The following is a 144,179-nucleotide window of genomic DNA, read 5'->3' as shown; positions in this document are numbered from 1 at the left end:
CAAATGATGCTAGCTAGAAGTTAAGAAATGATGTTGAAAGTGTAGAAAGAAGAGTAATGAGAAGGACACGTGCTTCAAATGATGCTAGCTAGAAGTTAAGAAATGATGTTGAAAGTGTAGAAAGAAGCGTAATGAGAAGGACACGTGCTTCAAATGATGCTAGCTAGAAGTGAAGAAATGATGTTGAAAGTGTAGAAAGAAGCGTAATGAGAAGGACACGTGCTTCAAATGATGCTAGCTAGAAGTTAAGAAATGATGTTGAAAGTGTAGAAAGAAGAGTAATGAGAAGGACACGTGCTTCAAATGATGCTAGCTAGAAGTGAAAAAATGATGTTGAAAGTGTAGAAAGAAGCGTAATGAGAAGGACACGTGCTTCAAATGATGCTAGCTAGAAGTTAAGAAATGATGTTGAAAGTGTAGAAAGAAGAGTAATGAGAAGGACACGTGCTTCAAATGATGCTAGCTAGAAGTGAAGAAATGATGTTGAAAGTGTAGAAAGAAGCGTAATGAGAAGGACACGTGCTTCAAATGATGCTAGCTAGAAGTTAAGAAATGATGTTGAAAGTGTAAAAAGAAGAGTAATGAGAAGGACACGTGCTTCAAATGATGCTAGCTAGAAGTGAAGAAATGATGTTGAAAGTGTAGAAAGAAGCGTAATGAGAAGGACACGTGCTTCAAATGATGCTAGCTAGAAGTTAAGAAATGATGTTGAAAGTGTAGAAAGAAGAGTAATGAGAAGGACACGTGCTTCAAATGATGCTAGCTAGAAGTTAAAAAATGATGTTGAAAGTGTAGAAAGAAGCGTAATAGAAGGACACGTGCTTCAAATGATGCTAGCTAGAAGTTAAGAAATGATGTTGAAAGTGTAGAAAGAAGAGTAATAGAGAAGGACACGTGCTTCAAATGATGCTAGCTAGAAGTTAAGAAATGATGTTGAAAGTGTAGAAAGAAGCGTAATAGAAGGACACGTGCTTCAAATGATGCTAGCTAGAAGTTAAGAAATGATGTTGAAAGTGTAGAAAGAAGCGTAATGAGAAGGACACGTGCTTCAAATGATGCTAGCTAGAAGTGAAGAAATGATGTTGAAAGTGTAAAAAGAAGAGTAATAGAAAGGACACGTGCTTCAAATGATGCTAGCTAGAAGTTAAGAAATGATGTTGAAAGTGTAGAAAGAAGAGTAATAATAGAAGGACACGTGCTTCAAATGATGCTAGCTAGAAGTGAAGAAATGATGTTGAAAGTGTAGAAAGAAGCGTAATGAGAAGGACACGTGCTTCAAATGATGCTAGCTAGAAGTAAAGAAATGATGTTGAAAGTGTAGAAAGAAGAGTAATGAGAAGGACACGTGCTTCAAATGATGCTAGCTAGAAGTAAAGAAATGATGTTGAAAGTGTAGAAAGAAGCGTAATAGAGAAGGACACGTGCTTCAAATGATGCTAGCTAGAAGTTAAGAAATGATGTTGAAAGTGTAGAAAGAAGAGTAATGAGAAGGACACGTGCTTCAAATGATGCTAGCTAGAAGTTAAAAATGATGATGTTGAAAGAAGGGTAATGAAAGGAAGCTTCAAATGATGCTAGCTAGATGTTAAGTAAAAGTGAGAAAAGAAGAGACACGTGCTTCAAATGATGCTAGGTAGAAGTTAAAAAATGATGTTGAAAGTGTAGAAAGAAGCGTAATGAGAAGGACACGTGCTTCAAATGATGCTAGCTAGAAGTTAAGAAATGATGTTGAAAGTGTAGAAAGAAGCGTAATGAGAAGGACACGTGCTTCAAATGATGCTAGCTAGAAGTTAAGAAATGATGTTGAAAGTGAAAGAAGGGTAATGAGTGATGCTAGCTAGAAGTTAAAGAAATGATGTTGAAAGTGTAGAAAGAAGCGTAATGAGAAGGACACGTGCTTCAAATGATGCTAGCTAGAAGTTAAGAAATGATGTTGAAAGTGTAGAAAGAAGAGTAATGAGAAGGACACGTGCTTCAAATGATGCTAGCTAGAAGTTAAGAAATGATGTTGAAAGTGTAGAAAGAAGAGTAATGAGAAGGACACGTGCTTCAAATGATGCTAGCTAGAAGTTAAGAAATGATGTTGAGAGTGTAGAAAGAAGCGTAATGAGAAGGATACGTGCTTGAAATGATGCTAGCTATAAGTGAAGAAATGATGTTGACAGTGTAAAAGAAGTTATGAGAAGGACACGTGCTTAAAATGATGCTAGCTAGAAGTTAAAAAATGATGTTGAAAGAGTAGAAAGATTCATAATGAGAAGGACACGTGCTTCAAATGATGCTAGCTAGAAGTGAACAAATGATGTTGAAAGTGTAGAAAGATGCGTAATGAGAAGGACACGTGCTTTAAATGATGCTAGCTAGAAGTTAAGAAATGATGTTGAAAGTGTTGAAAGAAGGGTAATGAGAAGGACACGTGCTTCAAATGACGCTACCTAGAAGCAAATAAATTATGTTGAAAGTGCAGAAAGAAGCGTAATGAGAAGAACACGTGTTTCAAATTATGCTTGCTAGTTTAAGAAATGATGTTGAAAGTGTAGAAAGAAGAGTAATGAGAAGGACACGTGCTTCAAATGATGCTAGCTAGAAGTGAAGAAATGATGTTGAAAGTGTAGAAAGAAGGGTAATGAGAAGGACACGTTCTTCAAATGATGCTAGCTAGATGTTAAGAAATGATGTTGAAAGTGATGAAAGAAGAGTAATGAGAAGGACACGTGCTTCAAATGATGCTAGCTAGAAGCAAAGAAATGATGTTGAAAGTGTTGAAAGAAGCGTATTGAGAAGGTCACGTGCTTCAAATGATGCTAGCTAGAATTTAAGAAATGATGTTGAAAGTGTAGAAAGAAGAGTAATGAGAAGGACACGTGCTTCAAATGATGCTAGCTAGAAGTTAAAAAATGATGTTGAAAGTGTTGAAAGAAGCGTAATGAGAAGGACACGTGCTTTAAATGATGCTAGCTAGAAGTAAAGAAATGATGTTGAAAGTGTAGAAAGAAGGGTAATGAGAAGGACACGTGCTTCAAATGATGCTAGCTAGAAGTAAAGAAATGATGTTGAAAGTGTAGAAAGAAGAGTAATGAGAAGGACACGTGCTTCAAATGATGCTAGCTAGAAGTTAAGAAATGATGTTGAAAGTGTAGAAAGAAGAGTAATGAGAAGGACACGTGCTTCAAATGATGCTAGCTAGAAGTTAAGAAATGATGTTGAAAGTGTAGAAAGAAGCGTAATGAGAAGGACACGTGCTTCAAATGATGCTAGCTAGAAGTGAAGAAATGATGTTGAAAGTGTAAAAGAAGTTATGAGAAGGACACGTGCTTAACATGATGCTAGCTAGAAGTTAAAAAATGATGTTGAAAGAGTAGAAAGATGCATAATGAGAAGGACACGTGCTTCAAATGATGCTAGCTTGAAGTGAAGAAATGATGTTCAAAGTGTTAAAAGAAGAGTAATGAGAAGGACACGTGCTTTAAATGATGCTAGCTAGAAGTTAAGAAATGATGTTGAAAGTGTTGAAAGAAGGGTAATGAGAAGGACACGTGCTTCAAATGATGCTAGCTAGAAGTTAAATAAATGATGTTGAAAGTGTAGAAAGAAGCGTAATGAGAAGAACACGTGCTTCAAATGATGCTAGCTAGTTTAAAATGATGTTGAAAGTGTAGAAAGAAGAGTAATGAGAAGGACACGTGCTTCAAATGATGCTAGCTAGAAGTGAAAAAATGATGTTGAAAGTGTAGAAAGAAGGGTAATGAGAAGGACACGTGCTTCAAATGATGCTAGCTAGAAGTTAAGAAATGATGTTGAAAGTGTAGAAAGAAGGGTAATAGAAGGACACGTGCTTCAAATGATGCTAGCTAGAAGTGAAGAAATGATGTTGAAAGTGTAGAAAAAAGCGTAATGAGAAGGACACGTGCTTCAAATGATGCTAGCTAGAAGTTAAGAAATGATGTTGAAAGTGTAGAAAGAAGAGTAATGAGAAGGACACGTGCTTCAAATGATGCTAGCTAGAAGTTAAGAAATGATGTTGAAAGTGTAGAAAGAAGAGTAATAGAGAAGGACACGTGCTTCAAATGATGCTAGCTAGAAGTTAAGAAATGATGTTGAAAGTGTAGAAAGAAAGTAATGAAAGGACACGTGCTTCAAATGATGCTAGCTAGAAGTGAAAGAAATGATGTTGAAAGTGTAGAAAGAAGCGTAATGAGAAGGACACGTGCTTCAAATGATGCTAGCTAGAAGTTAAGAAATGATGTTGAAAGTGTAGAAAGAAGAGTAATGAGAAGGACACGTGCTTCAAATGATGCTAGCTAGAAGTAAAGAAATGATGTTGAAAGTGTTGAAAGAAAAGTAATAGAGAAGGACACGTGCTTCAAATGATGCTAGCTAGAAGTTAAGAAATGATGTTGAAAGTGTAAAAAGAAGAGTAATGAGAAGGACACGTGCTTCAAATGATGCTAGCTAGAAGTTAAGAAATGATGTTGAAAGTGTAGAAAGAAGCGTAATGAGAAGGACACGTGCTTCAAATGATGCTAGCTAGAAGTTAAGAAATGATGTTGAAAGTGTAGAAAGAAGAGTAATGAGAAGGACACGTGCTTCAAATGATGCTAGCTAGAAGTTAAGAAATGATGTTGAAAGTGTAGAAAGAAGAGTAATAGAAGGACACGTGCTTCAAATGATGCTAGCTAGAAGTGAAGAAATGATGTTGAAAGTGTAGAAAGAAGCGTAATAGAAGGACACGTGCTTCAAATGATGCTAGCTAGAAGTTAAGAAATGATGTTGAAAGTGTAGAAAGAAGAGTAATGAGAAGGACACGTGCTTCAAATGATGCTAGCTAGAAGTGAAAAAATGATGTTGAAAGTGTAGAAAGAAGCGTAATAGAAGGACACGTGCTTCAAATGATGCTAGCTAGAAGTTAAGAAATGATGTTGAAAGTGTAGAAAGAAGAGTAATGAGAAGGACACGTGCTTCAAATGATGCTAGCTAGAAGTTAAAGAAATGATGTTGAAAGTGTAGAAAGAAGCGTAATGAGAAGGACACGTGCTTCAAATGATGCTAGCTAGAAGTAAAGAAATGATGTTGAAAGTGTAGAAAGAAGAGTAATGAGAAGGACACGTGCTTCAAATGATGCTAGCTAGAAGTTAAAAAATGATGTTGAAAGTGTAGAAAGAAGAGTAATGAGAAGGACACGTGCTTCAAATGATGCTAGCTAGAAGTGAAGAAATGATGTTGAGAGTGTAGAAAGAAGCGTAATGAGAAGGACACGTGCTTGAAATGATGCTAGCTAGAAGTGAAGAAATGATGTTGAAAGTGTAAAAAGAAGAAGTAATGAGAAGGACACGTGCTTCAAATGATGCTAGCTAGAAGTTAAAAAATGATGTTCAAAGTGTAGAAAGAAGCGAAATGAGAAGGACACGTGCTTCAAATGATGCTAGCTAGAAGTGAAGAAATGATGTTGAAAGTGTAAAAAGAAGCGTAATAGAGAAGGACACGTGCTTCAAATGATGCTAGCTAGAAGTTAAAAGAAATGATGTTGAAAGTGTAGAAAGAAGAGTAATGAGAAGGACACGTGCTTCAAATGATGCTAGCTAGAAGTGAAAGAAATGATGTTGAAAGTGTAGAAAGAAGCGTAATAGAAGGACACGTGCTTCAAATGATGCTAGCTAGAAGTTAAAGAAATGATGTTGAAAGTGTAGAAAGAAGAGTAATAGAGAAGGACACGTGCTTCAAATGATGCTAGCTAGAAGTGAAGAAATGATGTTGAAAGTGTAGAAAGAAGCGTAATGAGAAGGACACGTGCTTCAAATGATGCTAGCTAGAAGTTAAGAAATGATGTTGAAAGTGTAGAAAGAAGAGTAATGAGAAGGACACGTGCTTCAAATGATGCTAGCTAGAAGTGAAAGAAATGATGTTGAAAGTGTAGAAAGAAGCGTAATGAGAAGGACACGTGCTTCAAATGATGCTAGCTAGAAGTTAAGAAATGATGTTGAAAGTGTAGAAAGAAGAGTAATGAGAAGGACACGTGCTTCAAATGATGCTAGCTAGAAGTTAAGAAATGATGTTGAAAGTGTAGAAAGAAGCGTAATGAGAAGGACACGTGCTTCAAATGATGCTAGCTAGAAGTTAAGAAATGATGTTGAAAGTGTAGAAAGAAGAGTAATGAGAAGGACACGTGCTTCAAATGATGCTAGCTAGAAGTAAAGAAATGATGTTGAAAGTGTAGAAAGAAGCGTAATGAGAAGGACACGTGCTTCAAATGATGCTAGCTAGAAGTTAAGAAATGATGTTGAAAGTGTAGAAAGAAGAGTAATGAGAAGGACACGTGCTTCAAATGATGCTAGCTAGAAGTTAAGAAATGATGTTGAAAGTGTAGAAAGAAGCGTAATAGAAGGACACGTGCTTCAAATGATGCTAGCTAGAAGTGAAGAAATGATGTTGAAAGTGTAAAAAGAAAAGTAATGAGAAGGACACGTGCTTCAAATGATGCTAGCTAGAAGTTAAGAAATGATGTTGAAAGTGTAGAAAGAAGAGTAATGAGAAGGACACGTGCTTCAAATGATGCTAGCTAGAAGTTAAGAAATGATGTTGAAAGTGTAGAAAGAAGCGTAATGAGAAGGACACGTGCTTCAAATGATGCTAGCTAGAAGTTAAGAAATGATGTTGAAAGTGTAAAAAGAAGAGTAATAGAAGGACACGTGCTTCAAATGATGCTAGCTAAAAGTAAAGAAATGATGTTGAAAGTGTAGAAAGAAGAGTAATGAGAAGGACACGTGCTTCAAATGATGCTAGCTAGAAGTAAAGAAATGATGTTGAAAGTGTAGAAAGAAGCGTAATGAGAAGGACACGTGCTTCAAATGATGCTAGCTAGAAGTTAAGAAATGATGTTGAAAGTGTAGAAAGAAGAGTAATAGAAGGACACGTGCTTCAAATGATGCTAGCTAGAAGTAAAGAAATGATGTTGAAAGTGTAGAAAGAAGCGTAATGAGAAGGACACGTGCTTCAAATGATGCTAGCTAGAAGTTAAGAAATGATGTTGAAAGTGTAGAAAGAAGAGTAATGAGAAGGACACGTGCTTCAAATGATGCTAGCTAGAAGTTAAGAAATGATGTTGAAAGTGTAGAAAGAAGAGTAATGAGAAGGACACGTGCTTCAAATGATGCTAGCTAGAAGTGAAAGAAATGATGTTGAAAGTGTAGAAAGAAGCGTAATGAGAAGGACACGTGCTTCAAATGATGCTAGCTAGAAGTTAAAAAATGATGTTGAAAGTGTAGAAAGAAGAGTAATAGAAAGGACACGTGCTTCAAATGATGCTAGCTAGAAGTGAAGAAATGATGTTGAAAGTGTAGAAAGAAGCGTAATGAGAAGGACACGTGCTTCAAATGATGCTAGCTAGAAGTTAAGAAATGATGTTGAAAGTGTAGAAAGAAGAGTAATGAGAAGGACACGTGCTTCAAATGATGCTAGCTAGAAGTTAAGAAATGATGTTGAAAGTGTAGAAAAGAAGCGTAATAGAGAAGGACACGTGCTTCAAATGATGCTAGCTAGAAGTTAAGAAATGATGTTGAAAGTGTAGAAAGAAGAGTAATGAGAAGGACACGTGCTTCAAATGATGCTAGCTAGAAGTGAAGAAATGATGTTGAAAGTGTAGAAAGAAGCGTAATAGAGAAGGACACGTGCTTCAAATGATGCTAGCTAGAAGTTAAGAAATGATGTTGAAAGTGTAGAAAGAAGAGTAATGAGAAGGACACGTGCTTCAAATGATGCTAGCTAGAAGTGAAGAAATGATGTTGAAAGTGTAGAAAGAAGCGTAATAGAGAAGGACACGTGCTTCAAATGATGCTAGCTAGAAGTTAAGAAATGATGTTGAAAGTGTAGAAAGAAGAGTAATGAGAAGGACACGTGCTTCAAATGATGCTAGCTAGAAGTTAAGAAATGATGTTGAAAGTGTAGAAAGAAGAGTAATGAGAAGGACACGTGCTTCAAATGATGCTAGCTAGAAGTAAAGAAATGATGTTGAAAGTGTAGAAAGAAGAGTAATGAGAAGGACACGTGCTTCAAATGATGCTAGCTAGAAGTAAAGAAATGATGTTGAAAGTGTAGAAAGAAGCGTAATGAGAAGGACACGTGCTTCAAATGATGCTAGTTAGAAGTTAAGAAATGATGTTGAAAGTGTAAAAAGAAGAGTAATAGAAAGGACACGTGCTTCAAATGATGCTAGCTAGAAGTTAAGAAATGATGTTGAAAGTGTAGAAAGAAGAGTAATAGAAAGGACACGTGCTTCAAATGATGCTAGCTAGAAGTAAAGAAATGATGTTGAAAGTGTAGAAAGAAGCGTAATGAGAAGGACACGTGCTTCAAATGATGCTAGCTAGAAGTTAAGAAATGATGTTGAAAGTGTAGAAAGAAGAGTAATGAGAAGGACACGTGCTTTACATGATGCTAGCTAGAAGTGAAGAAATGATGTTGAAAGTGTAGAAAGAAGCGTAATGAGAAGGACACGTGCTTCAAATGATGCTAGCTAGAAGTTAAGAAATGATGTTGAAAGTGTAGAAAGAAGCGTAATGAGAAGGACACGTGCTTCAAATGATGCTAGCTAGAAGTGAAGAAATGATGTTGAAAGTGTTAAAAGAAGTTATAGAGAAGGACACGTGCTTAAAATGATGCTAGCTAGAAGTTAAAAAATGATGTTGAAAGAGTAGAAAGATTCATAATGAGAAGGACATGTGCTTCAAATGGTGCTAGCTAGAAGTGAACAAATGAAGTTGAAAGTGTAGAAAGATGCGTAATGAGAAGGACACGTGCTTTAAATGATGCTAGCTAGAAGTTAAGAAATGATGTTGAAAGTGTTGAAAGAAGGGTAATGAGAAGGACACGTGCTTCAAATGACGCTACCTAGAAGCAAATAAATTATGTTGAAAGTGCAGAAAGAAGCGTAATAAGAAGAACACGTGTTTCAAATTATGCTTGCTAGTTTAAGAAATGATTTTGAAAGTGTAGAAAGAAGAGTAATGAGAAGGACACGTGCTTCAAATGATGCTAGCTAGAAGTAAAGAAATGATGTTGAAAGTGTAGAAAGAAGAGTAATGAGAAGGACACGTGCTTCAAATGATGCTAGCTAGAAGTTAAGAAATGATGTTGAAAGTGTAGAAAGAAGGGTAATGAGAAGGACACGTGCTTCAAATGATGCTAGCTAGATGTTAAGAAATGATGTTGAAAGTGATGAAAGAAGAGTAATGAGAAGGACACGTGCTTCAAATGATGCTAGCTAGAAGCAAAGAAATGATGTTGAAAGTGTTGAAAGAAGCGTAATAGAGAAGGACACGTGCTTCAAATGATGCTAGCTAGAATTTAAGAAATGATGTTGAAAGTGTAGAAAGAAGAGTAATAAGAAGGACACGTGCTTCAAATGATGCTAGGTAGAAGTTAAAAATGATGTTGAAAGTGTAGAAAGAAAAGAGTAATGAGAAGGACACGTGCTTCAAATGATGCTAGCTAGAAGTGAAGAAATGATGTTGAAAGTGTAAAATGAAGAGTAATAGAGAAGGACACGTGCTTCAAATGATGCTAGCTAGAAGTAAAGAAATGATGTTGAAAGTGTAGAAAAGAAGAGTAATGAGAAGGACACGTGCTTCAAATGATGCTAGCTAGAAGTTAAGAAATGATGTTGAAAGTGTAGAAAGAAGCGTAATAGAAGGACACGTGCTTTAAATGATGCTAGCTAGAAGTAAAGAAATGATGTTGAAAGTGTAGAAAGAAGTGTAATGAGAAGGACACGTGCTTCAAATGATGCTAGCTAGAAGTAAAGAAATGATGTTGAAAGTGTAGAAATAAAATTAATGAGAAGGACACGTGCTTCAAATGATGCTAGCTAGAAGTTAAGAAATGATGTTGAAAGTGTAGAAAGAAGAGTAATGAGAAGGACACGTGCTTTAAATGATGCTAGCTAGAAGTGGAGAAATGATGTTGAAAATGTTAAAAAGAAGAGTAATGAGAAGGACACGTGCTTCAAATGATGCTAGCTAGAAGTTAAGAAATGATGTTGAAAGTGTAGAAAGAAGCGTAATGAGAAGGACACGTGCTTCAAATGATGCTAGCTAGAAGTTAAGAAATGATGTTGAAAGTGTAGAAAGAAGGGTAATGAGAAGGACACGTGCTTCAAATGATGCTAGCTAGAAGTTAAGAAATGATGTTGAAAGTGTAAAAGAAGGGTAATGAGAAGGACACGTGCTTCAAATGATGCTAGCTAGAAGTAAAGAAATGATGTTGAAAGTGTAGAAAGAAGCGTAATGAGAAGGACACGTGCTTCAAATGATGCTAGCTAGAAGTAAAGAAATGATGTTGAAAGTGTAGAAAGAAGAGTAATGAGAAGGACACGTGCTTCAAATTATGCTAGGTAGAATTTAAGAAATGATGTTGAAAGTGTAAAAAGAAGTGTAATAGAGAAGGACACGTGCTTCAAATGATGCTAGCTAGAAGTAAAGAAATGATGTTGAAAGTGTAGAAAGAAGCGTAATGAGAAGGACACGTGCTTCAAATGATGCTAGCTAGAAGTTAAGAAATGATGTTGAAAGTGTAGAAAAAAGAGTAATGAGAAGGACACGTGCTTCAAATGATGCTAGCTAGAAGTGAAGAAATGATGTTGAAAGTGTAAAAAAAAGAGTAATGAGAAGGACACGTGCTTCAAATGATGCTAGCTAGAAGTAAAGAAATGATGTTGAAAGTGTAGAAAGAAGAAGTAATGAGAAGGACACGTGCTTCAAATGATGCTAGCTAGAAGTTAAAAAATGATGTTGAAAGTGTTGAAAGAAGCGTAATGAGAAGGACACGTGCTTCAAATGATGCTAGCTAGAAGTTAAGAAATGATGTTGAAAGTGTAGAAAGAAGCGTAATGAGAAGGACACGTGCTTCAAATGATGCTAGCTAGAAGTGAAGAAATGATGTTGAAAGTGTAGAAAGAAGCGTAATGAGAAGGACACGTGCTTCAAATGATGCTAGCTAGAAGTTAAGAAATGATGTTGAAAGTGTACAAAAGAAGAATAATGAGAAGGACACGTGCTTTAAATGATGCTAGCTAGAAGTGAAGAAATGATGTTGAAAGTGTTAAAAGAAGTTATGAGAAGGACACGTGCTTCAAATGATGCTAGCTAGAAGTTAAAAAATGATGTTGAAAGAGTAGAAAGATGCATAATGAGAAGGACACGTGCTTCAAATGATGCTAGCTAGAAGTGAACAAATGAAGTTGAAAGTGTAGAAAGATGCGTAATGAGAAGGACACGTGCTTTAAATGATGCTAGCTAGAAGTTAAGAAATGATGTTGAAAGTGTTGAAAGAAGGGTAATGAGAAGGACACGTGCTTCAAATGACGCTACCTAGAAGCAAATAAATTATGTTGAAAGTGGAGAAAGAAGCGTAATGAGAAGAACACGTGTTTCAAATTATGCTTGCTAGTTTAAGAAATGATGTTGAAAGTGTAGAAAGAAGAGTAATGAGAAGGACACGTGCTTCAAATGATGCTAGCTAGAAGTGAAGAAATGATGTTGAAAGTGTAGAAAGAAGAGTAATGAGAAGGACACGTGCTTCAAATGATGCTAGCTAGAAGTTAAGAAATGATGTTGAAAGTGTAGAAAGAAGAGTAATGAGAAGGACACGTGCTTCAAATGATGCTAGCTAGAAGTTAAGAAATGATGTTGAAAGTGTTGAAAGAAGCGTAATGAGAAGGTCACGTGCTTCAAATGATGCTAGCTAGAATTTAAGAAATGATGTTGAAAGTAGAGAAAGAAGAGTAATGAGAAGGACACGTGCTTCAAATGATGCTAGCTAGAAGTAAAGAAATGATGTTGAAAGTGTTGAAAGAAGCGTAATGAGAAGGACACGTGCTTTAAATGATGCTAGCTAGAAGTAAAGAAATGATGTTGAAAGTGTAGAAAGAAGGGTAATGAGAAGGACACGTGCTTCAAATGATGCTAGCTAGAAGTTAAGAAATGATGTTGAAAGTGTAGAAATAAAATTAATGAGAAGGACACGTGCTTTAAATGATGCTAGCTAGAAGTTAAGAAATGATGTTGACAGTGTAAAAGAAGTTATGAGAAGGACACGTGCTTAAAATGATGCTAGCTAGAAGTTAAAAAATGATGTTGAAAGAGTAGAAAGATTCATAATGAGAAGGACATGTGCTTCAAATGGTGCTAGCTAGAAGTGAACAAATGAAGTTGAAAGTGTAGAAAGATGCGTAATGAGAAGGACACGTGCTTTAAATGATGCTAGCTAGAAGTTAAGAAATGATGTTGAAAGTGTTGAAAGAAGGGTAATGAGAAGGACACGTGCTTCAAATGACGCTACCTATAAGCAAATAAATTATGTTGAAAGTGCAGAAAGAAGCGTAATGAGAAGAACACGTGTTTCAAATTATGCTTGCTAGTTTAAGAAATGATTTTGAAAATGTAGAAAGAAGAGTAATGAGAAGGACACGTGCTTCAAATGATGCTTGCTAGAAGTGAAGAAATGATGTTGAAAGTGTAGAAAGAAGGGTAATGAGAAGGACACGTTCTTCAAATGATGCTAGCTAGATGTTAAGAAATGATGTTGAAAGTGATGAAAGAAGGGTAATGAGAAGGACACGTGCTTCAAATGACGCTACCTAGAAGCAAAGAAATGAAGTTGAAAGTGTTGAAAGAAGCGTATTGAGAAGGTCACGTGCTTCAAATGATGCTAGCTAGAATTTAAGAAATGATGTTGAAAGTGCAGAAAGAAGGGTAATGAGAAGGACACGTGCTTCAAATGACGCTACCTAGAAGCAAAGAAATGAAGTTGAAAGTGTTGAAAGAAGCGTATTGAGAAGGTCACGTGCTTCAAATGATGCTAGCTAGAATTTAAGAAATGATGTTGAAAGTAGAGAAAGAAGAGTAATGAGAAGGACACGTGCTTCAAATGGTGCTAGGTAGAAGTTAAAAAATGATGTTGAAAGTGTTGAAAGAAGCGTAATGAGAAGGTCACGTGCTTTAAATGATGATAGCTAGAAGTAAAGAAATGATGTTGAAAGTGTAGAAAGAAGGGTAATGGGAAGGACACGTGCTTCAAATGTTGCTAGCTAGAAGTAAAGAAATGATTTTGAAAGTGTAGAAATAAAATTAATGAGAAGGACACGTGCTTCAAATGATGCTAGCTAGAAGTTAAGAAATGATGTTGAAAGTGTAGAAAGACGAGTAATGAGAAGGACACGTGCTTTACATGATGCTAGCTAGAAGAGGAGAAATGATGTTGAAAAGTGTAAAAAGAAGAGTAATAATGAGAAGGACACGTGCTTCAAATGATGCTAGCTAGAAGTTAAGAAATGATGTTGAGAGTGTAGAAAGAAGCGTAATGAGAAGGATACGTGCTTGAAATGATGCTAGATATAAGTGAAGAAATGATGTTGACAGTGTAAAAAGAAGTTATGAGAAGGACACGTGCTTAAAATGATGCTAGCTAGAAGTTAAAAAATGATGTTGAAAGAGTAGAAAGATTCATAATGAGAAGGACATGTGCTTCAAATGGTGCTAGCTAGAAGTGAACAAATGAAGTTGAAAGTGTAGAAAGATGCGTAATGAGAAGGACACGTGCTTTAAATGATGCTAGCTAGATGTTAAGAAATGATGTTGAAAGTGATGAAAGAAGGGTAATGAGAAGGACACGTGCTTCAAATGACGCTACCTAGAAGCAAAGAAATGAAGTTGAAAGTGTTGAAAGAAGCGTAATGAGAAGGACACGTGCTTCAAATGATGCTAGCTAGAATTTAAGAAATGATGTTGAAAGTATAGAAAGAAGAGTAATGAGAAGGACACGTGCTTCAAATGATGCTAGCTAGAAGTAAAGAAATGATGTTGAAAGTGCAGAAAAAAGTGTAATGAGAAGGTCACGTGTTTCAAATTATGCTAGCTAGAATTTAAGAAATGATGTTGAAAGTGTAGAAAGAAGAGTAATGAGAAGGACACGTGCTTCAAATGATGCTAGCTAGAAGTTAAGAAATGATGTTGAAAGTGTAGAAAAAAGCGTAATGAGAAGGACACGTGCTTCAAATGATGCTAGCTAGAAGTGAAGAAATGATGTTGAAAGTGTAAAATGAAGAGTAATGAGAAGGACACGTGCTTCAAATGATGGTAGCTAGAAGTAAAGAAATGATGTTGAAAGTGGTTAAAGAAAAGTAATGAGAAGGACACGTGCTTCAAATGATGCTAGCTAGAAGTAAAGAAATGAAGTTTAAAATGTGGAAAGAAGCGTAATGAGAAGGACACGTGTTTCAAATTATGCTAGGTAAATTTAAGAAATGATGTTGAAAGTGTAGAAAGAAGCGTAATGAGAAGGACACGTGCTTCAAATGATGCTAGCTAGAAGTGAAGAAATGATGTTGAGAGTGTAGAAAGAAACGCAATGAGAACAGCACGTGCTTCAAATGATGCTAGTTTGAAGTTAAGATATGATGTTGAATGTGTACAAAGAAGAACAATGAGAAGGACACGTGCTTTACATGATGCTAGCTAGAAGTGGAGAAATGATGTTGAAAATGTTAAAAGAAGTTATGAGAAGGACACGTGCTTAAAATGATGCTAGCTAGAAGTGAACAAATGAAGTTGAAAGTGTAGAAAGATGCGTAATGAGAAGGACACGTGCTTTAAATGATGCTAGCTAGAAGTTAAGAAATGATGTTGAAAGTGTTGAAAGAAGGGTAATGAGAAGGACACGTTCTTCAAATGATGCTAGCTAGATGTTAAGAAATGATGTTGAAAGTGATGAAAGAAGGGTAATGAGAAGGACACGTGCTTCAAATGACGCTACCTAGAAGCAAAGAAATGATGTTGAAAGTGTTGAAAGAAGCGTATTGAGAAGGTCACGTGCTTCAAATGATGCTAGCTAGAATTTAAGAAATGATGTTGAAAGTAGAGAAAGAAGAGTAATGAGAAGGACACGTGCTTCAAATGGTGCTAGGTAGAAGTTAAAAAATGATGTTGAAAGTGTTGAAAGAAGCGTAATGAGAAGGTCACGTGCTTTAAATGATGATAGCTAGAAGTAAAGAAATGATGTTGAAAGTGCAGAAAGAAGGGTAATGGGAAGGACACGTGCTTCAAATGTTGCTAGCTAGAAGTAAAGAAATGATTTTGAAAGTGTAGAAATAAAATTAATGAGAAGGACACGTGCTTCAAATGATGCTAGCTAGAAGTTAAGAAATGATGTTGAAAGTGTAGAAAGACGAGTAATGAGAAGGACACGTGCTTTACATGATGCTAGCTAGAAGTGGAGAAATGATGTTGAAAATGTTAAAAGAAGAGTAATGAGAAGGTCACGTGCTTCAAATGATGCTAGCTAGAAGTTAAGAAATGATGTTGAGAGTGTAGAAAGAAGCGTAATGAGAAGGATACGTGCTTGAAATGATGCTAGATATAAGTGAAGAAATGATGTTGAAAGTGCAGAAAGAAGGGTAATGGAAAGGACACGTGCTTCAAATGTTGCTAGCTAGAAATAAAGAAATGATTTTGAAAGTGTAGAAATAAAATTAATGAGAAGAACACGTGCTTCAAATGATGCTAGCTAGAAGTTAAGAAATGATGTTGAAAGTGTAGAAAGATGCGCAATGAGAAGGACACGTGCTTTAAATAATGCTAGCTAGAAGTTAAGAAATGATGTTGAAAGTGTAGAAAGAAGGGTAATGAGAATTACACGTTCTTCAAATGATGCTAGCTAGATGTTAAGAAATGATGTTGAAAGTGATGAAAGAAGGGTAATGAGAAGGACACGTGCTTCAAATGACGCTACCTAGAAGCAAATAAATTATGTTAAAAGTGCAGAAAGAAGCGTAATGAGAAGAACACGTGTTTCAAATTATGCTTGCTAGTTTAAGAAATGATTTTGAAAGTGTAGAAAGAAGAGTAATGAGAAGGACACGTGCTTCAAATGATTCTTGCTAGAAGTGAAAAAATGATGTTGAAAGTGTAGAAAAAAGGGTAATGAGAAGGACACGTTCTTCAAATGATGCTAGCTAGATGTTAAGAAATGATGTTGAAAGTGATGAAAGAAGGGTAATGAGAAGGACACGTGCTTCAAATGATGCTACCTAGAAGCAAAGAAATGAAGTTGAAAGTGTTGAAAGAAGCGTATTGAGAAGGTCACGTGCTTCAAATGATGCTAGCTAGAATTTAAGAAATGATGTTGAAAGTATAGAAAGAAGAGTAATGAGAAGGACACGTGCTTCAAATGGTGCTAGGTAGAAGTTAAAAAATGATGTTGAAAGTGTTGAAAGAAGCGTAATGAGAAGGTCACGTGCTTTAAATGATGATAGCTAGAAGTTAAGAAATGATGTTGAATGTGTACAAAGAAGAGTAATGAGAAGAACACGTGCTTCAAATGATGCTAACTAAAAGTAAAGAAATGAAGTTGAAAGTGTAGAAAGATGCGCAATGAGAAGGACACGTGCTTTAAATAATGCTAGCTAGAAGTTAAGAAATGATGTTGAAAGTGTAGAAAGAAGGGTAATGAGAAGGACACGTTCTTCAAATGATGCTAGCTAGATGTTAAGAAATGATGTTGAAAGTGATGAAAGAAGTGTAATGAGAAGGACACGTGCTTCAAATGACGCTACCTAGAACCAAAGAAATGAAGTTGAAAGTGTTGAGAGAAGCGTAATGAGAAGGTCACGTGCTTCAAATGATGTTAGATAGAATTTAAGAAATGATGTTGAAAGTATAGAAAGAAGAGTAATGAGAAGGACACGTGCTTCAAATGGTGCTAGCTAGACGTAATGAAATGATTTTGAAAGTGTAGAATGAAAATTAATGAGAAGGACACGTGCTTCAAATGATGCTAACTAGAAGTTAAGAAATGATGTTGAAAGTGTTGAAAGAAGGGTAATGAGAAGGACACGTGCTTCAAATGACGCTACCTAGAAGCAAATAGAAATTATGTTGAAAGTGCAGAAAGAAGCGTAATGAGAAGGACACGTGTTTTAAATTATGCTTGCTAGAATTTAAGAAATGATGTATAAAGTGTAAAAAGAAGAGTAATAAGAAAGACACGTGCTTCAAATTATGCTAGGTAGAAGTAAAGATATGATGTTAAAAGTGTAAAAAAAAGAGTAATGAGAAGGACACGTGCTTCAAATGATGCTATCTAGAAGTGAAGAAATGATGTTGAAAGTGTAGAAAGAAGCGTAATGAGAAGGACACGTGCTTCAAATGATGCTAGCTAGAAGTGAAGAAATGATTTCGAGAATGAAATGAAGTAGTCTTACACTGCCAAAATTCTGAACTTCTAGCACAGATAGCCCTCGAATAGCTTTGTTCGAAATTCCAAGAACAAAAGTCTTTAATTTTATATTTCCATGTCTTATAAATTGGAAAGAACTTGAAAGTTGAATTACTAATATAACACTAAGCCACTCATTTATTTGTTGTTTAGTTATTATTGAATTTTTAGTTACAAATATTTGGTATCGTTGAACATAAGTTTAATTTTGTAAATCATGAAAGTATAATATTATTAATCATTAAACAGGTTCGGTTTGTTTGGAACCTCACGCAAAACTATAATATGGCTATCTGCGCTAGTTGTCCTTAGTTTAGCAGTGAAAAATTTGAGGAAGGCAGCTAATCATCACTACCCACCGCCAACTCTTGGGCTACCCTTTTACCAACGAATAATGGGATTGACCGCACATTATAATGCCTCCACGGCTGAAAGGGCGAGCATGTTTGGTGTGATGAGGATTCAAACTTGCGATCCTCAGATTACGGGTCGAACGCCTTATCCAACCTGCCATGCTGGGTTTTTTCTCAATGGAAAGACTTCATTGTGCATCTAAAGTCACTGCCGAATTGTTTTAAAACATAGAATAGAATTTTTATAAACAGCTACAAGCAGATACACTTTTGTTTTTTTGTTTTAAATTTCGCGCAAAACTACACGAGGGCTATCTGCGTTAGTCGTTTTTAATTTAGCAATGTAAAATTAGAGGAAAGAAGGTAGTCATCACCAACCACCCCCAAATTCTGGGATATTTTTTTTGCAAACAAATAGTGGAATTGACCGACCGTTATAACGAGCGCCCTAACCACACTGCCATTTTAAATTAGAAAAATAAAAATAAAAATATAACATGCATGCATGTTTTGCATGTGTTATAAACTTTCAACAAGCTAAATTTAAGTCTTTGTTTAGCTTTTTAAGTGAAATATCACGCAACTGGGTGGACATTAATCAGTGGATTGTACTCGTCACATAGAGATCGATTTTAACTTCCATGTAGTGGTAGAGAAGTGAGTCTAAGTTATACACTGCCAGGTAAATGAGCATGTTACCCGGATGGTGGATCGCGTGTCGTTTGCTCCGATGTTAGCGTTGCGAGAGTGACGGTCTGATCCAACCACTTGATCAGAGAATCGTTAGACTTGGTAATGGCTGTTGTTGGTTAACTCTTCAACAGAAGGAACGGATGGTCTAGATAGCTTTGTTTGAATATTTGAAACAAATAAACGAAGCAGTAAGTTTGTTTGTTCGGAATTAAGCACAAAGCTACACACTGGGCTGTCTGTGCTCTGCCCACCTCGGATATTGAAATCCGGTTAATCTAGCAGTGTCGTTGGGGAGCAACCTTTCAACAAAATATTTGTCATTCTTAAATAGTTAATTTACCCGAGAGAATTAATTGTTTTATTACAATTAATTTCTCTAATACTATTAATTAGCATAAATATTAGATTAATTGAAGCCTGATATGACGGTCTAATAAAAGAAAGAAGTAACCTAATACATTTACACTTGTTTAGATCTTGCTATGGCCCTGGCATGATCAGGTGGGTTAAGGCGTTCGACTCGTAATCTAAGGGTCGCGGGTTCGCATCCCCGTCGCGTCAAACATGCTTGCCCTTTCAGCCGTGGGGGTGTTATAATATGATGGTGAATCCCACTATTCGTTGATAAAAGAGTAGCCCAACAGTTGGCGATGGGTGGTGATGACTAGCTGCCCTCCCTCTAGTCTTACACTGCTAAATTAGGGATGACTAGTGCAGATATTCCTTGTGTAGCTTCTCGCAAAATCAAAAACAAAATCTATTAATCTAAGATTTCCCGTTTCCGGGTTAGATATCAAAGTAGATTACCTTTGTACCCGAGTAACATGAATCTTTAGTTTTGCTGACTTCAGGTAATTGTGAAAAACAACCTGATCTCAACAGTTATAGAAGTTTGTTGGCTTACAACAAAAGTCATTATAAGAACATCTAACAACGGTTTAGTTATTTGTAGGGCAAAAGAACGAATAGCATTTTAACTACACTTATAGTAAGTCTGATTGTTTTATTTAATCGATTTAAAATTTGGAAAGATTCAATGCGTTATAATGTGACGGCCAATCCAACTATTCTTTGTAAAAGAATAGCCCAAGAGTTGGCGGTGGGTGGTGATGACTACCTGCCTTTCCTCTAGTCTTACAAAGCTAAATTAGGGAGGGTTATCGCAGATAGCCCTCATGTAACTTTGCGCGAAATTCAGGAACAAAAACAAAAACAGATCTTGTTATGATTCTTCATTCATGTTAGTTGTAGTTACGCACGAAGCTAAGCAATGGGTTATCTTTACTCTGTTCACCACGGATATCGAAACTGAATTTCCTTCGTTGTAATCCCACAGACATACCACTGTGTCACTAGGAGGCAGTTCTTTGAAAACTGTTTTGTAGAGTAATAATAAATCAAAAATAATAATTATTTGAAGTAGCTTTTGATAAAACTAAATCTCAAAACCGCATGTACAGATACTATAATTATAAATCAATAGTTTTTAAACATTATTTAGCCTCTCCTCTTCCAAAATTTCAAAACAGCGATTTCAATTGTATTTTTTCCTGCCAAACACTCCCACTATAAAGATAAGATTATAATACAAAAAACAGCATAACCTCTTGTATTATTTTATCTGTATAATAATCCCTTCTGTAGAAGCTGGTATTGAAATTTTTCCCTTTGAAGAATATTCTAACAGTAGGTAGAGAATGTATGAAGCATTGACAGAGTAGATTTGGTCCATAAGTAACAAATCAGTTGAAGTATTGACAGAGTAGATTTGGTCCAGAAGTAACAACTCAGTTGAAGTATTGACAGAGTAGATTTGATCCAGATGTAACAAATCAGTTGAAGTATTGACGGAGTAGATTTGATCCAGAAGTAACAAATCAGTTGAAGTATTGACAGAGTAGATTTGATCCAGAAGTAACAAATCAGTTGAAGAATGGGCGAAAATACCAAAGACAACACGCAATTTATAGCTGACTTAATATATTACTGAAGCCTAAATTAAAAGTAAAATAATGAAATATGTGTGTATATATATATATATATACGCACATTATATATATATACAAACAATATTCAATCATCTGATTTCACCACATTTTACACCATAGTGCAATTAAGAGATTTAATTTCGTTATAAATTCATTTATTGAACTGTTCTGTTATCCTTTTATGGAACTGAAAGACAAAAAGGAAGTTCCAAAAATATAAAAGACATATTACATTTTTGCATTTTTTTTATAACTATATATTTTTCAATAAACAAGTAATAGGAGTTCCAACGTGAATTAACTGTTCTACTTGAATTTATATTTTTTACTTTTATGAGAGCAGGTTTATTAAAAACTACATATATAGATGATTTAATTAGTTTTAATAATCCTGAAATAAATTATGTTAATAACACTATTTATCCTGTAGAATTAGAAATTGAAAATAATTCAATATCTAGTGTAGAGGTATATTATTAGGATTTACAAATTAAAGCAATTAATAATGATTTCAATATAAATATTTTTGATAAATTAAAATATTGGACTTTTCCAATATATAGTTTACCGTATTTTAATAGTAATGTATCATACTCCTCTGTTATAAGTGTTCTAACTTCACAATTATTCAGATTGTGTAAAATCTATAATAAATTACAATATTTTATTATTAATGTTGAAATATTGATTCAAAATTAATAGTTAATGGACGTAATAAAAAAACTGTAAATAAAATTATTAAAATATTCTGCGATGAATATAAAAATGTATTAAATAAATATAAATAAATTTTACTAAAGGCTTCTGATAAATATTTTTAGTGTTAAATGAGGTCATTAAACCACATGACCCTACACTATGCGAAAAAAAAAACCTTATTGCGTATAAAGACTTATTTAGAGTATGAAAATATTGGTAGTTGCAGTACACTTAATGGGTGGTGGTTGGGGGTTATACTAATTAACTTAGATAACTGGTTTGGACCTTTCATACCAGTATAATTCGTCTACTGGCTACTAATTAGCGCCTTACCACCGTAATGGGGACTGGAATACTAACTTCAGGAGGTAAATTTATTTATCTTACTTACTGTCAAGTAGTAGTGACTTATAATTATTATTTTTATTTATTTTTATTATTATTCTTTACTTTGGAAAACAGTTACCTTCACACAACTGTCTGCAGGCATTTAAGGGTGTTATAGATGTGGGACGTTATGGACTTGAGCACCTACATTTCGCTCTTCTAATTTCTCTATCTATTATTTTAATTTGATTTACATTGCTACTCCTTTACTTTATTTTATGTCTTTATGTGAGACTAGCAAATGAAGGCTAAGGCTGATAGACAGTTTATCCCCACTGCAACGTAAGTCTTACTTCTTCAGTTACCTCCAAAACCTCGGATACATTTTATATCCTACATTATAGCTTGTATCCTAGAATCGTTTTTATTTTTTTAAATTTTGTTTCGGGTTGTTTTTGGTTATAACAAACTAATACATGTATATAAATTATTGGAAAGGGTTTCAGATGTTTAACCTATTCGGCAGTCATGAATTTTCAGCATGTACGCTAAAATGCATGACTCTATAAAGTAGATAGGCGCGACATGGCCAAGCGTGTTAACTCGTAATCTGAGGGTCGCGAGTTCGCATCCCCGTCGCGTCAAACATGCTCGCCCTTTCAGCCGTGGGGGCGTTATAATGTGTGAGGTCAATCCTATTATTCGTTGGTAAAAGAGTAGCCCAAGAGTTGGCGGTGGATGGTGATGACTAGCTACCTTCCCTCTAGTCTTACTCTGCTAAATTAGTGACGACTAACGCAGATAGCCCTCGAGTAGCTTTGCGCGAAATTAAAAAAAAACAAACTTCAGCAGTGAATATTTTATTACATCCAAACTTATTACTAGGGTTTCTAATTAATACGGTATCCTATTATTTGCCAGGATTTTACCTTATATCGGACACGTTTTGATACCATATTAAGAATGAAAACAAAAACATTTTTACGAAAAAAAATCACAATAACCACTGTTGATAATTGTTAATCATTTTGAACAAAAACAATAAGATATAGATTGAATGTTATATGATCCTCCGCTAGTACAGCGGTATGTCTTCGGATTTACAACGAAAAATCAGGGTTTCGATTCCCCGCGGTGGGCTCAGCAGATAGCCCGACGTGGTTTTGCTATAAGAAAACACACACATTGAATATTATAATTTAAAACAACTCTTCTTCTTAATTATAACTTCTTGCAAGTTTTAAAACTTAATAGAGATATAAAAAAAATCCTAAAACTCAAACCAAATCATTTAACGTTAATAATGTTTAAAAGCATAATATTTAACTGAGTTACACTCGCACCTACAGAAGCCAGTTAGATCTAATTTACCAAATGTTTTCACAACTGTCACCGTCCCTGAAAACGTGCTATGCGATTGCGTCTGTTTTTTGCTTTCGCGCCATTAATTTTGATCAGACTAAAAAAGCTTTGACCTCTCTTTCATGCACGATTCTTTCATTTTGGACTTAACGATTTCAAAAAGAATTTTTTGTTCCTCGGTTGACGTGACCTATTAGTGCACGCATAGCCAATGATTTGTTCTATCAGCAACATGTTCAGTTCACTGTTGTGTGGACTAAAGAATACTTTTCGGTTTGTAACACGAGTTACTTATTTATGTATTGAATTCCTTATATTATGGTTCGTTTTAAACAACACGTGAATATTTTAGTATGACTTGTTCATTTGTACTCTGAACATAACTATTTCATCAGACACCTCATTTTTCATTCTAATTGGTTATTTCAAACGACACTCGGCTTCTTGCAGTGCACGTTCATTCGTTTGAACACTTGCCTATTTACGTTTCTTGTTTCAGTTGATTGTTTGTCTATTTGTGATATGATTTATTGATTTACATACATAACACTTAACCGTTTGATTAACTGACTGTTTCAATCTTTGAAGAAATATTTGTGACATGCTTATTTATTCTTTAAAGGACTTCCCACTGTTTGTAGTATTGTGCGTGCTTTCGTACACGAGCACCAAACCATTTCATTTGTTTTGTTTTGAATTTTGCGCAAAGCTGCACGAGGGCTATCTGCACACACCATTTTAACATTGCAAATCTGAGAGGTTAGTTGGTCCATAAAATGACCAGTGTAAACATGTTGGTCAATTATGTTGTTGTTTTATCATAATTGATATATGGCACTTTTCTAAGAACTACTTAAATTGTGAAATGATTTTCATTTCGTATGTTATTTGTTTTTTTTATTTTTGCGCAAAGCTACTCGAGGGCTATCTGCGCTAGCCGTCCCTAATTTAGCAGTGTAAGACTAGAGGGAAGGCAACTAGTCATCACCACCCACCGCCAACTCTTTGGCTACTCTTTTACCAAAGAATAGTGGGATTGACTGTAACATCATAACACTCTCATGGTTGAAAGAACGAGTATGTTTGTTGCGACGGGGATTCAAACCCGAGACCCTCAGATTACGAGTCGAGCGCCTTAAACACCCGACCATGCCATGCCATCATTTAGTGTGTATGTAATGTAAAAATAATGAGGAACAAAGGGAAAGTGTGGTTTAGAAATAAAACTAAAAATGGTTTACAAGAATCTATTGCAAGAGGTTGTGTATAGAATAATTGGAATACTTATACACTTAATGATACAAGAATTGGAAAATTAAATTTTAATAACAAATTTAAGAAATGAAATCCATTGATGTTGTATATGAAAATGGGATAATAAGGATATATATTAAATGAAACTTCATTCTTGGTCATAACGCTCACATACTGTCCTATATTAAAGTTACTTGCTACATTTATAGAGTAGCTAGCAGAAAAGGTAACATATGATCAGAAAACACAAGAATTATTAGTGTGGTCTGAATGCTATTTTGATTAGTTGTTGGTCAAAACAAATTTACACGCCTGTTTTGTACAAATTGGTGTACTTTTGGTGTAATATTTTTCGAAACAGGTAAACATATTGTTCAGACAATTTCTCTGTCTTTGGTGCAGAGGCATGCTTAGTCAAACGCCAGAAGTTATAGAATGTCAAATTGTTTGACTTTCCAAAAATGGTACGAAGCAAAAGGATTTTGCAAAAACAGTATATTGTATCCCGAATCCTGGAACATCATCTAGTTGCAGTAAACATTGTTCCGGGAAAGTCTACTTCCAGATCAAGTCAAGGTCGAAAGAAATTTTTTTCAATATCTCAGAAGAGAAATGGCAAGAACAAATTAATTCTAGAGTATCCAGAAGAACATTGAATAGGACACTGGCAAAACATGATCATTTTGTAACAAAGGCTACCTACAAACTGATATTAACTAGAATTCATTGCTGTCACTCTGTTTTGGCAAGTAGCATGCCAATTTATATTTAAAACACTGGTGATATGTCGTATGTTAATACGAGTCCTGTTCATAGCTTTTTTAAAGCAGATGACAGTATTCGGGTTTGTTGTTTGCCTCAAGAACAGATGAGAGAAGACTACCTTTTACACAAGAAACACGGGAGATGGTGCAGTACATGCTTGGGCAGCTATTAATCATGGTGGAAAACTGTTCTTCAAATATTCTAGGTAAACGTCACTACCTTTTACACAAGAAACACGGGAGATGGGGCAGTACATGCTTGGGCAGCTATTCCTCATGATGGAAAACTTTTCTTCAAATATTCTAGGTAAACGTCAATGGCGTTTTCTATAAGCATCACATGGAGACGATATTTCTGCTATAGTCTAGAATTTGAAGTTATTGCTACATCTTACTCGAGCAATTCCACTTCCCACAGTGTGTATATTTTACAGTTATATCTCAATCAGGAAAACATTTAATGGTGGCAATAGTTAGCAAAGTATCCATATTGTAGTTACACTGAGAACTGCTGCGTAAAATTGAGCCTGAAAACTGCTAACCATGACTGTAAGCCACCTACTGTAGCTGAATTACAGTGGAGTGTTTCGTTGTGAGAATTTGGGATGAAATCACGGCGGATTAAATTAACTTCTCGACAGCATGTGACGTCACCCTGCGGGGGGGTTTTCTAAAGGACAACTAGAACCAATCAAGTTCTGAATATTTAATATGAACTGATATAAAGTTGCAGGTGCTATTTGTAATAAGCTGATGTTATATTTAGTCATTAAATGTGTTTCGGTAAGGTGATATGTGAAACAAAGGTATCTCTAAAGCTTTTGTTTATATTTTCGGAAACAAACAACAGAGATTTCGGAGAAGATTTTCTTTAGACGTTTCATTGTGTTTTAGAAGATGAAACTGATCTTAAGAATTCTTTAGACGTTTCATTGTGTTTTAGAAGACGAAACTGATCTTAAAAATCCATGAAGTATATTTCAGTTGTGTACCATATGAGATAACCCCACAAATTGTGGAGAATTGTTTGAAATGAAAATGGTCGAGAAGATAACTCAACGAATTGTGCAGGATTGTTTGGAATAAGAATGGTCGAGGAGGTAACCCACGAATTGTGCAGGATTGTTTGGAATTAAAATGGTCGAGGAGGTAACCCCACGAATTGTGCAGGATTGTTTGAAATGAGAATGGTCGAGGAGGTAACCCCACGAATTGTGCAGGATTGTTTGGAATGAGAATGGTCGAGGAGGTAACCCCACGAATTGTGCAGGATTGTTTGGAATGAGAATGGTCGAGGAGGTAACCCCACGAATTGTGCAGGATTGTTTGGAATGAAAATGGTCGAGGAGGTAACCCCACGAATTGTGCAGGATTGTTTGGAATGAAAATGGCCGAGGAGGTAACCCCACGAATTGTGCAGGATTGTTTAGAATGAGAATGGTCGAAGAGGTAGCCCCACGAATTGTGCAGGATTGTTTGAAATGCGAATGGTCGAAGATATATGGACATGAAACATTATCAGTTTTTACAGTTTTGTAGTGGAGATGTTTTTACCCAACTTTTATACCACTCAGTATGAAGAAAGCCTTTTTCAGTTCTTTTCTCTATTTCAGAATTATATAACTTGTTACTTTATTAGACTTTTCAGTGTTTCGGTAAGTGTTTTACAATCACTACTATTAAGTCAGATTTTTATTTGGTTTGTTTCGAATTTCGCGCAAAACTACACCAAAGCTATCTGCGTTAGCAGTCCTTAATTTAGCAGTGTAAGACTAGAGAGAAAGCAGCTAGTCATCATCACCAACCGCCAACTCTTGGGTTACTATTTTGCCAACAAATAGTGGGATTGACCATTACATTGTATCCTTCCTACTGCTGAAAGGGGCGAGAATGTTTGGTGTGACTGGGATTCAAACCCACGACTCGCAGATTACGAGTTGAGTGCCTTAACCACCTGGCCAAGACGAGCCATGAAATTTTTATTTTACAGAAGTGTTTGATTGTAAGATGTGTTTTGTTTGTAGACGGGATGGTGAATTCGTTAATGGAGCATTGTGGTCTGTCTCCAGTTTTTCGTAAGGAAGAACATGTTAAAAGCCATCTTATAACTTGTAAGGAAAGGAACTTCAAGAAAAAATGTTTGCGTCTGAGAATATTCACCTGTGATTTTGTTGATTGTAAGATAGAATTTTGCACATGACAGGTGTATTTGTAAATTAGGTGTCAGCTCTTTAACTAGACATATCATCTAAGTATCTCTCCCTAGAAGACTGGTTTAACAAAACATTTCTTTTTAAGAATCTTAGATCTATCAATAAAGTTGTTTGCAATAATAAGTCACTTTAAGACTCATAGCAATGTAGCTAATTTTAACAAAATTTCCATTGTTAAATTCAGAGCTATGCATAATTCATATTTACAAAATGTGAGGTTAAATAAATATTTTAATTAATTCGAGGTTGTTGGAAAATTCAATGCAACGTTAAGAGGTTCTAGACCTTCATCATGTGAAAAATTAGTGAACAGGGCTAAAATGTGCACATTATAAAGAAGGCTGGTACTGGAAGTGGACCACTACCATTAATGTTCAGAATAATTTTGAATAGTCCCTCTGAGGTCCGGCATGACCAAGTGTGTTGAGGCGTTCGACTCCTAATCCGAGGGTCGCGGGTTCGAATCTCGGTCGCACCAAACATTCTCGCCCTTTCAGCCGTGGGGCGTTATAATGTGACGCTCAATCCCACTATTCGTTGGTAAAAGAGTAGCCCAAGAGTTGGCGGTGGGTGGTGATGACTAGCTGCCTTTCCTCTGGTTTTACTCTGCTAAATTAGTAACGACTAGCGCAGATAGCCCTGGAGTCGCTTTGCGCGAAATTCAAATTTTTTTTTGTTTTCCGTTCAGAAAATTCGGTAACTTTCTTCAAACACGTTATCGACGAGTTTTTGGCAAAACGCCTAATTGGGAGAACCCTCAGTTTTACTGAAAGTAGTTATAATTAAGCTGAACTGAACATGGTTTAATTTCAAGTTCTACGTAATAATCATATAGCGGGTTTAGAACCAAAAGTATTTCTTAAATATTACGATAATTCGTCATCTATGCCGGATTATGTAGTCCAAGGCATATCTGCTATACTACTTACACGTATTACAATAAATTTACTTCAGTGTTGTAAGAAGCATTTAAAACAATGAAACATTCTAGAGCTTTAATTTTATCTTTTGTTCCAAATTTTTTTGTCTTGTTCGATCCAAGATGAAGATCACATTTGATCTTGTTTGAGAGAAAAGTGAAACGTATACGAACTAAAACTAACGATCTCTCTTTTGCTGCTGAGTAAGGGAAGTAGACGTCTTTTCATTTTGTACGTTCTCTTATTCATTACAGAAGGATATTATTCATTGTGTTGTTCGATGTGAACGTAAGATTTTTTTCGATAGACAAGTGAGACGTTACTTGAAACTGTTTGATCTGGCAGGGAAATCTCTTTTTACTTTGTAACATAATTTTACTGCTCGGTGAAAACACTTTACTTCACCCATTAATTAAAGTGATATAATTTTATCTTTTTGACGACAAATAGAACATATAAGACTTCCTGTGGAGCATTGCCACGTAAGTTTAAGATTTTGTAATATTATGTATTACAATGTAATCCCAATGCTAATCTTCCTTACGTTTACCACTTTCAGATAAGTAATGAATTTCAAGCTGAGCTGCACAGCTGAACAACAACCAGTCACGTTCTGTGCAGTGAATTATTGCAGCCGTGAATATACATCCTCAGTAATACTAAGGTCGATAGGCCTAAAGACCAAATAACCAACTGTAAGCACTGAAAAGCGGCCTAACGAATCAAAATTCAGTCTGCACGTGCATCGAAAAAATTAGATGGAATATTGCTCGTGTCTTTTTGTCTTTTTTCATTGTGTATTTTAAAAATAAACATAACGCAGGTAGAGTTGGGTTGTAGGCAGAAGAACGGGGAGTTAAAGAGTAACTAATTTTTGTTCTCAAATGTAAAAAAAATCCATGACGTAAAGAAACAAGAAATAATTGCAGAAAGAACGACTCTGCAGATGATAAAATTACCTATTAATAAATTTATCACTTTATTGTCATATATCCTGTAAAGATTGTTGTTTTAACTGACACTTAAAAATATCTTTAAGAAGTAACCACACATAATAGGATATTTTTTTTATTGCTCTGCATTTTATTACTTCCAAATATCATAACACGTTTCGCTTGTAATGGATTAGCATTACTGATTTTATTAATATGAAATTGGGAAGATTGTATTAAAATGTTTTTGAAAACGCAAATTGTTAGATTACGTAACAGTTTCATTCGATATAAAGTCGCGTTAGAACGGCAGGCATAATAACTAAATTTAAACATTGTATTTTGTAGGTTGAGTGATAGAACCAACAACTAATCGCTTTTGGACAGGGTATTAACGACCTTTTTCGTTGTAAAACATAAAAAAAAACTCAGCTTATGAATATATATCTATAGATAGAACATGACAGGACGTTGCCACATTCACTGTAACTATGCGTTAATACTACAAAATTGTTTTAAAAATAAACATGCTATATTCATCTCTGTATACACTTGACTTTTCTAGTAGAGCTTACTAAGGTTGAAAGTTTTATTATACGTTTTCATTACAATTTTTTTTAAAAAGGTACTTGCTTTAACATTTTTATCTTGTCTTAATTTGCGTTATTTATATATTCGTTAATTAATAGTTTATTGTACTCAATGATCTAATGTTATATTCCCTTGTGCATGGGTTAAAATGTAGTTGACTGTTGTCGCTTTATCTCATTCTTAGTATTTTGCTGTGAGGTATTTATCTCGCCTGCTTTTCTTGTTTAGCGGTTAATGTTTTCAGTGCTATTTTTTTAAAAAAGGTACTTGCTTTAACATTTTTTCTCTTGTCTTAATTTGCGTTGTTTATATATTCGTTAATTAATAGTTTATTGTACTCAATGATCTAATGTTATATTCCCTTGTGCATGGGTTAAAATGTAGTTGACTGTTGTCGCTTTATCTCATTCTTAGTATTTTGCTGTGAGGTATTTATCTCGCCTGCTTTTCTTGTTTAGCGGTTAATGTTTTCAGTGCTATTTTTTTAAAAGGTACTTGCTTTAACATTTTTTCTCTTGTCTTAATTTGCGTTGTTTATATATTCGTTAATTAATAGTTTATTGTACTCAATGATCTAATGTTATATTCCCTTGTGCATGGGTTAAAATGTAGTTGACTGTTGTCGCTTTATCTCATTCTTAGTATTTTGCTGTGAGGTATTTATCTCGCCTGCTTTTCTTGTTTAGCGGTTAATGTTTTCAGTGCTATTAAGTATCCCAGTCTTATAAAGTCTTAACAGTAGGTCCGGTATGGCCAGGTGGTTAGGGCGTTCGACTCGTTATGGATAAAAGCAGTAAACGTAACGTACGATATAATTTCAAAGCGAGTTCATAAAGAGCTTTAAACATTATTTTGTTATACCACAGTATTGGGCCCGGCATGACCAGATGGTTAAGACACTCGACTCGTAACTCGAGAATCACGGGTTCGAATCCCCGTCACACCAAACATGCTCGCTCTTTCAGTCGTGGGAGCGTTATAATGTAATGGCAAATCCCACTCTTCGTTGGTAAAATAATAGTTCAAAAGTTGGCGGTAGGTGGTGACTAATTGCTGTCTTCCCTCTACTCTTACATTGCTAAAGTTGGAACGGCTAGCGCAGATAGCCCTCGCGTAGCTTTTCGCGAAATTTAAACCGATTTCACTAGTAGCCATAGAATTATTGCAGTTCTTTACAAAAATAAAAATAGTATGGATCTAGGATATAACTTCATGTTCTTTCGACAGTTTGGTTTTCACTGTTTTTAACATTCCAAAATATTCCACGATTAACTTTAGCGAGAAATAAATTACTGCGAAGCAATGAAACCTTTTATCTTGTACTTGAGACTTAACAAACTCAAGAAGCGAAGTAAGGAACTTCGCGTCTTTCATTTACAGGTGTCTGTGAACAATGTGGAAGTAGCTTTAAGCGTTAAATTTGAAAACAAACAATTAATAAAACAAGTGGAAACCTGAGACACAAAATGGCGATACAAGTTAAGAAATAATAACAATTAAAAGGAAAAAGAAAGAGACGAATGGAAGATAAAATCTGAAAAAGTGGTTAAAATCGCGGTTAGGAAAAGGAATAATATTCGCAGTAATTGGAACTTCGAAAAATTTCATTTTTAAGATAAAGGTAAGTAGATAAGGATCTATCATTAAACATTCACTAGAGATGAACATTTTGTAATAAAATCGTGTTTTAAAATTAAAATATTGAGAAACCGCGTGTTTTTTTTAATATTCAGAGACTTATTTGTGCTCTGGTCACTGCATGTTATAAAAAAAAACCCAACAAAAAACACTACCTCGTATTTAAAACAAGCATCAATGATGTACTTTAATAAATAATATGCTTTGTATTGTTCTTAAAATTAAGTAAGGTGTGGTGCCATATTTATTGTGAAACATATTATCAACGATTGAGTTATGTTCGTGATATGTTATGCTACATCTGTAGATTGGACGGTTAGTTGTTATTCAGTTTGAAGCAAACCGTTTCATCTGTAGTTTTCCTACATGTTTCTGGTTTATTTAGTCTATTATACTGAGTGCATTTATTCATGTCGTTTAAGTTTTTATGGATAAATACAAACTTTGCGTACACATATATTATTTTCCAGGATTAAGTGAAAGATGAAAACGTAGTACAGGAGATAAACATTCAGCTTACAAAGAGGAAATCAGTTAAACCGAAAACAATAGAACCCTCCTGTTTTGTAAACAGAGGATCTCGCATCCAGCTTAGAGTGTCTAAAAGTATGAAATATCTGTAAGTGAAAGCAAACGTATTGATTAGTGTTTCTTAACTCACAGAATTACGACGTTTATCTTGTTTATCTTTCTCAGTATAAATTTGTAGTTTGGATTTAATTTCCTCCATATTGTGATGGAGTTAGAGAGGCTTCATGCTCTTCACTACATAATTCAATCTATTGATGAAGTTATCTACTTATCAGAACATGAAATATAAATACACGCTTACAGCGTATTGTGTATTAAAATTCCACTCTATCGTGAAATGCTAAGAAAGGAACATATATATATACAGAACTTGCTCCATATAAATAGCCTACTCTGTACTAGCAGGATAATATTTTGTGTGACTTGGGTATGAATTGTAAATTAAGACAAAAGTGACGGTATTCTGTAAGCGAATAATTCTGAAATCTATGCGTGCTTTATACTAGTTACACACAATTAATTTCTTATCAAACATGCTCGCCCTTTCAGCCGTGGGGGCGGTATAATGGTACGGTCAATCTCACTATTCGTTGATAAAAGAGCAGCCCAAGAATGACTAGCTGCCTTCCCTCTAGTTTTACACTGCTAAATTAGGGATGGTGAGTTCAGATAGCCCTCGAGTAGCTTTGCGCGAAATTCAAACCAAACTGAGTTTTTTATATACTGAACTCAATGGGTTACGACAAGGAGTTACTTTGATCGAAACAGTGGCGCTAAAGTTACCATTGTTAACTGATTTTACTCTTTATGTTTAAGTTATATTATACACAATTTTCATTTCATTTCTATTGCATTTTCGGCCTTCTTATTTCACCAAGTTCTTAGAGTATTATTCATTCTCTAAACACTTTAGAAATAATAAATTTGTTGTTATTTCACTTTTGTGCCTTATTCTCTTAGTTGTTTTATATGTACAGTGTTTCTTTTATATGCTCTATGTGCTCCCCGCTAGTACAGCGGTATATCTACGGATTTACAAGGCTAAAATCAGGGGATGGATTCCCCTCGGTGGGCTCAGCAGGTAGCTCCATGTGGTTTTGGTATAAAAAACACACATATACTCTACGCACCTAAAGAACCCTATGTTGTAGTCAATATTTTACTTTTTTATTCTATTACACTGCTGGCCAAAATCTTAAGGCCAATGAACATAAAGAAAAAAATATGCATTTTGTGTTGTTGGACTCAACCACTTATTAGAGTAGAGCTTCGAAAGATGAAAATAAGAAAAGGGAAAATAAAAAAAAAATTAGCATTTAATAGGGAAAATGTGAACACTAAAATTAGCATAAATAAGAACTGGTCAAAAGTTTAAGACCACACTGAAACGAAGCGTTAATCGGTAAACACGTAACGAAATTTAGTTATTTGTGTTCAAGCATAAGCGTTGTCAGCATCTCCCATTGACATTTCCTGTGTTACATTGGGTAAAAACATGACAAAGGCTAAAAAGTTGACAGAGTTTGAACGTGGCAGAATTGTCGAGCTGCAAAAGCAAGGTCTCTCTCAACGTGCCATCGCTGGTGAGATTGGGCGAAGTGATACTGCTGTTGTAAATTTCTTGAAAGACCCTAAGGGATACGGAACAAGAATTTCAAGTGGTCGTCCCAAGAAAATTTCACCGGCGTTGAGCAGGATGATTTGATGGATTGTCCGGCAAGACACCAGCCGATCGTCGAACCACATTAAGGCTCTTACGGACGCAGAATGCAGCTCAAAAACAATAAGACGAGAGAAAGGCTTTAAAAACCGTAAACGTCTTCAAAGGCCACGCCTCCTTCCACACCACGAAACAGCTCGGTTAACCTTTGCTGAGAAGCACCAAACATGGGACGTAGAAAAGTCCTGAACCTGGATGGTCCAGATGGCTTCCAATGTTACTGGCACGATAAGAATATCCCACCGGAGACATTTTATACATGACACAGTGTAGGAGGTTCCATCATGATTTGGGGTGCTTTCTCCTTCCATGGAACAACAGAGTTTCAGGTTATACAGGGGCATCAAACAGCAGCTGGCTACATTGGCATGTTGGAGAGAGCATCCTTATTGACTGAAGGCTCTCGCTTGTGTGGAAATGAGCGGATCCATCATCATAACAACGCTGCAATCCACAATTCCCGCAGGATAAAGGGCTTTTTCATGGCGAATAACGTGATTCTTTTGGACCATTCAGCGTGTTCACCCGAACTGAACCCCATTGAAAATGTTTGGGGGTAGATGGTAAGGGAAGTCTATAGAAATGGGCGTCAGTTCCAAACAGTGCATGATCTTCGTGAAGCCATCTTCACCACTTGGAATAACATTCCAACCAGCCTTCTGTAAACGCTTATCTCGACCATGCCAAAGCGAATGTTTTAAGTTATTCGCAATGACGGCCGTGCAACTCACTACTAAGACCTCGTGTTGGGCTTTTTCTACCCTGTTTAGGACTTCTTAGGCATGGTCTTAAACTTTTGACCAGCTAGTATTTAGGCTAATTTCATAATGTTCCCATGTTTCCTGTTAAATGCTAAAAAAGTTTTTATTTTTATTTTCATCTTTCGAGCTCTACTCAAATAAGTGGTTGAGTCTAACAACGCAAAATTCATGTTTTTTTCTTTATGTTCATTGGCCTTAAGATTTTCGCCAGCAGTGTATGTACAAACCTCCACAATAGTCTGTCAGGGTTATGCCAAACGCGGGTATCTAAATCCGATTTTCTACATTTAAGCCTTCAAATTTGCCGCTGAGCCACCGAGTGATAACTATAATTTAAAAGCAGATAATACTATGACTTACTGTTTGACAGGTAAGGTGTCACAGATCGTAAGTGTAATAATATTTCCCCGAAAAATGACCAAAGACCCCTTGAAAGTGTCACTTGTTTTAACCAGTCGCATCGTTGTGCAAGTGTTGTCTGTCAGTCGGTTATTGAACACTAAAATGATGCAATATAAGAGACGCTTAACTTTGCAAAATGAACTGTCGTAACATCAGTAAAAGGTGTAGATGCCATAAATCACGAAAATAATTATACACTGTGCAGGCTGTAACACAGCATGATCTATGAACGTGAAAAGCAATAACTAAAAATGTTTTTCACGTTTGGTTTTATTTATTTTTGAAACAGAACACTTTTGGGGGCCCTGCATAAGTTTGTTTGTTTGTTTTTTAAATTTCGCTGAAAGCTACTCAAGGACTATCGTTGCTAGTCGTCCCTAATTTTGCAGTGTAAGACTAGAGAGAAGGCAGCTAGTCATCACTACCCACAGACAACTCTTCGGCTACTCTTTTGTCAGCGAATAGTGGGCTTGACCGTCACATTATAACGCCCCCACGGCGGAAAGGGCGAACATGTTTGATGCGACCGGGATTCGAACCCGCGACCCTCAGATTACGAGTTGAACGCCTTAACCCACCTGTTCTGGCAGGGCCTTATGCATAACTACATGCAATATACATATAAGTTTGTTATAACCAAAACAGCCGAAACAAAAACAAAAATCGCTGCAGTAATTGAAAGGATCCCAGGGCACAGGCTATAATGAAGGATACAAAATGTACCCTTGGTGACTGCGGAAGTAGGACACACAATGCAGTGTTGATACACCGTCTATCAGACTTAACCTCCGTTTATCAGCCTTACATGAAGAATAATAAAAGTATAAAACAAACAGAAATTAAGAGAGCGACATGTGGGTGCCCAAGCAGTCAGTGATACAGATGTGGGTGCCCAAGCAGTCAGTGATACAGATGTGGGTGCCCAAGCCGTCAGTGATACAGATGTAGGTGCCCAAGCAGTCAGTGATACAGATGTGGGTGCCCAAGCAGTCAGTGATACAGATGTGGGTGCCCAAACAGTCAGTGATACAGATGTGGGTGCCCAAACAGTCAGTGAAAGGAGATATAGATGTGGGACGTTGTGGGCTTCAGCACCCACATGTCGCTCTCCAAATTTCTATTTCTTTGTTTATTATATTATTCTTCGTGAAAGACTAGCGAACAGAGATTAAGTCTTATAGACGGTATGTACCAACCGCAGTGTGTGTCCTTTTCCGAAGTCACCTCCAAAACCTAGGATTCATTTTATATCTGACAATATAGCCGATACCTTGGGGATGCTTTTAACCTTTGCACGATGTTTTATTTTTGTTTCAGCTTGTTTTTGGTTATAACAAACTAATATTATATAACATTTCGGAACCTCATAAGTAGCTCAACAGAGCGAGAGGTCGTATAACCACAAAATTGACAGTGCAATCACTGTGATAGGTAGAGCTCCTATAGCTCACTATGAAACAGAGTGTTTGACACTGTAATAATATCAGCTTTGATTTACGTGATAGAAAAACCAATAATTAGCTTTGACTGAAAAGTTTATACTAAAATCAAATTCGGTAGACTCTTCCATATCAATTAGAATTTTATCTCTAAGACAATTGGACTGCACCTACAGACCTATCTAAATACCCAGAAAACAGAAAGAGCTATTTATGTGTTATAAGACTTTACTCAAATAATGCAAGTTTAAGGTAACTTAAGTAATAACTAACTTGGAAAATACTTCACATGAAGATATTTGATATTTGCCCTTTCGCAACTACTAAACAATAGCTTTAGTTTACATTTGATTAACATGTAAAACAATTTTACCACTATTGTATTTGGGTGATACAATGAAATATTTCTTGTGTTATCCAATTCTTATAAATCTATGGAAGTTAAGAAACACTAATCAATACGTTTGCTTTTACTTACAGATATTTCATACTTTTAGACACTCTGAGCTGGATGCGAGATCCTCTGTTTACGAAACAGGAGGGTTCTATTGTTTTCGGTTTAACTAATTTCTTCTTTGTAATCTGAATGTTTATCTCCTGCACTACGTTTTCATCTTTGCATTAATCATGGAAGTTAATATTTGTGTACACAAAGTTTGTATTTATCCATAAAAACTTAAACGACATGAATAAATGCACTCAGTATAATAGACTAAATAAACCAGAAACATGTGGGAAAACTTGAAGATGGAACGGTTGGCTTCAAACTGAATAATAACTAACCGTCCAACCTTCAGAGATTGTAGTATACATTACGAACATAACTCAATAGCTTACAACACGTTTCACAATAAATATGACAGTACATTCTACTTTATTTTAGGAATAACACGAAGCGTATTATTTATTACGGTAAAACATTCCACCTGCTCTGTTAGTCTAAAAGTCCCATACATATTCATACGACATTGCCCCGTTAATCTATAATGCTGTAAATATTCATCTTAAATATTATATGCTCAAAAATTTACAAGTAGTCCTTACTATTCTTGTTCCAAGCATTAATTCTCTTCGGCTTACATGTTAGTTAAAAAGTAATTTTTCTACGGTAAAAACACTTCCCATTTTTATTTGTTTCCTAAACAATTATGATTCTCTAGTTTGTCTGATTTTTTTTCTCACACTAAAACATTTCATTAATTTTACTAAAAATGTTTCTCAAAGATTTTTGCCAGTCTGTCTTTTGACGTTTGTCTAAAACACGAGATAGTTAATGGCGTAACATTAATTTCGTGGGCTTATATACAAATAAATAAATAAATATATATATACACACACACACATAACTAACGTTTGATAACTATAGTAGCCAAAACACAAGTAGAGTTTTAAGTGGCTCCCCGCTGGCATAGTGGTAAGTCTACGGATTTACAACGATAAAATCAGCGGTTCGATTCGCCTCTTTGGGTTCAGCAGACAGCCCAATGTGGCTTTGTTATAAGAAAAAACACACACAGGTTTCTGAGTAGTTTAGTTTTCAATAACGCGTATTTTTTTAAATGAAAGTAATAAAATGCTGAATGCAACTATCCTATTATATCTATTAACTATCCTATTATATTTATTAACTCTTCCATTATAGGCGATTGCTTTTTAAAGGATATTTCACAATAAAAATAATAAACTTATTAATAAATAATTTTATCAATCAATCTTTTTGTAATTATTTTTTGTTTTTGTGCATCACAGGTTTCTTAATATCACAACAAGAAAAGCTAAGCTCTTTATGTCCACGTTTGTACATAAATGAACTGGTTCTGCATTACCACCCAGTGGTACAGCAGTATGTTTGCGCACTTACACATCTAGAAACTGGGTTTTGATACCCGTGATGGGCAGAGCACGGATAGTCCATTGTACTTAATTTTAAACAAATTTTCTGTATTTGGTTTCTTCTAATTATACAATTAAAAACAAAAGACACGTAAAATGTTGTTTATAATTTTTCAAAACATGTGCAGAATGATTTTTTACATTCGCAAAATTATTGGATCTTAAGACTGCTTTGCAATGCTGTTAATTGGTTATGTGTTAGTTAGGCCTATCGACTGCCAGGGTCCTTAAGGGCGTTGACGTGTTGAGACATCTCACCGTTACTGAGGGTGTGAAATAATTAAGAGTGCAGTACGTGACTGGTGGTTGTCTGGCTACGCAGCTTCATTAATTAAACTGGTAAACGTTGGTAGGAATACATTGTGTCATAATATTACAAAATCTAAAACTTGCGTGGCAATGCTCCACAGGAAGTCTTATACGTTCTATTTGTCGTCAAAAAGATAAAATTATATCACTTTAATCAATGAGTGAAGTAAAGTGTTTTCACCGAGCAGTAAAATTATGTTACAAAGTAAAAAGAGATTTCCCTCCCAGATCAAACAGTTTCAAGTAACGTCTCACTTGTCTATCGAAAAAAATCTCACGTTCACATCGAACAACACAATGAATAATATCCTTCTGTAATGAATAAGAGAACGTACAAAATAAAAAGACGTCTACTTCCCTCACTCAGAAGCAAAAGAGAGATCGTTAGTTTTAGTTCGTATACGTTTCACTTTTCTCTCAAACAAGATCAAATGTGATCTTCATCTTGGATCGAACAAGATAAAAAAAATTGGAACAAAGGATAAAATTAAAGCTCTAGAATGTTTCATTGTTTTAAATGGTTCTTACAACACTGAAATAAATTTATTGTAATACGTTTAAGTAGTATAGCAGATATACCTTGGACTACATAATCCGGCATAGATGACGAATTCTCGTAATATTTAAGAATTGTTTTGTCTCTCTTCTGATTTGATTAATTTCATTTTAAACTTACTTTTGCCCCTCAACCAGTGACACAGATGTAAGTCTAAATGCTTAACGCTAAAACCTGAATTTCGATACTTCTGGTGAGCACAACACAAATAGCCCATTGTGGAGTTTTGTGCTAAACAAGAAACAAACCAATTGTCAAATATTGATGGGAGTGGCTAGAAACTGAAATCCTTGTACTTTAACCTGCACGTGCAGTAGCGTAAATTACGATTTTCTTTTACTTTTGACGATAACATTTGTTTCACTGATTTACTTGAAAGATAGAAATGTATATGATACATTAGAAAAAAGATGTTTTTCCCCCATTACGTTTTGTATCAACCTTATTAAAGTACATTTTGAAATATGATTGTTGTTCTCATAGTTCAGGCACTTGAGTTACTGAGTTATTGAACTCAAACTGAATCCCAGTTTTCTTCTTGTTTGGGGGAAGCTTCATATTGACTGAAAAGGGAGCCTGGCATGGTCAGGTGCTTTAAGGCGGTCGACTCGTAATCTAAGGGTTGGGGGTTTGAATCTCGGTCGTACCAAACATGCTCACCCTTTCAGCCGTGGGGGCGTTATAATGTTACGATCAATCCCACTATTCGTTGGTAAAAGAGGAGCTCAAGAGTTGGCGGTGGGTGGTGATGACTAGCTGCCTTCCCTCTAGTTTTACACTGCTAAATTAGGGACGACTAGAGCCGATAGCCCTCGTGAAGCTTTGTGCGAAATTAAAAAGAAACAAAACACAAACAGACTGAAAAAACATGAAAATTTAAATTTTATTGTAAAATGGTTTTATTTAAATATTATAATTTTATTGTATAAACCTTTCAAATTTAAATTTTATTGTAAAATGGTTTTATTTAAATAAGAAGTATAATTTTATTGCATAAAAATACGCCAGGTTTCACAGCACATTACCTTCAAGCAGAGCTATCCTAAATATCTCTTGCCAGGTTTCACAGCACATTACCTTCAAGCAGAGCTATCCTAAATATCTCTTGCCAGGTTTCACAGCACATTACCTTCAAGCAGAGCTATCCTAAATATCTCTTGCCAGGTTTCACAGCACATTACCTTCAAGCACAACTATCCTAAATATCTCTTACAACCACACAATTATATATCAACTTGACTTTTTAAGATATGAGACTTCATTGGACCTCATATATTTAGGCCCAGTAAAACTGACCCAGAAAATGAAGAATATTCTAGTCAATGCGTTTATTTATTAGCTTTGAAATGGAATTTTATAATCTTAAATTTTTTTTAGTATTTGTTCACTTGTTTAATGATATAGGTCAGCGGAATTTTATCTATATCAATTTGTTTGTTTGATCACGTAAATATGTTTCAAACAGAACAGGATTTATCTATCTAATATGTAAAGCCTGTAAGTTTGTTTGTTTCTTTTTGACAATCGTGCAAAGTTACACGAGGGCTATCTGCGCTAGCCGTTCTTAATTTTGCAGTGTAAGGCTAGATAGAAGGCAGCTTGTCATCGCCACCCTCCGCCAACTCTTGAGCTACTCTTTTACCAACGAATAGTGGGATTGGCCATAACATTATAATGCTCTCACAGCTGAAAGGGCGAGCATGTTTGGTGCGACTGGAATTCGAACCCGCGACCCTCAGATTACGAGTCTAACGCCTTAACCCACCTGGCCATGTCGGGCCAATATAGCAGTTAACCACATTAAAGCTAGAACAACAAAATTGGCTTAAACCCCAAAACCTTCTCTTTGTATAAGAAGCTACGCAATTTTATGATTTTTGTATTGAACGACTACTGGATAAAGGCAGTCACTTCTCTTTTTCGTCTCCAGTTCATCGTTGAAAGAGTACTGATACAGTCTTCTCCGTAGTTACTTGTGATTGTGGTGAGTGAAAATCACAGTCAATGAGTTCGTGTACTCTAATACCAACCGTCTGCATTGCATAAAACTACACTTTCTCTCAGAAAGCAGAATGACAAATATTTTGTGTTACTGGGTTTCCTGAAATGGCATTTCTCGCTGTACAGGATCAACCTTGCCAGCAAGCAACTGGAAAAGGGTCATTATAAACTGTATGAAACGAAATACCTCCTTCAAGCAAGAAACTAATGAAATCTTCGCAAAAGCACTGATGGACGCGAGGGAAATCACTATAATTTTTGTTTCTGTTTGAACTTGAGACTCGTTCACGAGAAATAAAATGGAACTTTCTTAGAAAGTCTTGTGGAGCCAATCCTTGATGCACTGAAGAACCTCTTGGAAGAATGGTATCCGTAACAAACAAGGTTCATTACTAATATTCTTTGACTGGCTGACCTATAGACAATGAGCACAAGGTTCTTACTGAATAAATGCGTAGCTCCATACATAGATCCATTAGATGGCTAGATAACTGATGACGAAGTTCATACTTTCTGACGAAACTAGACTAAAATGACTTTAAAACAAAATTAAATAGAACACAACACGACGTTTAAATATTTAGCTAAAATTTCTATAAACATGAAAAGTACTTTCGAAATTTGAAAAAAAAAAACAGTCTTCGAAAAATACACTTTGCGTTTCATTCTATCAAAATACAAAGAAATAATTTAACAATAAACTTTTCTAACAATCTTAAGTAAGAAGACATTTTCATTGATCTTATGAAAAAAAAAAACGTTTAAAAAGGTAATATATCTGATTTATAGTGTTAATATCACGTAACACTGGTGTTTAGGCTATCACGTGAAAACGAACTTGTTTTATCTGGATCGTTTAAGTTGGACTTATAACGCTAGAAACCGGTTTTTGATCCAAGAATTTTCAATCATAAAAATTCACGACTGTTTAATTAACTACAATATATTTAAGCAGCTTGATTACCATCAAAAGCTAACCTTCTGGTGCTTATGTTTTTGGAAATTACAACGATAAGTTTCCATTATTTTTATATTATATTTAATATAATTTAAAAATATACTATTAAAGATAGTTTTAATCGAACCCTTATGTCTGTAAACCTGTTAGTAAATTATTATAAAGCGACGAATATCACTTTCTTAATTTACTCAGAAGTATCTATTAAACAGTCTTTCGTAAACTAACAACAACATAGTTATCCGAACAATTAATGTGTTTATTGTACGGGATTCAGGTAATTGCATTAACCTGAATTGCTACAGTAATTGCATTAGCCGTACGCCCCCCAGTGGCTCAGCGGTATGTATGCGGACTTACAACGCTAAAAACCGGATTTTGATACCTGCGGTGGGCAAAGCACAGATAGCCCGTTGTGTAGCTTTGTGCTTAATTCAAAACAAGAACAACGACATCAAACCTTACATTTAAAATATTCGAGAATTATTTGACGTATCAAATTTTGGAAAAATAGCAACAAAACGAACAGGGAATAACAGTTGTAAATTACGGCTTGTGTTCAATGAAGGGCGTATGAAAACACTTTCAAGAAAGAACGACGTATGTTATTTCTGTGGCTTCCACAAATGAATTTTCATATTATAGCGGGCCCGGCATGGCCAAGCGTGTTAAGGCGTGCGACTCGTAATCAGAGGGTCGCGGGTTCGCGTCCACGTCGCGCCAAACATGCTCGTCCTTTCAGCCGTGGGGGCGTTATAATGTGACGGTTAATCCCACTATTCGTTGGTAAAAGAGTAGCCCAAGAGTTAGCGGTGGGTGGTGATGACTACCTGCCTTTTTTCTAGTCTTACACTGCTAACATGGGGACGGCTAGCGCAGATAGCACTCGTGTAACTTTGCGCAAAATTGATAAACAAATATTTCTATTGGTTTTTAATACTAATTTTACTGAATAATTTGTCACTTCACGTATCTGTTTTGTTTGTTTGTTTTGAATTTCACACAGAGCTACACGAGTGCCATAAGCACTAGCCGTCCCTAATTTAATAGTGTGAGACTAGAGGGAAGGTAACTAGTCATCACCACCCACCGCCAACTCTTGGGCTACTCTTTTACCAGCGAATAGTGGGATTGATCGTCGCAGTATAACGTCACCACGGCTACTAGAGCGAGCATATTAGATGCAACGAGGATTCAAACCCGCGACCCTCAGATTATGAGTCGAACGCCGTAACCCATCTGGCCATGCCGGGTCGAGTCTTGCTATAAAAATTGAAATTTATGGTGCCTCGTTTTGAACTCCAGTGGAAAAGGACCTCTGACGTCATTTATTATTTACCATCATTATACGATGAAACACGCCCCTAAGTGGCTAAGCGGTAAACTAATTACAGCTACTTGTCTATCATTTATTCACGTCTCGGTGCCTGCATGTGAATTATTTCGTGATTTGAAATCAAGTTATTTATCACTCGTAAATTCGTACCCACTCGTTAGCCAGTGCATTTACTGAGCATCACGGCCATCTCTATTTGAGTAATTCACTTCAGTTTGAATAATTGTTATATCGAGTACACGCCTGAAGGAAGATTTTTGAAACTTGTAATTTTTTTTACAACAAGCAGTAATCAGGGTACTTATTGCGAATAAAAAATATTTCATGTGTTGTCGTTCGTTTGTTAAATCGTATTACAAAAATGTACATCTCTATGACACCTTCTACTCCAAAGGAAAGGGTCCTCTCATGTTTTTTATATTAACTGTCACATGAAAGCTTATAACGGCAAAAAACCGGGTTTCTATAATAGCGTTGTGCACTGAACAAACGTCATGTAGTTTCGTGTTTAATTACAAACAAAAAGTCTCAGTTTATGTAAATATGTCTTATTCACTTTTAGATGGTGAATAAATATGAATAAGGAAACACATGTAAAAGGCATGTAAACATTATCCACCTATTTTTCTACACATGTAAAAGGCATGTAAACATTATCCACCTGTTTTTCTACACATGTAAAAGGCATGTAAACATTATCCACCTGTTTTTCTACACATGTGAAAGGCATGTAAACATTATCCACCTGTTTTTCTACACATGTGAAAGGCATGTAAACATTATCCACCTGTTTTTCTACACATGTGAACATGTAAAGGCATGTAAACATTATCCACCTGTTTTTCTACACATGTGAAAGGCATGTAAACATTATCCACCTGTTTTTCTACACATGTAAAAGGCATGTAAGTATTATCTACCTGTTTTTTTTTTACATAACATTTCATTTCTTAAAGATTAATTAAATTTCATAAATTTGGTTTTATTCGTTAAGATGGTTACCCTATTTCAAGTGAGCAAAATAGCAATGAAGGTCTGGCTTAACCTTATTATTATTTTATAATAAACTTATGCATTTAGTACAATGAACTTTTATACTGAAAAACCAGCTTTGTCTGTTTTACACCCACATATACTCTTGGCAGGAATCACCTAAATATAACTTTACTATTTTACAAGATGTAAATAAAATTGCATATTTCTTATGGCTACGTTTGTTTGATACATTTTGGTTTATTTGAATGCATTATTTTAGTCTATTGTGCCGCGTATTGTCAGTTATCGGTGAGTGTCTGATTTATTACGTAAAGTACGTGACGATTTCAAATAGTCAGAATTTTGAACTTAGAAGCTAATTCAATGTTAATGTATAACAAATTAATGATATTTAATAAACAAAATTTTCTTTCTTAACACGAATTTACTTTAATATACATAAACAAACAAAATCAATACAATTTATAAAAAAAACGCTTGTTACAAATAGTTAATGTAAATAATTATTTATATGTAAAAATTTTACAAGCTCACAGAAAATATCCAGTCTTTTATCTAGTCTGGAACTGAATATTTTATCGACGATCCAGGTGCACGAGGAGCAAATTAGTTTTATGTTGATACACTGATACACTTTGCTTGACGGGATTGCAAGCTCGCTCTGGTCTTCACACGTGAGTTTTTCCTGAATACAATATTCAATGTCCTCGTAGAAGTATGAACGTTTGAGGTCAATTCACTAAAGCAATGTTCGAAATATATAATCGTTCCTTGTTATATATCTGTAGTTTTCCGATTAATAGGTGTTTATCACAATTATAGCTACCGAGAGTTATAGTATATTAACTTTAGCGACCAAGCAATAGTCTATTACAGTCTCTCAGCGTCTTGCGATGGTTGCTTTCACACTCATTAGGTGAGGTTCTCAAACGTTCAACAATATTCGAGTATATTGTTTGTTCTTACGCTTGACAACCTTCTACAAATATAGAGAACAGACGAGACGCAATACACATCCAACAATATACGTCACATCCATCAAACTGAAACAAACGTAGATGTTAAGATAAATGTATAACAGCAAATCCGTTACAGCTGTTGCTTGTCATATAACATAATCTAATTTAACTTTGCTTCGAATTGAAGTTAAATAAATTCTTTGATAGTCGTTCAAGGATGTCTTTTGCCAAAAAATGAGTTAATCCGTCCTTATACCCTTAGAAGCTTTGGTTTGTTTTGAATTTTCGCGCAAAGCTACACGAGAACTATCTGCGCTAGCCGTCCCTAATTTAGCAGTTCAAGACTAGAGGAAAGGTAGCTAGTCATCACCACCCACCGCCAACTCTTGGGCTACTTTTTTACCAACGAATAAGAGATTAAACGTAACATTATAACGCCCCACGGCTGAAAGGACGAGAAGGTTTGGTGCGACGGAGATTCAAACCCGCGACCCTCGTATTGCGAGTCGAACGCCTTAATCTACTTGTATCCCTTAGAGGGATACAAATATTATGGCTGTTGATTCCTATATATGTTTGGCAGAATAATACGAGACCTAATGTGTTTAGTAGATTTATGTTAAACATTTTTCGCTTAGTGATAATTAAATATAATATTTGACACTCTTGCGTATTACATACCTTTCGCCCAAACATTAATTATGGGTAAGCGTTAATAAAATGCCTCATAGTTATACATTTGAGACATCAACTGACAAAGACATCGTAAGTGTTAAAAGCTTTTTAAATAATATTGAAACGTAGAATTCCCATGACGGAAGGGCAACTCTTTATCAAGGGTGTTGCTGATTTACCCTATGGCAGAGCTTTGGATTTCGGATTTCGCAAGTCGGGTTTCAATCCAAGCAATACTGAGAAATCTTTTCCGTATATTAAACTATAGGGTCTTTATAAGAGTAACAGTCATTCTCTTAGTGTGGATGTTCATTGGATGGGTGCCTTTTCTCTGGCTAGGACTTTAAAATTAGAGACAGCGACATTTAGGCTTAGTAGCTCTATGTTATAAGTACAAATACGTCATGGAGAGCACTTTTCATAACAGTTTTTATATTGAGTATAAATATCTGTGAAATACAGGAAACGAACAAACATTGAAAGTGCATGGTGTAAATATTTACCCTTCTAATTTAGATATCACGAAACATAAAACATTCATTTCATAATCTTTTCCACTTGTTCAACAAATTGGTTGGACGCTTGCTGAAATCAGTGCTAACGTCTCGTTACTTATCGTTCGAACAGCTTGGAACTGAGATATTGTTCCTGAACTGAAATTACATTTTAATCTTCTGTAAGTGTAATGAATGTACGTGGTTCGTTAATTGAAGGGAAATACACGTAATTGTTAGAACATATCACCATCCTTGAGGAGACAATTACTTAAGAGTGAATAACACATTAAAAGTTCATAATGGCAATTGGTAGGTAATGATATATTCACATGAAGAAACAGTTTCAATGTATATTATTCTTCGGCCAGATGTGTATGCATAATATGATTTTGCATCACGTATTAAGTGGACGTATTACTCAGGAATTAATTGACTATTTTGTTACTGGTCCAGCGCCCTAATCTGAGGGTCGCGGGTTTGAATCCCTGTTACACCATCTCAAAGATGCTCGCCCTCTCAGTCGTGGAAGCGTTATAATGTGACGATAAATCCCACTATTTATTGGCAAAACAGTAACACAGGAGTTGGCGATGCGTGGTGCCTTCCATCTGGTCTTACACTGCTAACTTAAGAACGGCTAGCATAAGTAGCCCTTGTGTAGCTTTGCGCCAAATTCAAAACAAAACCAAAGGTGGCACCGGTTTCACATTCTTCTTCGAATTTGTTGAAGACTGGACAGCAAAGTTTTAGTTGATATTAAAAAATACACAGGTTTCATATGCGTGTATTTCACAACAAGATGTTTAAAAATAAAAATAATATAGAAGAAAGATAGTTATATAATTATGTAGTACATTTTGACTTAGTCTTACTCAGCAGTTTTATTAAAACGTATGTATTGGGTTGAGGAATAATTCGTGAGCGTTTTTCAAGTTAAAAAAATATATTCATAAATAAAACGCTTTCGAAAAATATTTTATGTCATTTGGTAGATAATTTTTTGCTCTAATAGATGGTGTGTTTGATTTTCATATCTCTTTAGTTTTTGCTTTCATTTTCAGCTCATTAAATGGAATGTCAAGTGGACAAAATCGAGCATTTTCGACACCATCTGCTTTTTGCATTTAATTTCTTGTAATTTCGTTTAAAACAATGCATACTATATACCTAGGTATTACATGAAATAAAGTATCATAATAAATGTTTTGGGTGTAATGTGTTCATGCATTGAAGTATTGTATAGTCTTGCATGTAATGCTTGAATGAAATTATTTAAAAACGCTCACGAATTATTCCTCAACCTAATACTTGAGTGTTCGCGTGTGCGTATCTAACTGAATAATCTTATGTATTCCCCATTAATCTACTTTACTGTCAGCAAAACGTTTTTAAATGACTTTAAAACTACACATCAAACTAGATGCGAACTGAAAGGTAAGAAATGGAAATTTACTTTATATAATTTCCTTATAGTATTAGTGTCTCTTTTTCATGTTCTCTAATACTCAATAAGGTATTAAAGTTAGCATTTAATAACTGCATTAGGGTAGTATTATAGTATTACCTCAAATATTTTCCTGATACATATGTGCGTGTGGGTGTTTTCTCATAGCAAAGCAGCATCAGGCTATCTGCTGAGTTTACTGAGGGGAAAATCGAACCCCTGATTTTAACGTTGTAAATCCGGGTGATTTTCCTGATATGTTTACTTCTACGTAGTATTATGCACGTGATTGTAGTGTTGAAAAGTCACATTTGTTTATTAAGTACAATGAATAACAAGAAAACAATTTTCGATACCCGTGGTGGGCAGAGCACAAATAGCCCATTGCGTAGCTTTGTGATTACTTCTTAACAAAGTAAACAAAAAATAATTTGAGAAATAAATTTAACAAGCATTCTAAAAAAACGTTAATCAGAGAGTTTCTTTCACTTTCTAAATTATTTAAAGGTTTAAAGTGGCTGCAAATCGAAAAATAAATTATCGTTCTAAGTCCCATTTGGTGAATTTCAAAATTTCATTATGTTTTTATTGTGTTCATTCTCAAAGAAAGAACTTCTGAAGCAATCCCACTGTTTCTAGCACTGCAATGTTTCTTTCTTAAATTTGTGAAATTCAACATGTCGCATCAAGTGATTTATTTTGTTAAAGGCTACAGTTTCTAACAATATAACTTCACATCAACAAACGAAACTCTTCGAGTTTTATTCGTCTTTTTGTTGGATGCTCCGCATGGCCAGATGGTTAAGGCACTCTACTCGTAATCCGACAGTCGTGGGTTCGAATCTGCGTCACCCCAAACATGCTCGCCCTTTCAGCCGTGTGGGCGTTATAATATTGTAAACAATCCCACTATTCGTTGGTAAAAGAGTAGCCCAACAGTTGGCGGTGGGTGGTGATGACTAGCTGGCCCTCTTTAGTCATATACTGCTAAATTAGGGATGGCTAACGAAAATAACCTTCGTGTAGACTTGCGCGAAAATCAAACAATTTTTAGTTTGAAAAATATGTCTCAAGGTTTTTACACATACACTCATCATGCTCACACCAATGTAATTTCTATCATTTAAAAACAGTTTGTTTTATGAACGGTAGAGACTGAGAAACGAGAAATAGAAAATAGTCCCTTATTAAAAGTGAGGATAATCAGTTTCCGAAAAAAATATCTTAAATATAGCTATTTATATAAACTTTTTTTTATCATTTCTAGTGGATAAAGAATTCCGTATTAAAATTAAATAATTTTCTCTTTCATACATATTACTATTTCTTTGTTTGTACCACGTTAGTACGATGGTAAATCTTTGGATTTACAACGCTAAGGCCCCCCAGTGGCGCAGTGGTATACCTCCGGACTTATACACTAAAAACCGGGTTTTGATACCCGTGGTGCGCAGAGCACAGATAACTTATTGTGTAGTTTTGTGCTTAATTCAAAACAAACAAACAATACAACGCTAAGATCATGGGTTTGATTCCCCTCGGTGGGCTCAGCAGATAGCCCGATGTGACCTTGCTATAAGAAAACACACGAAAATAATTTTTGTTTAATTCAGAATTGTCCATTGGTATAAAAAATACAACTGCAACGAGCACTTCAGACACTTTTGCGAGTGAATAAATTAAATGTATTCCAAAAATATTTTTAATACTGTTATAGAGAGAGGCCCGGCATAGCCAGGTGGGTTAAGGCGTTCGACTCGTAATCTGAAGGTCGCGGATTCGAGTCCCAGTCGCACCAAACATGGTCGCCCTTTCAGCCGTGTGGGCGTTATAATGTGACAGTCAATCCCACTACTCGTTTGTAAAAGAGTATCCCAAGAGTTGACGGTGTGTGGTGATGACTAGCTGCCTTCCCTTTAGTCTTACACTACTAAATTAGGGACGGATAGCGCAGATAGCCCTCGAGTTACTTTGCGCGAAATTCAAAACAAACAAACAAACAAATTTATAGAGAGGTCGAGTTTGTTCTTTTCGAACGAATTTGGGGCCAAATCGCTTCGTTAGAGTTTTATGTTCACACCCGATCTTGAAAATAGGCCTACGTTCTCAGTTATTAGGTTGTCATGTCTGAAGCACACCGTCATCTCTGTCGCTTTCCGTGACTTATGTAGTGTACGAAGACAACGGTTTCGTAGCTTCCGTTGAAATACTTCGATCACACAGAAACTCACAGGCGTATCCGCATGGAATCGTATGAATATCCATTTCGCTCTGAAAATTACGACGTATGCAACAGTTGAAAGGAAATATCTTTGAGACTAACTTGTGTACACGTAGCCAATACCGATTTTTCAGATCGAGATCCTTCTTACTATGTCGGGTTCTGTTGCCTGAAACATGTGGATGGATTTTACTTCTGATCTATGTGTTGGATTCTCATCCGCTACAAGATATAGCTTTTTGCATATCACATTTGACGCACGGCTTGTTGTAGGTCTTCTTGTGTATTCCATGTTCCATACATTTACACTTTTCATTGTTTTTTTTTTCTATTTCCTTTAAGTCATCTTAGAAATTCTAAATCCCCTGTCCGAACTTATCTTTATAATCTGAGTGTATGAATACCTTGCATTGGAAAGGGCTTTTACGTGTATTTCCCCAGAACGATATATAGTTTTTAATAACATTATAATACCTATGAAATGCCAAATAATGTTGAAATTTATTTCTCATACGTTATTTTATACTATTATTTTATTTCTATTTGCGTTAATTGATTTGTATCTCTGAACGGCTGGCATGCGTATTAACACTGTTATTGATATGGACAGCAGTGCAGAAAGGAACTGTTCAAACTCCATTGTGCCTGAACTCACCTACCTTACGCCATTGTTAACCGTACACGCTCGTGCAATCCTAACGAAACTTAAATAAAAGAAATCGTCAGTAAAAGAAATAACGTTTATTTTATCCAACAGTGCAGAAAGGAAAAAGATACATTTTATTTCGAGTAGGTTTTTCATCATCAAGAATTAGTTCATATCCATATTCAGAATTATTTTAATATAACACTCTCAATTCGTTGTAACTGCAAAGATCTGTAAAATAATATCAGTACATTGTAATAGGGGGAATGTTATTTATTATGAGAAGATACGATTAAAATTTCATATCTGGCAACCAAATTTAAATGGAGAATGTAGTTAGCATACGAAAACATTTTTCAAATTTCAAATCCATTAATGTATTAAATACATATAAAGTGTCTCTTACATACAACTAATTATAATAGATATCGAAATTTGAGTTTAGTATGGTAGGGGTGTGGTATTTATTGCTGAGGGTTAACAACGTGATTAATATTATTTTTTTTTACCATATCAAAGTGAAGATATTCTATGAGATAAATCTAAATGGAAACCAAGATATCCTCAAACGTGTTTTTCACTATGTAAAAGTAGAAACTCGGCTTACAAATATAATTCATCAAAACGTCAAAGTACTAAATGTTATGGCCCGGCATGGCCAAGCGTGTTAAGGCGTGTGACTCGCAATCTGAGGGTCGCGGGTTCGAATCCCGATCGCACCAAACATGCTCACCCTTTCAGCCGTGGGGCCGTTATAAGGTGACGATCAATCCCACTAATCGTTGGTAAAAGAGTAGCCCAAGAGTTGGCGGTGGGTGGTGATGACTAGCTGCTTTCCCTCTAGTCTTACACTGCTAAATTAGGGACGGCTAGCTCAGATAGCTCTCGAGTATCTTTGTGCGACATTAAAAAAAAACAACAACAAAATAAATGTAGGTTTTCTGCTATCACTAAAATAATTATGGGTTTAAATTAAAAGATATAAATTGCGCAATATTTGATTGCAAATTTCCTGTTCGTTATTTCAAATTAGCCTTATTATTTATAATATATTGTAATTAATAATTTTAAAATAATACCCGGGTAATTAAAGTAATTATGCCCAGTTTACGTTAAATTTACATTCGCTTTCATATAGCAAAATAAGTTATTCTTCTAATAACCGTGCACAAACAATTGCAGTTTTGGTTTTATTGTTTGTTTTGAATTTTGCGTAAAGCTTCTCGAGGACTATCTGCGCTAGTCGTCCCTAATTTAGCAGTGTAAGACTAGAGGGAAGGCATCACCACCCACCGCCAACTCTTGGGCTACTCTTTTACCAACGATTAGTGGGATTGATCGTCACCTTATAACGGCCCCACGGCTGAAAGGGTGAGCATGTTTGGTGCGATCGGGATTCGAACCCGCGACCCACGGATTACAAGTCGAACACCTTAACACACTTGGCCATACCGGGCCATGTTTCGATTTTAATATAAATTAAATTCCTTGACGTAAAGAAACATTTATGCATCGCTCTTATCCTTGATATGTGTATATTTTCTGAAACAGTGAAATTTACATTTATCAATAAAAGTGCTAAACTTTAGTAAACAACTCAAAATATATAATAAGAGTAGTTGTTGATTATTATTATTCGATAATACTTTTAGAAGTATTGTTAAACAACTGACACAAAGAAAACTTTTGAAGCAGATTAGAGAAGTTACATGATCGATTATTGCGAATTTGGAAAAGTCCAGAAATTTCAAATAGATGACACTCCATCTAGTTTCAATTTTTCTGCTTGTTTCTCCAACATGCCCCTCGCTAGTACAGCGGTAAGTCTACGGATTTACAACGCTAAGATCAGGGATTCAGATAGCCTGATGGAGCTTTGGTATAAGAAAACACACACACGAACACACTTTCTCTAATATAGAAGTCGTGGCAGTTGTTGCATTGTATTTTATAAATTGTTTGTGTTGGTGTTGTTTTGTCAGTGTTGTTTTACAGTGTGGACTTAAGTTTTGTACCTGGTTTTTGAATACATTTGGTGTTCACTGGAATGTTGTGTTTTGTTATAAGTTTTTTTTCAAATATTGGTTATTTTTTCACTGATGTCGGAAACATATGGTATGGAGCAATATAATGGTTTGTAGTTTGTTGTAACTTTGGATTTATTGTTGTTTGTTTGTTGTTGTACTAGGTGTGTGTATATATTTTTTTCCACGGTTTTTTGAGGAAATTTGTTGATGTTGATAAAGTGTTGTTTTATTTTCATTATTAGTTTTATCTGGTGACCATAGTTTTGTGACTGTGTTTATTTGTTTTGTTAATATATAATTAGTTTTTGTTTAGTTTCATGTGCTGAGTCCCAGGGAACGTATAATCCGGTATGGGTGATTTATTTGTGAATTTCTGTTTTGAATTGTTTATCAGTTCTAGTGATCTTGAGTTTACGAAATTTTTTCAGTTTCTTCCTGATCACAACTGAACCTAATGTTGGGATGTATCGAGTTAACGTGGTTGAGAAAACTAAGTGTGTATCTTGTAAATGTGAATCCAGCAATTGTATCATCAACATATCTGTGCTAAATCTTTGTCGTTCTCCGGTCAGATATGAGCTCCATGAATCATTGGAATAGAGTGATGCAAAGCGCAGGGGTGACATACTCTAATGTGCAGAGAAATTATATAATAGAAGGTCATATTTAAGACATTTTTAAAGATTTTCCAGAAAGTGCTTAAAAAACTTTTACTCTATGTGACAACTTGTTTCATCTGGAATAGAACCAAAGAATTTCTGAAAACTCATAATTTAATTCAGTGCTGAAGCAAGTTAGTTTCTGGAAAAATAATTATGTTTACTTGTCAAAAAAATGAGCTCATTAGTTTTGAAATAATGAATTTAGAGCTAAGCCTATTGTTGTGTGTGTTAACTCGAAGTAAAATGAATATCTTGGGTGGCAGAATCTCCTTACAATTCTATAATAAAAAGGTATTTTTGTGAAGTCTTCTCCCCTCAGTGGTACAATGTTGTGTATGTCTGTGGACATACACTGCTAGAAACCGGTTCGATATTCGTGGTGATCAGAGCACAGATAATCCATTTCGTGGCTTAGTTCTTAACACACAACTTTCTGTGAATTATCACAAAAATAGTGGCACTCAGTATAACTTTTCAGCTTCACCACAGTCGTTAGTTTCATGGGGTGAAGATGAACTTATAGAAGATTTGAACAGTTTGACGTGAATGAAGAGTGGGTTTCTGAACCTCCAAATTATGATGTTGAGGAAGAGGCGTAGAAGTAAAAGGTGTAAAAATTACTTGGTGTCAACAAATAAACTAAGGCATATAAACACACACATATATATCACTGCAATGTTGAACTATTAAACTCTAAATCTTTGGTAGCGCGAAATAAAAAACTTCCGAAGCTTGCATTAGAATGTGTCAAGATGTGGAGCTTTATTGAGATCAACACTAACACTTTCAGTTAGTGCCTTTTGAATGCCTCCCTGTAGGTTCCTAACGCTGAAAATCGGTTTTCCATAATAGCGATGTAGACAGAAGAGATATCCTAACGTGTAATGTTGTATTCTACAAGAAACAAAGCCTTCTGAATAAATAATTAAACTAGCGTAAATAAAGAGAAAATGAAGATAAAACGTAGAATGATACAATCAAATAAAAGACACTCGAGAAGTTCATGCTAGAAACCAGTTAAAACCAGCTGGCGAGAAACGTAACTCAGTTTCAATAATTTTGTATTCCAACTGTTTATTAAAGAATAAGGTATCACACTGGTCAGATGGACGTTGAGAATGTTCACATGAACTATTATGGTATTACATCACTGCGAACCTATGTATAAAACAGAATTTTACAGTTTCAGATCCCAAAGGGGTCAGGTTTTTACTTAATTCGTATTCCAAATCAGAGATGTTTAAAAACAGAAATTCAGACTTTTGTTGTTTTATTTCACTGGGCACTAGTTAGGATGAATTTCGCTCTATATTAGAACTGCTTTGAACAGCTAAATGTTTAGACAAAATTATTATAATAAAACCAATTTAAGAGCTGTTAAACACTAATAATAAAGTAGGAGGTAAATAAACTATACTGTCTTCAGTTTATTAAAACTACTTTCACCAATCAAAACTTTTTATTTATATCAGTATTTTTAATTTATATATATGTATATTACTGAAAATTAATACATTTTGATATACTTAAATAAACAAACTCATAAGGGACGACTGTGTTAAAAACAGCAAATCCAAACCTCTCACTAATTATATCAGTTTGTTATAACTTGAAAAAACGAGCCGGAACAAAAATAAATTAAACAATAAACGCTGCACTAATTGAAAATATATCAGGATACAAACTATAATGTGGGATTATAAAATGTAGCATAGGTTTTGGAGGTGACTGAGAAAGTAGGGCCAACATTGCGGTGGGTATACACTGTCTATCAGTCTTAATCTCCATTCGCCAGTCTCACATAAGAAATAAAAGAGTAGCAATAGATATAGAAATAGAATTGGGAGAGCAAGATGTAGGTGATCAAGCCCTCAACGTACCACATCTATATCACCCTTCACTGTCTGCAGGCAGTGTGGGAAGGTGACTGCTATCCAAAAAAAAAAGAAGAAAAAATAATTGAAATGAAAATAAGAATGCTAAATTCAAGAGGTGAGCTTTCAACTTACCCTCAAACGGTGGTACCTTATTTTATTATTCGTATTTTTAGTTCAATTAATTTTTTTTTCGTACTTTGGAGAGCGGTCACCTTCTCACAACTGTCTGCAGGCAGTGAATGGCGATATAGATGTGGGACTTTGAGGGCTTGAGCACTTTCATCTCGCTCTCCTAATTCTATTTCTATATCTATTTTTTATTTCTTATGTGAGACTAGCGATTAGAAGTTAAGACTAATAGACAGTATATCCCCACCGCAATGTGAGTCCTACTTCTGCAGTCCTCTCTAAAACCTAGAGTGCATTTTATAGTCCAACATTATAGTTTGTACCTTTGATTTGGTTTGTTTTGAGTTTCGCGTAAAACTACTCGAGGGCTATCTGCGCTAGCCGTCCCTAATTTAGCACCGTGAGACTAGAAGGAAGGCAGGTAGTTATCACTACCCACCGCTTATGTTTGGGCTACTCTTTTACCAACGAATAGTGGGATTGAGTGTCGCATCCCACGGCTGAAAGGGCGAGCATGTTTGGTGTGATGGGGATTCGGACCTGCGACCCTCCGATTACAAGTCGAGTGTTTTAACCACCTGGTCGTGCTGGGCCTTGTACTCTTGGATCTTTTCAATTAGTGCAGTGTTTTCTGTTTAATTTGTTTTTGTTTCGGTTTGTTTTTAAAGTTATAACAAACTAATAAATATATTGTTGTAATATATTAACTTAAAGTTCTTACGATGGGTAACTAACATTTCATGGCTCATGTGGTATCATTTGATAAAACCTAACTGGTACTAACATTTATTACTTCTATGCCACTACATACAAATTTATTGAATATTTTGACAGAAAAACTGATCTTTATAAATAGAATGGTTTCAATTGAATTGGTCAACACTATTAAAAATCAGTTCTTTATGATGTTTAGTTTGGAAACATACTTTCTTTTGGATTCAAGTTAACGCAATTTCAGTTAATAAGATAATGTGAATCGTATCTCCATTCATAATTCACACAAATAATTATGGTAGAAAAGTCTGTTTAATTAGTTTTACTGCTTGGTAGGTGTTCAACAAAGTATATGTATATATATAAATGGATTATATCACAGTTAATATGTTCTAATAATTTCGTATTGTTTGTCTTTATGGTTTAATTATAATACTTATTACCTGTAACACCAAACATGTCGTTCCTTTAGCTGTGGAGGCATTATAATGTGACGGCTAATTCCACCATTCGTTGGTAAAAGAGTAGCCCAAACGTTGACGGTGAGTGGTGATGACTAGCTGCCTTCCCTCTAATCTTACATTGCTAAAATAGGGATTGCTAGCGCAGATAGCCCTCGTGTAGCTTTGCGCGAAATTTAAAAACAAGAACAAAACCAATATTTACTAGACTTACCCGATCCACGATGGAGTTTTGCAAAAGAAAACAATAAATCGTTAAGAGTTGATCACCAAACTTTCCCTTCATCATAAAGGAAAAGCACTTGTGCATTGAGAAAATAAAAATTATTTTCAAGTACACCTCTAAAAAATGAAGAAAAACGGGAGAAACTTAAAGAGGTCAATACTCACGGGTAAATGCAACATGTTTCTGTCACACAATTCCAATATGGCTACCTATAGTGGACAAAATAATTGTCAAAAACCCTGAAGTTGTACTTTTAGTGGCATCTTCTTCCCCCCTGTAAGTATTAAAAATGGGAAAAATCCATTATTTTTGTTCTTCAGATTTAATACCTGTAGAATACTATTTTCTATGACAAGTACCAAAATACGACTAAGTAATTCACACAAGTTCCAAAATCATTTTTCTTATTGTGAGATGTGACTCAATAAAAGGGAAAATTCGACATTTTAAATGCCAATGTGTTGGGCTCGTGAAAATATATTTTTTGTTACAATTTTTATCTTGATTTCAAAGGAGCCCAAAATATACATTTTAGGGTTACACCGTTGACACTGTAAAATCCTCAAAACGGATTATCTGAAAAAACAAAAAGGTTTCAACTGTACTCCATAACTATATCAAGTTTCAAGTCAAACCGTGGAAAAATGGAGGAATGACTGAAGAGTATTTGGAAGTAGAAGAAACGAAAGAAAGAAGAAACAACAATATTATATTTTAATGATTAGAAAGAGTGTAGTATGAAGCCAAAGTTCTCGACTTATATATGTATGACAATCATATAAATTTATTTTTGTTTGCTTTTCAGTTTATTTTACACGTTATTACTATATCACAAATTCATCGAATTTGTTTTTCTGGGCCCCCGCTAGTAGAGCGGTATGTCTTCGAATTTACAACGCTAAAATCATGGGTTCGTTTCCTTCGGTGGGCTGAGCAGATAGCGTGATGTGGCTTTGCTATAAGAAAAACAAAGAAACAAAATTGTTTTTCTGGTTACGTCACAAAGCGTAACAATTACGGTTTAACCGCCGAAAGCATGTGCAGCATCCAAAATCATTAGGTTCATGGTAAAACTTCCACCACACAGTTTAAGTCTGAAAATTACTTTTAAGTACGATAATTAGTTAAGACTAATTGCAATACGTTTGGTAGAAATAAAAAAAATGTTTCATTTAAAAAGTAATGACAAAATTAGAAGACATCACAAAACTTTAGTAAAGATAGACGATTTGTAATCCAAAGCTTAGATGTTTTAAAACTACCTTTGAACTTCGAAATGTTTACGCCAAGCTAAATGTACGCATAAACTAAAATGATCTGAAAACGCGGAAAGCCAGTTCTCGTGAACATTAGAAAAGTTAGGTACATACGACAATGTTGTAGTTTTTTGTTGCTAAATATGGGAGATGAACGGCGTCACTAAAAGACAACTGGCTTTGACATATATTAGATGGGCATGGCTAGGTGGTTAAGGCACTCGACTCGTAATCCAAAGGTCGGAGGTTCGAATCCCCGTCACACCGAACATGCTCGCCGTGTGGGTGTTTATAATGTGGCGTTCTGTTGGTAAAAGAGTAGCCCAAGAGTTGGCGGTGGGTGGTGATGAACAGCTGTCTTCCCTTTAGTCTTACACTGCTAAATTAGGGATGGCTAACGTAAATAGTCCTTGTGTAGCTTTGCACGAAATTCAAAATTGATTGATTAATACATTTATTGTTTAATACTTATGACAACATTAATGGTTCATTTAAGTTCATAAGTACACATAATACAGCTCAGGTTTCTGTTTGCAAATAAACAAGAATAATTAACCATTTTGAACCATAACATACTAATATTTTGTTTATTTAGAGCAAAGTCACAATGAGCTGTCTGCCGTGTCTACGAAAAGAGATTAGAACGCTGGATTCTAGCGTTGTGAGTCCTCAGATGAACTAGTATTCCACAGGGACATTGTGCTGTGATCCTTAGAATGGATATATTAGAAAATAATGACAGTAGAGTAAATAAGTACAAATAATACGAATCCTTCTTAATTTGCACAATTAAGGATATAAAATATACATGACGAAAAAGAAATTCTGATAAAGTTCAGTGGGATGAATTGGTGTCTTACTTTATTAGAACTAAAGAAACAGAATACTTAAAATACCTCATTAATTTACGAAAACAACTTAATAAAATAAACTGACATTTAGATAGGAAAAAGTTTAATCCAATAATAAATAATTAATGAAGTTCTAAAAGTATACATTAGTTTTGGCAACATAAATTATGATAATTAACTCGGAGTTAGCCCATACTAGGCCAGGCATAGCCAGATGGATAAAGCGCTCGACTCTTAACCTGAAAGTCGCGCGTTCGAATCCCCGTTACACCCAACATGCTTACCCTTTTAGCAGTGGGGGCGTTATAATGCAACGGTCAGTCCCACTGTTCGTTGGTAGAAGAGTAGCCAAGAGCTGGCGGTGGGTGGTGATGACTAGCTGCTTTCCCTCTAGTCTTACACTGCTAAATTAGGGACGGCTAGCGCAGATAGCCCTCGTATAACTTGTTTGTTTTTGAATTTCGCGCAAAGCTACTCGAGGGCTATCTGCTCTAGCCGTCACTAATTTAGCAGTGTAAGACTAGAGGGAAGGCAGCTAGTCATCACCACCCACCGCCAACTCTTGGGCTACTCTTTTACCAACGAATAGTGGAATTGACCGTCCCATTATAACGCCCTCACTGCTGAAAGGGAGAGAATGTTTGGTGGGACGGGGATTCGAATCTATAACTCTCGGATTACAAGACGAGTGCTTCAACCACCTGGCCATGCCGGACCGCAAGTTCTTGGCGATATGTTGTTTCTATACATATTTTTTTACAGTAAGAACAGACCTGTGAGTGACTAATTTTGAGTGACTAATTTTGATTTGAGTACCAGTTGAAACTCGTAGATGTTGTGCCTTTAAGAGCTAAGTCGCAGGAGGTAGAACAGAATTCCTGTGTTGATTATACCAACAGTCCTATGACTGTATATTGTCGTACTAATTCGCTATATTTTGCTTATTTATCTACACAATAAGGTACTTTGTTTTCCAAGACTTTAGTTTCCTCTAAAGATCAGTATGAATTTTTTAGATTCTTTTTGTACACAGTATTGGCGTTCTTCTGGCTTACGTCTGCTCAACCCACTGCAGTTGTGTCGAATAGTTTCTACTTACTATTACTATACATGATAGGTGAGAGATAGCCTTCGCAGTTTTACCATAAATACAAAAGACAAATACGATTTTTAGTCTTTTCCCAATGATATCTACTTTAACAAAAAAGCACTGAAACGTTGTTCATATATTAATACTCACTCATAACATTTAATAACCATATACTATGGTATTTGGAGATTCACGTGGAAGATATATGTATTTTACGTGTTTACAGTACTTGTAGAAATGTAGTTAAGACTAAATATTCTTATTTGGAAATGTTACTTGTGTCATAAGGCTCAGCGTAAAAAACTATATTGATCTATATCCTAGTTTCTACAGACTCGGTTTCGTTTCAGGTCTCACAACTTAGTTTCTGCTACATTTATGAATGTATATTTAGTTTAAAGATTAGGAATATGCGATTTGGCTTTGATGTTTTCCGTTGTCTGACTAAAATCAAAATATTGCTGCTACCTGCATTTCTTTGATTAAGGGATTATTAAATTAAAGCTTTGAGGAGTTTTTTGGGGGGACGAATAAGTTGTGATAAGGTCAGTGCCAAACTATTTAACCGTATGATATTACTGGAAGGAATACCGTTTAATTAATTATGGCCTTATTTGCTCTGTGTTAAAAACATAATTATAGTAATAATAAATGTTAATAAAATAATTAAAGTGCACTACTGAATAAATAATTCAGTCAGATACATATAATTAATAAAATAGTGATTGATCACTGTAGATTAGTTGCCTCCCTGTGATCGTAGGCCAGGCATGGCCATGTGGGTTAAGGCGTTCGACTCGTAATCTGAGGGGCTCGGGTTCGAATCCCGCTCCCACCAAACATGCTCGTCCTTTCAGCCTTGGAGGCGTTATAACGTGACGGTCAATCCCACTATTCGTTGATAAAAGAGTAGCCTAAGAGTTGGCGGTGGGTGGTGATGACTAGCTGCATTCCCTCTAGTCTTACACTGCTAAATTAGGGACGGCTAGCACAGATAGCCCTCGAGTAGCTTTGTGCGAAATTAAAAACAAACAAACAAACAAGCATTAATAAATACCGCACGTGGTTTTTGATTACTAACTTTGAATTTCATTAATTTAAACTTATTTAATCTTGATTTAAATTATGCTTACTTGACTTGTTTGTTTGTTATTTCTGTTGTCATTTTATTCACGTTTTCTCGTTGTGATTTTAATATTGATGAATATATTGATTTCAGTTCAAACTGCTCACATATTTATGCATTTGTTACCCTTATGAACGGCGCACTTTTATACTTCATATATTTACGCATTGGCATTTTCTGTTTGATTTACTCACAGTCACCTATGCATCATTAATCTATATTTTGTTATTAAGGTTCCAAATCTTAGAGAATATGGAATGGACCATGGGAAAATCCTCTGCTTTGCTCTAATAATCTTACCAAACATATAGTCTTTTTTTTCTGTATAAGAAATTCAAATTGCAATTAATTTGTTCTAATTAGCTTAACATACCACTCTGTCGTTTTATACAATACCAGTGGCTTTCTCGTTGGATGTTTTGTCTCCTTGAAAACCAGATACCAGCACCAAGCAGAGTGCAAACTCTTGTAAATCTGTCTATACGTGTTTGTCAAGGAGCGTACCATCAGTGTTCATGAGTTGTTTTGCTGAGCCGTTTTTTATCTCTGAGAGTGCTTATATTTTCTGAAAGCTACTATTGACATACTGAGTGGCTTAAATTAAATGTTATATTGTTTTTTATTCTGTTGTTTCAAAATGAAAAAGGAAAGATAAGAGAAATAATCTTGTGATAACAATCCAACCCACTAAACTAAACATATTCCGGGAATTGAAAATGAACAAATGTAATTACCAAACGCAAATTCAATTATTCTTACAATCTCAAAGTGCATTAGGTTTGAATTTCGCGTAAAGCTACACGAAGGCTATCTGCGCTGGCCTATCCTAATTTAGCAGCTTTGTAGTGTCAATCTAGAAGGAAGGCAATTAGTCATTACCACCCACCACCAACTCTTGGGTTATTCTTTTGCAAACGAATAGTGGGATTGACTGTAGCTTTATAACGGCAATACAGATGAAAGGTTGAGCATGTTTGATGTACGGTGATTCGAACCCGCGACCTTCAGGTTACGAGTCAAGCGCCCTGACCAGCCGGTTCATGCTGGGACTGAATGCAAGGTTCAACAATTGCTTTTCAAGGTGAGTGGTACAAGTGATTCAGAGCCAAGGCTCTGAGTGAAGCCAAGCGTGACACAAAATTAATGTTTTTTAAGGTTCGTGAAATAATTTAAATTCTAAGATTAACGTAAACTTTTTTTGTCACTGAGAACGGGAACTTTTGTCTTTTCTATTATATTCTTTGTAAAGTTGTATTTAAATTACTAACAAGTCGTAAGCTCTCCATTACTTTAGTTATTATAATTTAGTTGGCTATAAAAATTATATAACAACCAGGACTACATACAATATTATTTAATTGATAATAAAAAATTATTAATTACCCCCCAAAAAAGTTACAAAACTATACTAAACTTAAGGTATACTTATAGTGTACTGAAAACTATGTGTGTGTGTTTTCTTATAGCAAAGCCACATCAGGCTATCTTCTGAGTTCACCGAGGGTAATAGAGCCTCTGATTTTAGCGTTATAACTCCGTAGACTTACCGCTGTACCACCGGGAGACTGAACACTATGAACCAACTTGAAGTATTACAAATCCAGCGCTTTCTCCATGTTCAATCGTTTACAAAAGGGTTTGGTTAATGAAGTGTTCATTCACTTGTGAGAGAATGTTTCTATAATTAATATATATATATATATATTTTCAGTTCATGCTTGGAATTGTATCTCGTATTTACGGTGCGTGTACCCTGACTGTGAAGAAAGTTTCGCAGTTTAGCTAAACAGTCCAGCAGAGAATGGTGAAATTGAACAGTGCTATTAAGGGAATTATCTGGAAGCAATAGCGTAATTTTCACATATAACCACCAGAGGCGCTACTCTGATCAAATGTCTGATCAATCACGCCAATAGTACAAAACGTGTTTCCAAACCCTGTAGAATGCGTTGTATCTGTGTGACAACGGACATTACAGCAACAACACGCATGTTATGTAGTAGTCAAGATAAATTACTTGATCTAACATCTACCATTCGATTGAACAAAGGACGTTTTGGAGATTACGCCAGCATTAAGAAACTTTATTGAACAATGTGGGACACGATTAAATGGTGGGTATTCAATAGTCTACACTTTACATGTTATACAGTTTACCATACGATTGGTTAATATGCTTTAAACGTGCACAATTGTTTTTAGTGCTGATAAAAGCACAACGATTATTGTAAATAACACAAATGTCGCCTGTTAGCTCAGTAAAAGCAAGCTGTATAACATGATGTATTTTTTAATAACTATAAAAACTATACTATAAAAATGCACAGTCGCTTAGCACAATAGCATCAATTGTTTTATATATATATATACATATATCATTTTTCCTTATTTGATATCGTGATATTTTGTATTGACCTGTTTTAAATAAGACTGTTATGTCGAATTTTCAAGGATTTTTAGCTAAGGCCTGTTTTCAAGTTCGCGCAAAGCTACACGAGTGCTAACTGCGCCAGCAGTTCCTAATTTAGCAGTGTAAGACTAGAGGGAAGGCAGCTAGTCATCACCACCCACCGCCAACTCTTGTACCAAGGAAAATTGGGATTGATCTAAATTGGGACTGAAAGGGCGAGCATGTTTGGTGGGACGGGGATTTAAACCCGCAACCCTCACATTACGAGTCAAGTGCCCTAACCACCTAACCTTGCTGGGTTATCCCTTAGTGTATATGGTGTGTATCTGTAATATGGATGCTATCTAAGGGCTTCATTCCCTCTGGTTTGTAGTTCAAAATTAAAGACAGAGGTAGACAAAAGCAACAGTAGCCTTGCCATAAAATATAAAGTGGAAATACTTTTCATTGTGCCTACGTCATCTTTTCCGACTTTAATCATATAAATGTAAGGGGGATACTGTTTCCAACAATGCATTCCGCCTGTTTACTCAAAGAGAAACTTTAGAAGCAAACTTTGTTTTCTGTGAGAGTGTGTGTGTATGCTATTTATGCTCAAAGATTACATAAACTGTGTTACTTATAGTGAAGCTACAAGCATGAGTATTTGTCTATGTTACCGAAAGGGACATTAAAGCTAACTTGTAATAAATTCGTAAAATAGCTGTTAAAGTGAAAATGGAAGTGAATAATGCAATCTCTCAGCTGTTCGTCATTCGTCGTCTTTTACTTAGAATTATGTATTTAAATGAATTCTGTTTTGGCGAGACTAATAAAGACTTCATAGCACGAGCTAAATGCAAACACTAATTTAAGATATATGCGCTCATACACAGAATGTTAGCATTCACAATTTTGCAATTATAACTTACATTCGACGGTAAAAATGTTTAATATATACATTTAAATTTTCCTTGACAGATGGCGCTGTTTATGACCGTTCTTCTATATACAAAAGTTCAGCTACGGTGACGCACATAGTACTTGGAGAGAACTGCTTCTGACAGTGAGTGACTTGTTTAACACCAAATCTTCACGCAAGTATTAATGTATAGTCGTTGAAATACACTTCTCAGGCTAATGGTGAAGTTGATAAATGAATTGGTCGACTCCGATATGACATCACCTTCTTACGTCTGTGTCTGTTCCATCTCATGAACTACATTATTTAAAAGTTTGAGTCGTCTAAACGATTCGAACCGTAATTTTTGTGTTGAGAAATATATACAACCAAAAAGCTAGAGGAGTGTAAAAAACAAAAACATTGCGATGGAAATATTAAACTTTCACAGTTTATTTATATGGCTTATTTTCTGGAACAGTGCTTGGAGAATTCAGGGACAGAACTCAGGTAGGTTAATGGATTCTTCACACTTTAATTTTCGTTAATAAAACGAGATAACAGACGTGAAAGATAACCTAGAATATCATACTAAACGCTAAATTTTCTATACTTATGGACCGCAAGAATATCTGTGTCTTTGTTATTAAATTTTGGGTAAAACTACCAGAGAGCTATCTCTATTTTAAGGGACATTTAAGAGGGAAGACAGCTAATCGGCCCCAGAAGCCACCAATTCTTGGACTACTTTTTTACCGGCGAAAACTTGGATTGACCGTTATATTTTAATGTCTCCACAAATGAAAGGTCGAGTGTGTTCGAAGACGGAATTCGAGCTCGTGAAAATCAGTTTGCGACACGAGCGCCTTAATCACCTGACAGTTCAGACAAAAACTGGAACAATTGCGGACATTATCCGGGAAAACATCCTTACATGGAGACTGAGGGAGATTGATTTTATAAATCGGATACTTCGTTGTGTCTCATTTCAACAATTGCGGTAACTATAGCCACCAGTCTAAGAAACGCTATAAATGCATATAACGCAGTGATCGAAAACTAATATTAATTTTTTTCTGATGCTTTATTTTGGCTTACGTACAAATGCTTCTCCGTGGTGTGTATTTAACGTGTAAATAAACAAAAGAAACCTACTAAGTATTTTACCTGTTGTTATAGAACAGTTAGCGCTTTTCTCTTATACCCCGCATATTTCAATAACTTTTGTTTATCCAATTTTGCGCAAAGCTACACGAGGGCTATCTGCGCTAGTCTTTCCTAATGTTGTAGTGTAAGACTAGAGGGAAGGCACCGAGCCATCAGCACCCACCGCCAACTTTTTGGAATACTCTTATACCAACGAATAGTGGGATTGACCATAACATTATAATGCCCCCACGGCTGACGGCTGAAAGGGCGAGCATGTTTGGTGCGACGGGTTCAATAATTTTTAAAAGTATATATATATATATATAGTATATATATATACATACATATAAATATACATTTTATTCATATAGCAGGTGACTATAATAAATTTCTAAAAATATATGAATAAGCATTGTATTCATAAAGTAAAACTTATCATTTATGGCGACCCTCCCCCAGTGGCGCAGCAGTATGTCTGCGCAATTTCAATACTAGAAACCGGGTTTCGACACCCGTGGTGGGTAGAGCACAGATATCTATTTGTATAGCTCTGTGCTAAGCTTTAAACAAACGACCAAAAATTTGCGACCGTATAACGGAAACGTACCTCAGCGGTTCTTAAGACTAAAGGCTTGAAACGTTAAAAGTCGGAGTTCGATACCCGAGTTAGGTACATTGTACTGCTTTACACTTAAAAATAAAACACATAAACGAGAGATAAAAATTATTTTGTTATCTGAAAAACAGATCTTGTTACTATATATGTAAAGATAAATGTGTGTTTATACGTATAAATATTGTCAATTGATACTTGTTTCTTTATAAGACAGTATCCCTACATGTAATGATACATTTGTGTTTATACATGTATATGTTGTCAGTTGATATTTGTTTCTTTATAAGACAGTGTCCCTACAGTATAAAGACCGTACTTACTATTCCTGGATTCCATTATTTCCTTACATAAACTATAGGAGGGTAACACATTTTGAACCTTTCTATTAAGTGTGTATAACCGTCACGATAACCTCTGAGCCTTCTGGGATTTAAAACTCATTACTTGTCCAATGATACGATAAGAATATATTCAAGGGCTGAAGCCGCTGCTTATTGAGTAGGTAGAAGCTCATTCCCTCTGTTCTATTAAGTTTTAGTTTTGATTTTAATCGAAGGCCGAAAGTAACTTAAGTAAGCTAGTGAAACATTAGAACGAATAGGCCTAAAATGTGATAAAAAATCACCTTAATGGGAGATGTTTTGCAGCAAATCCCCAATGGACAAATTACGAGAAACGCACACACATACACAAAAAAGGCTCGGAAGTTAGTTATATTTATCACAAACTTTAGAGCCTAAAACTTAGTTCAAGTTCATCGCGTATGGTAAAAAAACATTAGTGACGCGTTTGTGTGGTAAGGAAATGTTTCTAGTGGCCATCTACGTGATCAATTAATGTTTAATAAACATACGGCTAGGATCAAAGACATTATGCGCTTATATAAGCAGATTGATATGGTATCCTTTCGTGGTTAGCCCTTTTCTCCGATATTTTGGATAAATTATACAATATTTATTGTAGTGTTTTTTCATCTAACTGAGCACTTTTTTGTTTTGAAATTGACTTGCAATCTGTTACGTTTTTCAGATAAATGCTTTTTACTTGAACAAAAACCAATGCCATTCATAATATTAAAGATTATTTATACTTGCAAAGGTTCTATTATTGATTCTCAGAGTTTTACAGAAAGATAAAGCAGTTAATAATGTGCGAAGACATTAATAGAAAATTCCTATTTACTGTGTACTGGAAACAGTATGATATTATTTGTGTGTTTCTATTGTGCTTTTTTCAAGACGAATAATCGAAATGCGAGATACTTTCTCGATATTTTCGTATGAATAACAAATAAGAATGTTTTATTTTGTAGAATGGACCATTTTTTTCATACATGCATATGATGCTTGTCAACTGAAATTACATTATAAGTCCAACAAAATAAAAAATATTCAATAGTAAATTTATTTACAAGTTTTACTTAATTGTTTGTTTTTGAATTTCGCACAAAGACTACTCGAGGGCTATCTGTACTAACCGTCCCTAATTTAGCAGTGTAAGGCTAGAGGGAAGGCAGCTATTCATCACCGCCCACCGCCAACTCTTGAGCTATTCCTTTACCAAAGAATAGTGGGATTGACCGTCACATCGTAACGCTCCCACGGCTGAAAGGGCGAGCATGTTTGGCGCGACGGGGATTCGAACCCGCGACCACCAGATTACGAGTCGCACGCCTTAACATGCTTGGCCATGCCGGGACAAAGGTAATAGGATAATACAACTTTCAGAATCAGTTGACACAATAATTTACTATTGACAAGGCAGAAATGATCTTTCTCTGCTTAAATCGGATCTTAAATTTTAATGCCTAGCAAGATGATTTTATTAGTATGATCGAAGAAGCGTTTTATATATTAATATATAACGTAGAGTATGATAATTACATGTTATTTTTATATTATATTTTGAATAAATCTAAGTGACTGTTAATCCAAACGTATTTATATCCATCTATTCGACATACATGCAAATAAGATTTATGATTTCAGAATAGATAGATAGAGACAGACAGTCTCGTAGAAAAAGATTGATTGGCTGTATCGTAGTGCTTTGCTTGTAAAGCTATGGAATAGTGACATATATTCTAGACAGTTTTTATTTTGTTTGTTTTTTTAATTTCGCGTAAATTTAGACGAGGGCCATCTGCGCTGGCCATACCTAATTTAGCAGTGTGAGACCAGAGAGAAGGCAGTTAGTCTTTGCTACCCACCGCCAACTCTTGGGCCAATCTTTTACCAACGAATGGTGGGATTGACCGTACATTGTAGGTTCCTACGCTCGAGAATCCTTTACAAGTTTAGAAAACAGGCGGGACATTCACAATACATATGCATTTCTAAATATATATTAAATCAAAACAAATAGAAAAGTTAAAATAAATATACAATATTAACTCAGTTACAGTCAATATTAATCAGCTTCGACCATATAAGAATCCTGGGAATACAATGATTAAAGAAAATACTATCGTTCTGTGTATATTCGGAGGAACCGAAGAAAGGTGTTAGGGAGACTGTAACGTACACATAATACCAGCATTCAGTCAGGATCTCGAATGTTCTGGAGGATTTGGCATAAAGTTTGGAAACCGCTTCTCTATCTGATGGCTGTGCATCTTGATAATAGTCCTGCAGCGTAGTTCCATTACAAATGTTTCCAGTGTGTGAAAAGCTTAGTCGGTACTCTCTACCAGCTTTCCATAAGTCATCTATTGTACGAGGACGGCGGTTTCCGAGCAACCGTTTTTACAGCACGTTCTCTTGGGCGATTTACTGGTTGGTCTTCGTACGGAGTGTCATGAATATATGTTCTGTATACGCACGACTCGTACAGTTTTAACATATGGTAATTCACCTTGTTTATGTTGCCTACTGGTCCCTGATACACGTGGATGACTTTTACTACTAACTCACGTGTTAATGGATTCTCACTTCTTACAAGACACCGGACTTTGCTTTCAATGGGTAGGGTACGTCCTGTATTTTTTTTTCACTCCGGTGCCAGTAAGTATAAGGGATTTTCGTCTTCACAACCCTAGCTCCTCACGGGATCACATCGTTATGATCTTACTCTATGAATAGTTTGCGGAGGAAATTACTGTTACGCACTCTTTTCAAATGCGATCAATTTTCAGTGTATCACACCAACTAAATAACACCAAACAGTGTAGAAAAGTAGTTCTGATAAGTCTGTTACACCAGGTTTTGAATCGGCTGCGTTTATCATGAGATTTAGTGACATATTTACTCAAACTAAAGTTAATATAACGTACATTACTAACTCTCTGTATTTACGGTAAAACAGAATGTTCAGTTGAAGTAGCTTTTATAACATCGTGATAAAGCTAGACAATGGGCTGTTAGTACTGTGCCCACCAAGGGTTTTGAAACGCGAAATTTAGTGTTATAAGTCTTCAGACTTGCCACTCTGTCACATGTGCTGTTTTTTTGTTTTTTTTATTACACTCCAACTTGTAATACTTTAATCAACGTGCCATTTGCTGGAGTTAATAGGGCTGTGTGTGTTTGTTACATGTTTCAGTGCTGCTGGATTGATTTTGATTAAACATTTGCCCGCACACAGGAAGTTCTAAAGTGGAATATGTGTTATTAACTCATTTGCAGTTTAACGCAATGTGGGCAATTTCAGAGAACCGTTATTAAATCAGTTCAGACTCAAAGTGTTATTGTATGGTTTCAGGTATGTACAGTAGACCCATTCTGTATTACTGGCAAATGCCTATACTAATTAAATGAAAACTGCTTAAGAGTTTTATTTTCAAATCCTTGTCAATAGCTGTGTGTACACTGACAGCACGTCATGCAAAGCTCATTCATTCCCTGTTAACTATTGGTCGATTTAAATGAAAGCGATTTTGCTTTTTAATCGTTTGTTGCTAAAAAGCTGGAACATTTGTAGAAATACTTATATTATTTTTACAGCCTGCCATTTCATTCAGTCGATATATACGTAAATGTTTCCACGGATATTAAAATTTTATAATGTGACCACGTGACATCCATCAGTAGCAGTTTAAAGGTACCAAAGTAATAACAATGACCATATACTGTCGAACTTGAAGCTACACTGTTAAAGTTTAAAATGAAAACATTAATTTGTTCATATTCGATACTGAGAAATTAAACAAATAATTTTCCCAACTCACACAGAATGAGTAGGCCCGGCATGGCCAAGCGTGTCAAGGCGTGCGACTCCTAATCTGAGGATCGCGGATTCGCATCCCCATCGCGCCAAACATACTCACCCTTTCAGCCGTGGGAGCGTTATAATGTGACGGTGAATCCCACTATTCGTTGGTAAAAGAGTAGCCCAAGAGTTGGCGGTGGGTGGTGTTGACTAGCTGCCTTCCATCTAGTCTTACACTGCTAAATTAGGGACGGCTAGCACAGATAGCCCTCGTGTAGCTTTGTGCGAAATTAAAAAAACAAACAAACAGAATAAGTAAGTGTTTCTAATTCATAGAAAGAAGTTTGTTCAGGCGATTGCAAGATAAAAAACAACAACATATTAATTATAATTATGCTTGTTTCTTAATAACGGAAGTTATTTTGTCACATTTGTTTTTGAAGTAAATTTTATCTACATCTATAAAGGTCTATCGCTACAGTCAAGAACGTTCGCTATCGTTAGGTTATTGTTCAAAACGCACTCAAATAAACTGTAAAATTTTATCTTTTATTGCTTTAATTTCCACACAAAATTCATGTCTTACTTTTACACTTTTAACTCATAATAAGTTTCTTATAATAAGAAACTCATGTAACTCATAATAAGTTACATATATACATATATATGTATGTCATGCATCCTTGGAATATTCTAAAAATTATGTTTGTTTTACTTTAATATTTATTTAAATTAATGCTACAAAAACAGAACAGAATAAAGTGAAACAACGACTTATACTTTGTAAGTATATATTTTAAAATTATAGTTTACTGAAGAGTCTGTTATTGGATAACTTTTATCAGTATTTTACCAAGCACGAAAAACCAGTTTAAAATTCACGAAAATATTTTCTATTAACAGATTATTTACGAGAAAAATTATCTTTTCACATTTTTTAACCAACTTTTAAACAATTTATTTATTGCAATATATTATTTGAGACCTTGACATTTATATCGACTGTACATTGGTGTAAGGTAGGAAGAAAACAGGATCCGGCATGGCCAGGTGGTTAAGGCATTCGACTCGTAATTTGAGGGTCTTGAGTTCGAATTCACAAGAATCAATCGCGCTCTAACCACAAGTCCCGCAGCGTTGAGAACCACAATGTCTCGACGTCTAGCCCACATAAGCGTAAACTCTTCTATATCTTGAAATTCCAAAATGCGAATTACGTCAGATCTATCTTTCTACTTGACGTGATATGAGTTGCTAGCACGTTCATAGTCCTAGGATTTCCATATATTTATATATAAGTTCGTAATACGCTTTTAATCAAGATAGAATCGTATATTTATTTTAATTTTTAACGGTATTGTGACTCAGCAATGGAACAACTAATATTCAACCTAACAGTTGACTTACACGTTAAAAGTGTGTATCATCATAACCTAACTCATAATTTTATATATACATATATCAAACACCTAGCTCATTTAACACTACTTTCTAAGTCAGGCAAGCAGAGTGTTAATAATATTTTTGCAATATCGCCAAACGTTTTTAATTTTGACTTTTGATTATCGGGGATCATTTTAAGAACAACAGTCCACCTCTACCGTTTAAAATTCAAATTAATGAGCGTTAATCTGGTCCTTCTCATACTTTTTATTAATTTGATTGCAATCAAATTTAATTATAATTAAATTAAATAATTATAATTAATTAACTATAATTAATTATAGTGTTCTTACTATATATATACATAAGTGTATTCTTACTATATATATATAGGTCTATTCTTACTATATATATATATATCTATTCTTACTGTATATATATATATATATGTCTATTCTTACTCTATATATACATAAGTGTATTCTTACTATATACATATATAAGTCTATTTTTACTATATATATACATAAGTGTATTCTTACTATATATATATACATAAGTGTATTCTTACTATATATATATATATGGTCTATTCTTACTATATATATATATATAAGTCTATTCTTACTATATATATATATATATGTCTATTCTTACTCTATATATACATAAGTCTATTTTTGCTATATATAGAGAAGTGTATTCTTACTCTATATATACATAAGTGTATTCTTACTATATACATACATAAGTCTATTTTTAATATATATATACATAAGTGTATTCTTACTATATATATATACATAAGTGTATTCTTACTATATATATATATAGGTCTATTCTTACTATATATATATATATAAGTCTATTCTTACTGTATATATATATATATGTCTATTCTTACTCTATATATACATAAGTCTATTTTTACTATATATAGAGAAGTGTATTCTTACTCTATATATACATAAGTCTATTTTTGCCATATATAGAGAAGTGTATTCTTACTCTATATGTACATAAGTCTATTTTTGCTATATATAGAGAAGTGTATTCTTACTCTATATATACATAAGTCTATTTTTACTATATATAGAGAAGTGTATTCTTACTCGAAAATCTTAGATCTTTGTCAGTGAAGATTCAGGCTTGAAACTCGAAATTTCGTGTAAAAACTCTCCATACAAGCGTAAGCCACTTACATCTTTTAGACATACTCTCCACTGTCTGAACTTTTACTAGCAATAAATACGTTTCTACATTCGCAGGTAAAAATCGGAGTTCTAAATGCATTTAATCACAGTATTATAGCTTTATCATTACAATATGGTACTCGCAGTATTATAGTCTATCATTATAATATGACATTCATTGGAGTAAAACGACAGATCTGTCAGGATACCTAATAATTACATATCATTAAGCCAAGATAACTTGCTGAGTGAAAAACTAGGGTTATGTACACAGATTTAAGCAAACTCTAGGAAACAATTTGTTTTGACAAGTTATCAAAACTAAAAGATAAAATTGTAATAGGTTGTGCAAGGATATGACAGCTTAAACAGCGGCTATTAATGTAATATTTATCAACTGAAATTACAGATAATGTATTCAAGTTTTTAAGGTTTATTACAGTTATCCATTTGGTATATGCTTCTCCAGCCTCTCTTAGGCACTGATAGAAAATGTACGTATTTGCAATATTATGTGGTTACTTGGTGTTTAGAGTAATATACCTGGAAGAATATATTTCAAAGAGGCACCACGTTTCGATCACTGATACGATGATTCTCAAGTGCACTGCAAAACCGTTGATATTTAAAAGATGTTTAACACGAGGATAACAGTAGTCTAATTGTAAAAAAAAAATGTTTACGTAATTGTTAACACTCCTACGAAAAGACGTTTCTAGTCCTGATTTCTCCAAGCCCGTTCCCCTGGCTGTGGTTTCGCTAGATAGTAGATAGGGACAGTGGGAATATCGTTAATCCATTCATTAATGGATTTAAATGGCAATTTCATTTAAATACAAACTTATTAGCCTAATATTAATAACCTTTCAAGTTGCTCTGGGGCCTATTAGGCCCCACTTTTCGTAGGAGTGTTAATCAATAAGGAATCAGATTCTACAAAAAACAAATATATTAGCCATACGAAGTAGAAAGTAGTTAAAATAATATTCATTAATTAGCAGCTATCGATTATGAAAGAATCAAGTTTTTTCTAATGAATTTGTAATATTTATTTAATTATAACAAACATTAGTACATCAAAATATCTTCTGTTGCAAACATGTTTCTCTCTATCTGCAGTTGCTCTATATTTGAATGACTTGTGTGAGGTCATTCAGGATATAGCCGAAAGAAAAACATTTTTACCACGTATATACATTTGATTTTCGTTTTGTGTTTTTTTAATTCCGCTCAAAGCTACTCGAGGGCTATCTGTGCTTGCCGTCCCTAATTTAGCAGTGTAAGACTAGAGGGAAAGCAACTTGTCATCACCACCAACTGCCATCTCTTGATTAAGGAAGTGTAACGTAAGTTTACGTAAACGCCATTTAATATAACCATTTCGTATGAGTTCAGCATTACTTTTTATAACATGCTACTTACTCATTTTATGTTAAAAGGTATTGGGCTAACTGAATTAAAAAACTCAACTAAATTAGAGGTAATACATTTATTATTATTATTTATTATTATTATTTATTCATTATATTTCTGAACTATAACTAATCAAAATACATCCAATAAAATATAAAACCTAAACAGCCACTCCTTGCAGAAACTAATCGAAAATTTTACGTTGTCTATCTCTTTTATATGATTTAAATTTCAAGGAATTATTTGGGAAATACTTATCGCAATTTTTACGTTGTCTTACTCGTTTATCTGACTTCAAATCAAATAATTATTAAACAAATATTTATCGCAGTTTTTACCTTGTCTAACTCGTTTATCTGACTTCAAAAAATTATTAAAAATATTTATTGAAAATTCTAAGTTGTTTAACTCGTTTATCTGACTTCAAATCAAAGAATTATTAGCCAAGTACTTACTAAAAATTTTACGTTGTAGTTTTGCGCGAAACTAAAATAAAAAATAGTCCTAGTCTCATGTAAAGGAAACTCAATTTATTTTAAACAATAAAACACAATACATCTGCAATTTTTGTTTAATTTTAGCGACGTAATTTGATTGATGAGATAGGTGTAATGTTTTAAAAATTCGTATTAGATTTTTTCAAGAAAAGTGAATCACTTTCGCTTTGTTCCTTTGATAGCAAATCTCTTCGAGAATAGAAACACATTATACATATCTCCTGTTTTTTTCAGTGTAAATTACAAGAGAAAGACTGTATATTTTTCGTTTAAAGCAATTTTTTTTACGATGAGCAAAACACTTATTATAAATCTTTAGTTTACTGTGAAATCTTTCAAGACATTGAGAATGCTACATATTTTCCTTAATCTTTTTAATAGATTTGTCCAAGAAAAGAAACACCCTTTCTTAATAATACACTTTATAAAATCTTGTGTTTTTTCGTAGCGTAGCACAAAGCTACACAATGGATTAATTATCTGTGGTCTGCCTACCATGAGTGTTGGAACTCGGTTTCTACATCTTCGTGTGTCGTAACTTTCTATATCAGACGCCACATACAAAAAACAACAATACATGGAATATCTTTAAGTTTGTTTTGTGTTTTTGAACGTCCATTTATGGTTTTATTTTGTTTATAAGCCACATCATGTTGCATGCTGTGTCCAAAGCGGGAAATCGAACTACGGATTTTAGTGTTGTGAGTTTGTAAACTTCTGTCCCACCAGGAGACTCCATTTTTGGAAAAAAAAAAGACAGAAAATACTAATAGACATAAACCTGTTTAATGATCTTGATAGGAAGTATTGATTTAGAAATGACAGTTTGATTATTTTTTGTATTAGCTTTCCTCGTGCTAAGACATTTCTCCATTACCACACTTAGATAAAAATAACAGAATTATAAAATCAAGTTTGAGCTCTTTTGATTCTAAGATATTGCTTTTTGATTCACTTATTCTTTTGAAATTATTTCACTTATCGAAGCGTTAACTTTTTTCATTGAACACGCAAGAAGCACAGGAACCTATCCAATAGTTGGCTGTGAGATGTTCAGTTCCTGATTAACAAACACTCCATAATTGGCTGTGAGATATTCAGTTCCTGATTAACAAACACTCCATAATTGGCTGTGAGATATTCAGTTCCAGATTTACGAACACTCCATAGTTGGCTGTGAGATATTCAGTTCCTGATTTACGAACACTCCATAGTTGGCTGTGAGATATTCAGTTCCTGATTTACGAACACTCCATAGTTGGCTGTGAGATATTCAGTTCCAGATTTACGAACACTCCATAGTTGGCTGTGGATATTCAGTTCCTGATTTACGAACACTCCATAGTTGGCTGTGAGACATTCACTTCCCATAATTTGATTAACCAGATTTACGAACACTCCATAGTTGGCTGTGAGATATTCAGTTCCCTGATTTACGATTAGTACGAACACTCCATAGTTGGCTCTGAGATATTCAGTTCCTGATTTACAACACTCCATAGTTCCTGATGGTTGGCTATGAGATATTCATTTCCTGATTAACAAACACTCCATAATTGGCTGTGAGATATTCAGTTCCAGATTTACGAACACTCCATAGTTGGCTGTGAGAGAACACTATAGTTGGCTGTGAGATATTCAGTTCCTGATTAATGAACACTTCATAGTTGGCTGATTTCAGTTCCTGATTAACGAACACACTCCATAGTTGGCTGTGAGATATTCAGTTCCTGATTAACGAACACTCCATAGTTGGCTGTGAGATATTCAGTTCCAGATTTACGAACACTCCATAGTTGGCTGTGAGATATTCAGTTCCTGATTTACGAACACTCCATAGTTGGCTGTGAGATATTCAGTTCCAGATTTACGAACACTCCATAGTTGGCTGTGAGATATTCAGTTCCAGATTTACGAACACTCCATAGTTGGCTGTGAGATATTCAGTTCCAGATATACAAACACTCCATAGTTGGCTGTGAGATATTCAGTTCCAGATTTACGAACACTCCATAGTTGGCTGTGAGATGTTCAGTTCCAGATTTACGAACACTCCAGATACTTTGTCTAGTTACAAACCTCTAATGAATATTTAACACGAGTAAATATCTAGGTATAATTAGTCATGTAACCAGTCTCTTTCATCAAAGTTTTATCTAGTGGAAAAAATCATAATTAAAACTGCATTGATGCAGAGAGACGAAAGGGGATTGGTACTGGGCTGACGACTAATTAATCGTAAGAACTGCAAGTTCAAGCTATTTGTAAATCTTTCCCGTATATTATAGCCCTCTGATAAGCTGTGTAAAACTGAGTTTTTTCTTATAAATTGGATTGCATCCAGGGACTGGAAACATGCTTTTCACATGGAAAACATCCTTATCACATTTTAAGGATTATACCAAGGAAAATCTCAATATTTTTGTCTATCTCCATATGCATTTAGTTCAACTGATTTATATAACTTTTCTTTGAATCTATCCACAGATCACAGACAAACAGCCAATTATGTCGTTTTGTGCTTAACTTTAAACGAACAAGTTAGGAACTAATAATGGTTGTCAGCAGGATGATTTCGTTTACTTACCTCAACATTTAGGTCCGGCATGGCCATATGGGTTAAGGCGTTCGACTCGTAATCTGAGGGTCTTGGATTCAAATCCAGGTCGCACCAGCTGTCCGTAATTTAGCAGCGTAAGACTAGAGGGAAGGCAGCTAGTCATCACCACCCATCGCCAACTCTTGGACTACTCTTTTACCAACGAATAGTGGGATTAACCGTAACTTTATAACGCCCCCACGGCTTAAAGGGGGAGCATGTTTGGTGCGACCGGGATTCAAACCCGCGACCCTCGGATGACGTGTCGAACGCCTTAACACGCTTGGCGATGCCGGGGTTCCTAGAGAACTGGAAACTAATTATTTCTTAAGCAAAACCCGAAATTAAATTACCTGTATATACAGCGTGAGAGTTTTCAATATTAAATATTTTTTAGCGAAAACACACGCAAGTATTCATTTGACAGCTGACAAGATTCCCGTCAATTTTGCGATCAACCCTTCATATTTTTTAAAATTTCTATACGTTTTTCACGCTCATCGGCGTTTATTCGCATTCAGTTCTGAAGAGAGAGAAAAAAAGGACATTTGGATAGACGTGAGTTCGTAATAACAATCCCTTGTGCATTTCAATTTGCAGATGGCAGAGACTTATCAATATGCATCAATGATCTCGAGAATAAACGTAAAATTTACGTCCTGAAGAGCAAAGGAAAAGTAATAATGATGTTTATTTCAAGTTTAACTAATCATTAATGACCTCATTTTGTTCTGAACTGATCTACGGCACTTTACAGTGTTTTAAATTAGTTTTAGAAGGACTCAGAATTGCTAAAAAGGCAGTAGTGACAGAGTACACACAATTACTTTCATACGCACGGATAGCGCTTACGATATTGATGTAACGCAGGTTTGACACCAAGAATGAACCGACCTTTTACACGTTGAAAGTGAGTTTCCAAATGATAAATTTATTCTAAGATGAAATTAGACAACGCATGTTAATAGCCATGTGATTTTCAGTTACTGAGAATATTAACTCTTAAGTGATGCTAACAATATTGCTATCAAAGTGATATCAACGTTCCGAATTGTATTGTGTTTCTGTGTGGTATCTTATAGCGACTCCCCAGCTGGTACAGCGTTAAGTCTACAGTGTTTTCTTTTTAGCAAAGCCACAAAGGCTATCTGCTCAGCCCACCGAGGGGAATCGAACCCCTGATTTTAGAGGTAAATCTTCGAATTTACAATGCTGTAATGAGGGGTTCGATTTCCCTCGATGGATACAGCAGATGGATTGATTTGGCTTTGCTATAAGAGTGTGTGTGTGCGTGTTTTCTTATAGTAAAGCCACATCGAGCTATCTGCTGAGTCCACCGAGGGGAATTGAACCCCTGATTTCAGCATTGTAAATTCGAATATTTACCTCTGCCACAACGTGGAACAACTGTTAGTGGTGGAACTGAATAGCTTCTACAACACATACTGTAAAACATGATAGTGGTCCTGCAAAGTCGTAATAGGCCCGGAATAGCCAGGTGGTTAGGGCGCTCTACTCGTAATCTGAGGGTCGCAAGTTTGAATCCTCGTCTCACCAAATATGCTCGCCATTTCAGCAGTGGGGCATTATAATGTGACGGTCAATCCTGTTTTTCGTTGGTAAAAGAGTAGCCCAAGAGTTGGCAGTGGGTGGTGATGACTAACTGCCTTCCCTTTAGCCTTACACTGCTAGATTAGGGACGGCAAGTGCAGATAGTCCTTGTGTAGCTTTGCGCGAAATTCAAAACAAACAAACTTATCACTGTCTATTTAACGTCTCTGAAAATGTAGACAAGGGTTAATAGGGATCATTATTTCAAATAATTAATCTAGATGTAATTATTATATTTCGATTTGAAATAATCCTATTAATAAACTGTAACTATTTCACTGGTTCCATGCTGCGATGCACGTGTTGTCTGAATAGAAACAAACAGCCAAACTCATAGTAATAAGATAGGAATCTGTCTTCCTAACATAGAATAGCATATGCTGAGACATAATACTATTGACAATAAATTCACTAAAATAAAGACTTGTGGTATTTTTATTTAAACAATATATATTACACGTGAATAATATATGATTTTTATTTTATTAACATTATGTTGTTAACAAATAAAAAAATTGTGAACTTATTAATTATAGCATGTCACCATATAATATGTTAGTTGGAAGATAACAAGGACTTATCTTCCCTAGCCAAAGCACTGCTCTAAACTTCTGTGGTATAAATCAAATTATTAATCTCTCCTGATTTTAGCATTTTTGTAAACGTCTGTTGCTAGAAATCAAATAATTAATCTCTCCTGAAGAGAAGACAGTAGTTATTCGATAGCTATATATAAACTGTTTGAAACAGTTTAAATAAGAATTTTAATGGTAGAATGTTTCTCTTTCTCTCTATGATTGTTTATAAACATCATTTGTGTCTTTCTGATAGTACCTTGAGTCGTTGTGTGTGTTGGGTTTCATTGACAGCTAATTACGGCTAACTGGTTATATTATTTAAATATTTTCGTGTTATTGACAATACGAATAACTGAAGCTATTTAAGAAATCTAACAGTGTAACTAAAACAATTACTCGCTGGAATGTTTTATGGCTAAAAACTATTGAATAGAAAAACTGGATCTCTGTTGTTACTGCGTTCAATACTGTTTATAACATTCCTCAACAAAAGATGTAGTAATCTGTTTATAGTTCGATCTATGTTGGATCTGGATCTCTGTTGTTACTGCGTTCAATACAGTTCATTGACAGCTAATTACGGCTAACTGGTTATATTATTTAAATTTTTTTCGTGTTATTGACAATACGAATAACTGAAGCTATTTAAGAAAGCTAACAGTGTAACTAAAACAATTACTCGCTGGAATGTTTTATGGCTAAAAACTATTGAATAGAAAAACTGGATCTCTGTTGTTACTGCGTTCAATACTGTTTATAACATTCCTCAACAAAAGATGTAGTATTCTGTTTATAGTTCGATCTATGTTTCTTATGACTAAACTATAAGATATATTTACTATAGGATTTCTCACATCTGTTTCACTAAAAATATATCGTGACATACTGTGTTATACTGGTTGCGCTGTTGTAAGGAGTTTTGGCTTGCTAAGTTACTGTTCTTTTACCGTTTCTTGGCGTTTCGTTTCGAATGCGTAAGTAAATTTATAGACCCTGATGTTAGTTACTCGAAACAGGGTCACTTTTCTGACAACTCGCACATTAAAGTTGAAAAAAAATGTTTTCAGTTCTACAAACTGAGTTAAACGTAATTCTCACGTGCGCGTATGGATTCCACTGAAGTTACAGTTAATAAAATTAATCGAAAGTGACTGAAATCGTTCTGTTGAATATATTGACTTAATTTACAGAACTATTCATATAAATAACCACATAAACTAGTTCCATTAATATGGACAAAATTACAGATACGATTTACCACGGATATAAAAGGATAAACTTGAAAAAATAGGTATTTAAACTGTAAACTATATACATTTATGATAAAAAAATGTACGATCAGTGGATCGTACATAATTCTATTAAATACGTAAATTGAATGGATTTATAAAGTAATTCTAAAAGCATATCTAAAATGACTGTAAGAATAACATACCAACATCTTTTCACATATAATACACCGTATTATTATAAACAGCGACACCACAAAAAATGGTAATGACACCGAGGAGCATTAGCAAAATGCCCCTAGAGGCACCGCGGTGCGTCTGCGGACTTACATAGCAAAAAACCGGCTTTCTATACTTGTGTTGCACCGACAGTCCATTGTATAAATATGTGCTTATCTTGAAACAAACCAGTTAGCAAATAATAATGGTTGTCAGCAGAATGATTTAGTTTACCTACCATAACGTTTCAACCATTTCTACATTAGTTTTAGTGAAACTAAAAATCCATAAAAATCAATGGTTATATACTGTAACTAGTGTCTGTTGACAGAAATTTTCAAACACAAAGTCCTAAAAATATGTCGATCAATACCGACCCCTCCACGAAATTAATTTAAAGATACTGAGTATAATCCCAGTAATGTGTATTTGGTAGGGTCTCTCTAATATTTTTTGTGACCCTCTAGGGGTTCGCAGCACCTTGTTTTACGATATACTGTTATAAAAGTAATTCCAGTGTATAGATATAAATCACTTCATTTCGGCGTTATTGAGATTTATATCCCTTTCGAAATCTGAGAGTGTCAGATTTAACGTTTCATCTCTTGTATTAGCGTTTAATTGCATTTCTAAATGTGAACATCACACAAAAGAGACCTTTGGTACCACTTAAGTTCATTGCTATGATTTTCAATACCCCCTATTAAAGCCATGTCGATTCATGTTCAACGTTCATCATTTGTACTGGCATACGCTTTGCTTTATATGCTATGATACATTCTTGCATATTGCAAACAGTTCCATATAATCCATTGTTTTCATTTTGTAGCATATCACGTGTCAACTGAGATATATAACACGCTTTAATACAAAATGTATAGATACATAAATGATATATTAGGTAAGTCTAACACTAGATGGTTCGTTGCTATACCTGTAGACATATTTATGGGTGAGAATTACTTTCCATCATCCATGATACAGCGATCCAGTGTGTGTTGTAGTTCCTGTTTAAGTTGTTTTTTTTTTCTGGAAGTAAGTGAACGATCTGTTTAAGAAGTATATAATAAAGTAGTTGTATTTAAGTAGCGGGAACATATATTTATTTTGGTTTAACTTTCGCCCAAAGCTACACGAGCATTAACTTCGCTAGTCACCCTTAATTTAGGAGTGAGAGACAAGAAGAAAAACAACAAAAATAGTAAAGACTATCTACCACTAACTAGTAAGATTAACTGTCACATTATATCTCACTTAAGGCTTACGCATTGTAATATCTTGTCTAATTTAAAATAATTTACGATTCATTGTAAATGTTAACTATCTGAAACCCAGAGAATCAAATTGGAGGATGTATAATTTATTAAATAAAGTATTTTATCATGAAATTTTTTTTCGTGAAAATCTTATGTTCATTTTGACGTGAAACATAAACTGGATACATTACCAATATGTCTACTTAAAAAACTTAAACCAATATTTTAAATGATTATAGAGTACACGAAGTTCACTGTGTTACAATTAAAACATCTTTTGGTAAGATGTACAGTCAAGTCACTTTTAGTACTCCTCCAATCCTGCTAAGAGTGTTTTGAAGAGTTTTTGTTTCTTTATTTCCCGCAAAGCTACACGAGGGGTATCTGCGCTAGCCGTCCATAATTTTACAGTGTAAGACCTGAGGGAAGGCAGCTAGTCATCAACACCCACAACCAACTCTTGGGCTACTCTTTTACCAACGAATAGTGGGATTGACCGTAACATTATGACGCCCCCACGGCTGAAAGGGCGAGCATATTTGGTGTGACGGAGATTCTAACCCGCGACCCTCGAATTACGAGTCGACCGTCTTAACCATCTGGCCATGCCAAAGCCCTAGTTTTGAAGAGTAATAAAATATGAATGATATCAAATATTGAATATTTCAAAACCGCTTATCACTTAGATTATATATCATTGTACCACATTTCTGGTCACATATTATCGTTCGACCTTTATCATATAAATGATTTTGGTAAGAAACAAAATGTTGATATTAAAGTTATTTGTTATTAAATATAGAGTAATTATTTTATTTCTCAGTCTTTATTGCTACTGGTTCATATTTTCATGGGTTCAATAACCTCTTCTTTTATAAACACTGTCTATTTAATTACCCATTATATGAATATAACAATGCTCATTTTGTGTTGATTTTTTGTGTTGATGTTTAGAAATCAGGGAAGGTTTGAGCATAACGCACTTTATATGTGTAATATTCTAGTTATGGGTGAAAATCCAAGATATTTATCGATTTATACTTTTAACTGGAGAAGAAACTGTTAGTGGTCGCATTTTTTATTAGATTTGTGGTCGTTTTAGCGGCATTTTATTAAATTTCCATTTTACGTAAGTAGATTAAGCGACGTTATGTTAACATCGATTTGGAGATATACCCTAATCTTATAGCTTTCAAAAACGTATAAACGCTTATGTGGAGTTCTCCCTCTTTTTTTAAATCAATTCAGAAACAAACATAACACTGTCGGATACAAACATAACACTGTCAGATACAAACATAACACTATCGGATACAAACATAACACTGTCAGATACAAACATAACACTATCGGATACAAACATAACACTATCGGATACAAACATAACACTGTCGGATACAAACATAACACTGTCGTATACAAACATAACACAGTCAGAAACAAACATAACACTGTTAAAAACAAAGAACACTGTTAGAAACAAACATAACACAGTCAGAAACAAACATAACACTGTCGGATACAAACATAATTCTGTCAGAAACAAACATAACACTGTCAGAAACAAAGAACACTGTTAGAAACAAACATAACACAGTCAGAAACAAACATAACACTGTTAGAAACAAACATAACACAGTCAGATACAAACATAACACTGTCGGATACAAACATAACACTGTCAGAAACAAACATAACACTGTTAGAAACAAACATAACACTGTCAGAAACAAACATAACACTGTCAGATACAAACATAACACTGTTAAAAACAAAGAACACTGTTAGAAACAAACATAACACAGTCAGAAACAAACATAACACTGTCGGATACAAACATAATTCTGTCAGAAACAAACATAACACTGTCAGAAACAAACATAACACTGTCAGAAACAAAGAACACTGTTAGAAACAAACATAACACAGTCAGAAACAAACATAACACTGTCGGATACAAACATAACAATGTCATAAACAAACATAACACTGTTAGAAACAAACATAACACTGTCAGAAACAAACATAACACTGTTAAAAACAAACATAACACAGTCAGAAACAAAGAACACTGTCAGAAACAAACATAACACTGTCAGAAACAAACATAACACTGTCAGAAACAAACATAACACTGTTAAAAACAAACATAACACAGTCAGAAACAAAGAACACTGTCAGATACAAACATAACACTGTCAGAAACAAACATAACACTGTCAGAAACAAACATAACACTGTCAGAAACAAACATAACACTGTCAGAAACAAAGAACACTGTTAGAAACAAACATAACACAGTCAGAAACAAACATAACACTGTCAGAAACAAACATAACACTGTCGGATACAAACATAATTCTGTCAGAAACAAACATAACACTGTCAGAAACAAAGAACACATTTAGAAACAAACATAACACAGTCAGAAACAAACATAACACTGTTAGAAACAAACATAACACAGTCAGAAACAAACATAACACTGTCGGATACAAACATAACACTGTCAGAAACAAACATAACACTGTTAGAAACAAACATAACACTGTCAGAAACAAACATAACACTGTCAGATACAAACATAACACTGTTAAAAACAAAGAACACTGTTAGAAACAAACATAACACAGTCAGAAACAAACATAACACTGTCGGATACAAACATAATTCTGTCAGAAACAAACATAACACTGTCAGAAACAAACATAACACTGTCAGAAACAAAGAACACTGTTAGAAACAAACATAACACAGTCAGAAACAAACATAACACTGTCGGATACAAACATAACAATGTCATAAACAAACATAACACTGTTAGAAACAAACATAACACTGTCAGAAACAAACATAACACTGTTAAAAACAAACATAACACAGTCAGAAACAAAGAACACTGTCAGAAACAAACATAACACTGTCAGAAACAAACATAACACTGTCAGAAACAAACATAACACTGTTAAAAACAAACATAACACAGTCAGAAACAAAGAACACTGTCAGATACAAACATAACACTGTCAGAAACAAACATAACACTGTCAGAAACAAACATAACACTGTCAGAAACAAAGAACACTGTTAGAAACAAACATAACACAGTCAGAAACAAACATAACACTGTCAGAAACAAACATAACACTGTCGGATACAAACATAATTCTGTCAGAAACAAACATAACACTGTCAGAAACAAAGAACACTGTTAGAAACAAACATAACACAGTCAGAAACAAACATAACACTGTTAGAAACAAACATAACACAGTCAGAAACAAACAACACTGTCGGATACAAACATAACACTGTCAGAAACAAACATAACACTGTTAGAAACAAACATAACACTATCAGAAACAAACATAACACTGTCAGAAACAAACATAACACTGTTAGAAACAAACATAACACTGTCAGAAACAAACATAACACTGTCAGATACAAACATAACACTGTTAAAAACAAAGAACACTGTTAGAAACAAACATAACACTGTCAGAAACAAACATAACACTGTCAGATACAAACATAACACTGTTAAAAACAAAGAACACTGTTAGAAACAAACATAACACAGTCAGAAACAAACATAACACTGTCGGATACAAACATAATTCTGTCAGAAACAAACATAACACTGTCAGAAACAAAGAACACTGTTAGAAACAAACATAACACAGTCAGAAACAAACATAACACTGTTAGAAACAAACATAACACTGTTAGAAACAAACATAACACAGTCAGAAACAAACATAACACTGTCAGAAACAAAGAACACTGTTAGAAACAAACATAACACTGTTAGAAACAAACATAACACAGTCAGAAACAAACAGAACACTGTCGGATACAAACATAACACTGTCAGAAACAAACATAACACTGTCAGAAACAAACATAACACTGTCAGAAACAAACATAACACTGTCAGAAACAAACATAACACTGTTAAAACAAACATAACACAGTCAGAAACAAAGAACACTGTCAGAAACAAAGAACACTGTCAGATACAAACATAACACTGTCAGAAACAAACATAACACTGTCAGAAACAAACATAACATTGTCAGAAACAAAGAACACTGTTAGAAACAAACATAACACAGTCAGAAACAAACATAACACTGTTAGAAACAAACATAACACAGTCAGAAACAAACATAACACTGTCGGATACAAACATAACACTGTCAGAAACAAACATAACACTGTCGGATACAAACATAATTCTGTCAGAAACAAACATAACACTGTCAGAAACAAACATAACACTGTCAGAAACAAAGAACACTGTTAGAAACAAACATAACACACTCAGAAACAAACATAACACTGTCGGATACAAACATAATTTTGTCAGAAACAAACATAACACTGTCAGAAACAAACATAACACTGTCAGAAACAAAGAACACTGTTAGAAACAAACATAACACAGTCAGAAACAAACATAACACTGTCGGAGACAAACATAACACTGTCAGAAACAAACATAACACTGTTGGAAACAAACATAACACAGTCAGAAACAAACATAACACTGTTAGAAACAAACATAACACAGTCAGAAACAAACATAACACTGTTAGAAACAAACATAACACAGTCAGAAACAAACATAACACTGTCGGATACAAACATAACACTGTCAGAAACAAACATAACACTGTAAAAAACAAACATAACACAGTCAGAAACAAAGAACACTGTCAGAAACAAAGAACACTGTCAGATACAAACATAACACTGTCAGATACAAACATAACACTGTCAGAAACAAACATAACACTGTCAGAAACAAACATAACACTGTCAGAAACAAAGAACACTGTTAGAAACAAACATAACACAGTCAGAAACAAACATAACACTGTCGGATACAAACATAACACTGTCAGAAACAAACATAACACTGTCGGATACAAACATAATTCTGTCAGATACAAACATAACACTGTCAGAAACAAACATAACACTGTTAGAAACAAACATAACACTGTCAGAAACAAACATAACACTGTCAGAAACAAAGAACACAGTCAGAAACAAACATAACACAGTCAGAAACAAACATAACACTGTTAGAAACAAACATAACACAGTCAGAAACAAACATAACACTGTCGGATACAAACATAACACTGTCAGAAACAAACATAACACTGTCAGAAACAAACATAACACAGTCAGAAACAAACATAACACTGTTAAAAACAAACATAACACAGTCAGAAACAAAGAACACTGTCAGAAACAAAGAACACTGTCAGATACAAACATAACACTGTCAGAAACAAACATAACACTGTCAGAAACAAACATAACACTGTCAGAAACAAAGAACACTGTTAGAAACAAACATAACACAGTCAGAAACAAACATAACACTGTTAGAAACAAACATAACACAGTCAGAAACAAACATAATACTGTCGGATACAAACATAACACTGTCAGAAACAAACATAACACTGTCGGATACAAACATAATTCTGTCAGATACAAACATAACACTGTCAGAAATAAACATAACACTGTCAGAAACAAAGAACACTGTTAGAAACAAACATAACACACTCAGAAACAAACATAACACTGTCGGATACAAACATAATTTTGTCAGAAACAAACATAACACTGTCAGAAACAAACATAACACTGTCAGAAACAAAGAACACTGTTAGAAACAAACATAACACAGTCAGAAACAAACATAACACTGTTAGAAACAAACATAACACAGTCAGAAACAAACATAACACTGTCGGATACAAACATAACACTGTCAGAAACAAACATAACACTGTTGGAAACAAACATAACACAGTCAGAAACAAACATAACACTGTTAGAAACAAACATAACACAGTCAGAAACAAACATAACACTGTTAGAAACAAACATAACACAGTCAGAAACAAACATAACACTGTCGGATACAAACATAACACTGTCAGAAACAAACATAACACTGTAAAAAACAAACATAACACAGTCAGAAACAAAGAACACTGTCAGAAACAAAGAACACTGTCAGATACAAACATAACACTGTCAGATACAAACATAACACTGTCAGAAACAAACATAACACTGTCAGAAACAAACATAACACTGTCAGAAACAAAGAACACTGTTAGAAACAAACATAACACAGTCAGAAACAAACATAACACTGTCAGAAACAAACATAACACTGTTAGAAACAAACATAACACTGTCAGAAACAAACATAACACTGTCAGATACAAACATAACACTGTTAAAAACAAAGAACACTGTTAGAAACAAACATAACACAGTCAGAAACAAACATAACACTGTCGGATACAAACATAATTCTGTCAGAAACAAACACAACACTGTCAGAAACAAACATAACACTGTTAAAAACAAAGAACACTGTTAGAAACAAACATAACACAGTCAGAAACAAACATAACACTGTCAGAAACAAACATAACACTGTTAAAAACAAACATAACACAGTCAGAAACAAAGAACACTGTCAGAAACAAAGAACACTGTCAGATACAAACATAACACTGTCAGATACAAACATAACACTGTCAGAAACAAACATAACACTGTCAGAAACAAACATAACACTGTGAAAAACAAACATAACACAGTCAGAAACAAACATAACACTGTCAGAAACAAACATAACACTGTCAGAAACAAAGAACACTGTCAGAAACAAAGAACACTGTTAGAAACAAACATAACACAGTCAGAAACAAACATAACACTGTCAGAAACAAACATAACACTGTCAGAAACAAACATAACACTGTCAGAAACAAAGAACACTGTCAGAAACAAAGAACACTGTTAGAAACAAACATAACACAGTCAGAAACAAACATAACACTGTCGGATACAAACATAACACTGTCAGAAACAAACATAACACTGTCAGAAACAAACATAACACTGTAAAAAACAAACATAACACAGTCAGAAACAAAGAACACTGTCAGAAACAAAGAACACTGTCAGATACAAACATAACACTGTCAGATACAAACATAACACTGTCAGATACAAACATAACACTGTCAGAAACAAACATAACACTGTCAGAAACAAACATAACACTGTCAGAAACAAAGAACACTGTCAGAAACAAAGAACACTGTTAGAAACAAACATAACACAGTCAGAAACAAACATAACACTGTCAGAAACAAACATAACACTGTCGGATACAAACATAATTCTGTCAGAAACAAACATAACACTGTCAGAAACAAAGAACACTGTTAGAAACAAACATAACACAGTCAGAAACAAACATAACACTGTCGGATACAAACATAACACTGTCAGAAACAAACATAACACTGTCAGAAACAAACATAACACTGTGAAAAACAAACATAACACAGTCAGAAACAAACATAACACTGTCAGAAACAAAGAAAACTGTCAGAAACAAAGAACACTGTTAGAAACAAACATAACACAGTCAGAAACAAACATAACACTGTCAGAAACAAACATAACACTGTTAAAAACAAACATAACACAGTCAGAAACAAAGAACACTGTCAGAAACAAAGAACACTGTCAGATACAAACATAACACTGTCAGATACAAACATAACACTGTCAGATACAAACATAACACTGTCAGAAACAAACATAACACTGTCAGAAACAAACATAACACTGTCAGAAACAAAGAACACTGTCAGAAACAAAGAACACTGTTAGAAACAAACATAACACAGTCAGAAACAAACATAACACTGTCAGAAACAAACATAACACTGTCGGATACAAACATAATTCTGTCAGAAACAAACATAACACTGTCAGAAACAAAGAACACTGTTAGAAACAAACATAACACAGTCAGAAACAAACATAACACTGTCGGATACAAACATAACACTGTCAGAAACAAACATAACACTGTTAGAAACAAACATAACACTATCAGAAACAAACAAAACACTGTCAGAAACAAACGTAACACTGTTAGAAACAAACATAACACTGTCAGAAACAAACATAACACTGTCAGATACAAACATAACACTGTTAAAAACAAAGAACACTGTTAGAAACAAACATAACACAGTCAGAAACAAACATAACACTGTCGGATACAAACATAATTCTGTCAGAAACAAACATAACACTGTCAGAAACAAAGAACACTGTTAGAAACAAACATAACACAGTCAGAAACAAACATAACACTGTTAGAAACAAACATAACACTGTCAGAAACAAACATAACACTGTCAGAAACAAACATAACACTGTCAGAAACAAAGAACACTGTTAGAAACAAACATAACACAGTCAGAAACAAACATAACACTGTTAGAAACAAACATAACACAGTCAGAAACAAACATAACACTGTCGGATACAAACATAACACTGTCAGAAACAAACATAACACTGTTAGAAACAAACATAACACTGTCAGAAACAAACATAACACAGTCAGAAACAAACATAACACTGTTAAAAACAAAGAACACTGTTAGAAACAAACATAACACAGTCAGAAACAAACATAACACTGTCGGATACAAACATAACACTGTCAGAAACAAACATAACACTGTCAGAAACAAACATAACACTGTCAGAAACAAAGAACACTGTTAGAAACAAACATAACACAGTCAGAAACAAACATAACACTGTCGGATACAAACATAATTCTGTCAGAAACAAACATAACACTGTCAGAAACAAAGAACACTGTTAGAAACAAACATAACACAGTCAGAAACAAACATAACACTGTTAGAAACAAACATAACACAGTCAGAAACAAACATAACACTGTCGGATACAAACATAACACTGTCAGAAACAAACATAACACAGTTGGAAACAAACATAACACAGTCAGAAACAAACATAACACTGTTAGAAACAAACATAACACAGTCAGAAACAAACATAACACTGTTAGAAACAAACATAACACAGTCAGAAACAAACATAACACTGTCGGATACAAACATAACACTGTTAAAAACAAACATAACACAGTCAGAAACAAAGAACATTGTCAGAAACAAAGAACACTGTCAGATACAAACATAACACTGTCAGATACAAACATAACACTGTCAGAAACAAACATAACACTGTCAGAAACAAACATAACACTGTCAGAAACAAAGAACACTGTTAAAAACAAACATAACACAGTCAGAAACAAACATAACACTGTTAGAAACAAACATAACACAGTCAGAAACAAACATAACACTGTCGGATACAAACATAACACTGTCAGAAACAAACATAACACTGTCGGATACAAACATAATTCTGTCAGATACAAACATAACACTGTCAAAAACAAACATAACACTGTCAGAAACAAAGAACACTGTTAGAAACAAACATAACACAGTCAGAAACAAACATAACACTGTCGGATACAAACATAACACTGTCAGAAACAAACATAACACTGTTAGAAACAAACATAACACTGTCAGAAACAAACATAACACTGTCAGATACAAACATAACACTGTTAAAAACAAAGAACACTGTTAGAAACAAACATAACACAGTCAGAAACAAACATAACACTGTCGGATACAAACATAATTCTGTCAGAAACAAACATAACACTGTCAGAAACAAACATAACACTGTTAAAAACAAAGAACACTGTTAGAAACAAACATAACACAGTCAGAAACAAACATAACACTGTCAGAAACAAACATAACACTGTTAAAAAGAAACATAACACAGTCAGAAACAAAGAACACTGTCAGAAACAAAGAACACTGTCAGATACAAACATAACACTGTCAGATACAAACATAACACTGTCAGAAACAAACATAACACTGTCAGAAACAAACATAACACAGTCAGAAACAATGAACACTGTCAGAAACAAAGAACACTGTCAGAAACAAACATAACACTGTCAGATACAAACATAACACGGTTAGAAACAAACATAACACAGTCAGAAACAAACAAAACACTGTTAGAAACAAACATAACACAGTCAGAAACAAACATAACACTGTCGGATACAAACATAACACTGTCAGAAACAAACATAACACTGTCAGAAACAAAGAACACTGTTAGAAACAAACATAACACTGTTAAAAACAAACATAACACTGTTAGAAACAAACATAACACAGTCAGAAACAAACATAACACTGTCAGAAACAAACATAACACTGTTAGAAACAAACATAACACTGTCAGAAACAAACATAACACTGTCAGATACAAACATAACACTGTTAAAAACAAAGAACACTGTTAGAAACAAACATAACACAGTCAGAAACAAACATAACACTGTCGGATACAAACATAATTCTGTCAGAAACAAACATAACACTGTCAGAAACAAACATAACACTGTCAGAAACAAAGAACACTGTTAGAAACAAACATAACACAGTCAGAAACAAACATAACACTGTCAGAAACGAACATAACACTGTTAGAAACAAACATAACACTATCAGAAACAAACATAACACTGTCAGAAACAAACATAACACTGTCAGATACAAACATAACACTGTTAAAAACAAAGAACACTGTTAGAAACAAACATAACACAGTCAGAAACAAACATAACACTGTCGGATACAAACATAACACTGTCAGAAACAAACATAACACTGTCAGAAACAAAGAACACTGTTAGAAACAAACATAACACAGTCAGAAACAAACATAACACTGTTAGAAACAAACATAACACTGTTAGAAACAAACATAACACAGTCAGAAACAAACATAACACTGTCAGAAACAAAGAACACTGTTAGAAACAAACATAACACAGTCAGAAACAAACATAACACTGTTAGAAACAAACATAACACAGTCAGAAACAAACATAACACTGTCGGATACAAACATAACACTGTCAGAAACAAACATAACACTGTTAGAAACAAACATAACACTGTCAGAAACAAACATAACACTGTCAGATACAAACATAACACTGTTAAAAACAAAGAACACTGTTAGAAACAAACATAACACAGTCAGAAACAAACATAACACTGTCGGATACAAACATCATTCTGTCAGAAACAAACATAACACTGTCAGAAACAAACATAACACTGTCAGAAACAAAGAACACTGTTAGAAACAAACATAACACTGTCAGAAACAAACATAACACTGTTAGAAACAAACATAACACAGTCAGAAACAAACATAACACTGTCGGATACAAACATAACACTGTCAGAAACAAACATAACACTGTTAGAAACAAACATAACACAGTCAGAAACAAACATAACACTGTTAGAAACAAACATAACACAGTCAGAAACAAACATAACACTGTCGGATACAAACATAACACTGTCAGAAACAAACATAACACTGTCAGAAACAAAGAACACTGTTAGAAACAAACATAACACAGTCAGAAACAAACATAACACTGTTAGAAACAAACATAACACAGTCAGAAACAAACATAACACTGTCGGATACAAACATAACACTGTCAGAAACAAACATAACACTGTTAGAAACAAACATAACACTGTCAGAAACAAACATAACACAGTCAGAAACAAACATAACACTGTTAAAAACAAACATAACACAGTCAGAAACAAAGAACACTGTCAGATACAAACATAACACTGTCAGATACAAACATAACACTGTCAGAAACAAACATAACACTGTCAGAAACAAAGAACACTGTTAAAAACAAACATAACACAGTCAGAAACAAACATAACACTGTTAGAAACAAACATAACACAGTCAGAAACAAACATAACACTGTCGGATACAAACATAACACTGTCAGAAACAAACATAACACTGTCGGATACAAACATAATTCTGTCAGATACAAACATAACACTGTCAAAAACAAACATAACACTGTCAGAAACAAAGAACACTGTTAGAAACAAACATAACACAGTCAGAAACAAACATAACACTGTCGGATACAAACATAACACTGTCAGAAACAAACATAACACTGTTAGAAACAAACATAACACTGTCAGAAACAAACATAACACTGTCAGATACAAACATAACACTGTTAAAAACAAAGAACACTGTTAGAAACAAACATAACACAGTCAGAAACAAACAAAACACTGTCGGATACAAACATAATTCTGTCAGAAACAAACATAACACTGTCAGAAACAAACATAACACTGTTAAAAACAAAGAACACTGTTAGAAACAAACATAACACAGTCAGAAACAAACATAACACTGTCAGAAACAAACATAACACTGTTAAAAAAACAAACATAACACAGTCAGAAACAAAGAACACTGTCAGAAACAAAGAACACTGTCAGATACAAACATAACACTGTCAGATACAAACATAACACTGTCAGAAACAAACATAACACTGTCAGAAACAAACATAACACTGTCAGAAACAAACATAACACAGTCAGAAACAATGAACACTGTCAGAAACAAAGAACACTGTCAGAAACAAACATAACACTGTCAGATACAAACATAACACGGTTAGAAACAAACATAACACAGTCAGAAACAAACAAAACACTGTTAGAAACACATGTTAAAACAAACATAACACAGTCAGAAACAAACATAACACTGTCGGATACAAACATAACACTGTCAGAAACAAACATAACACTGTCGGATACAAACATAATTCTGTCAGAAACAAACATAACACTGTCAGAAACAAACATAACACTGTCAGAAACAAAGAACACTGTTAGAAACAAACATAACACTGTTAAAAACAAACATAACACTGTTAGAAACAAACATAACACAGTCAGAAACAAACATAACACTGTCAGAAACAAACATAACACTGTTAGAAACAAACATAACACTGTCAGAAACAAACATAACACTGTCAGATACAAACATAACACTGTTAAAAAAAAAAGAACACTGTTAGAAACAAACATAACACAGTCAGAAACAAACATAACACTGTCGGATACAAACATAATTCTGTCAGAAACAAACATAACACTGTCAGAAACAAACATAACACTGTCAGAAACAAAGAACACTGTTAGAAACAAACATAACACAGTCAGAAACAAACATAACACTGTCAGAAACGAACATAACACTGTTAGAAACAAACATAACACTATCAGAAACAAACATAACACTGTCAGAAACAAACATAACACTGTCAGATACAAACATAACACTGTTAAAAACAAAGAACACTGTTAGAAACAAACATAACACAGTCAGAAACAAACATAACACTGTCGGATACAAACATAATTCTGTCAGAAACAAACATAACACTGTCAGAAACAAAGAACACTGTTAGAAACAAACACAACACAGTCAGAAACAAACATAACACTGTTAGAAACAAACATTACAATGTTAGAAACAAACATAACACAGTCAGAAACAAACATAACACTGTCAGAAACAAAGAACACTGTTAGAAACAAACATAACACAGTCAGAAACAAACATAACACTGTTAGAAACAAACATAACACAGTCAGAAACAAACATAACACTGTCGGATACAAACATAACACTGTCAGAAACAAACATAACACTGTTAGAAACAAACATAACACTGTGAGAAACAAACATAACACTGTCAGATACAAACATAACACTGTTAAAAACAAAGAACACTGTTAGAAACAAACATAACACAGTCAGAAACAAACATAACACTGTCGGATACAAACATCATTCTGTCAGAAACAAACATAACACTGTCAGAAACAAACATAACACTGTCAGAAACAAAGAACACTGTTAGAAACAAACATAACACTGTCAGAAACAAACATAACACTGTTAGAAACAAACATAACACAGTCAGAAACAAACATAACACTGTCGGATACAAACATAACACTGTCAGAAACAAACATAACACTGTTAGAAACAAACATAACACAGTCAGAAACAAACATAACACTGTTAGAAACAAACATAACACAGTCAGAAACAAACATAACACTGTCGGATACAAACATAACACTGTCAGAAACAAACATAACACTGTCAGAAACAAAGAACACTGTTAGAAACAAACATAACACAGTCAGAAACAAACATAACACTGTTAGAAACAAACATAACACAGTCAGAAACAAACATAACACTGTCGGATACAAACATAACACTGTCAGAAACAAACATAACACTGTTAGAAACAAACATAACACTGTCAGAAACAAACATAACACAGTCAGAAACAAACATAACACTGTTAAAAACAAACATAACACAGTCAGAAACAAAGAACACTGTCAGATACATACATAACACTGTCAGATACAAACATAATACTGTCAGAAACAAACATAACACAGTCAGAAACAAACATAACACTGTTAGAAACAAACATAACACAGTCAGAAACAAACATAATACTGTCAGAAACAAACATAACACTGTTAGAAACAAACATAACACAGTCAGAAACAAAGAACACTGTCAGAAACAAAGAACACTGTCAGATACAAACATAGCACTGTCAGATACAAACATAACACTGTCAGAAACAAAGATAACACTGTCAGAAACAAACATAACACTGTCAGAATCAAAGAACACTGTTAGAAACAAACATAACACAGTCAGAAACAAACATAACACAGTCAGAAACAAACATAACACAGTCAGAAACAAACATAACACTGTCGGATACAAACATAACACTGTCAGAAACAAACATAACACTGTCAGAAACAAAGAACACTGTTAGAAACAAACATAACATAGTCAGAAACAAACATAACACTGTTTGAAACAAACATAACACAGTCAGAAACAAACATAACACTGTCGGATACAAACATAACACTGTCAGAAACAAACATAACACTGTTAGAAACAAACATAACACTGTCAGAAACAAACATAACACTGTCAGATACAAACATAACACTGTTAAAAACAAAGAACACTGTTAGAAACAAACATAACACAGTCAGAAACAAACATAACACAGTCAGAAACAAACATAACACTGTCGGATACAAACATAATTCTGTCAGAAACAAACATAACACTGTCAGAAACAAACATAACACTGTTAAAAACAAAGAACACTGCTAGAAACAAACATAACACAGTCAGAAACAAACATAACACTGTCGGATACAAACATAACACTGTCAGAAACAAACATAATTCTGTCAGATACAAACATAACACTGTCAGAAACAAACATAACACTGTCAGAAACAAAGAACACTGTTAGAAACAAACATAACACAGTCAGAAACAAACATAATTCTGTCAGAAACAAACATAACACTGTCAGAAACAAACATAACACTGTCAGAAACAAAGAACACTGTTAGAAACAAACATAACACAGTCAGAAACAAACATAACACTGTTAGAAACAAACATAACACAGTCAGAAACAAACATAACACTGTCGGATACAAACATAACACTGTCAGAAACAAACATAACACTGTTAAAAACAAACATAACACAGTCAGAAACAAAGAACACTGTCAGATACAAACATAACACTGTCAGATACAAACATAACACTGTCAAAAACAAACATAACACTGTCAGAAACAAACACAACACTGTCAGAAACAAAGAACACTGTTAGAAACAAACATAACACAGTCAGAAACAAACATAACACTGTTAGAAACAAACATAACACAGTCAGAAACAAACATAACACTGTCGGATACAAACATAACACTGTCAGAAACAAACATAACACTGTTAGAAACAAACATAACACTGTCAGAAACAAACATAACACTGTCATATACAAACATAACACTGTTAAAAACAAAGAACACTGTTAGAAACAAACATAACACAGTCAGAAACAAACATAACACTGTCGGATACAAACATAATTCTGTCAGAAACAAACATAACACTGTCAGAAACAAACATAACACTGTCAGAAACAAACATAACACTGTTAAAAACAAACATAACATAGTCAGAAACAAAGAACACTGTTAGAAAGAAACATAACACAGTCAGAAACAAACATAACACTGTCGGATACAAACATAACACTGTCAGAAACAAACATAACACTGTCGGATACAAACATAATTCTGTCAGAAACAAACATAACACTGTCAGAAACAAACATAACACTGTCAGAAACAAAGAACACTGTTAGAAACAAACATAACTCAGTCAGAAACAAACATAACACTGTTAGAAACAAACATAACACAGTCAGAAACAAACATAACACTGTCGGATACAAACATAACACTGTCAGAAACAATCATATCACTGTTAGAAACAAACATAACACTGTCAGAAACAAACATAACACTGTCAGATACAAACATAACACTGTTAAAAAACAAAGAACACTGTTAGAAACAAACATAACACAGTCAGATACAAACATAACACTGTCGGATACAAACATAATTCTGTCAGAAACAAACATAACACTGTCAGAAACAAACATAACACTGTCAGAAACAAAGAACACTGTTAGAAACAAACATAACACAGTCAGAAACAAACATAACACTGTTAGAAACAAACATAACACAGTCAGAAACAAACATAACACTGTCGGATAGAAACATAACACTGTCAGAAACAAACATAACACTGTCAGAAACAAAGAACACTGTTAGAAACAAACATAACACAGTCAGAAACAAACATAACACTGTTAGAAACAAACATAACACAGTCAGAAACAAACATAACACTCTCGGATACAAACATAACACTGTCAGAAACAAACATAACACTGTCAGAAACAAACATAACACTGTTAAAAACAAACATAACACAGTCAGAAACAAAGAACACTGTCAGATACAAACATAACACTGTCAGATACAAACATAACACTGTCAGAAACAAACATAACACTGTCAGAAACAAAGAACACTGTTAGAAACAAACATAACACAGTCAGAAACAAACATAACACTGTTAGAAACAAACATAACACAGTCAGAAACAAACATAACACTGTCGGATACAAACATAACACTGTCAGAAACAAACATAACACTGTTAGAAACAAACATAACACAGTCAGAAACAAACATAACACTGTCGGATACAAACATAACACTGTCAGAAACAAACATAACACTGTTAGAAACAAACATAACACTGTCAGAAACAAACATAACACTGTCAGATACAAACATAACACTGTTAAAAACAAAGAACACTGTTAGAAACAAACATAACACAGTCAGAAACAAACATAACACTGTCGGATACAAACATAATTCTGTCAGAAACAAACATAACACTGTCAGAAACAAACATAACACTGTCAGAAACAAACATAACACTGTTAAAAACAAACATAACATAGTCAGAAACAAAGAATACTGTTAGAAAGAAACATAACACAGTCAGAAACAAACATAACACTGTCGGATACAAACATAACACTGTCAGAAACAAACATAACACTGTCGGATACAAACATAATTCTGTCAGAAACAAACATAACACTGTCAGAAACAAACATAACACTGTCAGAAACAAAGAACACTGTTAGAAACAAACATAACTCAGTCAGAAACAAACATAACACTGTTAGAAACAAACATAACACAGTCAGAAACAAACATAACACTGTCGGATACAAACATAACACTGTCAGTAACAATCATATCACTGTTAGAAACAAACATAACACTGTCAGAAACAAACATAACACTGTCAGATACAAACATAACACTGTTAAAAACAAAGAACACTGTTAGAAACAAACATAACACAGTCAGAAACAAACATAACACTGTCGGATACAAACATAATTCTGTCAGAAACAAACATAACACTGTCAGAAACAAACATAACACTGTCAGAAACAAAGAACACTGTTAGAAACAAACATAACACAGTCAGAAACAAACATAACACTGTTAGAAACAAACATAACACAGTCAGAAACAAACATAACACTGTCGGATAGAAACATAACACTGTCAGAAACAAACATAACACTGTCAGAAACAAAGAACACTGTTAGAAACAAACATAACACAGTCAGAAACAAACATAACACTGTTAGAAACAAACATAACACAGTCAGAAACAAACATAACACTCTCGGATACAAACATAACACTGTCAGAAACAAACATAACACTGTCAGAAACAAACATAACACTGTTAAAAACAAACATAACACAGTCAGAAACAAAGAACACTGTCAGATACAAACATAACACTGTCAGATACAAACATAACACTGTCAGAAACAAACATAACACTGTCAGAAACAAAGAACACTGTTAGAAACAAACATAACACAGTCAGAAACAAACATAACACTGTTAGAAACAAACATAACACAGTCAGAAACAAACATAACACTGTCGGATACAAACATAACACTGTCAGAAACAAACATAACACTGTTAGAAACAAACATAACACAGTCAGAAACAAACATAACACTGTCAGAAACAAACATAACACTGTCAGAAACAAACATAACACTGTCAGAAACAAAGAACACTGCCAGAAACAAAGAACACTGTCAGAAACAAAGAACACTGTCAGTTACAAACATAACACTGTCAGATACAAACATAACACTGTCAGATACAAACATAACACTGTCAGATACAAACATAACACTGTCAGAAACAAAGAACACTGTCAGAAACAAACATAACACTGTCAGATACAAACATAACACTGTCAGAAACAAACATAACACTATCAGAAACAAACATAACACTGTCAGAAACAAACATAACACTGTCAGAAACAAAGAACACTGCCAGAAACAAAGAACACTGTCAGAAACAAACATAACACTGTCAGATATAAACATAACACTGTCAGATAGAAACATAACACTGTCAGAAACAAAGAACACTGTCAGATACAAACAGGTTAAGCATCTTATTCTTTCCTAAAGTATCTTGCTTTCAACAGTGCGAAGTTTTGCTTATAATTTACTTTGTATTTGAAGCGTGGATTAAAATCTCCAAACCTGTATAAATGAATCACTAAAATAGAAATTAAACTCTATTATAGTCTAAAATTCAACATATAAATATATATGTCTTTTTGTGTGTGTATTGTACTACCTTATTTAATTATTCGGGTCCATTTTAGTTCTTTTGAAAGAGTAATTAAAAATTAAAATTTTATTCTAACTCTTCATGAACTTTATTGATTTGTTTCATATTGATGTACTGATGAAACATGAACAATATACTTTACTCTCTATTAACAAATATGAATCCATTGTAACTCATTTGAGCCGATTAGACGTTGTCTTGCAAGTTTCGGAGCTCAAATATTCGTAAGTTTTTCATATAAATGTTGGCCCGGCATGGCCAGCTGGTTAAGGCGTTCGACTCGTAATGCGAAATTCGGGGGTTCGAATCTCCGTCACACCAAAAATACTCGCCCTTTCAGCTGTGGCGACGTTATGATGTGACGGTCAATCCTACTATTCGTTGGTGAAAGAGCAGCCCAAGATTAGACTGTAGGTGGTAATGACTAGTTGCTTTCCCTCAAGTCTTACACTGCTAAATCAGTGACGGCTAGTGCAGATAGCCCTCATGTAGCTTTGCGCGAAATTTAAAACAAACCAAATCCTTTCCTTAAATTCAAAAATTGTCAGCTAAGCTTGACAAGGACTGACAGAAGCTCATGTGAAACGCTACTCGTGAACCTCTGTATATAATGTGTAAGTGTTTTTGGAAGGTACAGTTTAAGTGCTAATATCATATGAGCAAAATTAAAGAATAATGTATAACAATAAGTGAGCCACACTTCATTCGTGGTATATAGAATCGACAAGGCCTTTCGCTCAGTATAACAGGCTCGTCACATCGGTTAGGATGCGACAGAAGGTTTGAAAACCAGTAAGTCTACCATTTTTGACAAAATCACGTAACCGACGATGTTTTCTTTTTTGGTCAAATTCTTATTAACTTTCCCATTTGGGATTTCAAGTGAATGTTGTGAAAACATAACATTTCAAGCCTATGTTTTGAATCTCGCAAATCAATACTTAGAGAACAAATTTTAGTTGACGTGAGTTTTATTACAAGTATTAAACATGTTTTTTTCATTGCCTCGACAGTGGCCCGGCATGGCCAAGCGTGTTAAGGCGTGCGACTCGTAATCTGAGGATCGCGGGTTCGCATTCCGTTCGCGCCAAACATGCTCGCCCCTTTCAGCCGTGGGGGCGTCATAAGGTTACGGTCAATCCCACTATTCGTTGGTAAAAGAGTAGCCCAAAATTTGACGGTGGGTGGTGATGACTAGCTGCCTTCCCTCTAGTCTTTCACTACTAAATTAGGGACGGCTAGCACAGATAGCCCTCGAGTAGCTTTGTGCGAAATTCCAAAACAAACAAACAAACAAGCCTCATAACTTCCACATACTAATCACTTCTTTGTTCAAGGTAAATTTACGAAGCTCTTTTCAAAGATGCTTTAATTGTCAACATTAAGATGGCTTACAGAAGAGAGGTCAAAGTTAAAGATATATTAATTCAACAACAAAAGATGAAAACATGCTGAACTTAGAATGGAGACACACTGCAAGTTTCTTTCTAACCCTAAACAACTCCTTGAGTGCAGAGTTAACGTAAACCTTTCTACAATTATCATAGCGTGCCTTTCGTTTTTATGATCAGTTTTGGTATGATCTGAAAATATTGTATTTTCCCCAACATTAAGATCTTTCGTTATTAAAAGTGAACAATCATTCACATAGGATGTTTATATCTATCATATCTATCCACGTGGGTCAATCATTCACATAACATGCTTATATCTATCATATCTATCCACGTAGCTCAATTATTCACATAGCATGTTTATATCTGTCATATCTATCCACGTGGGTCAATCATTCACATAACATGCTTAATTTCGTTATCTATCATATCTATCCACGTAAGTCAATCATTCACATAGCATGTTTATATCTGTCATATCTATCCACGTGGGTCAATCATTCACATAACATGCTTAATTTCGTTATCTATCATATCTATCCACGTAGGTCAATCATTCACATAGCATGTTTATATCTATCATATCTATCCACGTAGGTGTTTATGTACAGTATTTGTTTAGCACGTGAAGACCAGACTATGTTACTTAGCATTACTTTTGGAGAGTTAGCCGAGCTTTCTTTTCTGTTATCAATAATGCCATCTGCAAGTCGTATTCTCTTCAGTTTTTCCATACAACATCCACTTATATAACACATTTTGATTCAGTCTGTCAAATGAAGTAGCCCTTACCAGCCCACATTTTGACTTTTACACATTTGTCAGGTGACATTTCTGTTCTGGAACACTTCTGGTGTGACGCCGTTTTCTTCGCGGCTGACAGCCTATCTCGATGTAAACTATCAACACGTTTCTGCACTCTGGTTCAATTCTTTCGCACATGTATCATAATACTTTCCTTATATACTCCTTTTACTCACTGTTGTTTCCATGATTATTTTCAATACTGTGCCTCATCTTTGGATATACATATATGTCTTAAAAACGTGTCATATAAATGGGATGTGTTACATTACAAAGTATTATTACCTATAACTTATCATTTTATATTTTAACCATTATTGGACAGCTTAAGACATATAAAACGCTGTTATTAATCCATTTTATTATAACTTAGGGGACTTTACATGCCTAACGACGATATCCTAACTGTTACGGTGATTTGAGAAATTACAACGTGTGTTACAAGTAATTCAATTGTTTGTATTTTCTTACAGAGCCATTGGTGTCTCTGCAAGGAGTGCTGGGTAGAAACGTTAACCTACCTTGTAACATTACACCACCAGGAGTGGATGATGACGTCACTTTGGTGCTTTGGTACAGAGATGGTTTTTCAACACCATTTTATAGCCTGGACGCCAGGAGAGGCGGTTTGTTAGGAGAAGGGAGACATTCCTCCAGTGACAACTACGCCACCAGAACGTATTTTTCTACTGTCTCTAAACCAGCTGTTCTGCAACTTGAGTCAGTTACCTTAAAAGACAAAGGAATTTATACCTGTCGAGTAGATTTCAAAAAAGCCAGAACACGTCACTCAGAAGTTTCGCTTTCTGTTATAAGTGAGCGAAAATATTTTCTAATAAAACATTCTGGAGTGTCATCTCATTTATCTACAAACTAAATTTAATATTAATGGCTTTTTTTTTTTCGTCTAAAAGTAACTGCGAAAATCTTTGTTATTTTGTAACTTGTCTGTCATTAAATATTGTTAGCGCATTAGTACAGAACTAGTTAGGTGTTATAAAGCTTAGTTTCATATCAACTTGCTGGAATCGTTCTAACAAAATAAACACAGATAAACTTACAGAAGCTTTTTTAACGTATTCGGAATTTTTTCTCACTTAACTCTCCGTTAAAAATATAAATAAAATATAACACATCATCACTTATGAAGTCCATTAATAACACACGGACATGAATATATTCTGTTGCAATTCGGTGAGTGTTTGAATAGCTGGAGTTTGGCGATAAAAATCAAACTCCAGCTAATCAACCAATTATTGTTCAAGACTACGTTAAGTGTTTTAGAGTATGACATTTTAGCAAGAGTAATAGAAATTACTGGAACAAACAGCGTTATGCCATTAAGCTGTATTCGTTTACAAAAAGTTATCGGATCTCGAAGTTTTATCCAATCAGGCACAGAGGACGTTGTAGCACGTAATAAATTACAATGTGTAACATAAACAGTAAATCTCAATTGTAATTGTTAGGTTTATCTTCTTTATGTGACATAGGTATTCAACAATATGGTAGACCCTGCGTGTAGCACGTGCTTGGTTTGAACAATATGAAGAGGTCTTACATGGCCACATTGTTATGGCGCTCGACTCGCAAAATGAAGGTCGCAGGTTCGAATACCCGTTCCACCAAACGTGCTCCCCCTTTCAGCCGTGGCGGCATTATGATGTGACGGTTAAGCCCACAATTCAGTGGTAAAAGAGTAGCCCAAAGTTGACAGTGGTTGGTGATGACTAGCTGCCTTCTCTCTAGTCTTTCACTATTAAATTAAAGATGGCTGGTACAAATAGCCTTCATGGAACTTTGCGAGAAATTCGAACAAACCAGAAACCGAACACAGATTAGAAAGGTTACTATAAGTAAAGTGAATCTGGAATTTGAATAACCCAATGGTTATGTGTTTTGAGGGATATTATTTCTTGTAAGAGATTCGTTCGACGAAAATCGAAATTTAACGAGGAACAACAGAGAAACAGTAATGAATGTTTAACTCTTGATGGGAATTCAAGTTAACATTAGAGCTAGGAAAATGATAAGGTAATATGTCCTTTTTTCTACGTGTTAATAGACTGTATCATAAACTGTTAAAAGTTTATTCTGAGTTTGTGTGAAACGAAAGAACGACTAACGCGATGACGCACTGGAATACATTACATTGTAAGAATTATTTTTAAAAACAAAACATAAAATGAACCACTTTTAAAACTAAAGATTATTTATAATACACTTCTTCAAAGAAACTGAATAGGAAAAAAAAGTCATTGAACATTAAACAGAATATTTCTACATCTATCTCTTCTTACGCATAATCCTACACTGCTATAGGCTTGATTTAGTGTAAAGTTCAAAGAATACCAGCGCATGATTACGTTATTCTAAGTAAAGGTTCGATTTGCCGGACGTGGTCTAGAATTTGATTTTTGTAAGACACGATTAACGTGCAAGCTTTCGGATCTAATAGTGAAGGTTCGAGACATGATTAACGTGTAAAACTGCGGATCTAATAGTGAAGGTTTGAGACATGATTAACGTGTAAAGCTGCGGATCTAATAGTGAAGGTTCGAAATATGTTTAACGTGTAAAGCTGCGGATCTAATAGTGAAGGTTCGAAATATGTTTAACGTGTAAAGCTGCGGATCTAATAGTGAAGGTTCGAGACATGATTAACGTTTAAATCTGCTGATCTAAGAATCAGGGTTCGAGACGTGATTAACGTGAAATCCTGCTGATTTAAGAATCAGGTTTTAAGACATGATTATGATGTAAGCTTGCGGATTTAAGAATTAGGGTTAGAGGCGTGATTAACGTCTACGCCTGTTGACCTAAGAGTCAGGGTTCGAGACATGATTAACGCGTAAGCTTGCGGATCTATTAGTAAGGGTTAGAGACATGATTAACTTGTAAGCCCGCCGATCTAAGAGTCAAGGTTCGGGACGTGGTGATGCTAATCTACTCTGCACTTTTAGTTGAGGTAAATTTTAAAACTGACGATCAATTTGGTTATTCGGATGAAAGATGGTGACACCCCTATTGGCAGCAGGTGAAGTTAGTTGTCTTCCTTCATTCTGATCAGATGTTTAAATTAGAAAAGATTATATCCGAATCACAGGAATCTTTTATCGGAAAATGCAAGCACATATACGTAAGATGAGGCTCAAGTTAAAAAGTACGAAGTAACATTTTAAAATAGTTTTGTGTTTTCAAAGCCACATCGGACTACCTGCTGAGCCCACCGAGGGGAATCGAACCCCTGATTGTAACGTTGTAAATCCGTGGACTTACCGCTGTACTAGCGCGGGGCTTTTAGAATAGATTCAGAACAAAAAAGAAATACATATAATTTCAGGATAGATGCTCTTGCGTTACCCAACAGAGTTTGTATGAAGAGAAAGAACACACACACAATGAAACGTATAACTAAGAAAACTTGATACGAATTTTTTTTTCTATTCAGTAAAATAACATTTTTACATAATATTCTATATCATAATTTCTTATCAGCAACTTTTAAAAAATATGGCGCTTGCAAGTTACAACAAACCTAGTTAAGGAAGTATTTGAAAACAGGAAGATATACAGGGGTAAACAGATTGAAGAATAACTTACAACTGGGACGATGACGTAAACGAACTGTTCACAATAAATGTTCCTACTCCGAGTTTGATTTGATAAGATGGACACGTTTTCTTACTGGTATAAGATTTTTTATCGTCGTGATAAATACATGCCAAAGAAAAGCAGAGAATTGCCTCATGTTTTTTCACTTAAATTCCCATGACTTCAATAAACTGTTAAAAAATGATCCAAAAATATAAAAAAAAGAGGCAAAGTTGTCTTTCTTTTAATAGGAAAGTTTAGTCTATCTATTTTCAGAGGAACTATAGTTAGGAATTATCGAAAATTCACACCTTACGGTCCAAAGAGGATGAAATGTAATTCAATAGAACATAAACTTTGAAACACGACTGAAAAAAAAAAAAGGTGAAACATTTGTTTTAAATGTTGTTAGATCACTAAGCAGTTGAGAATCCCAATACATTTTGCTCAGATGTCCTTGGTATTTTGCTCAACCTTTAAAACATCAAATGAAGTTAGGTTATATAATCTCTTCCCGTACGTTTACTTTTGACCTACAACAACATTTAATTGTACTATTTATTCTCACACGGTTATGAATGGAATAAAACACCATGGAAACTCTAAACAAAATATAGCTTCGCCCTAACTTATTCTCCATGATGCAGTTGAATAATGCCTTTTACATATTCTTATTTTTTACACCAAATATTTTTTACAGATTAATTTCCTAGTTATTAACTTAATAGGTAATATTTGATTAAGTTTTTTTACAGAAAATGTATAGGGCAAAAACAAGTAAGTTACCAAAATATATTATAATATGGTTTTGTTTTATTTTAATAATGTGTTACTCAAGAGCTTAAAACATGTTTTTGACTTATATATATGTAAAAACGGCTCGTTTGGGTTGAGAAAATTGTTTACGTAGATAAGCGAACAACCTTTGTGAACCTGACGATAACCGAAGAAGGTCGAAAAAAAAATCTCAACCCAAACGAGTCGTTTATACATATATATATATTCTTCTCTACAAGTGGGTTTTATCGACATCACTGACTATGTTTTTGACTAATTTAAAAGTTTTAAAACCTCATGTTCTTGTTTTTAAAAACCTCGTGGTTCAGTGACAAGCCTCGTGAAGCTAAAAATCTGAGTTTGATACCCATGATTGGCAGAATAAAGTTAGCTCATTCTATATCTTTGAACTTAACAACAAACTAAAAATAGGCCTGCTGGTATTGTGGAGATAGAATAAAAAACAGCAAATCATAATAATTACTCGCATATAAATAATTAATATTGTCAAATTGAAATTAATTACAACGTTAAATATTGTGATTAATTTGAATGTTGAGATGGTTATTGGGTTTAAAGATGCACGTTCGTAAGTACATCCAAATCCAAAATGGCGGCGGATGTATTCAGACAACATGTGACAAAATCCTTAACGAAGAAACATGTGCATCGCTTTATGGAACTGGTATAATCATAACAGTTTATTAATAGAGATTATTTCAAGTCGAAATATAGGAATTAGATCCAAGTTAATTCTTGTCAATTTTCGATCTTCATTAACCTTGACCCCATTTTCAGAGACGTTAAATAGACAGTAATATGTTTGTCTGATTGCTTTGAATTTCGTTCAAAGTTACACGAGGGATATCTTCGCTAGCCGTCCCTAATTTAACAACATTAGGCTAGAGAGAAGGCAGCTAGTCATTACCATCCACCCCTAAAACTTGGGCTAATCTTTTAGCAACTAATAATGGGATTGATCGTGATATAATAACGCCGCCAAGGCAGAAAGGGCGAGCATATTTGTTGTGGTGAGGATTCGAACTTGTGACTCTCAGATTACGAGTTGAGCGACTCTAACCACCTAGCCATGTCGGGCCCCAGTAGTAAGTTAAATAATCACGTGTTATAGCCTAGGCACTACATAGATTCTAACATACTGTACTTCAATTGGAAGAGTCAACGAATCGAACCCGCGATCTGCTACTGAACAAATTGCGGATGTATTATAAAACTTATACTCGGTTCTGATTTGAGATTGAGAGTAACGTGTGGGTAGCAATGACTGCTCCAAATCATCACGTGTCCAATTGTCTGGATCTTCTGGGAGTCTCTCGACTAATCGTAAAAGGAGTAGAGACCGAGGACACCTTTTTTTACTCTCTCATGAAATTACTTCGCCTCGCAGGCCCGGCATGGCCAAGCGGGTTAAGGCGTTCGACTTGTAATCCGAGAGCCGCGGGTTCGAATCCCGGTCGCACCAAACATACTCTCTCTTTCAGGCGTGGGGGCGTTATAATGTGATGGTCAATCCCATTATTCGTTGGTAAAAGAGTAGCCCAAGAGTTGGCGGTGGGTGGTGATGACTAGCTGCCTTCCCTCTAGTCTTACACTGCTAAATTAGGGACGGCTAGTGCAGATAGTCCCTCGTGTAGCTTTGCGCAAAATTCAAAACAAGCATAAATCTACTTCGCTCTCTCTGCTCACGGTCAAACTAATGTGAGATCTTTTTCCAAGTATTATATCCGCAATATAATAAATTTCTGCGGAACGTTTTTAAATATTGACGTCAGAACTTTGATTTTTTTCTGAGCAGCAACGTATTTTGCTCAAACTGTAAAAGATAGGACGTGTTTGGAAGTTGAGTGATTTAGTTTAGCTTGTTTTTTTGTTTGTTTGCTTGTTTTGAATTTGAAGCTACTCGAGGGCTATCTGCGTTAGCCGTCTCTAATTTAGCAGTGTAAAACAAGAGGGAAGGCAACTAGTCATCATTCACCCACCGCCAACTTTTGGGCTACTCTTTTACCAACGAATAGTGGAATTGACCTTCACATTATAACGCCCTCACGGCTGAAAGGGCTAGCATGTTTAGTGCGACGGGGATTTGAACCCGCGACCCTCAGATTACGAGTCGAACGCCTTAACCCACTTGGCGATGCCGGGCCGGACATTGTGAGAGAGTACGCAAGAGCTTAAAATTTGTTCAAAAATATTAGATATACGTATGTTGATATTCCTAGGATTTAGTCCAGAAGTTTTGCTAATAATCCACAGAGAAAGTCGCCACTTTTAAAGGTATAACACTGATAGCATTATTTCGTCCTTAACCAACACGTCTAAATATTAAAAAAACCGTAGGTGCGACTTTGACGAACCTTTTAGTTTCCTCGTTTTCTCTCTTCTTATTTGAATTTTGCGATTGAGAGACACTTTTCTTTACTTTTGGAGACTTTAGAACAAGTCTTAAATCAAACCTGTCAGTCTTTCTATACGGTAAAAGCATTTACAGATATACGACTTAAAATATCTCGAATGTAAATAAAACTAAAAGTAAGAACGTTCCGGCCAAGTTAGATTGTATACCAGGATTTAGTGATCAGGATGGTTAACGCTATATTTCATAAATGAAATTTAATTTGACGATTAGAAACAATAATTTATATTTTTATTTAAACGATGCTTTAATTCATTGTAACGTAAATATATTGGTTGGATTGTTTATTTTTGAATTTCGAACAAAGCTACACAAGGACTATCTGTGCTAATAGTCCTTAATTTAACAGTATAATAACTAACTTTGTTCAAACGTATTAAAATAAACAATCGCTGAAAGGTTTCTTTATTCAAACTAATGGTTTAAAAACAGTTTTCTAAGATGTGTAATTTATTCACAGATTTAAACGCTACTTGGAGCACAGCATGGCCAGGCTGTTTAGGGCGCTCGACTTGCAATTTGAGGGCCGCGAGTTCGATTCTCCGTCTCACCAAACATGCTCTTCCTTTCATTTAATGTGGAGGCATTATAATGTGATGGCTAATCCCATTATTTGCTGGAAAAGAGTAGCCCAAGAATTGATGGTGGGTGGTGATGACTAACTGCCTTCCATCTGGTCTTACACTACAAAATAAGGGAACACTAGTGCAGATAGTCCTTGTTTAGCTGTGCGCGAAAATCAACACAAACGAAGACAAACTGTTTAAGTTTAGATGCAAGAAATACAAACAAAACAAACTCTACATCTACTACAGTTTCTATATTCTCGGTTATTGGATATTACTATAAGTTTTGGATTCCATCAGAAGATCAGTTATAGCCCCGTTTAGCTGATTGGTCAAAACAAATCAAGTTCATTGGCTAGAAATGTTAAAGAATTTTCATCTTTAAAAACAAAACAGATTCGTTTTGAAGTTATGTTAACGTTTATTTGAAAAGAAAACAATTTCTTTCATTACGTTCATCATATGTCAAATAAAAAAACGGTGTTTTAGTCTTTGAGCTTACAATATCAACAATAAGAAACAATATCTATATTTTATTAAACTTTATTTGAGCATAAACGAAAATATTTTACGTTTTATGTCGTAAAATATACAGAAGACGAATTTTTTTTAAAAAACAACGTTTTATTTAATGTCATTATTGTACTTAATCTTAGAACATTAGAACTTTTGTTAAAAACAGTGTAAGTGAAGGATATGTTTGTCAGTACACTTTGCAACAACTTTTACGTGTTTGATCTTTGTTATGGTGCTTTGTGATTTGATGGTTTAACAGTTCCACCGAAGGATCCATTGATAATGAATACAAATGGAGAAATACTGAAAAATATAATTGGACCCTTCGATGAAGGAGATAAACTGGAACTAATGTGTGAAAGTGAAGGTGGGATATATGTATATATATATATAATTAAATCTTATACAACATAGTTTAGAAGTATCTAGAATTAATTACCTTAAACCTAGAATTATAAATTGTTATTATTAAGATTGTTGATAATGAACGTCTATTAATTTTAGATTTGGAAGACATTCCTATTTTAAGATAAAAATGATTTGAATTTGTGATATTAGTGGAAACATGATTGAAAGCTTTAAAATTAACCTTTGACCAAATGTTTCTGGAGCATAAATATAATTTCAGTCGCTTGGGATAAGTGGTTAGATATATATAAATATATCTCGTGAAGTCAAATGTAAATAAAATAATACAGGTATGTATAAATAGGGTTTATCTATTTATGAAATTGCTATTAATTTCCTATTATATGGTCGGTACTTGTTTATTTGTATAGGGTTTCAAAATAAGTAATGTTGATTAGAATAATTTATTCGGCTGACAAACTGTTTGAGATAAAGAAATTAAACGTTAACTTAATCTACTGTTCAGTTCACCAATTGTCACCCAGTTAAACCGGTTTCGAGGAATTCCATCCCACGTCATAACCCTGGAAAAGGCTAAATCAAAAAACAGGACTAACCTTTTTATTTTGAGGAGTGTTGGTGGTGGATCGTATGTTATATATGTGGTATTTTGAGTTGTTTTTCTCATCACAACGAAACTATATTTATAATGAATTTTAAAAAGTATGCAGCACTGATATCGTTTATTTATTCTTCCAAGACAAGCTGTTTAAGGTGCTGAATATAAATATCATTCATCTAGAGCAATAAGTGTTGTAATTTCACGAAACCAGGTAAAAGAAATGATGAGTGGTGAGTTGAATTATAGATTAGGCTTTACATTTATAGTAATTATGCTTGTGTTCATTAGTATGTTATAATTTACTTGGTCTCAATATTTAAATGATGTAAGCTAATGCATGTTTTTTCTCACGTGAAAAAACACAATCAAAAGACAGAATTGAATCTTCTAGATCGTTTCGTTGATACAATCGATATTTTATACTATACCTTTTTCGTTTTTCTTATCTGCTTTAGGATTTCCTGTACCAAAACTTACTTGGTGGCAAGGACCAATGCTACTTGATAATACCTATGGAGTTACACCCCATAATATCAGCTACAACCTCCTAGAAGTTTCTGAACTTAAACGTCAAGATTTATTTACAGAATTCTCCTGTTTGGCTTCCAACAATAACATATCTGTACCGGCACTGGCTTCTGTAATGATTGACATGAAGCGTAAGGACTATGAAACATTAGCCAACTAACAGAAATCTGCAAAACATTTACAGTCAAATTAGTACAGTTATAGGATTTCTAGAATAATACAAAACCATTCTAATAGCAAGCAAATCTATTAGTCCATTTCTTCTTATTGTTTGTTTGTTTGTTTTTTAATTTCGCGCAGAGCTATTCGAGTGCTATCTGCGCTATCCGTCCCTAATTTAGCAGTGTAAGACTAGAGGGAAGGCAGTTAGTCATCACCACCCACCGTCAACTCTTAGGCTACTCTTCTACCAACGAATAGTGGGATTGACCGTCACAGTATAACGTCCCTTACTGCTGAGAGGACGAGCATGTTTGGTGTGACGGGGATTTGAACCCAGGACCCTCAGATTACGAGTCAAGTGTCTTAATCATCTTGCTAATTAGGACTTCATCAAGTAGCCTATATTCGATAAAGAGATAGCTTCACACTCTAACTTTGTAACACTGTAGGTTTTTTTTTTTTGCTTTAGGTTAGTTGGGACAAACTTTTATCGTACTTAATGCTATTAATAAATAAGCTTACAACGTTATTCTGCAACCTACAGTTAGACCTTTCCGAAGACATTAATGAGCTATTAATATATGATTGTACAAAATGTCTAGTGAAGTATATTTATATCTGCCTTTTGGTAACATTCGTTAAAATTAAATACACACGCATGCGCATTTAGAGAGTGGTTCGCGCGCGTGTTTTAAGGACAGTATTACTAATATAATAGCAAAGTTATGGTGTTAGAATAGATTGAAGCAGTTTGTCTGTGCACCTACGTATTAGTTACACCTCCAGACACATGATTTCTAATAAACAACAAATATAGGAGCACGACATAACGAAAACATTCATCTAAAATGCAATAGAGCATCAACCCCAAAAAATGTAGTTTCCAAACCAGAGGTCATTTATCCTTATTATATTGGGGTAAATGGCCTAACTTTCGTGATAAGGTTACTTCCATAACCGTCATAAAAGTGGAACCACCAAAGGATTCTTTCGACCACCTATATAATGACAACTCCCAAAGCGACAAGTGCAAGTGGTGATGTCGTCATGTCACTTTTACAAATCACAGAGAAAGAAACCACAAAAAGATTCGGTCAATGCATAGTCCAGAAAAAATTTACTGAGTGAAAGAAAAGTTTTGTTTTCTTAATGAATTTTTTGTACTTTGTTTCACACATTTAATTAAATGTTTAATTTTCTAGTATCGATATTTATGAATATAAATGTTCTTCGTTACGAAGAACTATGATTTATGGAAGTTCGGTATATCATGGTTTTCTTTGTGTAATCGGACTGTTCGAGAGAATTCACAACATACTGAAGGGCAGTGTCTTAGACTATGTTTCTAACTTAAACCATTATATTAATGTTGATAGATAGTAGTTTCACGTTGTGTGATAACCGTGGCTTAGCAAATAAAACCTTCTTGAAAGTTTAAGGAACTATTTAGGTCGTATAAAATGAGAGTTAGGCTAAAGTAGATATTGAGAAATTTGTTAGTGTGTTATATAGGACCGATAAGAAATTACTGAATTAAACAAATTTGTCTGATAATGTTAGACGGTTAACTTTACCAGAAAGTTCTAGAAATATAAAAAAGTGTCATATGTATACGAGAAATTAGTTAGTAAAAATCTGTAGATAAATTTAGTGGAGTATATTTAATGAAATGTCTCTTTGTGAGATGAGTTTAACGATCCATTTCACTATAGATTAGTGGAGTATATTTAATGAAATGTCTCTTTGTGAGATGAGTTTAATGATCCACTTCTCACTTTCACTATAGACAACACATGTTTGTAACGGTCACAGCAATTTCCTCTCTTTCACTACAGTACGACCAATAATAGTGGAGATAGACGGAGCTGATCACCCCTTATCAGCCAATAAAGTAGCACATTTACAATGTAGAACAGCTGGGGCCAGGCCTAACGTCACCATTACTTGGTGGTTGGGTAGTAAACGAATAAAGACGACAACAGTTAGGACAACTGACAGCTCCAGCATGTCTGTCAGTAGACTGTCCTTCAAACCATCGAAAGAAGACACTGGAAAATACCTTTCCTGTCGAGTAGAAAATCCATCGATACAAAATGGTGCTTTAGAACGTGGATGGACGCTCAATGTTTATCGTAAGTATATGGATATCTTCTGCATTTCTTAGATAGTTCATTTAAAGATATATTTAGAAACTCTAAATAACTGAGTACCTAAATCCTACCCTAAAAAGAGAAGAGAAATAGACGCTTCGTTTTATAAGTCAGATACACGTAAGCAGTGAAAGAAATAACACAGTAACGTACAACATATCCTGCGCTCAATGAGATGAAGAAAAGGTTTGACATGAAGTCATTGTTTGTTTGTTTGTTTGTTTTTGGAATTTCGCACAAAGCTACTCGAGGGCTATCTGTGCTAGCCGTCCCTAATTTAGCAGTGTAAGACTAGAGAGAAGGTAGCTAGTCATCACCACCCACCGCCAACTCTTGGGCTGCTCTTTTACCAACGAATAGTGGGATTGACCGCCACATTATAACGCCCACACGGCTGAAAGGGCAAGCATGTTTGGTGCGACGGGGATTCGAACCCGCAACCCTCAGATTACGAACCGAACGCCTTAACCTACCTACCTTAACCTAGCTCAAGAGTTGGCGGTGGAAGGGGGGGTAATGACTAACTGCCTTCCCTCTAGTGTCACGCAACTAAATTAGGAACGGCTAGCGCAAACAGCTTTCGTGTAGCCTTGCGCGAAATTAAAAAACAACAACTCCAGAGATAAATTAGATAATTTCGTTAAATAAGAAATGATACGAAATAGGATATTACCGAATAGTGCTAAACGTATAAGGTCCATTTTGAACAATAACTGGGCTGAACACAAAGGGTAATGCACCGATAACACAATCTTTATAAACACTTGAAAGTCAAAATCACTGTGCATGTGCATACACTTTATCGTGTTTATTACTTCTTCCCTAAGTGAAGAAATCATTGATTTCTTAAACAATTTGTCTCTCTTTTAGATAAGCCTAAATTGACACTTCGATTGGGAAGTAAACTTCGACACTTTCGCTTACAAGAAGGAAATGACGTATATTTAGAATGTGACGTTGTCGCCAACCCTTGGATCACAGAGATTCGCTGGAAGTTCGAAGGTTTGGACTTGCATACTAACACCTCTGCCGGGATTATAATCAGTAACCAATCGCTGGTACTTCAAAAAGTGAAACGGGCTAACAGAGGGCGCTATTTATGCGCCGCCTCGAATAGCGAGGGCCAGGGAGAGAGTAACTCACTGCATCTGAAGGTTCAATGTAAGTAGCGACCTCTCAAAAGTGATAACACTAAATCTCGTTAATAAGAAATTCTAGAAATAATCGGATTTTACTTTTTCTTGTTATTGTTTTGTAACATCGGTTTTTAATTACTGATGTTTCAGGCTTTATAATGTTACTTAGCTTCACTTTTCGACCATGTTTTCAGTCTCTCTTCCTTTTTTTACCTTGTTTTGTTTCTTAGTATTATCGTACCAATTGTATCCGTAGTACAAAATAACTAAGATGTCGCTTTGGATGTTTTATTTACTTATATTATTATATTATGTTTTACTAACTTATTGAACAGTTATTTTCAAGTCTTGCATAATTATTAACGAGTATTATTTGATCAGTTACTTCCGAAATTACGTCATTTGTTTCTTGTCATATTGTAATGTTTACTCAAACCTCAGTCTACGAAGTTTATTGCTTATTAAACTCAGGCCACCCTGTTAACCCTAATGGCATTCACTAACACTACAGAAGTTTTGGTACCAAGGTAGGCAAACAAAGACTCAGTGCTTGCATTTCGTGTATGAAGAGGTATTCTGTACTTTGTACTTAGAAGGACTTTGACTTATTCAGACTAGAAAGTAGTATGCCCCAACCAAGTTTTGATTGCTTACGAAACGTTGTTCTGTTGGATATTAATCATGTTTGCTGTGTCATAACTTAAGCTATACCTCTTACCATTATTTCTATATTCTTCTAAACGTTTGTGAAAATTACCAGTTTTATCAAAATAACTTTTATAATAGCTTATGTTCAGTCTTTCCTTCGCTCTGATTTAAACACTGCTTTCGTTAACTGCCGAGAAACAAAACCCCAATAAAAAAAAAAAATTTCAAGTGGCTTGAGCCTCTCTGAACAGATTAACCTTACCTTCTTTTCTTAGATCACATAAACTCTTGTTTATTTCACACCATTATTAATTCATCGTCCACGTGCCAAAGACATATCTATATCAGATATCATGCGTGTGATTTTCCATAAGACGTGCTTAGCCGTTCATTTTTCATTTGTTTAAAGTCAAGATATTTCTGTTCAACATTTAATTTTTCTATTTTTACTCTTACGTCTTCTCTTATTCATATAATACTAGTTTTTCAATTATGACAAACAGTTAGATAATTGATTCAGGCCATTAAAGTCAAGAGATTTGACGAAAGTACTCAGGACAGAGCTTATAAAGAAGATAAATCTACTCAATTTTTTGTCGTAACTGATCTTACTTTAACTTTCTTCTTGAAACTCCGATTTTTAAATATTTTTTTCAAAACCACTAACGAATAATACAGTTCGAAGTCTCAAGCTAACCGTTCTTTCTTTTCCATCTCGTCTCGAATTCTGAACTCGAATTTTTCTTCATGAACATCGAAAAGTATGAGCATGCTGATTCTAAAAAAAGTGAATAAATGAAACTATATTCTTTACCGTAACCGGATTGTATTGTGGACTTGTTTCATATTTGACTGGCTATTTTTAGAAGATATTTCTCTCTTGTAGCTTCATCTAGTGCACTTTCTTCCCTAACTAGACATTTTTGTCCACTTCTTGTGCATCTAGTTGTTACATCAGGTTCATTTCTCGCTCTGTTTGTTTTATATTTCCATTACCTGGTGAAGTACTTATTTACTCATTTTAATTCCTTATTATTTTGTTTCTTAATATTAATTATATCTTCAAGATTGGTATCAAAAATGAAAAAAGCAAGGAAATATATAACTAGAATGTTGTGTCTAGGAAACTATGAGGCCCCGGCATGGCCAGGTGGGTTAAGGCGTTCGACTCGTAATCTGAGTATTGCGGGTTTGAATCCCCGTCGCACCAAACACGCTCGTCCTTTCAGCCGTGGGGGCGTTATAATGTTACTGTCAATCCCACTATTCGTTGGTAAAAGAGTAGCCCAATAGTTGGTTGTGGGTGGTGATGACTAGTTGCTTTTCCTCTAGTTTTACACTACTAAACTAGGGACAGTTAGCGCAGATAGCCCTCGTGTAGCTTTGCGCGAAATAATAAAAAAAACAATAAACAAACAAAAAACAGCTGTCTGTTATATGCAGCTACCGCGCTGTTCCCATGTTTTCCCCTTAATTAATACCTGTATCTAATGTGCTTAAATATTACACAATAGAAAGTTAAACAGAAAGGTTTATATATATATATTAACGTAATTTTTCGGCCCTTTCTATAGCAGCATAATAAGGCACCGATAAAAAAGTCATTTCTAAGGATTATTGAAAATATTACTGAAGTCAGAAGATTAAACAAAAGTAGTCAGTTAGCTTTGGATCTCTCATACGGTTAATTAACTTAACAATGATAATGTAACACTCATTTAGGTCAATGACAATTTATGTTGTATGAACCTGCAAAAATACAAAGTAAACAATTTTATTTTTAATTTGGTTTGTGGAGACTAAATTCTGGGTTATTAAACATCTTAATCTCTTTTCATAGCTACTCAGAACCACATATTCAAAGTGCCAGTTTTTATATCTTTACAACGATTGGCGGTAAGTGCACTTAATAATAGCTTAAGCACAAGCTGTTATTTTTCCTTTATTAGTCAGACCGATTTGCAAGTCACACCAAAAGCTGACTTACGGGGCTGCTCGGCACGAACCAGCACAACTTTCCTGTGACGTCGAGGCAGATCCGGGTAATGTTACCTTCCACTGGAGATTCAATAGTTCCAAGGACGCCGAAGACGTCCTGACTTTTACCAGTGATAAGACAAGGAGCATAGCAACCGTTATTCCACGCATGGATCACGACTATGGCTCTTTACTGTGTTGGGCCAGCAACAGAGTCGGTGCTCAACAAAAACCGTGCGTTTTCAGTGTAGTTCCAGAAGGTAATGAATAGAAGATAAATAGATGAAATAACTTAATGACGTAAGCAACAAACATAATTATTTGTTTCCATCATTTATTGGTGTCAGGTCATGAAATATGTGACGTTTCACTAAGTATAATTGTTTTAGCAATTAAAATTTCCCTGGATTACCCGATTAATATAACTTATTATTTTCTTTCTTTGAGTGAGTTTTGTGATTTATGCTTTAAAGTAGATACCACTATATTAATGACTATAAAGTTAAACAAAATTAAGAATTTTATTTGTTTGAAGGTACGTGGAAAGCTACATAATGGGTTATATGTGCTCTGTCCAGCACAGCCATAGAAACCAGGTTTCTGGTGTTGTAGTTCTGCAGACACGCCGTTGTGCTTCTGTGGGGTTGGGAAGGTAAAATTAAGTAAAAATAAACATTAAAGTATTTACTCCCAAATACGTTAACTGTTGATTTTACAAGGAAATTTCACTTTTTAGTCTGGAGATTACTTTAACTCACCGTGCTCCAATCATACTCGCGACGAGGCAACAAACACAAAATGTGATATATTTGTATCTAAGCGCATTTGTAAAGAATAATCCTTCCCATAATAAACACGAAACACGATAAGAATATTACCAAACAGAAAAAGTCCAAACAAAGCAATTGTTCACTTGGTTCTTTTGTTCTTGGAACATCGCCGAAGTATCTGCTCTGTCCAACTCGAAGAATGTAATTTCAGATCTTAGCGTTCTGAGCCAGTAAACCGACCCGTGACTCGACCCACCGGTGAACTTCTTTTGTGTAAGTAATCACTCTGTGTTAAATCACAAACATAAGCGATTCTTTATATCATTCTTTGCTCCAAGGCCCGGCATTGCCAGGTGGGTTAGGGCGCTCTACTCGCAACCAAAAGGGACGCGGTTTTGCATCCTAATCACATCGGATATGTTTGCCCTTTCATCCGTGGGAGAGTAAAAAGTGACGGTCAATCCCACTATTCGTTAGTACAAAAGTAGACCAAGAGATGACTATTGGTAGTGTTGAATAGTTGTTTTGTGTGTGTATTTTCTTATACGAAAGTCACAGCGAGCTATCTTCTGAGTACCGAAGGGAATCGATCCTAGTATTTGTCATCCCGCTAGTCTACATTAAGGTTGGTTAAGGTGAAGTTTTGTGCGAAATTCAAAACAAACAAAATCACTCAAGTTAAGAGTATTTCATCGTTTCCCACTGAAAAAGGCCCCGGCATGGCCAGGTGATTAAGGCACTCGACTTATAATTTGAGGGTCGCGGGTTCGAATCCACGTCACACCAAACTTTCTCGCTCTTTCAGCCGTGAGGGCATCATAATGTGACGGTCAATCCCAGTATTCGTTTGTAAAAGAGTAGACCAAGAGTTGACGATGGGTGGTAATAACTAGTTGCCTTCCCTCTAGTTTTACACTGCTAAATTGGGGACAGCTAACGCAGATAGCTCTCGTGTAGTTTTGCGCGAAATTCGAAACCAAACCAAACCAATAGTTATAAAGAGTAACGTTTGTGAGTAGCTTATGTTTTTCCTTTAAGCCTTTTCTTTCACTTCTCTTTCTAGAAAAGTTAAAATTAAATTTTTCTAGGTCCTCCAAATACGGTAAACAACTGTTCTCTGCGCAATCAAACAGTACGTAGCGTTACAGTAGAGTGCGTGGAAGGATACAATGGCGGACTTAGTCAACACTTTGTGATGGAAGTGTACGACAAGAACTTCCACACACTACAAGCGAACTTGACGACACGAGAACCAACATTTGAAGCTGACAATCTTCCACGAGGAACGGATTTTCTTGTTGTGATTTACGCTGTGAATGCTAAAGGACGAAGCCACCCTCTTGTGATGAGAACAAGTACTTTACCAGGACCTCAAACTCAGTCCAGAAGAGGTAATCAAAGAAAATAAAATGTAATATAGTGAAAGTTTCTATTGAAAATCGTAAGATTTGGTAAGAAATAAAAAACAGCTTTAAATTAAAAAGGATAACGAGACAAAAATTGCACAATATTTGATGCGATTCAAATAGTAGTATTGTGCACTAATGTAACGATATTGCACAATATCTAATGTGATTCAAACAGTAGTATTGTGCACTAATGTAACGATATTGCACAATATCTAATGTGATTCAAACAGTAGTATTGTGCACTAATGTAACGATATTGCACAATATCTAATGTGATTCAAACAGTAGTATTGTGCACTAATGTAACGATATTGCACAATATCTGATGCGATTCAAACAGTAGTATTGTGCACTAATGTAACGATATTGCACAATATCTAATGTGATTCAAACAGTAGTATTGTGCACTAATGTAACGATATTGCACAATATCTAATGTGATTCAAACAGTAGTATTGTGCACTAATGTAACGATATTGCACAATATCTAATTTGATTCAAACAGTAGTGTTGTGCACTAATGTTCGATATAACAATTATTTAAAAAAAATTTCAATGTGGAGCAATAGTGATACAACACAAACTACGCATTTCGAGAGACAATTAGAGAAACATATATTATTGGTAACGAACATTGTTAAATATAAATGCGTATCAGTGACGACGAGAAAACCCACTTGTAGAGAAAAATATATATGTAAAAACAACTGGTATGGGTAAAGAAAAATTTTTATTTAGAGGAGCGAACAACATTTCGACCTTCTTCGGTCATCGTCAGGTTCATAAAGAAAGAAAGAGGTAACTGACCGATAGCTGACCACATGTTTGAAGGTGGTTGTGTAACTGAGTGTAAGAATGTAGAGGGCGTCCTTAGATGTTTGATTATATTTATTAATATAGGTATAAAGGTGTTCCTTTGTGTTGGTTTATTTTGGGCTTGAGTTGTTGTATAAGTAAGACTTCTTTAATTTTGCGTTTGTTTATGCTTGTTTGCGTATAATCTCAAATTTAGGATAATGTTTAGCAGTTATAAAAGTTTGCTTGACTTACTTGTGTTTTTTAACAACATTTCAAGATCTGTCCTATTAACCATAATAACATTCATTTGGTTTCATCAGTGACTTGGTGGTAAACTAGAGGTTCAGTAAACACGTGCAGATAGGTCACTGTTTATTTTCTACGCGCAAACTTAAACAAAATAATACTAATTTATACTTCTTTATTAATGTCAACTAGATGTGTTTTTTTTTTCAGGTTGTAGGTTGTTATGGTTTGTACTATTCTCGCGCATCGTTTCCCCTTCAACTTGATTTAGATTCCACTTGTTCGTATCAGAGTTTCACCCGTATCAAACTAAAGATTGCTGTTTGTATCCCGTAATCAATAAACATGTATTTAGAAATAGATTGTCCGTTGTTAACGTGAAGATGACATATAAAGGTCGAAACTTACTTACTCTGCTTATCAATAAAAATTTTAACACCCATACCAGCCATCCTGAGATACAGAAACAGGTTGTGTTTATTACAGGCAGAATATTACTTTATTTTTCGCCTCTATCAGTTTATTTGTTCTCGTTCACATATTCTCAAAATGTAATACAAATAAACAGAAAGACAATGATGCATTTTGTGGATTGGTTGTAATAAACTGTAAGCGACTTTCCGTGTTTTGGTCAAACAAATCAGCACAAAAACATTAGCAGTTACTTAGGGTTCAAAATGATGCGACTTTCTCCTACTACAACTGTCACATTTATTTTCGTCAATGTATTCTTTTTTTGATACAGTAAAAAATGACAGGTCGTCGTGTCCAAAGTTCAACCATTTGTTCTTCTTTGTCTTCACTCTAAGCTTCAATCGTGATGAGCTTCATTGTTCATGATGACGAGAAACCCACTTGAAGTAAAAAGGTCGGCTGGTATGGGTATTAAAACTGTTATTAAAATAAAGTAGACAACAACGTTTCGACCTTCAGGCCATCTTAGGTTAACAGAACTTCGTTGTTATTGAGCCATGTCTAGTCCCTTTCTGATCAATAATCGAGGAAAGTCCCGCCCTGAAGGTGTAAATGTAATACGCACGGTGTAATTTCGAGGGAGACATGATGCGATACGTCTCAGAATGCCACAAGGTTCGAAAACTCAAGTTGCTTGAGGTTCAATTATTTCGCTGCAGCAGTTCCGTCTCTTTCATTCGCAAATCACGAAACGAAATTTAAGTAGATTTCCTTTTTTATTATTCCTAACTTTCCTTTGCACAAAAGCGTGTTTACAAATTTAATTGTTTTCCACCAATGAACGCTTTTCTTTTCTTGCTTTTGCTTGAGAGGAAAGAGCTATAAGTGATCCTAATCTGAGATACTCCATGTCTTGTTCAAGTGACTTGTGTGTTTTAAGCTAACTTAAGCACTCTTCAGGAGTATGCTTGATAAAGGGAGTACGAGAAGGCACATATTGGGATAACACGTTTTGACACTCGTTCCGGGCACATTTGTTTAACACACTGACGCGTCACTAAACGAACTACAAGATAATAAAAAGTATTTTAAACTATATAAATAAAGTGAAACTTACATGCGTTATCCAACCTCTTTCGTAGGAACTTTCTGGCAAAAGAGTTTTAGTCCAGTCTTACTGGTCCTTACTACCATAGTCGCAGGGCTTATAGTGATCACCTGTATAACAGCCATCATTTTGAAAACTAAATCTCGGTGCCACGAACATAAAGGTAACGTTGAGCCATCATTTTATAATAAAGTAAAATATATCATATGACATGTGATTCAAGGTTATTGTAACATAAAAAACACACCCAATATATATACAATTCTTTAAGCTAAAGTTACCATAATGGAGTTAGATATAATTGTTTCCAACGAGTATTGCAGGTAGAAGATACCACGACTTACGAAAATGTGAAATTTGTTTTTTGTTTATTACCAGACAAGATACTTACAGAGCTCGCTACACCTGACCACGAAACCGTCAAATGGACAAATAGCAAGAAACCTAAAAGGGGTAGTGGCAGTCAGAGTAGTTGGGATAGTGTTGCTTGTAATAAGGTAGGGTAAAATATTCCTTTTACATTAATATCCGCTTGTGTCTCATTTTATTAATTTTTTACATCCAATTAGCACTGTCAGTTTTTTTTAATTTATTAATTTGCTTGTCCTGAAACTCAGTTTCTGGAGGTATAAGTGTTCAGATATAACGCTGTGTCACTGGGGGATAATTTGTTAATTTACACAGTATAAATTCTTTCCAATACTACGACAATTAAGAATTAGTTTTATTATTTTCTCGTTAGATTAATGGTTTCAACCGTGATTACATCATTCATGATTTCTTAAATCGTGTCCAGCGTCATAAATGTTCACTATATTAACATTCGTATATTTATTATCTGTGTAAATAATTATAGATATGAAATAAACCAAGGAATCCGGAAGACGACTCATGATTTCATTTTAATTGTCAGTAAGTTGTACATCTGACTTGGCTTAAAAGAAAGTTACTAATCTATAGCCCCCTAGTGGCACAGCAGAATGTCTTCTGCGAACATACAGCATCAGAAACCGGGTTTAGATACGGGCCACCGGTGAGCAGATCACACATAGCTTATTGTGTACTTTTGTGCTTACTTAGAAATAGACAAACAGACTAATATATAAGAGTAACCTAGTACATAACAATGAAACATTATTTTATCATTGTGTTGCAACAACAAACGTAAAACGTATAATTTAATAAATCTCGTAAGAGCTAGTAATGACGTAAAACAGCCATTTATAAATGTTAGTTTTTTAAGCTTTAGAATACTGTTTAACTCATGTCACAAAACTAAGCTAGACAAAACAGACAGCACATTCAAATAATAGTAGTTATGCAGATAGATTAATAAAGAGAACGAGAGTACTTTATTTAGTTTATACATTACTCACAAGAACAATGCTGACACCAAGTTTTCCAGTTTTATTTGTATTATCCTTGAATAGCCAGAAAACGTCTTTAACTTCGTAAAGAATAGGCTTAATCGATAGAATTAACAATTGATGAAAATACATCTTAGAAAAGGTTCACATTCGTCATTCTATAGCCTCGAATCACTTATTTTTACAAGAAGGCTGGCACAGTTGGGTGATTAGGGCATTCGACTCATTACTTATGGAAACTTTACAGTGTGACGTCTACCACAGATAGTCATCGAATACGTTTTCGCGAAATTTAACAAAATAAACAAACACTTTCCCGAATATGACTTAATATTTTAAACGATTTTTTTTTTCATAGAAACTGTTATGTAAGTTAGCTCTATCGCCTAGCTCCGTCTTTAAAAAAACGGTATGGTAAGAATTATTACAAATACACAGGGATTATCTGGTGCATGAACGGTTCATGTACATGCATTTACTTATAATTCAAGGTTAAATCGTAAAAAAAAGCATAAAATGTTCAATTCACACACAATGTATTTAAATACACAATCTGTCACGATATTTGCTTACAGACATTTTGTGAAACATTTGACTCAGCATGGCCAGGTGGTTAAGGCACTCGACTCGTAATCCGAGGATCGCGGGTTCGAATCCCCATTACACCAAAGATGCTCTCCCTTTCAGCCGTGATGGTCAATTCGACTACTCGTTGATAAAAGAGTAGTTGGCGGTGGGTAGGTATGACTAGCTACCTTCCCTCTAGTCTTACACTGCTAAATCAGGGACAGCTAGCGCAGATAGCCCTCGTGTAGCTTTGCGCGAAATTAAAAATAGAAAAATAAATGAAATATTTAAAAAGTGTTTTGGTATGGTCTGAAAATCATGGTTTCACAGATAGAAAAACACAGAACACACGCAGTATTAGGTAAGATCACCGTGCTTAAAAATTACATAGAAGATAAAAAATAACTGAATCATAGAAGTCCGATAACCGGAGAGCCATAGGAAGTTAGATTTTATCTTCAGGGGACACTATTAGGTAAAAGTAAAGTATTAATATTAAACTAATTAAGTTCATAATTAGTTACGAATTTTAACTAATTTCTTACTTGTCGGTTTGTTACTGACATTTTACAGCGTTGAGACACTAAACAAAATTTCAGAAAGATAGTTTTACAGATCGTGAAATTAGACATTATTCCAAGCTAGTGAAAACAATCGAAAACTAATTACGACAATAGTAAACCTCTGTGAAGTCACTTGTATGAGGGGATTTTATACTGTGAATATCAGAGTTCATGGTTGAAGTTCCATTGCCATATAAAACACTCTGTTGGTTGATGTCGTGGCCGTGATTAAGAACGAAGGGTTAATTATCAAAACCCATTATTTAGTCGGACAGAATAAACGAAGGGTTAACAGAGTGCCATCAACTGCTTGCATTATCTTCAGTTTATCGGTTTAAATACAAATATTATAGATTGCTCTTTCCTTTCCCTTAATTGTGGAAAAATTAATTACACATAACGTATTGATAGTTTATACTGTGGTTGGTTGTGATGGAACCAATCAGAAATTGTCACACCAGTATGAAGCCTATCAAAGTACACACAGTCATATCAGATATGCCCAGCACTTGTAGTGTGGATTCAATCATGACTCATGACATCCAAGAAAGAAAAACACTGTGGGAATAGCCTGTACAATTAACGTTTCGGTTGGTTAATGATACTTCATGCGAATAATTCTGACAATATATCATGTTTTAGTGAGAGCTGTATGGAAGATTGTGGTCAAACATTAACTCTTTTCAGTCAAGTTTAACTTGACGAGAACTGATGATGACAATAGGTAACCATACCAACAGGTTGAAATTGGCGCCGATCTACGAACAGTGCAAGAGAAAACTATTCGCGTGTACGTTTAATAAAATAATTGATATTCGAGTTCAACAACAATCAATGGAAGGTCCTGAAACAGCTAAGAGAAGAAAGGCATAATAGTCAATTTACAATAACTAGAGTGAAGCATGAAGGGAAATCAGTTCACGATTGGAGCTACCACTCAGCCAGTGGTGTTGGAGATATACGGAATCCTGTTGGTAGCTAAATCGCAGACAAATACATTAGTTTCTGATCCATCATGCTATTTCCTCAGAAACAAGATTTATCAGATGTGATTTCATGTTTCAGCAACATAATGATCCCAAACATACAGTAGACATGTTTAAACACAAACATATGTCAACGTTGAACAGGCAAATTGGATTGGATTTTAAAACCGTGGTATATGCAATGTGTTTTCACCGTTACTTTACTGAATGTGCAATACGTGATTGAAACAAAAAAAAAAAAAACACATAAAAGCCATGAAAAGTGCACTTATGGGCTCGTTGTTATGAGCCAAAATTTTATTTATTTGAAAAGTAAGCAGGTCGGATACGGTTGCTTTGAATTTATAGGATATTATGACACATATTTTTGCACTATGTTTCCAATGCTTAGCCCTTATCGTGACAAGATATTTGTTATTTCGTCATATGTCTTGAAAATATTAGGTTATTATGTTGTCTAATTCCAGCATTTTTTTGTGTATTTTGCGTAACAGTTTTCTAAACGTACATTTAACGGTGTCATTCGATATAAGACTGGTCGATTATGTCTCTTTTCGTTCTCACGAGACAATAAAATCAACTTTATTAATGGAACATGGAATTTCACTGGTCCCTAAAGATTTGACATGTTAGGTTTTAAAGTGCTTATGTAAAAATAATAAAAGTTTGCTTTGTCTGATAGTCTAAAGGTGGTGTTTGAAAAAAGTAACACCCCTAGTTACAATCATTACAAAAACTACATTGGTATCAGTTCTTGGAACAGCTCAGTTGTTCGTTGTGCCAATGTGAAATTTCGATTTGTTTTCCTCATGCAAGAATGGATACCAAGCAGTTAGCGTTGGTTGTTCGATTAAAACCTAGCTACCATATTCCTCCAATATTTATAGTATTACTTTCAATCTGGTATGCAACATTTAATTTTGGAAAGTTGTCGCTGAAGGGCGGATTGAATTGAATGAAAACAACAACAAAAACTCATAAGGATGTGCATACACACACACACACACACAGAACTCTGCTTTGACAATCACTTACAAGGACTTAGTTTTGTTTTGTTTTTTGAATTTCGCGCAAAGCTACACGAGGCCTATCTGCACTAGCTGTCCGTAATTTAGCAGTGTAACACTAGAGGGAAGGCAGCTAGTCATCACCGCCCTCCGCCAACTGTTGGGCTACGTTTTTACCAACGAATAATGGAATTGACCGGCACATTATAGCGCCTTCACAGTTGAAAGGACGAGCATGTTTGGTGTGACGGGGACTCGAACTCGAGACCCTCAGATTACCAGTCGAGTGCCCTAACCACATGATCATGCTGCCCCACTACAGAAGAGTCAAATATACATTATATTATGCCTAAGTATGCACAAAATATATGGAATATTTATAATTAGCTAAAACTAATCTTTATTGTTTCATTCTCCATTTTTCATTTACTTTTTTTTAAGTACGTAATTGAATAACGTTCTGTTTAGTTTCTAACTCAAGTAAATCTCAGTTATTGCAATATAAAATGCAGTTTCACCATTCTACATTTCTGAGCATCAACTTAAACATGCGTGTTCGGAAATAATTTATACCCATGATTTATAAATATGTTAAGATTTTATTAATTATTGTATGTGAGAATATTCTTTCGGTATGAAAGTTGTACAAGCGTTAAGAATATTTACATACCTCAAACCTTTGCTAGTTCCACACAACTTTCTGAAGTCAAGATGTTTATAGTTTAATTTTCATTAAAAAACGACGACATTTATGTTGTCTTATTCCAAAGTTTTAAATAGGTTCGATTTTCGTTTTATTGATTGTTTGTTTGTCTGTTTTTGAATTTCGCACAAAGCTACTCGAGGGCTATCTGCGCTAGCCGTCCCTAATTTAGCAGTGTAAGACTAGAGAGAAGGCAGCTAGTCATCACCGCCCACCGCCAACTCTTGGGCTACTCTTTTACCAACGAATAGTGGGATTGACCGTCACATTATAACGCTCCCACGGCTGAAAGGGCGAGCATGTTTGACGCGATGGGGATGCGAACCCGCCTCCCTCAGATTACAAGTCGCACGCCTTAACCCACCTGGCCATGCCGGGGCCCTGTTTTATTGACGTCATACGTTTGTGGGCAAAATTGATTATTTTATAAACCTTAAACGACTATAGTTGATAAAACAAAACAAAATTCATATAACAGTAACGTATTTTTTATTTATTCCAGCATATAAATCAGCTCATATCATAAGTCTTCGAATTTCGATGTGCTACAATCATTTAGAAAAGATTCTTACGTGAAAAGCAAAACATAAAATTTCGGGGAAAATTTCTCTTCTGTTAATCTTACCATATTTATCTAATTATCTTTGGAAATATTAATCTAAAGGGTATAACTGTGTATTTATAAATATCCGTTTTGAATATAATTACGAAGCGGTAATTGAAAGCAAATGCTTTTACGATAATTATATGGAATTTATTGTAGTGTAATTTTATTCATTTATATATTTATACCATTTCAATCTCACATTAATTAATTGAAAAATAAATAATTCAGTAAAGTTTAGTATTAACTTTTGCGTTTTGGCGTTCTTTAAAATCGTTTAGATCGTAGTAATAGTTAATGTAACGATACAGAATATATTTCGTTACATGAACGTGATAACTGCTATTTTTTAAGGTACAGGATGCCCGAAAATGAATATACCACAAGGAATGTTGAATAACATTTGTATTATTTGAGATAACAACTGATGTTTTCGGAAGGTGTGTAAGTTTTAATTGATTTAATCAAGACAGTTCTACATGTTTCCAATTATTAGCTATAATCAGCTCTCTAGTGGCTCAGCGGGGTTTCGATAACAGAGGTGTTTTGAACACAGACAGCCCATTGTGTAGATTTGTGCTGCATTCTAAACAAACAAACGCCATAATTAATCTAATTTTGCGCCCCAGTGGGAAAGAGGTATGTCTGCGAACTAGCACCGTTGAAAACCGGGTTTCGATACCCGTGGTGGGCAGAGCACAGAGATAGCCAATTGTGTAGCTTTGTGCTTAATTTTAAAACAAGTAATCTAATTCTGTGTTCAAATCATTGTACACAATTTCTAACTCAGCCGTAAAGACAGCATGAAAACAACATAGCTATGAAGGGTCAGTTCTCAAGACCTCTTGGTTTGTGTTGTTAGACTTAAAAACATCTACAAATAACAAGCCCAAAGGGGCGAACTTGTGGGAGCTCTTTAATAATAGTAACTTTACTCAAAAACAGGGTCAGTTCTAAAATGTGCAATGAAACGCATTCGGAAATGTTGTTATTTTAAATAATAAAAATGTCATTCAAATATCTGTTTGATGCATTCATTTTGGAACATCCTGTACGTGTGGCTCTGATGTTCCCTTGTGATTACACCTACTTCTTTCACAAGCACAGTTTTGTGTATTTCTTTACTTAATCAGTAACACACATGTCACTTCGTAAGTATATATTACAGATTTATTTTCTTTTTTACTATATGGTGAAGTAAAACGGATTCGAAACTTTCAACATATTACATTCACTTCACCATTATAAGGGGCCTAACTGTGCTGATAAGACATGAATACGCGAAATTGCAGCCCACAGTAGAAGTTACAGCCAATCAAAGAATGCATTAGATTTGTACGTCATAGATTATGTTTTCAATTTCATCTCTAGTGAAAAATGAAAGTTTTAAACAGTTACTAAACAGTGTTAGTATACAAATATACAGCTGTAATAAAATATAATATTAATAAAATGTGCTAAGTATGGTGGTGTTTTAAGAAACTACTACAATAATAATGGTGTAACGTTCGCCATATTGAAATAATCTTATCAGCGAACACGTGTGTTTTTTTGTGTTTTTTTCTCATAGCAAAGCCACATCAGACTATCTGCTGAGCCCACCGAGGGGAATCGAACCCCTAAGTTTAGCGTTATAAATCTGGAGACTTACCGCTGTACTAGCGGGGAGCTTAGCGAACACGAAAACAACGTTTCGGTCAACAGACCTTTATCGGTTTTCCCGTGAAAACTGAAAGATAACATAAACTAAATAATGTTAGTGTAGAGAACCGAAGATAAATATTATTCATCTAGATAATAATATTTAGCTACTCTAACATGCTTTCAGTGAAAGTAAAAAAAAAAAGTTAACTGGTTAATGTTCCGATATTATTTTCATGTCTGTAATGTTAATATTATATTAATTTATTTTCGTTTATTTTTGTCATTTCTTATCATCAGAACACAGATTGTGCAGGTATACTCTCCTCGCTAAAAATTGTGAGGTAATTGAGAAATAATTTCTATTTTTGGCATTTATTAACTATGGCTTTTTCTCTGGATGTTCTGTCTAGCAGAATCGTAGTTAATCAGCTATTCCGTTATATATTTAGCATCATATGTTTATAGTGGAGCTGCCTTTTACCTAGTATTAAAATCAATTAGCCTTTAAGTCCTTCTAAAAATATACATTGAAGAGACAGTTACTTTGAGAACCCTAAATGGTAATGATCCTTTTATGATAACCTACACAAAGCGACTGTTTTGCTCCCTTTGAGAGTAATATGAGACAGTTATAATAATAAACGAAGCTTTATCGCCTCTAAATAATCAATTCTCTTAACTGTAGAAAGCATTTTTTCTTTCTTTTTTACACATCTGACTATTGAATTAATATAATTATAAAGAAAATTTTACACTACTCTTATTATTAAAACATAACACTGATTTGTTCAATATTTTAAAACTATCAAGCAACAGCTGGTAAAATATACACAGCTTCCGAATCCACTATAGTTAATCGATTTTTATTTTAGCACAAAAAGGCACAATAAGCCATCAAACTTCAAATGTTAGCAGTATATTGCCTTAAACTTACCATTGACTCACCAGGGGACAACTACATACTCTACTAGCTGGAGTATCTGTACCTTGGACAGAAGTTATGGAAATTAACGATTAATGAAAGGCTATCTTAGGACATGGAAAGTTGCTTTCGTTACACGTAATTGTAAAAACAAAACAAAAACTACTTACCATAATTTGAAACTGCAACTTTGCATGGACACAACAAACGTTCATGCCAAGTTTGGCGAAGATCCAACTACAACAAGTTAAGTAGTCGTAAAAAAACGCAAAAAAACATGAAAACGCCCATAACAACAGCAAAACGCAAAATGCAAAATTAAAAATTTGTTTATGTGTTTCCATGAACCCAATGAATCTCCATATCCAATTTGGCGAAGATCCACCTATAATCTGCAAAGTCGTTACATGGACATGCGACAGACAGTACTATTATATCTATATAGATAAGTAGTTACACGGACATATAACAAACAGTACTATTATATTTATATAGATTTTTTCATATTTCGTTTTAAGAAGATAATATTTCGTACTTTTCGTAACTTGACAAACACCAATTTGTACACATAATAAAGTGAATTTATTCTTGGTAAACATACTGAATTTCCTGCTCTCAACGTATTAAAGGCAAAATAGTTTTGATACCAACGTTAAGGTATACATTTATTTTGCTGAATATATTTTGAAATATATTTCAAAACTTGTTGATGTCTTTTTTTACATATAAATTTTTGGTGATAAAACAAACATGTTAAAGATTTCGTTAGCCATTATTTCGACTGTCTACAGACAATACTTTGAACTAAGTCTAAATGAGTTATGTAGATGAAGTTCGATTTAAAGTAACGTGTTAAATTAATATTAATAGCTTCAGTGTTTTGTATCTTATCTTAGTAAAAAACATGTAGAACAGACATAAAACTAAAGTTCGATGTGCGTGTAGTACAATTTATGTAATAAGAGAAACATCTGATTCTTAATTGTGGTTTTACTTCGCACACGATTCTCTCAAATGAAGACTAAATCTGATACCGTATCTGAAGATGCTTCTCTGCAAACATTTTTATCATAACTCCAATGGCCTGGCATGGCCAGGTGATTAAGGCACTTGACTCGTAATCTGAGGGTCGCAGGTTCGAATCCCCGTCACACCAAACATGCTCGCCCCTTTCAGCCGTGGGGTTGTTATTATGTGACGGTCAATCCCAGTATTCGTTGGTAAAATAATAGAACAAGAGTTGGCGGTGGGTGGTGATGACTCGCTGTCTTCCCTCTAGTCTTACACTACCAAATTAGGAACGGCTAACACAGATAGCCCTCGTGTAGTTTTGCGCGAATTTCAAAACAAACAAACCAAACGTTTTTTTTTTAAATTAAATGATAAAAGGCCTATCCTTGAACCGTTGTAGTATGGTATAATATCTGCGTTGAAAGGGTCACAGTAAAAACATCAGTTACCATTATCTGAAGAATGTTTAACAGTTGTGATTGTGTAATACTACCAGAAAAATATTAAATTAATTTTAAAAGTGATTTGTTCACTCAGACTTAAATTGTTGAAGACGAATATTGTTACATCAATACCTTCCTCGGGAACCAAGAGGTGTTTTTACACTACCGTTTGAATATTAAAAGTATGTTAATCCTGAAACTTCCAAAAATAATTGTTTTGGACGCTTCCTTTTTAAAACAACTTCGAACAAATTATTAAGCGCAATACAGTATCCCCAAGTATCCATATTAGCTGGTACTAAGCTCTACCCACTGGGAGTAAATTCAGCATATATATAAATAAAGTCACATTCTCAGCATCATTAATTAAATAATTACCAGCCTTTTATGTTTAGCTTTCAACTGAGATACAAAACATTTCATCTGTGATTCGGCGGGGAAGGTCGAATCATCACGATAGTCAGCAGTGGGATAAGCAGACAAAAACACTTTGAAAACATTTACGGGCATAATATTCCACTCGGCTTGATGCAAAACATCTACCAAAGGTGGTTTTAAACGGTTCTTGAACACCTCTGCGTATTGGTTTGTTTTATTGACGAGGAAAGGAAGCTAGTCATCACCACCCACCTCAAAGTCTTGGGTTACTCTTTTACCAAGGAAAAGTGAAATTGGCCTACACATTATATCGTCCTCACTGCTGAAAGGGCGGACATGTTTGGTGTGACGAGGATTCAGACCCGCGACCCACAGATCACGAGTCGAACACCCTAACTACCTGGCCATGCCAGGTCCCTCTTTAAAAGTAACGGTGCACAAGGTCATATTGAAAGACCAAAGCTAGGACTCGTGATGACGAGAAACCCATTAAAGTAAAAGCGTATTCTCAAGATGGCTGGAATGGGTATTAGTACTTCAATTAAAATAAAGTACAGACTAGGAGTCTTATAATGGTAGACTGTATATTATATGTATCGTGGTTTTACTTTTATTTTAATCACCACAATGAACCTATATTTATATACAAGTCAAAATAAAATGTACTATTGATGCAATATTTATTAGTCCCCCGCTATAAAACGGTAAGTCTACGGACTTAGAACGCCAAAATCAGGGGTTCGATTCCCCTCGGTGGGCTCAGCAGATAGCCTGATGTGGTTCTGCTATAAGAAAAACACACACAATATTTATTTTTTCCAGAATTATTCAGCATATAAGGTATTTAATGTAGAAAAAAATGAAAATAATACACTAGTTGATTATTTCAAATACAAGTTTCGGGAAATTTGATCCTTGTTAGTATCCTGAAACAGGCCTCTTACAGTGATGGAGTTTATGTTGGATTTTTAAGTTCTATATAAATATAGATTCACTATGGTGAACACAATAAAACTATAAGCGTCATACATAAAATTAATTTGTTTCAATGAGCGTATCACAGGCCACTGCTGTTTTTAACGTAATAAATTTATCAATAGAATACAAGAAATTGTATTGTAATCTTAGACATTATGACGTTTTGTGGTGATCGTTGTCCATCTTCACCTTTTGTGTTTTCAGATAAACACATCAGTTCCACTTCTTCACGACGACAAGCCGATCCCATCTGATTTAGTGATGGATGTTGTTCGAGATTATACGGATAATAAACAGGAGAATGGACAGAACGGACATAGCGAAACGAAAATATCTGAAACGTTCCCTGGCTCCGGTTACTCGAAAATAAGGAACATATGTGTTTAATATGTCAGTTAAAGGGTGCTTTTTGTGCCTTGTGCTTGTGCTGTGATTGTAATAATTATTGTTCTGGAGTCGACAGAATACTGAAGGACAGGGTCCACGTTTGAATGGACATACTCATCTGAAGTGTGTGATTCAAGACATTTATTTCAGTGTGCCATAGTTTGTTCAAGTCGCATTGTGCTGAAGAAACGCAACAGTTTATTCATTTTGGAAAAGTATTCGTCGGTACATGTTTCTGTGTCTACTATGTTACAATAATGTCATTGTTTTATTCATTTGGTGTATGTTATGATAATGTAGTAACCACAAGTATTCACGTATTATCTAAAGAATACGAACATATTTATTTGGTGTAACACTGTTTTTGTTTCTCTCGTCAAACTGATAAGTAGGGTGGACTAAACTGTGTTACTGAAAGACACGTAGCTTGAAACAAAATAATGTTCAGTTAAAAACGATCTCTCGCTTTAACGTTGGGAAAATTAGCCCAATCAACTGAATCGGAAATTTGGTTTAACTCACAATAAATACGATGAGAAATTTATTTCGGTTTAGTATTAAAATACGTGTAATTATTCTTCCCTGAAAATAAGTAAATGTGATAATTACTTGACGAGTCTCTCTTATTATTAAGAGTAACAGTTGAAAGCTCTGTTAGACATTTGTACATCAAATAGTTACACAGGCTTGATATCGAAGTGTTATGTGTAATAGAAAATATAATCTTTATAAACTATGAATATTATATGGATCGAATGTCGGTTATTAAAACATAGTTTTTTCAAATACATACACACGTTCATATCTTAACCATTAACAAACTATGTGGATGTGTTGTAATAAAAAGGACAAAGAAAATTAAGCAAATCGAAAGTTTTAACAATAATTTTAAGTAAATAGATTTCAAATATTAAATGCTTGAGAATTATCACTTGAAGAGTGAAATCCATATACATACAGTTTTCCTTACTTTCGTTTTTGACATGTTAGAGTTTAGGTTTCTTTTGAATTTTCGCTCAAAGCTACATGAGGGCTATCTACGCTAGTCGTTCCTAATTTAGCAGTATAAGAATTAATACCCACCGCCAACTCTTCGGCTACTTTTTTACCAATGAATAGTGGGATTGACCGTCACATTATAACGCCCCCATGGCTGAAAGGGCGAGCATATTTGGTGTGACGGGGATTCGAATCCGCGACCCTCGGATCACGATTCGAGTGCCTTAACCGCTCGGCCATACCAGGCTGTTAGAGTTTATTTCTATTAGCTTTTGTAATTGTCTCAAACCTATTTTTGTTTTTACTGGTGTTGTAATAATCAATTACAATCTCATATACTATACATAAGAACGCTCAATGTTCTTAAAACAAAGAAATCAAAGTCGAATATGTTTGTGCTACAATAAATATTTTTATGCCAAGAATCCAAAGTGTATGAATACAAAGGTTTTCGTTTAAAAATAGTTATTGCTTATAAGGTTTTAAAACCCGACTATAAGTGATACCTTAGGGACATGATAGCCCCAACAGCTAAGTTTCAATTTAAATACACAAGGCCAGAAACGTATGGTTATTTGTATCGCTAACTTTCGTACACTCGAGAACTATCTGCTTCACCGTCACAGCGGGTAGTTTACACGACCAATCGCCACCTGTTGGGATATTCTGAATTAATTGGCATGTGTAAATGGAGACATCATATATTTCTTCACTTTGTATGTTATTTGTCCGCAAAAACTTCCTTTAGTTTTTGAGCTAGCAGGACAAAACGTATCACATAGATTAGGCGTGCCTTGGGTAATTCTTTATGTATAGTATATATATATATAGTGTACATTTCTTTACTAAGAGCTACAACAAACTGGAAGGTCACTTGAGCATTATGGGTTTTAGGAATAGGTTTCAGAGTTGTTTATCTTGAACCTATCTTTAGATTTTATGTTTCTGAGCTACATAAGAATTTCGGTTGTACCAGGTTTTGTATCTCCTCTCACAAGCTAGTGGAACAGAACTTCACACACATACTCAAGTATCCCGAGCAAATGTTCTAACCGGTATTTTTTATTTTCTTTCGGAACAGATCCCCCTTTGTGTAGCTGTAGTCGTAAGTGCTTGATCGGTGAGTAATAAGGGGTTTCTGAAGGTGTATATTATTCTAGTACATGTGACACCATCTTACTGGTACAAACACTGTATTTACAGGTCTGTAACTTCAAGCATAAAAACTTGCACTGCGAGTTAAGGGTAAAAATATAACCTCTTGATATACAATAAAAAGTCATAAACAATAATGTATAAGAACGTGTTTTTTTTCTTCGAGGGATGTTTATAATATTTCTAATAAACTATATTAGACATTACAAGGCGATCTTATACATTCAATTTATATTTATATTTACGATTTGCAGATAAAATAATTGGTTTTCTTAAATTAAATTATTATTAAAAATTTATGACTAAAAATAAGCGAATTATATAATCCGAACTAAAAGAGTTTAGAATAACATATACGTCACTAAAGGCAAATAGGGATAACAAACTGTTTGGTATGATCCATCAGTATCCAATAAAAGTATAAAGGATTGAATTATGAGTTTTGTTAACACGTTTTTGTTTGTGGACCTAATATAATGTCTGACAAGTTAAACCCAGCTTAGAAAATTGGATTATACCTAAACTGACAACAATGTGAAAAATATAACTGTATGCAAAATGAACAAAAATTTTCTAATTATGTTAAAGCTTATGAATGTAACTTTAAAAAATGTTATATAGTTTGGAATATTGTTTTTAAAGCTACGTAGAGGATGTATGTGCCCTGATTCTGAAATGATAAATCAGAGGAAGGTAGCTAGTCAACAGCACTCAAGGCCTGTACTTAGCATATTTTAGTCGACTAACGAGATTTGATTGTCACTCTTATAATGCATGCTCGGCCATGAAGTGCGGAGCGCTACTTTGTGGCAACAGTATGCAAGCCATTGACCTTCTGATGTACAATTTCTCCCTAAAATGGAGTATATTATTACATAGTAAATGTACCAATCGCTTGCTTTTTAGATTCACACTACCTACCCCTAACGGAACACGAACGTGTTGTCATGTATTTACAATAGTACATATCCAACGTTTTAAAAACGTGATTGTAAGATAAACATAGAAAAAGAAACTCACACTCGACGCTTATTCGGAGAATCATGACGATTTTCTTTCAGCGACTTCTTGGAACTTAAATTGCACAGCAAAAAAAAAAATTCAAATTGATGTTAAAAAAGGCATAAATATATCCGAATTTAAGAATAATTATAGATCCAACCATAAATAAAAGAAATATATGTACTAATTCTTCTGCTAACGTAAACGGTAATAATACTTGATGACGAGAAACCCACACGAGGAATGACGTATCTTAGGACAGCTGGTATGAGTATTAACACTTTTACCAATAAAACAGAGAACAACGTTTCGGCCTTCCTAGGTCATCTTCAGGTAGGTCGAAACGTTGTTCTCTGCTTTATTAACAGAAGTGTTAATACCCATACCAGCCGTCCTGAGATACATGTGTGTGTTTTCTTAGAGCAAAGCCACATCAGGCTATCTGCTGAGCACACCCAGGGGAATCAAACCCCTGATTGTAGCGTTGTAAATCCGGAGACTTACCGCTGTACTAGCGGGTGTCGTCCTGAGGTACATTAATGGCAATACTTAAAAATATAAAACATGTGTGAATAGGGGACGTTGGTGAAAGTTTAGACTTATAGCGAAGTGTGAATAAAATTAAACATTAGTTACCAATAAACACAACGTAGTTTTACACGTAGATATTGAGATAAACGTATAAAAAGATAAAATGATACAATTTAGACACAAGAACCACAAAACTGAAAGTATAAAGTGTTTCATCAAGACTCGAGTGTATGAAATGCAAACAATAGACTTATGAGATAGCTACAAACATCAACTTTACGTTTATTGTCTAATCGTTCTTTGTACTGATATGATGACACGTAATTGTATAGAAACTCATATTAGCAGAAAATACATATTCTGAAAAGTGATACATTAAGGCTTAGGTTATTATTGTTTAATATTCAAAATAACATTTTCTGATCTCGGTTTACGTGTAAAATATGCGTACGTGTGTACGTTTGATGAAAATTATATGATTGTTTGTTTGTTTTTGAATTTCGCACAAAGCTACTCGAGGGCTATCTGTGCTAGCCGTCCCTAATTTTGCAGTGTAAGACTAGAGGGAAGGCAGCTAGTCATCACCACCCACCGCCAACTCTTGGGCTACTCTTTTACCAACGAATAGTGGGATTGACCGTGACTTTACAACGCCCCCACGGCTGAAAATGCGAGCATGTTTGGCGCGACGGGGATGCGAACCCACGACCCTTAGATTACGAGTCGCACGCCTTAACACGCTTGGCCAGAAAATAATATGAATCAAAGCTGTAAGTTCCAACGGATACATAGATTATTGAGAGAGACAGAAACATTTAGAAATGATAAAAGTTTCTCACGAACAGATGTTAAATGTCAATAAGAAGTTACGAGACGAGTTTAAATAGAAATAATGTAACAGAGATTAACAACGATCTATGAGGTGTGGTATAACAGTCCATAGCAAGAATATTTATACCAAATGTTTACATTAATGTTTTTTTATCCTATCAACTGAGAAAAAAATGTGCAACTGGATATAACTGTAAATAATTCATTAGTGGATTATATAGTACGAACAAATATACTTCTTTAAATATATATATAAATGCATGTGTAAAATATTGCTAATGTAACCTAAACAGCAGGTTATAATCACAAAAACGATAGAGTAATAAAACTCTATTTGAATAACCTTCTAACACATACCCTTGAACTGATCGTTCAGAAAACGGGTTTTATAAATACAAATATATATGAGGAATAAAAATTCTAGACCCGTCTGTGTTCGATTTGAAATTGTCGTGTAGACCTCCTCGTGAACGTATAAGCCAATGAAAGAGCAGCTATAATGTTGAAATGGGTTCCGTATAGAAAGGGTTTATCGCTGTGGGCCGAGATAAACAGATTATTAAATAACGACAAATACTTTACGGTAGATCTGGCCATGAATAGTATATCTGTGTACTTTTAAAGGGTTATATCGAATTTTAATTTTTTTTCTTTCACATAGAAAGTTGGTTTACCTAATCGCAAAAACAAGTTTACTAACTAGCTTATTTCAATATATAGTTATATTCAAGTATTTTATTTTTTTCGATCTAAAAGAGGCTTTAAAATGATTTGAACTTGTTACTGAATAGCAAAATATCCTGTGTATTGGAGGAAAGCGATGAAGAATTACAGCGTTAATTTTAATGTAAAATTCCTAATATATAGAGGCTTGGTTATAGTCTTGGCAATCTAAAATTCCAAAACATTATTACTGGTATGCTTTAAGAAAATATAGTTTCTAACTAAATATTTGATTTCTTGAATTAATAAAGACTATTTTTTGATAACGTGTTTTTACGGACGTTGAAATTCATGAATTTTTTGTTCTACCAGCGGTTTCCGTGACCGGCATGGCGAAGTGTGTTAAGGCGTTCGACTCGTAATCCGAGGGACGCAGGTTCGAATCCCAGTCGCACCAAAAATGCTCGCCATTTCAGCCGTGGGGCGTTATAATGTGACGGTCAATTCTACTATTTGTTGGTAAAAGAGTAGCCCAAGAGTTGGCGTTGGGCGTTGATGACTAGCTGCCTTCCCTCTAGTTTTACAGTGCTAAATTAGGGACAGCTAGCGCAGATAGCCCTTGAGTAGCTTTGCGCGAAATTAAAAACAATCAAAAACGTTTCTGTGACTAATGATGTCCATAACAACAAAGTTTATATCTCACGTTTCTGTGATTCTTAGTATTTACATTAGGTTATTTTGAACCCGATCTTTTATTAGTTTCAATCTCCATTGTTAGGTATTATAAATTTTTCTGGACGACCCCCAATTTATTATGCTACGTATTACAATTTCAAATATCCAGAAACCTAAATTTAAACTTAGAAGTTAAGTGAACGTCAATATGTATCAGATTTATGATACTTGAAACAGGAATGATAGACACAGCTTTCTTTCGTAGCACAAATATATTTTAATATACAAATAATGTACAGTTTCATAGTAACAGTTACTACAAAGAATGATTTATATACAAAGGTTTTACAAACAATACTGAGCCTTCTATCTAATTTGGAACTGAAATTTTTATCGACGGTTCACGTAGAACGAATTAATTCTATGTTGATACACAGGTACACCTTACTCGACGGGAAAGCTAGCTAGCTCTATTCCTGGCTAGCCTCACTGAGCTGCGGTGCAGATACAAGACCACAAGACAACACACCAAGAAAGGCTTGAGCTGCATAAGGGATACAGGTGCAGTAGATAACCAGTATCTACAGAATCTCAACTTCAAAAACTTCATCAACAGCGATGAGGCCCCCAGTATCAAGCTTCAGCAAGCCGCAAAATGTATGTGTCGTACTGGGAGGTCAGAAACCATTTCAACGAGACTGTATTAATGTTCATTGTACAAGGTAAAGCCCCTGGTATTCTGGAGACGAGGGAGAGAGCTAAATTCGGTTTGTTACATTGTGCACCATGATGGCTTTGGTTTGTGGGGTCATCTACTTGTAAAAGGCTCACAGATTTCTATGTGGTGGATGAGGGTTCCTTGACAGCAAGATTTTACGTGAATGAGATTCCGCTAACTCTTTTTTTTTTGGTGCTACTGGAGATAAATTCATTATGAACAGAAAGGATACCAACCATCCTTACTCAGCCAGGATTTTGCAATAGTCTCTTCAGGATGAAGGATTGGTCTGTTGAGTCACTGGACCTAAATTCATTGAGCATGCGTGGAAATTGCTAGGGAGAGCAGATAGAGACAGACAACCTACTCCTACGACGATCCAGGACTCAAAAGCTGTCTTAGTCCACGAAGATACAGTGCTATCTTAACCATCGTCCAAAATGTGAGGAGAAATGGGTGAAGAAAAGTCATAAACATTAAAGAATCTAGCAGCTGGTAAAGGCAGATTTTGTAAAACTTGCTGATCTTAATTAATTATTTTTCCTTTGATATTTGTTCGGATAAATTTTAAAGTTTTTAATGTTATTTCTAAATGAATTTTACCACCTGTTTAGCATCGTTCAATTGCGACAAATAAATTTCGTCAAAACTCTGTTCTTTATTTTTTCTCTCAGTTTTCCAAAAACTTAAATCTATGAAACCTTCATTATCCTTTAATTATGGTGAGTAGTGAGTTAATACTACGATGCTGAGCGGTGCCACGTGGTTCACGTGTCTGACGGTGATTTTTGTGGATTCCAGATTTCGCGGTTTGTTTGTTTTTGAATTTCGCGCAAAGCTACACGAGGGCTATCTGCGCTAGCTGTTCCTAATTTAACAGTGTAAGACTAGAGGGAAGGAAGCTAGTCATCACCACCCACCGTCAACTTTTGGGCTACTCTTTTACCAACGAATAGTGGGATTGATCGTAACAATATAACGCCCCCACGGATGAAAGGGCGAGAATGTTTGGTGTAACGGAGATCGAACCCGCGACCCTCAGATTACGAGTCGAACGCCTTAACTCACCTGGTATGCCGGGCCGAATCTTAAAGAATATCGATAATTTTTTTTTATAAAGACTTCAAAATACTGAATTATTAGATTGAAAAATATACGGGTTTTTCAGTAATAATAGATGTAGTGAAAAGCTAGAATGAACACTGGTTTGTGTTAAATAACGAACTGTTTTCAAAGATGACAGAAAATAAAGCACCTAATAACAACTTAAGAGGATACCTATTAATTATATATATCAGAAAGTAACACTTCTATCATATTAACTGAGTTATGGTGTTTTCTTATAGCAAAGCCACATTGGTGTATGTGATGATTTCACCGAGGTAAATCGAACCGTTTCCTTTAGCGTTGTAAATCCGTAGACTTACCGCTTTACCATCGGAGTGCAACTAATTCATTATTTATGAGTTAACTTATTTTGTTACCATATTATATATCTTACCTCGGGATATGTTATGGTGTTGTAAATATATATTTTACACAATTTGTATAAGGATATAACATTTTCAGAATAATAATATATTTTCTCTCTGACATAAACAGCAAAACGATAGGGAAGTGGTTACTCCTCTCTTTCATTCGCCATTTTCTAGGACTTGTGGATAATACAACATACGAAAACTTCGGTTAAAAAAAAAAACGAAACGAAAACAAATATGATTTACGTTTCTAACTTGTCTAATATAATACATCGACTCTGTCACATTTTTCAGCCGCCTGGAAATAAAATATATAATTTTTCAGTCAGTCTGAAGACAGTAAACCTCTTTGAAAGATGGAGTTGTTGACGGAAACTAGAGATAAAACAATATCCGCTCAGGTCCTTAGGTTTTGAGAATGATAACAAGTTACGTATGACAAAACAATTTACAGTCACCGAATATCTTTTTTTTTTTTACTACAGTAAATTTCTATAGATAATGTCAAACCACAAGAAGACATTTCAATATTATTTAACTATCACCGATAGAAACTACCTTTACGAGGTTAATATGATTATCTGAAGCTTTTTTGTACCTATATATATTTATATATTGGTTATCGAAGTGGAAATATTTGATTTATATGATGTACCAAAACTAAGTATAAACTATTCCATTAAGGTTAGGCTATAAATGCATTTGACATTATTCTTTCTTTAACAGTAGCCTCTGTCTAACTCAAAGCTACAACTCATGCTTTGAAATCAATAACATTTTAACACGTTTTTTTTTATAGTTTAACGTCTGAAGGGCCCGGCATGGCCTGGTGGTTAAGGCACTCGACTCGTAATCCTAGGGTCGCGGGTTCGAATTCCCGTCACACCAAACATGCTCGCCCTTTCAGCTGTGGGGGCATTATAATGTGGCGATCAATCCCATTATTCGTTGGTAAAAGAGTAGCCCAAGAGTTGGCAGTGGGTGGTGATGACTAGTTGCCTTTTCTCTAATTTTACACTCGCGTAGCTTTGCATGAAATTCAAAACAAACCAATTAACTTATGAAAGCACGTGTATATTATTATCTTCTTAAAATTCTGCTCTTGTTCAAAGAAAATCAAAAACCTAAGAACCATTAGATATATTTTGTACTTAAATA

General features: G+C 34.7%; 1 protein-coding gene across 4 annotated transcripts; it reads left to right on the top strand.

Moving 5' to 3' along the window:
* The first annotated feature begins 64,177 nt into the window (after window positions 1-64,177).
* LOC143233335 (neural cell adhesion molecule 2-like) lies at window positions 64,178-135,714 on the top strand. Of its 4 annotated transcripts, XM_076469480.1 has the most exons (11): window positions 64,181-64,559; window positions 103,680-104,021; window positions 111,353-111,460; window positions 112,519-112,722; window positions 114,589-114,885; window positions 115,774-116,064; window positions 118,637-118,924; window positions 120,523-120,825; window positions 123,444-123,572; window positions 123,788-123,906; window positions 134,787-135,714. In XM_076469480.1, exons 1-11 carry the CDS (start codon window positions 64,478-64,480, stop codon window positions 134,967-134,969), a joined length of 2,346 nt encoding a protein of 781 aa, XP_076325595.1. In that variant the 5' UTR covers window positions 64,181-64,477; the 3' UTR covers window positions 134,970-135,714. The 4 variants fall into 4 exon arrangements, with proteins under 4 accessions (XP_076325598.1, XP_076325596.1, XP_076325595.1 ...); XM_076469481.1 differs by lacking the exon at window positions 123,444-123,572 and having other exon boundaries at window positions 64,179-64,559; XM_076469483.1 differs by lacking the exons at window positions 123,444-123,572; window positions 123,788-123,906 and having other exon boundaries at window positions 64,178-64,559.
* The last annotated feature ends 8,465 nt before the right edge of the window (window positions 135,715-144,179 follow it).

This window comes from Tachypleus tridentatus, chromosome 12, assembly GCF_004210375.1.
Source record: "Tachypleus tridentatus isolate NWPU-2018 chromosome 12, ASM421037v1, whole genome shotgun sequence".
NCBI lineage: Eukaryota > Metazoa > Arthropoda > Merostomata > Xiphosura > Limulidae > Tachypleus > Tachypleus tridentatus.
The sequence above is the reverse complement of the archived record's forward strand: the minus strand, read 5'-3'. Positions and strand labels throughout refer to the sequence as shown.

Bases quoted from the DNA above. Each gene is read 5' to 3' on its own strand.
- LOC143233335 (XM_076469480.1), top strand. From the start codon at position 64,478: ATGGAAATATTAAACTTTCACAGTTTATTTATATGGCTTATTTTCTGG. The intron at 118,925-120,522 runs GTAATGAATAGA...AAATTTTTCTAG, and splicing joins TTTCAGTGTAGTTCCAGAAG to GTCCTCCAAATACGGTAAAC. The intron at 120,826-123,443 runs GTAATCAAAGAA...CCTCTTTCGTAG, and splicing joins TCAAACTCAGTCCAGAAGAG to GAACTTTCTGGCAAAAGAGT.